This window comes from Haliotis rubra, unplaced genomic scaffold, assembly GCF_003918875.1.
Source record: "Haliotis rubra isolate DU_JTF1 unplaced genomic scaffold, ASM391887v1 Scf147, whole genome shotgun sequence".
In the NCBI taxonomy this organism is placed as follows: domain Eukaryota; kingdom Metazoa; phylum Mollusca; class Gastropoda; order Lepetellida; family Haliotidae; genus Haliotis; species Haliotis rubra.
This window is the reverse complement of record NW_025765414.1, coordinates 1,635,403-1,749,375: the sequence shown is the minus strand read 5'-3', so window position 1 is coordinate 1,749,375 and position 113,973 is coordinate 1,635,403. Positions and strand designations below refer to the sequence as shown.

Genomic DNA, 113,973 nt, shown 5'->3' with positions numbered 1-113,973 from the left:
ACTAATTACCCGGATCTTCACGGGTAGAATTAGATTTAAACCCATGAAGAACCGGCTTAGAATGAAAATAATATTGATCTTCGGCAACTCTTGTGTGTCACTGCATGAGACTAACAGGGTCAGGGTCGGTGGCTTGGTAGATCAACGTCAACGTTTCCAATTAACGTTGATCGGTGCTCACGATATCAATCACCGGTGTGTCTGGTCCACATTCGATTATTTACCGACCGTCGTGATACAGGTGCTGTACTGCTAAGTGTAACCTTTTACAACAAATGGATTAGATTCGGTCGTGTTTGGAGCAGTATTCACTCAACCTTAAAGGGACGATCCAAAGTGACCAGGTGTTATGGACTGAACAACGCGGAACATGATTAAGGCAAATCTGGGAATTATGGTCTTAGCAGGGCCAGGGATAATAACTCCACACATTACACATATTGTATTCATAGTGGAGGTTCTAACATCATGTGGTTAATATAATATAGTGAAATCCAAGACATTATTCACCAAGACTTTATTCACCTGGGGCATGAACAGATTTCAGCGTTCTCACAAACAAGGTAACTGTTGAAGCATTAATTCTGTACAGTTCAACACCTAGGGTGCGTTGCAAGCCGGCAATCGCTCACAGCAAGCAAATGAATCACTTAACCCGGCCTTGCAACAGCTTGAAGTGTTTCTCACTCTTCCAAAATGGCGGAGCGATTATCGTTTGCTCGCCTGTCCCAATGAAGAACGTGTTAGAAGATCCTCGATGACGAGTGATGAATTTATGATTGTTGATAACTATGTTGAAGATGTAGAACAAACTGAGGATGCTAGGATGTAAGCTGTCTTTGCCAATTCCCCGCTAAACCAGTCAAACAATTCTTGTTCAGGAGTCGAATTCAAATTTCAAGCCGCCATTTTGGTTTGAGATCGAAGCGACCTCATCCAGCGATTGGTGCGATTGTAAGCGGCTGAAAGTTGTCAGACGAATCGCAAATCCAAGACCATTAGAGTGACGTCATCAATATGGCTCAATAAACGTCAAATACATTAATAATTACACTTTAAAGCCAACTGTGGGCGAATCATCTACACGTGCACACCTCTTAATTAAGTGACCCGTGAAGATCTGGATTAGAATTGATCTTCAGTAACCCATGCTTGTCACAAGAGGCGTCTAGCGGGATCGGGTAGTCAGGCTAGCTGGCTTGGGTGACACGTCATCGTATCCCTATTGCGTAGATCGATGCTCACGCTGTTGATCACTGAATTGTCTAGTCCAGACTCGATTAATTTATTTACAGACCGACGCCATATAGCTGGAATATTCCTGAGTGCGGCGTAAAATAACAAACAAACAAATCTTAAGTACAGTAAGAACCTTGGAGCTAAAAGCTCAGCGACCATTATGTTTTTGGGTTGTTTTATATTTTTGTAATCTTGTGGATAGCAAGATTTCAGAATAACTATTTTGCCTTTTGAACTCACCACTGAATGCCTCGCCTCCAGGTTTCCACGCCATGGCTATGTTTTCACCAATGTTTCACCGCTGAAGTCACAATTGCTATGTTCAAATTTGCCGGTAGTAGCTAGGTTGTCTGCCCATTTCTGCGCATGAGCAGTTAAGTCTGCGTTGTGTTTCAGTTCCTTCACGCCATGTTTAATTCGCACCAGGTTATGACACTGCAAGACTTCGTCGACGAAGGTACCCATTGCATGAATATATAGAATCTGAAAAACATGTTGTTGTTATGTAGATTATGTGTTAAAACACTGAACATGTCGTGTGTCGACGATTAAAAACAGGTACTCGAATACACTCCGGGCTTCAGTTAAACGCCGGATAGTGGGGATTGTTTGCACGAAAGTGTCATTATAATCTCCTTGATTAGAATAGCCGTGGTTTAATGGAGTGCCAAACAACTATACGTCCGGGCTTTTGATCGAGAATACAGTCATATATTATTAGTTACTCTATTTTATATTTGATCTCGATATTACCATTTCTCTTCAGAGTTTTTAATTCTCCTCAAGACTTCCTGATTATCTTTAAACAGTGTACATTCTCTGTTCAGATCATTGATTTGATTCAAATGACAAGGTGTGCTTACTTTGTAAATAATTAATTTCTAAATCTGAATCTGTTATATCTTCACATACATTGGAATGGTATTGAATTCTCATAATCCCTACCCCTATAAACCTTAAATTTCATGAAAAGCCCTGACACAACCGGAATCATTGGCGAAAGTTTAATCATATATAGGTTATTTTCGTTGTTTGTGGAACAAAGGGTAACTCAAAAATAACAAAACAAGTTATCATCATAAATTGGATTTTAATTAAATATTCAGGGCGTTTATCAAAACGTTACTACGTTGAAAACACTCTATACTGAAGACCACGACTATGATGCTCCTATCAAATGCTTCACCATAAAATAACCATTTCTTGTTCCATGTCTAGTTCCAATCAAACGCGGAAGTATATTTTCTTTTGCCTAGCAATTATCTCTTATGGTCTTTATTCTAGTATTAGAGTTGAAAAAAGTTCCTCCGTATATACCAGATATTATTAAATAAACCTACTTTTTGGAAAATGGTTTGACAGAAACCATAAAAAAACACTCACCTGTGTCTCCTCCGCTGTCACACCAACTCTCAGAATGACCTTGACAGTATTAACCTTATATACATGTCCGACTATGCTGGTGGAACGTATTGTGGCTTTAGAACTGACCAATATGCGCTAATCAATAACATTAGGCATTACCATAAATACATTCATTGGACAATATATACAGTGAGGTGGTATTACACTAATCCTTAAATACTAATCGTCTTTTATTAGTCTAAAACATGTCCATGTTATTGAGTGCAATATTATTGTCAACAGAATGTTACAGCATTATCGTAATTCACTGTTTGTTTGCGGAGAAGTATTTTCCCTATCTGTGTGTTTAATCCTTAGTGCATTTGGGCTGACTGGAAACGTGTGTGTGAGAACATGCGATCATGTTCAATTTATTGAGATGTTAGTTGTTTGTTTGTCTGTGTGCATGTTGTTTCACGCCGCACTCAAGCAATATTTCGGCCATACCGCGGCGGTCTGTATATAATCAAGTCTGGACCAGACAATCCAGTGATTAACAACATGAGCGTCGATCTACGCTATTGGGGATACGATGACATGTGTCAAACAAGTCAGCGAGCCTGACCACCCGATCCCGTTAGTCGCTACTGACGACAAGCATGGGTTGCTGAAGACCGATGCTGACCCGGATCTTCACGGGGCAGTTTTGATTGACTTACGACACTAGTTTCACATGGCGCCTTGTACAGATCTAGTTCTATGCGATTATTGACATCCAGGTGTTGATGAAATTTAAAAACTCGAGATAAGTTTCGCTCATGAGACTCGCTCGGTATCAAGTAGATATTTATATGTACACAACTGTTTTAATAAGTAGGGCCAAGGCTGAAACTGTTTCACGTCTTGCATTGCTCACATGGCTAATGCCGGGCTAATCCGTCAGCAGTGGTAGACTGAGTGTTGACATGGAGCGGTTGGGTGGTTGTTATGGTCCCGTCCCTTGGATGGCTAATGTCGCGTCCATGTGCCCCGGGTCGTGGCGTGTGCCGGTTACCTATAATGTATAAAACGTCAACTTCAGAGAGCAATAGTCAGTCTCAATCATCTGTCGAAACAGTTTCTTAATCACGATATGGCTGAAATACTGCCGATGTGACTTTAAATTTTAACTAACTCACTCACTGTCGAAACAGATTCCACTGATGTAAAAGTCGAAATAGCTTTGAACATTATATGAACGGATCAACTTAAGCCAGAGAGGACACCGGGTGTTCACAAAAGGACTGCTCCTGCTCCGCCACTTAAACAATTTGTCAAGTTGCCACCAGACAGTCCAGAGATAGTTACCATTAACCAGACAATCTCGAGAATGAAAATGTGAAAATGTGAACGCTCCTGTAAGTTGTAACAGTCATAATATAGAATATCACCGTGTAAGGGCCGACGGGGTAGCCTAGTGGTTAAAGCGTTCGGTCGTCACGCCGAAGACCCGGGTTCGATTCCCCACATTGGTACAATGGGTGAAGCCCATTTCTGGTGTCGTCCGTCGTGATATTGCTGGAATATTGCTAAAAGCCATTTAGAACCATACTCACTCGCTCAAGCACTCACTCGTGCATCTTAATGACTGTTTTTGTGACTGTTCTTACGTATTTGTTAGTATATTAGTTGTATCATAGAGTTCCAGAAAATGAGAGAATTAAGCCCCAAGTGATTCAAGTGAAAGTTTAGAATATATCCACACTCGTGAATAAAGAGCTTTATTACCCACGTGGTCAACGTATGGGTAGTTGCATATTAATCTCGTACGTCACACGAGTGTCGTATCGCGTTGACCTGTGTCGTAACGACTTGACCTGAAATTCTAACGATTTGATTGGATAACCGATGACCTCTCAATTAGGTCACATTCTGACGTAACTATTTTTTCATTCATAACAAACACGTGAATTCATTCATTCTACAACTTAAATGCATTGTGGGAATGTAAACATTGCGAACGTTGCCGTGTCGCTGTTTAATTGTGAGTCGAACTGAGACATTATATCTGTCGAAAAATATAAACGCAATGTTTCCACCAGTGATGTTAGCCGAATGAAGCAACTGGAAACCAAGAGACGAGGTGCAACGGAGTAGTTTACTGTAGGAGGCTGTACGAGGCGATGACAACTGACATGCATCGTGACGTCGGTTACCATGGCAGTGACGTCATTAGTGTGACGTCATGCAAATATTGTACTACAGTACAAAACTCTGCCGCAACCTCTTTATGAAACCGGTTTCGGTTTGAAACCAAAAACACGTTATTTTGTCAATTTAAATGCATGTAAGACGTGGGTAATAAATAAAATACCACACTCGGTCTCATTACATACGAATTATACGAAACTCGTGACCTTCCTATGTCAGAAACCATAGGAAGGACACTTGTTTCGTATAATTCGTATGTAATGAGACCTCGTGTAGTATTCTCTATTTACTGCACATGAATCATAAGCCCAATACTGTCTTTGAACCAGTAATGCTGTGGATCCATACTCTCTTAAGGGAGGTAACTTGTAAGATTTAGTTCAGAAGCCCATCCTTACTAAGGTCCCATTATGCAGACTGTATTACTGTTTCGGTGACTGCAAGATTTTGTTTTGTACGATCAGAAATGATAGTAACAAACCATTATAAGAGCAGATAACCTTCGACCAACCCATGTGTTATTCCAAGGAAATAAAATGACATGTTATTCCATCTTCTATCCATGTTATGGTTTGATTGGAATCATTCTAAAATAGACGCTCAAATGTACGTGCCCAATATATAGGGCTGTAACGATGCATCCAACTATCGATGGATTGCAATCAAGTCTCCGATAACAATTAATCGATGGTAGAAACGAAAAAATCTCGTTGATAAATGCGCAGCAAAATATTTCTATTAAATATTTATGTTGCTTTGTATTTTGTTATTGTTTGGGTGCCAACTTCCAGCTTCATTGAGTTTATGTTTTACCTGTTTACTTGATCTGGGTTTCAAGTTTCTTGTCAGTTATTAGCAGAGACTGAAACTATTTGAGCTTGTTTCTATTTCATATAAACTACACATTCAGTTGGGAAATGACTTCAAATGAGACAGTTCAAGGAGAGAAAAATAGTATGTCGCAATAGACTATCGCTATCGCTATACTTGTTTCACCCTCAAAAGTCACCCCTACCAATATATATATGACCGGTTCGGGTTATAATCGGTCGTCAGCATACATGTACGCATTCCGTGTGTGTCTATGTGAAAATGCTAAAAAGTAGATGATGCTGCAGTAAAATATCAAGAGATTCCGCACGTCTGTTTGCTTCAGTGAGGTTCTTCTTCGCGACACATGCAACACTCCGTCCACACTACGACAATATGAAGTTAATAATGTCTTGAGTGAGTGAGTTTAGTTTTACACCGCTTATAGCAATAATCCAGCAATATCATGGCGGGGGTCACCAGAAATGGGCTTCACACTTTGTGCCCATGTGGAGAATCGAACCCGGTCTTCGGCGTGACGAGCGGACGCTTTAACCACTAGGCTACCCCACCGCCCCGATAACGTCTCTCGAAACACATGATTGATGGTATAGGCAAGCCACATACAGCCGGGTACGATGACTAACACAACAAGCAGTAGTGCCCTCTACCCGCAGAGCGAGTTATGGCGATATCGAGCTATCGCCAAAGCAGGTCCTCTGTTATGGAACCAACTACCTGAAAACTTGAAAAAAAAACTTGTCAGAAGTCATTCCATTCCAAAAAGAACTAAAAACAGTTCTTTTCAACGGAGCATTCGACCAAGCGCCTTAGAGCAAACCTTGGATTCAGGCGCTATACAAATTTTAACATTATTTATTTACTACTTATGACTAACAATCAACTAGACCAACGAGAATGAGCACCTGAAACCTGAAGACGCCGTACGACGAAGAGATTGAGTGAGTGAGTTAGGTTCACGCCGTTTTTAGCAATATCCAAGAGGGGGCACAAAAAGTGGGCTTCTCACATTGCAACCATGTGGGGAACCGAACCCGGATTTTTAGCGAGATGAGCGAACGCTTTAACCACTAGATCATTTCTAACCAGGAAAGCCCACCGATAGCAGACCCGTGAAGATCTGGGTTAGAATTGATCTTCAGTAACCCATGCTTGTCGTAAAAGGCGACTAACGGGATCGGGTGGTCAGGCTCGCTGACTTGGTTGACTCATGACATCGTATCGCAGTTGCTTAGATGGATGCTCATGCTGCTGATCACTGGATTGTCTGGTCCAGACTCGATTATTTACAGACCGCCGCCATATAGCTGGAATATTGCTGAGTGCGGCGTAAAACAAGAAAAAAAGCAAACCAAACACATCGATAGCGACATAAAGCTCGTTAAAGTGTAATCTTAGATTTGGCTGTCGCTGAAGATCTGAGGAAATTCTTTCAGTGTCATGTCGTTTCCAATAAGAATGATGTATTATGCGAGCTTTTTTTCCATTATTATTTAGATGAAAAAATATTTTTCTAAAATCCTATGCTTTCGTTTCATTTTGGAGAGCACTGCGTCTTACTTCACGTTTGGTTTACATAGATGTGAGTTTGTGAGGAGATCCGGGTTAGAACTGGTCTTCAGCAACCCTTGCTTTTCACACGGTTACTGGCGGAATCGGGTGGTCAGGTTCGCATACATGTTCATACATGTCATTGTTTCCAGTTGCCCAGGTCGATGTTCATGACGTCAACCACTTGTTTGTCTGAACATTGTCGACTGCAGTATTAAAACCTTCTTCTGTTGAGGAAAAGAAGAATAACCTTTATGGTTCCACTACACTAAATCAGTATCGCTTGCTCGCTGAGCCGGTCCGTATGTCAACAAGTAAAGAGAGACAGAGACATGTGACAGCTGTGATTGGATGAAATAGTGTAAGATGTTTGTTTTTTAAAAGCACATCAACCAGTAATTAAAACTGACCACAATTTTAAGTATTTAGTGCTGTCATTTTTATCACCATCACTTATGCTTATTGTGTGTACAGATATTTTCCAGTAGGTGACATTTGGTGCGGAACTGGGGTTGATGTGTTCCGCTTCCTGTGCTCGCAAAACGAGCCGGACAAGTTGGCCAGATATTTTGTTTTATGGTAGTTTAAAGGCCAGAGTGTACCCATGTGTACATGGAATGGCTGTTGATAGCCTGGATATTGTTTTAAGAAATATAAGGTTACTATAGAAGTCTATGGGAAAACATTTGGTGGTGTGTAATCTGTAGGGTTCGAGCACTTTTCAGTAATTCATACTTTACATGATTTCCTGTGTTTATTTCACCATGGAAACATGTTAGCATTAATGTAAAGGCAAATTTAAAGGTACTGGGAGTAAAGATAGGGCTGTTTTGAGTGGAATAGATTGTTTTAGTGTCCATAATATGAACGTTGCTTCGTTTTGTGGTCGAACAGTGGGAAAAGACCCTCACGGTGAGTCTTACCATCAAGTAGTGGTTCCCTGGCTTCTGAATTTGTTGGAACTGATGAATTTGACAACAAATTAGGTTAAAATCACCACTGCCACAACAATGTGAGTGTCTAAGGTAATCTCCTGAGGGTCAATTTGAAATCAAATGATAAGAATATAATGAAATATGTTCACTGCTGACAGCAGAACATGTCACAAACCCTTGTTTTAAATGCAAACAGTGTAGCATATGATCAATTCTTTCTGTCTGTCCCCTTTTGCATATGCAACGACCTAATTTTATTTTCCTTTTTTGAGAATATACCCCTTTTTTCACCCATAGGACTTTCAAAATGAATTTCTGTTTTATTAACAACTGTCTCATTGCTGTTATGGATTTTATGATTTGACATTTAATGTAATGTCAACACTATTTTCAGCTTGTAGAATGCCTGTTGGTGAATGGGGAGGTGTATCTTCACAAATACAGCAGAAAAAGAAGCCTTCACATCCAATGTGGTATTTCGACAAGCCGGCCCGAAGTCTGTTGTTGGCAGTGTCTAATCAAGCATATTCCCTTTGCTTCGATATGCTTCACCGCCTTGTAGAAGTTGCAGTACTTGGACATGTAGGTACATATAGTACATTTAAGTGTCCCAGTCCAGTTAAGGCACCACAATGTCTCACTACAAAATTCCATCACTCGGTCATCCTCATCCATTAGAAATTTCTGACAGTGTCCCCTTAATGCCTCACTGTGTAGTATTTCAGTTTCCCAGACATGAAATAAGGGCTGTACATCAATCCCAGAAACTGCTTAGATGTAAGTAATAACAACTGACCCTTGCGGAATGTAATATTATGGGTCTGAATTCACATTTTATTGACATGAGAGTGCTCTATATCGTAAAATTATCTCCCCTGTTTACGCAAATACATTGTGTCTTTCTCTAACCCAGTAACCCATAAATTACTGCAGAGAAGCTCTGTTTTAGCTGATATTGCCAAACACTGTTAATTGTAATTAAAAATATTCAGTTTAGGGCAGGGTAACCAATAAATTTCCAAAGTTACGTGGATTTTTTCAGTTTGTTCCCTCTAAACTGGCTTATACATGAAATTGGCAAGTCTAACAGCCTCAAAACAATACACAGTAAATAATTTTGAATTTCTGGAAGTATTTTAAAGTCTTAGCTTGATGAATCAATAGATTCAAGTGTAAGTTCTTATCATGTTGTTGTCGAAAAAGTTATTTCATCTGTTGAAGGGGTCATTTGCCTTGATCGACTAACAGGCGGCAGGGTACTGTGGTCAGTGTTTCAGACTGCTAGGCATAATCCAACCCCTCACTTATTAAATTCTGGCAAAGTTCATCATCCAGCCTGACATATGTCAGGATGTTAAAGCTGCTTAATGTTAAACCTGTCCAATTTTCCTATAGCGGCATCATGTGACTTTCCTCGTTACAAGGGAGATAATCGCTCACAAATGTTCATAAAGCAATAGTTTCGCTGTAAAAACAAATAGTTGTGACATGCCGTTGGTGCAGTCTCTCGGAGTTGACATGTTTAGATGTGGAAGCTTGTCACTATATGGCAGAAATATCGTATTTTTATATTTGTTGTTATTAAACGCAGGACTCGTCATTAATTCAGATGTACGACGATAAATCATCGATACCAGGCCAGGCAATAACCATATTATTATAGGATATTTATATAGCGCACATATCCACGCAACTATAGTGCATGCTCAAGGCGCTGGTATTTTTTTTCCCTCGATCATTGGATGTCAATCTCAACGGCACATCGTATTATATCAATCTCAACTCCCTGGGGAGCCACTAGGCGCACCGAGTTAATGTGGCTTTCTCATCCTAACGAGGTACCCATTCACAGCTGGGGGGGGACTGGGACACATAGTCACAGTACTTTGTCCATGTTCACTGCACGTTGCTGTACCCGCAACTAGGTGTTTGCACGTATTCATGTGGCCACAATCTGGTCATATACCAACGGATTCGTGGGTTCTTTTAAGTGCACAGGGTTGTGTACTGAACACTAGGGGTTGTGACAACACTGAAAGAGTCTGCATACAAAGTTGACTCCTAGGTTTTTACACCCGGTCACAGGTGGGCTCGATCCCGACACCTCAACCTCGCTGGATCACTAGCCTGGCGCCTTAGCCAGCTCGCCCATATTCGCCTCTTTCGACAGGCATGGGACCAAAGACATGAGCAAGTTTCTCTGACATTAATGACATTTCATTCAATGCTAATTTCGACCCGTGAAGCCCGCGTTAGAATTTGCCTACCCATGCTTGAAGTAAGAGGAAACTAGCGGGATCGGGTGGTCAGGGTAGCTGACTTAGTTGGCACATGTCATCGTATCCAAACTGCATAGATCGATGCTCATGCTGTTGATCACTGGATTGTCTGGTCCAGGCTGAAATATTTACAGGCAGTCGTCATATAGTAATATATGAATAATAGTAATAACAGTAATATTGCTGAGTGCGGCGTTAGACAACTAACCGAGGCAATGGTTGGTAATTATGTAACATCAAGACAAATCTATTATGTTCGACACGTGAAGGTTCGGGTGAGAATTTGACTCCAGCATACCAGGCTAATGTAGAAGTTAAATTGGAGCGATCAATCATGTTATCCAAATATGCTGATGGAAACAAATAATGGAACACATGAAAATGCAAGAATTCCTTTTGCTGTTTTTCCAGGGTTGCTAAGATGTAGCGTTTCCTTATTTGCTTCTATCAGTATATTTCTGTGACTAGAAGAAACCTATTATTCGCACGTTTCTCTTACGAACATACAGAAATGTATACTTTAAGTTTTAGGAGGGACTCAAACCATGTAATCTATAAATCAGCAAAATGTTAAATACTGACACTCATGATCATTGCCCTTATTCTCGGACTTAATGTCTTTTGTGAGTGAGTTTTGTTTTACGCCGCTTTTAGCAATATTCCAGCAATATCACGGCGGGGAACACCAGAAATGGGCTTCACACATTGTACCCACGTGGAGAATCGAACCCGGTCTTCGGCGTGACGAGCGAACGCTTTGACCACTAGGCTACCCCACCGCCCCATGTCTTCTGTGAAACTTGTACTGAAGGAGATGAACAATCACATGCACATGTTCTATACAGTCATTATATCATTATTTAAACAATCACTAGCAAACAAGGATAAGTTGGACCGGCGCAGAGAACACGTTTACCTGAAGTAGGCGGTGCACGGCAATGGGCAAACCCATTTGGTTTGGGAAAGGTAGAGCAGATGTAGGCTAGTGCACGTGCATTACCTGGCGATGAAATTGATTCCGCGTAGCTGCACACGCCTTGCTCGTAAGACTCTCATGTCGGTGTAGCAAGTAGCACTACACTTGATCGCGGACAACCTGGGGCCCCTTCGCTAACAATGGCAAGCGCCAGTGGGCGGCACGCTAATACGGGTCAGTTGTCATGTCAGTGCTCAACTTATCCTTGTTTGCCAGTATATCTTTCCTTGAGTACAAAAGGTTGTTATTTGTCTACTTCTACAGAGTTCATGATCCTTGGTTCTCCTAGGAAGCCCAACACTTTCGGTGGGAACGTCACCTATTACACCAACGAGCACTATCAGGAATCTTGGGATTGAGATGGACAGACAACTGCCTGATCGAATGCAGGCCAGCAAAACAGCTAGATCAGCAAATTTCAAACTCTACACCATTGGAAAGATAAGAAAGTATCTCGACGCTGATACATGCAAAACACTCGTGCATGCTTATGTCACCTCTCATCTCGACTATTGCAACTCTCTCATATCCGGATCTGGTTCTGTTTCTCCTCTTCAGCGTGTACAAAACAAAGCAGCCTGTACCATCACTCGTACCAGACAGCGCCACCACATCACCCCAGTCCCGAGACAGCTCCATTGGCTTCCTATCAAACAGCGCATCACCTTCAAGATCCTCAGTCTGACCTACTCTGCACTCCACTCCGACTCAGCTCCTGCTTATCTCAAAGAACTTCTGACTCCCTATCTCCCGACAAGCAATCGTCACTCATCACAACAACAACAACAACAACTTTCACTTCCTTTTACAAGAACTAAACTGGCTAGCAAAGCCTTTTCTGTAGCTTCACCAGCTCTGTGGAACAGGTTACCACAGGAGATCAGATCCTCTGAAACCTTTGACATCTTCCGACAGAAATTAAAAACTTTTCTATTCAATCAGTAGCGATCCTCCTCTCTCCTGTATGTAAAGCACCATTGAGCAGCTTATGCTGTATAATAGGTGCTATACAAATGTATTATTATTATTATTATTATTATTACTTTTCCAAATACTAAGCAGATTATCCAGAAAAGGGCAAATGCACAGTGTCCCAAATATAATATTGCCGAGTGAAGAAAAATCAAAATCAAATAGATAGTTTTGTAACTGTTTTTGTTGGGATTTTTGTTTTGTTTTTTTTAAATCAAAATCCAAGTACCCGTAACATTGATATCATATTTACATTTTCCTGTTTCCATTTACCTGTTATGAGATGAGTGGGACATTTTTAAATGGTAAAACCATTCAGGTCTGAAAATAATAAAGTACACTCCGGTTTGAAAAACTCACTACGTTGGACAACAAGAAAAGGCAACGTTGCAGGCACCTCAGTAAATTAAGAAATTTAGTGAGAAGGGCGTGGGATGATTTTGTTTTGTTTATTTCGTTTTGTGTGTGTGTGTGTGTGTGTGTGTGTGTGTGTGTTCGAAGCTTGCTTCTACTAGAGATCGGTACTCGCATCGCCAGTATATTGACATTTCATATCAAAGGTCTTTGTCATGTGTAACCATATGTGGCAATGCAATACTAGTGTCGGGCGGAGGAACATGGTCCTATATATTGCTCCTGTTTTATGGCGGATGGTAACGAATCATCAAAATGTGTATGGCACACACACACACACACACACACACACACACACACACACACACACACACACACACACACACACACACACGCACAAACACACACACGCACAAACACACACACACACACAAAACACACACACACACAAAACACAAAACAAAAACAAAAAACCCCTACACATTGAAAATCACACAATTCACAAAAACACACACACATCCATGAGTCCACACAATCGCCCTAGCTTATTTTCCATGTGAATCCTAAGCGAAATTCACTCATTTGTTTTTCACAAATCTGAAAATATCAAAAGGCACCACTTCAGTACTTGGGTAATACACATGCCAAGTTCGCAAAAAGATATAAAGAACGATTTATGTGCGGAGTACTTCCGACAAATCTGAAAATATCAAAGGCTGCGACGGTATAACATGTACGCTCAGCGCTCAGCACTCACGGTATTATTACTGAACATGCCTCTCGAACCGATTCCAAGATACCAGTCGGCCGATCGCTAAAATCCAGGAAAAGCTAATGGGTGCTACTAAAATGGAATGGATTTTCCGATTCTGCAGTTCGAAATTATGGACTGACCTACAACAAGTGTGCTATTACATGTAAAATTGTTTTTGATCGAAAGTGGATCAGTTTATTAACGTTTTTGATCAGTAAAAGCACAGAATATGTTTAAATTAGAGATTTATAGAAAACTCGATTTCCGCATTAACTGTGAACTTAAAGCGGGACAAGTATTTCGGATTACCTACATGGTCACGTTGCTCCTAATTTGCTACAGCTATGTCCATTGGTCATTTGGAATTGCCAAAATACAAAGAGACAAAGTATCATTGGCTGAAAGTTCATTTTGAATATTCCAAGGGTATATTATAGAGAGAAAATTCACCTGATTAAAAGGTTGGACCAATAAGCTGACAAGTGAAGAAACACCTGTTCATGTCTTTGAAACATTGCACCTGTATTGGGTTCCGTGATAATCATATCTACAGAAGGTGAAATCGTATTGTTCTCGATCGCGAGCGATGCATTACATGCATATATAGATAAAATCACTGGCCCTCGTCTCTTTGCGAGGATCAGAGATTAATTTATTTTCTTAGATGACCCCCGACTCGAAATGCTTCACAGTCAGGGGTCATCTTAATTTGTTTATAGTTTTTAAAAATCTTTAATGCTTGCAAATACACGAAGGCCTGATGGTAAAATACCAAATCAAAATGATTTTCAGGTGTATCGTAATGATTGATGTAAGCCCTATCAACGGTCAGTCATTTACTTTTGTTCCCTGTGCAACTAAGTCTTGTGTAAAGAAAGATAAACGTTTAGAAGTGCTATCGATGGTGCTCCTGCCAAATCTTACAGATACTGACAGTTGACACTGAAATCGTGAATGACTGTGTAATGTATTTCTAGTAATTCTAGAGTTAATGTTAAGATCTTGCATGAACCAAACTCGAAAAAAACGTTCACTCAGCTTGGCCGGATAATATAGTTCATGAAACTTTTCTATTTCAGTATTTAAAATTGATATTTGTTTATATTTAATTTGTTAATTGAATACACCTCAGAGGTTAACCCTTTTTGAAAAAGATATATGGCAAGAACCTTAAAAGACGAATGAAAAATGTTCTTTGAGAGAGACAGATATTTCGTAATTCAAAGGGAATATTTTCTTACTGGTGAGGTGTTAGGAGAGAATTAGAGTTGTGTTCTTTGTTCTATAAATTATTGTTGGTTTTTGTGTGTTTTGTGTGTGTGTGTGGGGGTTTAAGCACACCAGTAACGGGTGGGGTTGCCTAGTGGTCAAAGTGTTCTCTCGTCACGCCGAAAGCCCGGGTTCGATTCTCCACATGGGTACAATGTATGAAGCCCATTTCTGGTGTCCCCGCTGAGATATTGCTGGAATATTGCTAAAAGCGGCGTAAAACCATACTCACTCACTATACCACTCACACTAGTAACAGAACGTCCAGCGCCATAAGCGAAGAAATGAAAATAATCTCTAAAATCATCTAAAATCACACCTGATCATGATCGGAAATCACTGACATGCTAAACAGCAAAATGGTAAAACAAAAGTTGATCAATATATTCAGTAATCATTAACTAGTAATCTGAACATGTCTTCTTCTCACTTGCCAGAAAATTTGTTTTCTTTGTTGTTCAGCGCGGTCGGGAACAGACAATCCAGTGATCAACAGCATGAGCATCGATCTACGCAGTTGGGAACCGATGACATCACAACTGTGTCGACCAAGTCAGCGAGCCTGACCACCCGATCCCGTCAGTCGCCTCTTACGACACGCATGGGTTACTGAAGATCAATTCTAACCTTGATCTTCACGGGTCTTAAGCCAGAAGAAGCCCGGAGATGTCACGTACATTAGTGTTTTACATCTTCCATTACAATGCAGAACACCCTTTCCTGAGTTACCCATGAACCAGTGAAACTGAAATTTTGCTGTTTGTTCTCTTTCAATTCATTTTCAGGCATTACCAAATCTACGTCCAGGGATATTGATTCCGAGGTTTACGGGAACATGGAGGTTATAATAATAACCCTACGACAGACAACACCCCATGGCTTCAGATCGTTTACACACAACTGTACAACACTGTAATTATGAGCATGTCAGCGTGATTTTGAGTCGTGTCTATGATTTCATTTGATAACAGATACCCTAGCAGTAATTCTGTGGCGTGGTTAGCCAGCCGTTGCACATGACTCTATGAAAGTGACACGGATTACAAGTCTCAATACACAAGTCAGTTGCTGAAAAGATGGCTCAGACAGTCCTCGCACTCATGGTCCTTTTAACGTTTGCCCGAAGCAACAGTACGTTGACGATGCAGCTTGGAGGCCAACTTAAACCTCCTGACACGGACACTGCTCCTGTTGGAACCAATATAGAGATCGCACCTTTCAAGCCAGCACCAGATGCAACTATCACGGACCTTTTTGCTGCGCTAGAACTGTCGCACATTCCAGGTAAGGATTTGGGGATGAAAGGTGGTATGTTGTTTGTTCTTTATTGTGTTTTGCGTAGTAATAATAATATTAATCTTTAATCCGTAAAACAAAATAATAAAGTTCTTGGTGGGTTCGACTAGGCAGTGTTTCCTGGGAGAAGTCCCATTCACTGTCTGGGCTGCGTGTAGAGGGGGCAAGGGCCCTGAGCTGATGATGAGCCTTACCAGCCTGACTGTGCCAGGATCACCCGAACCCTCTCTGCTGCATACTATCTTTAATCTGTAAAAAATAATACTAATAAGGGCCTGATTATGTACGCCTCTCCGTGGTGGGCCTAAATAGGGGAATTATATTCCCTGAACCAAACGTGCATCACCCAGTTAGGGCTGACCCCCCGAAGCTGGTTTTTCACTGGGTTACAGATAGCCAAGAGGAAAGTTTTAATTCACTTCCGCAGCCCAGTCAGCCTTCCTGCAGTCATACTGGAGATGGGACTTGTCCCAAGGGAAGGCACAGCACCCGATCAAGAATATCTTGGTCAAACCATCTCAAAACCACACTACTTGAGTGTGCGAAAGCGACAGGATGGCCTGATAATAAACGCATCAATGGCAAGTCGCTTAAGCTGCATTGGGACAATGCCATGCCCATGTATGCTTTCCTGACGGAGCAAAATCTCCGAGATCAATTCCGGCGGCTTAATAATCTCATGCCCCGTGAGCCAGTTCAACCCACAACTGTTGCCCGTCAGGAACCTTTGCATGAGCAGAATGCTCAAGTGGCAGCAGATCCAAAACTTCTAATGGATGTCCGCGTGAACCTCTCTCTTCTTCCCGAAACAAACCCTTCTGGCATAGAGCCAATTGGCCCCGAAATTTCTGCTTCTCATTCTTCTTCTTCTACAGTTGCAGATCTTTCTGAGAACCCTGTTTATATCATGTTTAACACTATTTATGAGGAAATTTGTGGTTTACCTTTGGAAAAGTGGAGGCCAATTAAACAACTAAACGTTTCTTTTCCCAAAAATGAAATTGATTTATTAAATGAAGCTATTTCCTTGAAACTTTCTGCGGACTGAAGTGAATTGCTGAGTCTATGCTGCCAATCGAACTTTGGAGGAACTTCACTCAGTTTCTAAGGAAAAAACACCCAATTCTAAGAACAAGACATCAAAGAAAAACCGGTTTCAAGTAAAACTTAATGAAACTAGAAGAAACATTTCCTGGATAGAGCTGTGCCTTAAAATAAGATCATCAGGGAATCCCATGTCTAAAAGACAAAAGTCAATTTGAAGAAAATTAAAATTACAGTATAAGACAGAAAAGGTATTTCTCCAAATTGTCGATTCCCTTAAGGCCAAAATAAAGGTTTGGACCGAAAGAAAGAAAAAATGAGAAAATAAAATAAATGGTTTGGTACCTCCTGATCTCTTGGCGAGGATCAGAATAAACAGCCCTTCTGACACTCTGGGTAATGCAGAAGGCCGCAGTGTTGGGGTTGGGGAGCCTTCATATTCTCCGGTATGTTCTTCGACTAGGTGAACACAGGCAATTTTGAACAGAATAAACAAACACTTCTGCAGGCAACTGAAATCAAACGGTGATGGTGAGCATAATAAACGGCCTCCCATGGATGCCAATGAAAGGTTCTGGAAACAGTTGTGGTCTGTACCCGGCGACTGTAACCTGGAGGCACCATGGGTCCGTGATTATGACAATGCAATGCATGAGAAAATAACTAGGTCGTTTGTCTGTTACATCTCACCAGATTGCCTGAAAAGTGTTATCAAAAAGTCTAAATCTAATACAGCTCCAGGGCCTGATGGCATTCGAAACCGGTACTGGAAACTGTTCCCCTGTGTCCAAACACCATTACTTCACTGCTTCAATACTCTCGTGGACACAGGTGATGTTCCTCCATGGTTCTGCAAAGGTCGCACCATACTCCTTCCCAAAAAGGGGGACTTGACTGATCCCAAAACTTCCGCCCTATGACATGTTTGAATACACAATACAAAATCTTCACAGGGTGTTTGACAAACCTCGTGTCATCTTACTGTTCTTCCAATGATATAAGTTACAGAGAGCAGAAGGGAGCAAGAAAGGGATGTTGGGGGTGCAAGGATCAACTTCTTGTACAGAAAATGATTTTGGAAGAGGCTAAAACATATCACCGCAACCTCTACATGTGCTTGATTGACTAGCAAAAGGCATACGACTCTTTCCCTCACAAATGGATTCTGAAGTCTCTGAGTTGTATTGACCTCCCTGAGCGACTACTTGATTTAGTCAAGTTTTTAATGAGTTGCTGGTCTACTCAAATCTATTCCAATCAGAAGGGGAATATCTCAAGGGGACTCCTTCAGTCCTTTGCTTTTTTTGTTTGTCTCTAAATCCTTTGAGCTTTCTGCTCAATAAAGAGGAGGGTTACCATCCCAGACCTCCTCAGCACAGACCCCCAACACCACTTACTCACCTTCTTTACATGGATGACATCGAGCTCCTTGCCAAAGGAGACGCCAATTTGAAAGAACAGGTTCTCCTTGTCGAATCCTTTTTATAATAATATTGGCATGACATTTGGACTCGACAACTGTAATACTCTTCATTTGAAACGTGGCAAGGTAGTTAATGATGGATCGGTCAAGTCACAGGGGGGAGGAGTTATTAAGCATCTTGTGGGAAATCAGGCCTACACCTATCTGGGAATACAAATTCGAGACAAGCTCCAGAAAGCCCTGATTCAAGAAAAACTTCGGGCCGAGTATAAATCTCGCTTAAAGAGCTAAATGCTCGAAACAAGGTCAAAGCCACCAATACTTTTGCTGTGCCAGTCCTTTCCTATTCCTTTGGAGTAGTTGATTGGACAAAACAAGACATCCACAGTCTTGAGCGCCTGACCAGAAGGATCATGTCTGATAACAGAGCTCACCACCCTCGTTCCTCTCTCAATCGTTTATATATGCCAATCAATTCTGGAGATCGGGGTTTGATTAACGTGGAGGCTCTTCATGATAGAATTTTATTGTGCACTTTGCACATATTTATTTGTCGGATGATCTTCTGGTGATGCATGTGAAGACTCATGATGAAAAGCAAGGAATTCCACAGCTATTTTAAGCGTGCCAAGGCTGTTGGACAAAATCTGAATTTTGAGGTTGATTTTGTTGATGGCGATGTACTGCTGTACGCGATGTACAGCGATGGGAGTAAACCAGGTGAAGTCCTTCACCAAGTCTGCCCAGAGTCGGTCATTTGTGGAGAAGCTTTCTGAGAAACCACTGCATCGTGTGTACATGCAGTGTTTGGAACAGAATAGCAATCCAACCGACTCCTTTGCCTGGATGAAGTCGGCTGGTCTTAAATGTGAAACTGAGGGCTTCCTTTTTGCTGCTCAGGACCAGTCACTCCCCACTCGTAATCGCCAAAATGTGATTCTTAAAGAAAATATCAATATGAAATGTCGACTGTGTAATGAATTTACAGAGACTGTCCAACACCTTGTCAGTGGATGCCCTTCTTTGGCACAAACAGCATATCTTAAACGACATGATGGCATGGCTCGTTCCTTTTACTATCTTCTTCGCCATGTCTGTGACTTTGACTCCAAGATCCATCCATGGTACGACCCTGAACATGTCCAGGGAATCATGGAAAATGATGCTTTCAAACGTCTGTGGAATAAGCCCATATACAGCCTCAGAAGAATTCCTGCCAACAAACCTGATCTTGTCCTTTTTGATAAAGCCAATGAATTTATTTATATCATTGAATTTTCTGTTCCTTTTGACAGCAGTGTGATTGGCAGGATTCAGGAAAAGCATGATAAATATGTGGACCTCACCTTTGAAATGTCTCGCTTGCATCCCAAGTACACTGTCGTCAGGCTCCCCATTGTTCTCGGTGCCCTTGGTTTGGTACCTCCTGATCTGTTGGCGAGGATCAGGAGAGTGCCCGGGTTCTCCACCGGGAGCACAGCCCTTCTGACACTCTGGGTAATGCAGAAGGCTGCAGTGTTGGGTTGGGGAGCCTTCATATTCTCCGGTACGTTCTTGGTGGGTTCGACTAGGTGAACACAGGCAATATTTTGAACAAACTCACTTGCCTAAGGCGAGACTACATGTATCACATGTGCTTCGTTGTGGGGCAGGCTTCAAGTCCTAGAAACTCTCAGGAGCACAAGTCAAGCTGCCAAACACGGTCACCCATCCAATCATCCTACCAGCAGTAAACCACCTATATGAGGTGTGCTCAGACAGTTCAATGATATTTATATCTATAAAAAATACTTGTAGAGCGCTTGGATCTGGTTGAACCACTCAAAAGTGCTGTACTGAGCTAGGAACTGGCAGTTGAAAACTTGTTAAGGTCTTATTAAGGGAACAGTGTATGCCTCATGGAAGAAGTAGGTCTTTAGATTTGCTTTGAAAGCTGACGGTTCATAATCTGACCTCAGACTTAATGGCAGATTGTTCCAGGTCCGGATGTGTCGAAATATCTGTCTCCAAATGTTCTGGTTCTAGTGGAGGGGACACAGAGAAGCAGTTGATCTTGTGACCTCAGATGTCGTGTTGGCAGGTAGAGTTGATTGAGATCAATTCTCTCTCTCTTCCCCTTCCCCTAGACCACATCAATCACACACGTGGGACCCGGAGTATAATGTGTACCTAGCACCCCACCTATCTAATCGTGGCATACGTCTGACTTGACTACCCAGGAAACTACAGTTTAGAAATGATCCTGAGCAACCTTTCATGAGCAATGCCTTTCAGAGAAGGTGGCAAATGGGATCGTGTGGTGAGCCTCGCTGGCTTGTTTGATGCATGACGTAATGACGTAGCCCAATTGCCCATGATGTCAATATCTGGATTGCATTGTCCAGACTCGATTATTACAAAACTCTCTCCTAAAGTTGGAATATTGCTGAGTGCGTAAAACCATAAACAGATTGTTCGGGGGTAGATAACGATGAATATCCGTACCGAAGGGATTGATTCAGTTTCTATGCATCATGGCCATGTAATATCAGGCTTATCTTGCCAGATTCTGCTGCTGGTGATATCCGAATGTGTAAAACCTTTGGACATAGTTATCATTTCTCTGAGCCTTCGACACAAAGCACTGAAGTAGTGTGATATTGGTGTCTCCAGACAAACAGGAGTTTTCATGGACATTTCCCCACTTTTCTGATCCTTTGGTATCTTCCCAAAATGATTTCTGCCCATCTTGTACAAACGAAAAACACATCTTAAAATGTCATTAATACCAGGGCAATGGTTTGGACAGAGCGATTATGATTTTACATTGTTAGCAATATTCCACCACTATCAATGTGGAGGATACACATGGACGAAAGCTTTACCTGGATTTTTCGTATTTAAGCCCCGGGTTTAAATATGGAAAATCACTGTTCTAGGGATGAAATATTTTAACCATATTTAAGCCCAGGGCATAAATTCGAAAATGAGCAATATGTTGACAAAATATAAAGAATCGGGTTTTTTTATCTCTTTTATCAGGAAACTGGTCTATAAATTTAAAATTGAATGACCACATGGTTCAATTTAACTGCAACTGCATGCACATCATAGGGGTTAAGATGATCAATTTCTGTCACTAGTAACTGCCCTGTAACCGGTGTCCAAAATATTCTGTAAACGTGACAACCTCGCAGAGGCACTACTAATGTTAAAAACGTCGAGGTTCGCCATGGCGTTTGGAAGGGGGACGTCACTCTAAACACCCAAGAATTAAATCAAAATTGGGCTAGATTTCGTGTGGGCCTAAATACGTGAATTCCCAGTAACCTCTTGGCTACCTCAGTCTTCCATGATCGTATGGACGAATCAGCATTTACAATGAGACACATATTGGCCAAAATGTGTGTGGCCACATGCAGACCACCAATATATGCTTGCCTGAATAGCAACAAGACGTAAAGACCAATTAACTTCTCTTGATACACGCAGAAGATAAAGTGACAGAAGCCTATAGTCCTCCGTAAGAAATATCTGCTAAACGCATAGCCGATTCTACAATTCCGACCATATGAGGAGCATGTTTATCAATCACTATCACAATAAGTATTCTCGTGACGCTTAAGTAAGTGAGTGAGTTCAGTTATATTCCGCACTCAGCAATATTCCGATCACGTTGGTCGCCTCTTAGGATAAGCATGGGTTACTGAAGATCAATTTTAATGGGCACAATGTGTGAAGCCCATTTCTGGTGTGCCCCGCTGTGATATTGCTGGAATATTACTAAAAGCTTCGTAAAAATTGACTCACTTACTCACAATACTGATGATGCCATTTGCCCCACAATTGGCACCCATCATAAGCTTATGCAAAAGCTAATCAATTGTTTAAAGTCATACTCAGAGTCATGTATTCAAAGTAGGGTGCACATTATGTTCAGTACTCCAGGTGAGGTGAGGTAAGGTGAGGTGAAATTGGGTTTATCGTCACGCTGGAGAATATTTCGCTCATATGACGACGTGCATGCGTGTGTATGTGTATGTGTGGCTGCTTGTACTAGCCCAGACTGAAGCTGGTTTTATAGTGCTAGCCCACTGAGATACCATACCGCAGTGAAGCATGAATACACACCTCAGACACAGTATACGGACTCCGAGCCGACCAGTCCTTGTTGTACCCATTAATGCCGAGCGCCAGGCAGGGACCAACAAGTACCATATTTTAACGTCTTTTGGTATGACGCGGTCGGGGTTCGAACCCGCGACCTTCCGCACTCCGGGCGGACGCTCTAACCACTACACCACGGAGGCGGTATTCAGTACTCCAGGTCGCAGGATACGTCATCCTTTACTTCATGTTTCCATGCCAAGTTGATTATTGACCATTGACAGATGTGGGTGAGTCAGTGAGTGATAGAGTTTGGTTTTACGCCGCTTTAGCAATATTCCAGCAACATCAGGGCGGGTACTCCAGAAATGGGCTTCACACATTGTACCCAGTTGGGGAATCGAACTTGGGTCTTCGGTGTGACGAGCGAACGCTTTAGCTATTGGGCTACCCATGCCCCGTATCACCAGTATTAGTTTGGAGGATGAATGGTGGTTAAATGAAGAGCATAATGCAGATTTTGCTGAAAATATCCTTTAAATATTATTTGATCTTCTCAGCTCCCTTTCATACCAGTGCACACAACGCCTTAGTAAACCACAGTGATCAAATGACGTCAACAATCTTTAGCTGTGACGTCGTTTTAGTTTGACGTTATTCCTAAATTACGTCACAGTACGAATTTAATTACTTCGATGGAGTCCGGATGACATATATCATACATTAGTGCACGTGAAATCGTAGATTTGCATTCGATGTCAATTAACTTGGTAATTTCTAACCACAAGCGGTAGTAAATCAACACGACCGTAGGGCTTAGACTGCCACTTTGGGACATGTTCAGAATTCACACTTCAGATATTTTAACTGAATGAAATAACGTGCTTTTCACCTCTTGCTAATAGTCTGTTTGCTTCATTTAATGTTTGATAGAACAATGAACATTAAAATGAGTGACAATTTCGTTTTGCGCCAGTAATGTCCTCAACACGATCATGGAGCGAAGACGCCAAACAAAGAGTTTTCGTGAGCTGAACACTCATTTCTGCTGTTCACTTTAAAACAAAACAACACGTGTCATTCTCAAAATCACCTGCAAACATTGAAACTTCCGCTGTGCATGAACATTCTGTTGCAAATTTTGAATCTCGACCTACTGGCAAACAAGGATAAGTTGAGCACCGACCTGACAATTGACCCGTATTAGCATGTATGAGTGCCGCCCACTGGCGCTTGCTAATGTGGAGCTAAGGCCCGAGGTTTTCTCATGATGGTGTAGTGCGACTTCCTACACCAACGTGAGTTAATGAGCACGAGCGTGAGCACGTACCAAAAAGGCAGTAAGGCCAGAAATTATTGGAAAATGCTTTTGGCAATTATTTGTTTATGGTTGGTATTTCATATGGTTCCAAACTCATATATAATCAATCATATACCACCTCGACCTAATATGGAATATGAGTAATCACGATGTACCATTCCCTAATCATAATGATTACTCAAAATATCGAAAAACGCAGAAAATCCATGGTAGAAACACTTCAAAGAAACATCTTTGAAGGCACCTGCCCACCTGGCAGGCACAGGGTGTACAGCGTTATGTAACGCATGGGCAGTGCATGTCAGGGACCGTCTCAAAATATCAAGTGTCAGTATCACTGCTTGTCGAGGACTCAACAGTGCAATTCGGCTGGCGTTAACGCCGTCCCGCAGACGGTTTCGTCCTCGATTTTGAGAACACGACCTTCAGCCTTTAGCCATACGTCTGGGGTAATTCTCGCAAAAGAAGCATACACAAGCTCTTTAACGTTTGAAAGCGTGAATGTGGTATTATTGCGAGCAATAAAATTCTCACAGTTACCCCAGATCAGCTGATGGGATTGAGCTCACAGTGCCGTACTGGTGTACGCAGAACTATGTGGCCTTGTTTTGCAGTTAGTTCGTAAATGATGTACTGGATTGTACTTGATTGTACTGGATTGGCTTTTTGTGCTGCCGGATTTTATCCATAAGCTGGGGCTTTGTTTCTGATTGCCTATAAGGCACGTTACAGGAAGTGAGTAAATCCTGCAACTGAGCCTTGAGATTGCTCATGGTGGGTGTGATGGTACCAGGGACATGCAGGTTATGGTAACTGGCGTTATCCAAAATGATAACGCTTGGTTCGTCCAGCTGCGGTAAAAGCTGATGTTCGAACCAATCCAAAAACCCTGCCCATTCATTTCGCTATGGTAATCACCATCAGATTTCTTGGCCTCAAAAACAAAGTCACAACCCCGAATCAGTCCCTTGCTACGGGTACCAGCATGCAAGATGATCAGGCGTCTACCTTTGCCTGATGGTAACACTGGTGCCTTAGAACAATCTGAAGGAAGCCACATCCCATCGGTTGAGTGATTTTTATTACACCAGGTTTCATCAAGGTATATAATTTGAAACCCCAAATTGCGGTATTCTTCAACTGTTCTGAGCTAAGCTGATCGCATTGGCAGGATTGAGTACATTTCTCTAAACACAGCTCTGGCATCTCCTCTTCTGGTGTACCTGAACCCCATTTCTACCAGAACTACAATAAGTGTTGTTTTCGAGACATTTATTGTATATTTGAACTCATGTATTTTAGTACACGTCGGTGGGATTTTGCGTTCATACAGTTTATATACTGCACGGCGTATGACACCCTTATCAAAGCTATCCAGTTTGTGTTTCCTATCTGGTTTTGATTTTGACACGACACCTGAGGTAACTGATATGTTTACAACTTTGTAAAACTGACTATATGTCAAATTAGGGGCTTTACACATTCTATAGTAAACCCTGTCAAATCTGACGAGAGGTTTCTCCCTTTGTTTCTCCAGTATGAAATACTGGAATAAATTCGAAATTAATTGTTCTGCAGAGATATCAAGTCGCAGGTTGCCAGTTCAGTGCTCATACATGTGAAAACTTCTATGGGTGAACAAGATTATCTATGCGATTTGAATTAAGACTTTATTTACGTAATTATTTTGAATATAACTACATGTACTACAAGAGTTCCATCTTTTTCACATATAGATGTTCAACAAACAAAACCTTTTACAATCATTTATGCAATTTAATTAGTTGATACTATATGAATAATTATAGTCTGTATTTCAAAACTACAGTCTGTACTTAGAATATTTACGAATGTTGTTAAAACATTAAAATGTCTTCCTGTGAAGTCACCCCTCAAGTGCATTGTTTCATCTGAGCTGTAACATCCAACTAGGGAGAGTCGTACATATATCATATATGTGCTTTTATCTTGTGTCAAATTCATCATATTCATATTGAAGAAAAAAAACATTTTCCAAGTATTTCTGGCCTTACTTTTTTTATAGCCTACATCTGCTCTACCTTTCACAAACCAAATGTTTGCTCATTGCCGTGCATCATACTACTTCTCGTAAACACGTTCTCTGCGCCGGTCCAACTTATCCTTGTTTGCCAGTAGATGTGGTGAAGATGTGTTCATGAATGTTCATGAAAGATGCATTACATGATTGCAGAATTGGATTTTGTATAACGCACAGTTACTTGTTTTCGTCAGTATATATAAAGTTTAGTGATTGAGTGACCCTAAACCAGACTCACTAAAATGACACGTGTTTATACGTTCTGGATGATTTTCCTCATTTTCGGGCACAAGACTACCTGGTACGTTCAGTCATTACAGGAAAACGCAAATCAATATGACATCAGAATATATCTCATTGGTAGATGTGAAATATTAAATGGCAATGCTGATCCCTTTGTCCAACAAACTATGAACTTTTGAAAACAAAAATGTTAGAAACTGTTATTTGGTTAAATGTCTCAGGAACGATTGAGGCTCCAGCTCCAGCTCCAGCTCCAGCTCCAGCTCCAGCTCCAGCTCCAGCTTCGGCTCCAGCGCTTCCAACAGCAGAGATAGTGCCTCCAAGTGGTTTCGAGAGCCCAACTATATCCACCAGGACACCATACAACAACGTTGGTGTCAGTGACGTCTCCAACATGAACCTTGGAATCAACATGGTGCTTGAGTTCACCAAAAGAGTTGAAAACAAGGGTCAAAGGTTTTGTCAAAAAAAGTGTATAACCGATGATGATAACTGTACAGTTGCTGTCCACTGCGACTGGATGTCTCCTGCAACTACCACAGCTCCGTGTACTGGCAGCATAACTGAGTGTGGAATTTTCAATACCAATGTCAGGCCTAGGAGGGAAGGAGGAGTGTGTTTGTTCTTCAAACAAAAAACAGGTTTAGAAGACATCAGCCCGGAGTTAACATCGGAGTCAAATTGCAAAGAAATCGTCTATCGTAAGTGTTTAAATTTATCACTCATTTTGTAAAATCTGAAATCCAATCTAAACTGGGTTTACTTCTTCATAGTGTTGAACCCGTGAAGATCCGGGTTAGAACTGATTTTCGGTTACCCATGCTTGTCGTAAAGTGCGACTTACTGGATCGGGTGGTTCGCTGACTTGGTTGACACATGTCATCGGCTCCCAGTTGCGTAGATCGATGTTCATGCTGTTGATCCCTGGATTGTCTGGTCGAGATCCGATTATTTACAGACCGCCACCATATAGCTGGAATATTGCTGAGTGCGGCGTAAAACTAAACTCACTCACTCTAAATGCCCTTCATCACAAATATGTATTGCAGATCCGTCTTGCAGGGACTGGACTGTTGGTGTCCCCGATCACTGGGTTCCTACCGGGGAAGCTAGCTTTCGGTCAGGGGGAGCGGTGTCCCACATCTTCCAGTGTGAAACAGGCTACAACAAAAAAGGGATATTGTATGTGACCTGTAATAACATTGGGGTGAAAACACCGAACCCGGATGCTCGTTGTGAAGCCGCAGGTACGTCCTGGTATAGTGAGTAAGTTTAGTTTTACTTCGCTTTTCGCATTATTCCAGAAATATCACGACTGGGGACACCAGAAATGGGCTTCCAATTGTACCCATGTGGGGAATCGAACCCGGATCTTCGGAGTGAAGCGCTAGGCTACCCCACCGCTCCACGTACTAGAATTACGAGTTATTATGAAGACGCAATGAAATTAACTTGTCTGAATATATCTATTGGATTACCTTGTGGTAGAGCCATCTACACCATCTGGTACACATATTATGTTTCGTTGGTCAAACAAACATCATATGTTGTCTGTTGCGGGCGCTGGAATAGCCTAGTGATAAAAGCCGAAAACATGGGTTCGAGTCCCCACATGGGTACAATATGTGAAGTCCATTTCTGGAGTCCCCCGCCGTGATATTGCTTGAATATTGCTAAAGCGGCGGAAAACTAAACTTGATTTTCAATGGGGTTTCATCAGATTCTGCCACAATGTCATCCATCGGTCCATATTAGATACTATCTCGCACTGCACTTACTAAACCGAAACATGAGTCTCATTAACCTATTCAGATAATGACCTACTTTTCAGCCGATCCGAATTTTCTCGTGTGAAAGAGAAAATAGACAATTATTGTTACACTGAATTCCAATTTTTTGTTTCATAAGAAAATGGTATTTACAAATGAATTTTAAGTTTAAACTATCCAGTTAAATGAACTGGTCTCAAAATTCTTGACTGGTTATTGTACTAAGTTGCGCAATAGGACGGAACCCAGTCAACAGGAAACAAGACTGTTGTGTAATCAACGTTTTGACTTGACTTATTTCAACAGGTCCAGTCGCAGTGTGATTCATCGGTCCATGGTATATAAAGCATTATCTAGCCAAGCACTCAACATATTATCAACAGATCCAGCCGCATTGTGATTCATCGCTATATGGTACATGATACATGATCTCGCCCACAACCCTAATATACTATCCCAAAAAAGCAACGCCTAGGTGTTTTGTATTTTTTAAAATCTATTAATTACCTATTGTGTTCAAACAGGGATACTCTACAACAGGCCTTATATAGTCTCCCTGGTTCAAACAATCGTCAAAATATGCAACAAAAGTGTTGATAACATGATTTTAGTACAAAATCGACTTTACCTGAAAATGTTGATTTTGATGAAATTTCTTACAATGATTAAAAAGGTATCGCCACAACGCAACAACAATCACCTTCCAGTTGAAATTGGGCAGCAAAGAGCATGCACTGCCTGGCTTTAAAAATCCAGATTACTTTCGGAAATCGGCATTCGTTTTGAAGGAGTTTCAAGGTCAAATCACTACGCCACGTCTTGACGCTGCGACACGGAACATCGCCATTGAAAGAATGCAAGCTGGAGATTATCAATCTTCTGTTGCCAGGCGTCTGAATGTTAGTCTGAGCATGATATCACGGCTTGCAGCTCGTTACAACCAAACAGGTATAACAAATGATCGTCCTCTTACAGGCAGACCTCGAGTCACCACTGCAGCCCAAGATCGGTACATCCGGGTACTACATTTGCGTGATCGTACTGCCACGGGTGAGAGCACATCGGAGGATGTCCGGTCAAACTGTACGGAACAAGTTGAAAGAGATTGGTCTGAGAGCCAGGAGATCCGACGTCGAGACCATGCTACGTCGTCACCATCGCGCTCAGCGTCTCCACTTGGTTGGATAGACATTTCCTTCTTCTAAACTGATGTCAAACTTCATGCACAATAGTCTCTTTGTGGACGACTTATACATGTCGGAAAATACATTTTCGCCACAGATTTCTGGCCTATGCGTTTCTTTTCCTTTGATAGTATCTATAATGGGGTTGTGGACAAGAGCATATACCATGGACCGATGAATCACAGTTTGACTGGATCTGACTATATAATGAAGGGTGGTGGGCTAGATCATGTATCATGTACCATGTACCATGGACCGATGAATCACAGTTTGACTGGATCTGACTATATAATGGAGGGTGGTGGGCTAGATCATGTATCATGTACCATGGACCGATGAATCACAGTTTGACTGGATCTGACTATATAATGAACGGTGGTGGACTAGATCATGCATCATGTATCATGTACCATGGACCGATGAATCACAGTTTGACTGGAACTGACTGTTTAGTAGGAGGGTGGTGAGCTAGATCATGTATCATGTACCATGTACCATGGACCGATGAATAACAGTTTGACTGAATCTGACTGTATAGTGGAGGGTGGTGAGCTAGATCATGTATCATGTACCATGTACCATGGACCGATGAATCACTGTTTGTCTTGATCTGACTATATAATGAAGGGTGGTAGACTAGATCTGATGATCATCATGTACCATGTACCATGGACCGATGAATCACAGTTTGACTGGATCTGACTATATAATGAAGGGTGGTGGACTAGATCATGTATCATGTACCATGTACCATGGACCGATGAATCACAGTTTGTCTGGATCTGACTATATAATGAAGGGTGGTGGGCTAGATCATGTATCATGTACCATGTACCATGGACCGATGAATCACAGTTTGACTGGATCTGACTATATAATGAACGGTGGTGAGCTAGATCATGTATCATGTACCATGTACCATGGACCGATGAATCACAGTTTGTCTGGATCTGACTATATAATGAACGGTGGTGAGCTAGATCATGTATCATGTACCATGTACCATGGACCGATGAATCACAGTTTGACTGGATCTGACTATATAATGAAGGGTGGTGGGCTAGATCATGTATCATGTACCATGTACCATGGACCGATGAATCACAGTTTGACTGGATCTGACTATATAATAGAGGGTGGTGAGCTAGATCATGTATCATGTACCATGTACCATGGACCGATGAATCACAGTTTGACTGGATCTGACTGTATAATTGAGGGTGGTGAGCTAGATCATGTATCATGTACCATGTACCATGGACCGATGAATCACAGTTTGACTGGATCTGACTATATAATGAACGGTGGTGGACTAGATCATGTATCATGTACCATGTACCATGGACCGATGAATCACAGTTTGTCTGGATCTGACTGTATAATGGAGAGGGTGGTGGGCTAGATCATGTATCATGTACCATGTACCATGGACCGATGAATCACAGTTTGACTGGATCTGACTATATAATGAACGGTGGTGGACTAGATCATGTATCATGTACCATGTACCATGGACCGATGAATCACAGTTTGACTGGATCTGACAGTGTAATAGAGGACGGTGGTGCTAGATCATGTATCATGTATCATGTACCATGGACCGATGAATCACAGTTTGACTGGATCTGACTATATAATGAAGGGTGGTGAGCTAGATCATGTATCATGTACCATGTACCATGGACCGATGAATCACAGTTTGACTGGATCTGACTATATAATGGAGGGTGGTGAGCTAGATCATGTATCATGTACCATGTACCATGGACCGATGAATCACAGTTTGTCTGGATCTGACAGTATAATGGAGGGTGGTGGACTATATCATGTATCATGTACCATGGACCTATGAATCACAGTTTGACTGGATCTGACTTAATAATGGAGGGTGGTGAGCTAGATCATGTATCATGTACCATGTACCATGGACCGATGAATCACAGTTTGTCTGGATCTGACGATATAATGGAGGGTGGTGGGTTAGATCGTGTATCATGTACCATGTACCATGGACCGATGAATCACAGTTTGTCTGGATCTGACTATATAATGAACGGTGGTGCACTAGATCATGCATCATGTATCATGTACCATGGACCGATGAATCACAGTTTGACTGGATCTGACTATATAATGGAGGGTGGTGAGCTAGATCATGTATCATGTACCATGTACCATGGACCGATGAATCACAGTTTGACTGGATCTGACTATATAATGGAGGGTGGTGAGCTAGATCATGTATCATGTACCATGTACCATGGACCGATGAATCACAGTTTGACTGGATCTGACTGTATAATGAAGGGTGGTGAGGCTAGATCATGTATCATGTACCATGTACCATGGACCGATGAATCACAGTTTGTCTGGATCTGACTATATAATGAAGGGTGGTGGACTAGATCATGTCATGTACCATGTACCATGGACCGATGAATCACAGTTTGACTGGATCTGACTATATAATGAAGGGTGGTGGACTAGATCATGTATCATGTACCATGTACCATGGACCGATGAATCACAGTTTGACTGGATCTGACTGTATAATGAAGGGTGGTGGACTAGATCATGTATCATGTACCATGTACCATGGACCGATGAATCACAGTTTGACTGGATCTGACTATATAATGAACGGTGGTGGACTAGATCATGGACCGATGATGGATCTGACTATATAATGGAGGGTGGTGGAGCTATGTATCATGTACAGTTTGACTGGATCATGGACCGATGAATCACAGTTTGACTGGATCTGACTATATAATGTAGGGTGGTGGACTAGATCATGTATCATGTACCATGTACCATGGACCGATGAATCACAGTTTGACTGGATCTGACTATATAATGAACGGTGGTGGACTAGATCATGTATCATGTACCATGTACCATGGACCGATGAATCACAGTTTGACTGGATCTGACTATATAATGAAGGGTGGTGGACTAGATCATGTATCATGTACCATGTACCATGGACCGATGAATCACAGTTTGTCTGGATCTGACTATATAATGAAGGGTGATGGGCTAGATCATGTATCATGTACCATGTACCATGGACCGATGAATCACAGTTTGACTGGATCTGACTATATAATAGAGGGTGGTGGGCTAGATCATGTATCATGTACCATGTACCATGGACCGATGAATCACAGTTTGACTGGATCTGACTATATAATGAAGGGTGGTGGGCTAGATCATGTATCATGTACCATGTACCATGGACCGATGAATCACAGTTTGACTGGATCTGACTATATAATGGAGGGTGGTGAGCTAGATCATGTATCATGTACCATGGACCGATGAATCACAGTTTGACTGGATCTGACTATATAATAGAAGAGGTGGTGGGCTAGATCATGTATCATGTACCATGTACCATGGACCGATGAATCACAGTTTGACTGGATCTGACTATATAATGAAGGGTGGTGGACTAGATCATGTATCATGTACCATGGACCGATGAATCACAGTTTGACTGGATCTGACTATATAATGAAGGGTGGTGGGCTAGATCATGTATCATGTACCATGTACCATGGACCGATGAATCACAGTTTGACTGGATCTGACTATATATATGGAGGGTGGTGGGCTAGATCATGTATCATGTACCATGGGCCGATGAATCACAGTTTGTCTGGATCTGACTGTATAATGGAGGGTGGTGAGCTAGATCATGTATCATGTACCATGTACCATGGACCGATGAATCACAGTTTGTACTGGATCTGACTATATAATGAACGGTGGTGGACTAGATCATGTATCATGTACCATGTACCATGGGCCGATGAATCCGATGAATCATGAGTTTGACTGGATCTGACTATATAATGGAGGGTGGTGGGCTAGATCATGTATCATGTACCATGTACCATGGACCGATGAATCAGTTTGTCTGGATCTGACTATATAATGGAGGGTGGTGTGACTAGATCATGTATCATGTACCATGTACCATGGACCGATGAATCACAGTTTGACTGGATCTGACTATATAATGGAGGGTGATGGGCTAGATCATGTATCATGTGGGCCGATGAATCACAGTTTGTCTGGATCTGACTATATAATGAAGGGTGATGGGCTAGATCATGTATCATGTACCATGGGCCGATGAATCACAGTTTGTCTGGATCTGACTATATAATGGAGGGTGGTGGACTAGATCATGTATCATGTACCATGTACCATGGACCGATGAATCACAGTTTGACTGGATCTGACTATATAATGAACGGTGGTGGGCTAGATCATGTATCATGTACCATGAGGAGTATTTGGTATCCATTGTGGGTGATCAGGTTCATCCAAGTTGGACCCGTGAAGATCCGGGGTAGAATAGGTCTTCAGCAACTCATGCTTGCCACAAAAGGCGAATATGCTTTGTGGTAAGAGGCGACTAACGGGATCGGGTGGTCAGACTCGCTGACTTGATTGGCACATGTCCTCGGTTCCCAATTACGCAGATCGATGCTCATGCTGTTGATCACTGGATTGTCTGGTCCAGGCTCGATTATTTACAGACCGCCGCCATATAGCTGGAATATTGCTGAGTGCGTCGTAAAACTAAACTCACTCACTCATTCAAGTTGTGGTTATTATGGATCATATGTGCCTATTATTTCACACCATGCTGTCCGCCATATGTTCTACCTGTCCAATTCGCCTTCTCGATTCTTCCAAATTGCGTATCATAAGTATCTTGAACATTATCAGTTACATATCCATGGTATGGTACTCTTCATCAGATACATAGTTTGTTGTACGTAGAGTATTCCCCTGTAAAACTTGGGTCCGAAAAAAACCAGTATGAACGGTGATCTGAGGACCCATCTCTCATAACGGGTTCTCCTTTGATATTTAAAAGTCCAATACAACATTTCATCATTTCAACCCGTGAAGGTCCGGGTTAGAATATTGATCTTCAGTAACCCATGCTTGTCGTAAGAGGCGACTAACGGGATCAGTTGGTCAGGCTCGCTGACTTGGTTGACACATGTCATCGGTTCCCAATTGCGCAGATCGATGCTCATGCTGTTGATCACTGGATTGTCTGGTCCAGATTCGATTATTTACAGACCGCCGTCATATAATTGGAATATTGCTGAGTGCGGCGTTAAACTACACTCACTCACTCATCATTTGAACATCTCATCCACGTGTCTTTGCGACATCATCACCGTGGTATCCATGGATACATGAAATATGATCAGAGTACCTTTTTTCGAGGGGGCAGTGGGGTAGCCTTGTGGTTAAAGCGTTTGCTCGTCACGCCGAAGACCCTGGTTCGATTCCCCACATGGGTACAATGTGTGAAGCTTGTCATTTTGTCATGTTTGTTTATATGTATTTATATGTATTTATATGTATTTATATGAATTATGTTTGACTTTCTCTTGTACCACCAAATGTGGAGGTTTTTTTAGAATAAACTGAACTTAAATTTGAACTTGATCATTCCAGATGCGGTAAGTCACACGGTTACAAACACAGGGACGGGGCTGCCAGAATTGAGCATTCCATTGCTGAACCTGCTGGGCGGAAGTCCTCAAATACAAGACTCTTTCGCAACAAGGGAGCCGGTCAGTACGACAACGCGAGCACCCGCCACTACATCAGCCACAGCTACAACATCGCCTACTACGAGCTCCACTACTACAACCACAACATCGCCTACGACACAACATCGCCTACGCCTACTTCGAGCTCCACTACATCAAGCACAACCACAACATCCCCTACTACGAGCTCCACTACATCCAGCACAACCACAACATCGCCTACTACGAGCTCCACTACATCCAGCACAACCACAACATCGCCTACTACGAGCTCCACTACATCCAGCACAACCACAACATCAACACCTCAGGGTCAATCAACGGGTGTGTCAGGTGGTACAAAGCCTGGGTCAATGGGTTCACAAGGGCTCCAAGTAGTTGTTGGGATGCAATCAGCTGGTGAGTCACAGGCAGCCGTTGGGTTGGAATCAAGTGTGGGAACGGAATCAGATGATGGGTCACAATCAGGTGGTGTGTCACAGGCAGCTGTTGAGTCGCAATCAGGTGGTGAGTCGCAATCAGGTAGTGTGTTACAGGAAACTGTTGAGTCAAAATCAGCTGGTGAGTCGCAATCAGGTAGTGTGTTACAGGCAGCTGTTGAGTCACAATCAGAAAACGGAAATGGAAACGCTGTGTTACAGGCAACTGTTGAGTCACAATCAGAAAACGGAAATGGAAACGCTGTGTTACAGGCAGCTGTTGAGTCAAAATCAGGTGGTGAGTCGCAATCAGGTAGTGTGTTACAGGCAGCTGTTGTGTCACAATCAGAAAACGGAAATGGAAACGCTGTGTTACAGGCAACTGTTGAGTCGCAATCAGGTGGTGAGTCGCAATCAGGTAGTGTGTTACAGGCAGCTGTTGTGTCACAATCAGAAAACGGAAATGGAAACGCTGTGTTACAGGCAACTGTTGAGTCAAAATCAGGTGGTGAGTCGCAATCAGGTATTGTGTCACAGGCAGCTGTTGAGTCACAATCAGAAAACGGAAATGGAAACGCTGTGTTACAGGCAACTGTTGAGTCACAATCAGAAAACGGAAATGGAAACGCTGTGTTACAGGCAACTGTTGAGTCAAAATCAGGTGGTGAGTCGCAATCAGGTATTGTGTTACAGGCAGCTGTTGAGTCACAATCAGAAAACGGAAATGAAAACGCTGTGTTACAGGCAACTGTTGAGTCACAATCAGAAAACGGAAATGGAAACGCTGTGTCACAGGCAGCTGTTGAGTCACAATCAGAAAACGGAAATGGAAACGCTGTGTTACAGGCAACTGTTGAGTCGCAATCAGGAGGTGAGTCGCAATCAGGTATTGTGTTACAGGCAGCTGTTGAGTCACAATCAGAAAACGGAAATGGAAATGATAAAGGCAAAAAGGGTTAGAGCTCCAGATGGGGTTGTAATTCGATCGATAATAAGAAATATCGTCGATAGGAAACGTTATCAATTATTATCGATATGAAAATTGTGATATCGGTTGTGTTATCGATAATATCGTACATAAACCATTGACAAAACCTGAATGTGTTCACGTCTTCAAGAATAATGTTGACTTTAAAGATACGGGTTAGAATTGATCTTCAGTAACCCATACTTGTCGTAAGAGGCAACTAAGGCGATCTGGAGGTCAGGCTCGCTGGCATGGTTTGGATGCTTATGCTGTTGATCACTGGTTTGTCTGGTCCAGACTCGATTATTTACAGACCGCCGTCATATAGCTGGAATACTGCTGAGTGCGGCGTAAAACAACAAGGAATTAATTAAAACCCTTTCAAACAGCGTTAAAACTCACCCAAATCAGAGACACAAATCCCCAAAGTTTATGATGTGATTCAGAAAAGGTTTTTCTTCAAACATATTCGGATCACTGGATTCTCTGGTCTGATTGACCCGATAATATGCAGACCGCCACCATATAGCTGTCATTGTGATATTACTGAGTACGGTGTAAAACTAAACTCAATCAATCAATCGAACACAGTTAAATCAAATCAAATATTAGAATTGATGACTTAAGAAAACTCAATATATATATATATATATATCCAAATATAACCACATGGACTACATAGTGACTTGAAACTAACACCTTCTAAGCACTGTTTATTCCCTCAAAATACATATAACCCTCAAAGAATTGAGGTGACATAACTATGCAATTATTTTTCACTAACTCCTTTCAGTAAATAAAACATGACACTGTAGGAAAAATAAAGTCCTTATGTTGATAAGGAACATATGGATTGTGTCCACAACATCACACATGTCATGACCAACAAGCTTGCAACAACGTACCTAAGTTTTATGTGTATTGGTGTAAAAGAGAACAGGAACGTCAAATTTTCACTTTCCTTGAATTGCACTTCATGCCTTAATCACATATTTCACCAAATCTGGGTATAAATAAGACACAACCTAATCTACTTTTTCATCTTAAACATCAGTAAGCACCAGTGTACGGTTTCACAAAGCGTCCGTAAAGTTACGTCCAGTCGTAACTCTATACCTTATCATATACTTACGAATGGCATAGTCTTACGAGGGGCGGTGGGGTAGCCTGGTGGGTAAAGCGTTCGCACGTCACGCTGAAGACCCGGGTTCGATTCCACACATGGGTACAATGTGTGAAGCCCATTTCTGGTGTGTCCCGACGTGATATTGCTGGGAGACTGCTAAAAGCAGCGAAAACTAAACTTACTTATTTTACTTATTTTTACTTATTATGCGTCATAAAGTGCGAACACGAAAGCTTGACATGTGACATGTATATCTACGCTGAAAGGTACCCAAATAAGACATGCAGATCTTAGGCAACCCCCATGGCCATCAGGAGCATGATGTGTATCTCATCTATCAAGTCTCACGTTCAATATTTCATGAAGTCGGCAAATACATGAGAACATTACGTGAAAAAACTTCTTAACATTTTCAATAACAACCATTAAGACAAATCATTAACTGACAATATATGACACAGTAGAGCCACGTGAAACCCTCATTAGACTATCACAGTTTGAAACTACAAAATATACATACATGTGCAGGTCATTTCTCTGCGCCACTGATTCGTTAACCCAGACAACTATATACATAACCAGTGCTGTAGTCCGGGTTAACGGGGTTTCAGTATAAATAGGTTTGGCATACTATGAATCCTCCAAACCAGAACAGCTTCACATATTTCACTTGGCCTGCCACAGTTGCTGTCGTTTGGTGTTTCGTTTTGAGATTCCACATGTTTGGAATGATGCATTAATGTGATTTTAATAGTGATGGGTTTTTTTTAAGTTTTTTCAATTTCATTCCACAACAGTCTTCGATAATGACACCAATCGACGGCCGCTCCTTTTGGGGAATTTACGATATCGTAGTTTAAAACAATACAACCACCAGTTCATGAATGTACGGTCAGCTATATTACCGTACATACTATAAAAGGGATCTATTTACAGAAACAGTCCTTTGAAATGTTGACATATGAGGAATCTTGCAATGTTCTCCTTCTTCAAGCAGCTGACGCCTAGGATGACGCTTTCGGCAAAGCATCACATAGTCAATGTCTTCTTAGAGCTGTATTTCCGGATCCCAAATGATAGCCGCTCCTTTTAGGGAATTTGCGGTATGCCAGTTTAAAACAATACAACCACCAGTTCATGAATGCACGGTTTACTATACTACCGTAAATACCAAATAGGCTGTATTTGCTAAGACATCACAGAAAACACACCCAGTTTCGACTGTCGCAGAGCGATCCATCACAGCATTTGCTCCAGATACAGTGGTGGGACCTCTAGCTGTAGTCCCCAGCAGGATACCCTAAATACAGGCAGTTGAAGACAGCACAAGCCCCGGCGAAGATGAGGAAGAACAGGAGGTTCAGTCTCCCAGCGTTAGTTTGCCACGGGTACCTGTGGCGGTCTTTCAGGAACGCCTCGCAGAGCATCACACCTGCATATGAATCAAAAGATGGTTTTAGTCACCTCGCACCTTCACATGACATGGACAATGGGAAATGTGTTCACATTGCACTTTTACACGAAGTCGTAAAAGGGAAATACCCAAAAGCGCTTCACACCACACCTTAACTTGATATGGAAAATGGGAAATGTGTTCACATTGCACTTTTACACGAAGTCGTAAAAAGGGAAATGCCCCAAAGCCCTTCACACCACACCTTAACTTGATATGGAAAATGGGAAATGTGTTCACATTGCACTTTTACACGAAGTCGTAAAAGGGAAATACCCAAAAGCGCTTCACACCACACCTTAACTTGATATGGGCAATGGGAAATCGTTAAGTGGTATTCACATCCCGTCTTCACATGACTTGTGAAGTAATGAAATGGAATTCACATTGCAGCATTACATGACTTGTGAAGTAATGGTGTTGACGGTGCATTTTCACAAAAGGTGTAAATGGGAAATACCCCAAAACGCTTCACATGACACCTTCACATGACATGGGCAATGGGAAATCGTTAAGTGGTATTCACATCCCGTCTTCACATGACTTGTGAAGTAATGAAATGGAATTCACATTGCAGCTTTACATGACTTGTGAAGTAATGGTGTTGACGGTGCATTTTCACAAAAGGTGTAAATGGGAAATACCCCAAAACGTTTCACATCACACCTTCGTACGTAGTCTAATGATATTCACATCGCACCTTCGCTTTTCATGGGAAGTAATCAAAACGGTGTTCACGTTTTACTTTCACAAGAAGTCGCAAATGGATAAAAATACAAATTCACATCACACCTTCACATAACAGGGAAACTAATCTGATGATATCCACATCGAATATTCGACTGACAATAGAAGTATTCAAATACTATTCACACTGCACGTTCACACCGTAAAAGGAAAATAATTTACAGATATTCACATCGCACCATGGTAGATGGCACGCTAAAACACATCAAGCACCAGTGATAAGTTACATTGTACATGGTTATGGGAGACGAACATAAGTCTCAAATAGAACTGTGCTCAAACGGAACATCTATATCACAGGTTTACGTTAAAGGGTAGTCTGGAAAACATTTACAGCCAAACACCTTTGTGTCGAACTGTGATATGTCGAACTGTGAAATGTCGAACTATGATGTGTCGAACTCTGATGTGTCGAACTCTGATATGTCGAACTTATGGTTGCCTCCAAATAAAAACCTTGTCCCTGTGATTTCCTTATTCAGTCGACCCATGAAGATCCGCGTAGAATAGGTCTTCAGCAACCCATGCTTGCCACAAAAGGCGACTATGCTTGTCGTGGTGGTCAGATTCGCTGACTTGGTTGACACATGTCATCGGTTCCCAATTGCGCAGTTCGATGCTCATGATGTTGATCACTGGATTGTCTGGTCCAGACTCGATTATTTTCAGACCGCCGCCATATAGCTGGAATATTGCTTAATGCGGCGTAAAACTAAACTCACTCACTCACTCACTCACTCACTCCTTATTCAGTCATCATTTAGAGGTTGTGTCGAACCTCGAATAACTTGCAATGTCAAAATTTCGACACAACGGCGTTTGACTTTATTTCCATTTCAATTTGAAATTTGAAAAAATGTAACATGTGTAAAGCGGAATTGGGGAAACCCTACAAACTGAATATCTTTTTCAATTTTAAATTTGAAAAAAATGTAACATATGTAAACTGGAATTGGGTTCTACTCTACAAATGAATTTCTTTTTCAATTTTAAATTTGAAAAAAATGAAACATATGTAAACTGGAATTGGGGTTAGCTACAAACTGAATTTCATTTTCAATTTGAAATATGAAAAAAAAAAAAAACATTTGTAAACTGAAATTTGGGCCTACCCTACAAACTAAATGACATAATCGGGCAAAATCGTTAACTCAAGCTCACGGATGCAATTTACTAGGGGTACACTTTGCAAAAGTTGATATTCTGTTGAAACTGACCAGCTAAAATTCCTCCTGCGAAGTGACCAATCCCAATGTTGAGAACGTCATCAGCGAAGAATCTCCTGTACACAGCAAGGCTTATCTGTATGATCCCTGAAACACATACAAAACTAGAGTCAGTGAATATTGTGTTACGCCGCACTCATACTACAGTTTCATCACAAGGTAAACTAATACATTGTTGGCAAACATGGAAATATAAGTGACGAAGCTCTGCACTAAAAAATGTGGCGCTTTGGACAACAAGGCCACCTGTTCTCATGGGTAAATATCGGTTTAGGAAAGAAAAACATTATTGCCACGCCTTGTGACACTCATGCCCACGAAGATCCGGGTTAGAATTGATCTTCAGCAAGCCATGTTTGTCGTAAGAGGCGACTAACGGGATCGGGTGGTCAGGCTCGCTGACTTGGTTGACACATGTCATCGTATCCCAGTTGCGTAGATCGATGCTCATGCTGTCGATCACTGAATTGTCTGGTCCAAATCCGATTAATGACAGATTGTCGTTATTTAAATGGAATACTGCTGAGTGCGGCGCTAGCACAATTATATGAATGTGTGATTTGTTTAAAGCCACTTTTGAACAGTACCGTGACGACGTGACAGCCTATATACAATGAACTACATTTATAACGAACACGCTTATAACGAACTGCCGGATATAACGAACTGCCGGATGTAACGAACTGCCGGATATAACGAACTGCCGGAGATAACGAATTGCCGGATATAACGAACTGACGGATATAACGAACTGACGGATATAACGAACTGACCGATATAACGAACTGACGGATATAACGAACTGTCGGATATAACGAACTGACGGATATAACGAACTGACCGATATAACAAACATATTTTTGGCTCCGGCCACTTGCTGTATATTTTAGTCGAAATGCGAGTTACGAACTGGGTTATGAGGAACTAAAATCAGTTGTGCCTTCGAGTTTGTCATAACCGTAGTATACTATAGCATTAATGCCGTTTCACATAAGAGTGAGTGAGTGAGTTTTATGCCCCTTTTAGCAATTTTCCAGCAACATCACGGCGGGGGACACCAGAAATGGACTTCGCACATTGTGCCCATCTGGGGAATCGAACCCGGGTCTTCGGCGTGACGAGAGAACGCTTTAACCACTAGGCTACCCCTCCGCCTCGTTTCACATAACAGAGGTGCAATTCTTAACGGTGCCAAAGAACTTAAGTTTACATACCAAGCACGGCAATCACCACCAACCGAAACAGGGGGTGAAAAAATATCCTCTTCGTGGGGCCGTCGTCAGCCTTCTTGAGCTCACTCCAGTTCTGTAGAAAAAGAACAATTTAACAATTTAAAACAGGTCACCGTTGCGTGAAGCAGCAAACCATGCTTGTCGTAACAGGCGACTAACGGGATCGGGTGGTCAGGCTCGCTGACTTGGTTGACACATGTCATTGCATCCCAACAGCGTAGGATGATGCTCATGCTGTTGATCACTGGATTGTCTGGTTCTGGGTCCTTATCCACTACACGTTCGCAGCGCTGCGACATTCGTAAGCCTATGATAAACTATAGAGTTACGACAGGTCGATTATTTACAGACTGCGGCAATATTGCTGGAATATTGCTGGAATATTGCTGAGTGTGGCATTAAACAACAAACAAACAAAACTAAAAGGCATAAAGCAGCCTTCACTGCTTAATAGGGGTGGGTATTGCAGGGAATTTTCATATTGCGATATATTGCGATGCGAAAGCTTATATTGCGGTATGTATTGCAATATATTGCATGAAGTATTTTTAAACAAAAAAATACTTATAATCGAGTTAATGCTTGATTTATAAAGCAAAAACACAACCAAATTACCATGCTTGATTAAGCTTTAATAACAACTTTTAATCATGATAAAATAAAAATGTGAATAATATTTGGCACAAATGAAAAAAGGAAATACCCGAAGATTTCCGAGTGTTACGAAGTTTTCCGATTGCAAGTCAAAATACCGGTTTTCGATCAGCGTATCGCAATACGTATCGTTTTCATGTCTGAATCGGTAAATACAGGTAAACCGGTTATATTGCGCAGCCTTCATTGCTTAATGTGATTAACTTGAGAGTTATGATGATCGCAACTTTTAGCAATACTCCAGTAATATGACATAAAAAGGTCTGAGAATCGACTTTAAGACTGACTGACTGAGTATGGTTTTACGCCGTGTTTAGCAATGTTCCAGCAATATCACGGCGGGGGACACCAAAAATGAGCTTCACACACTGTACCCATCTGGGGAAGTGAACCCGATCTTCGACGTGACGAGCGAACGGTTTAACCACTAGGCTACCCCACCGGTCCTCCTTCATTATCGCAACATGACGGGTATCAGTAAAGCCCGTAAAGAAAGGGTTTCGCTCGTTGTATAGAGGGAATCAAACTCGGGACTCTTAGTGTGATAAGCAAACCGTTTAACAACAAATCGGCTCCGTCTCATCTATCTATAGGGGCGGTGGGGTAGCCTAGTGGTTAAAGCGTTGGCTCGTCACGCCGAAGGCCCGGGTTCGATTCCCCACATGGGCACAATGTGTTAAGCCCATTTCTGGTGTCCCCCGCCGTGATATTGCTGGAATATTGCTAAAAGCGGCGTAAAACTAAACTCAGTCAGTCAGTCAGTCATCTATCTATAACACGGCCAAAGAAAATAATGATATGAGATGCTACAAGTGTCTGTGAATTTCAATTCTTTTTCTCTCTAAAATCGCATTGTAGCACAAATTACAGAGAACCCAATCTATTGAAAATATTTTCAATAATACTCAATAATTTCAATAATTTTTATTAAGATATCTAGAAATCCTTACATTTCAAACCACAAAGTTACAGAGTGAATGTATTGCTTGGATGTCAGGAAACAGATCCTTTAGATAAAGCTAATGTTATAAGTTTTAATTATGTGTTCACAGTAGCAAAATGTTATGTTGACAAGTGTAATGTGACAAATACTGTTCCAACACTCAAAGTTTTAAAAAGAATTTATCAAACAGCTAGAAGTAATAAACAGTAGTTCCTATAAACACAATGTTGTCCACTTTTGACTTTTTCTTAACAACAAATAATCGATCAACCTTGTGTTCAATGCATTTCTATTATACACAAAGAACTTAGTTTATTCCCCTTGACATATCTCACGATTAAATGAGCCCCGATCTTAACCCTTTGGAGCATATATGGGACAGGATTGGTCGTCGTGTGCAACAAAGGGATCCTCCTGTACAGAACCTGGTTCAATTGGAAGCTGCTTTACACGAGGAATGGCGAAGACTGCCCCTTCAGAGGATCAGGAGGCTGACAGGGGGTATGAGGAGGAGGGTGGCTGCCATACAGTCACATGGAGGTTGCACTCGGTATTGACCTTGGCTGACTGACTGACTGAGTTTGGTTTTACGCCGCTTTTAGCAATATTCCAGCAACATCACGGCGGGGGACACCAGAAATGGGCTTCACACATTGTGCCCATGTCGGGATTCGAACGCGGGTCTTCGGCGTTACGAGCCAACGCTTTAACCATTAGGCTACCCCACCGCCCCTATTGACCTTGAAGCGTGTAAGACACGTAAACTGGCATTTTGAATGTTCACATTCACCAATAAATTCAACATTAAACATTCCAGGGCCATACTTGAACAGACATGGTTTTGTATGAAAATCAGTTGGGTTTTTTTTAAAATGAGCAATTATTATCGTAACATCAACATTGATTCCAACACTTTGTCGTGTTTTACGAGTCAAAGGATCATACGGGTCAGAAAAACTCATGTTTTTCCATCGTGGTCACCACGAAAAGTTTTCTGTACGTGTTGAAAACCTATCACTGCGAAAATACAGGGTTGCTTAATTAAGTTCTTTGTGTACAGTTATAGGGGCGGTGTGGTAGCCTAGTGGTTAAAGCGTTGGCTCGTCACTCCGAAGACCCGCGTTCGATTCCCCACATGGGCACAATGTGTGAAGCCCATTTCTGGTGTCCCCCGCCGTGATGTTGCTGGAATATTGCTAAAAGCGGCGTAAAACTAAACTCAGGCAGTCAGTCAGTCAGTCAGTCAGTGTATAGTTATGTTGAATGAAGCTATGTGTGAAAACCACCGTGGTGCCCTGACCACGTGGCATATTTAGGTCGATGTGTAACAATCGTGGTCTTCAAAAAGTGTATAATAAAGAGTGGAAAAAAGACAACAAAACAACAAGTGTGTGCGACTAATCCGTCAAGATATATTCGTGAGGTAATGAAATCTACTTACGTATATCATTGCACCGAAGTGAGCTGCTAGGATGCAGTATGTGCCGCCACTGCCGCCGACCAAATACGTCCTGTGGTCGCTGATTGAGTGCAACAGTGAGCCTGGAACACACGAACATGATTAGATCCAAATATTATATATGATCAGAACCAAATATTATATATGATTAGAACCAAATATACTATAGGATTAGAACCAAATATTATATTTGATTAGAACCAAATATACTATAGGATTAGAACCAAATATTATACAATATTAGAACCAAATATAATATATGATTAGAACCAAATATACTATAGGATTAGAACCAAATATTATACAATATTAGAACCAAATATAATATCATATGATTAGAACCAAATATATAATATCGAGCTTGAACCAAATATAATATCATGTGATTAGAATCAAATATAATATCATGTTTGAACCAAATATAATATCATGATTAGAACCAAATATGATATCATATGATCAGAAATATAACATCATGTTTCAAACAATTATAACATCATATGATTAGAACCAAACATAATCCTCATTTTGACATTTTGAACCAATCAAATCCGTATGTTAGATCAACAAATCCCAATTTTGTACCCACCCGATCCCCATTTTGAATCCTTCTAATTTGCATGTAGTATCTATTAAATCTTTATTTTGTATTGACACAATCACAATCCACCCAGTGGACTTATTGTATCTACCGGGGCGGCGGGGTAGCCTAGTGGTTAAAGCGGTCGCTCGTTACACCGAAGACCCGTGTTCGATTCCCAAAATGAGTACAATGTGAGGAGCCCATTTCTGGAGTCCCCCGCTGTGATATTGCTGGAATATTGCTACAAGCGGTGTAAAACCGAACCCACTCACTATTTTCGGCCGTCCCAGACTGGTGTACAAAAGAAGGTGTCTGGTGCAGTGGGATTTTTTTTTTTTAAACAGCGTCATTATTTTGAATCACAACCGCGCCAGCCTGTTTGAAAGTGAACCAATCAGAACCTACCTGACATAACGCCGACGATGTACAGTATGGCTATCCTCCAGAACGAGAAGACGATCTCCACCGGGAAACAGATGAGGACTTGAAGTATAATGGTTAACAGAAGATCCACGTATCTGCCAAGCAGAACATGTTTGTCAGACTCGGTAATCATGAGCATGGTTGCAATCAAACACCATTGTGTAGAAGTCACAATTATCTCGAAGTAAACGCATGGTAACTGTGTGTTACTTCGTAATTTAGTACTATTTAACCTGGGAGTTGTCTCGAAGTAATTTTCCAATTTCAAACAATTACTTCCAGCTCAAATGTATTCGGATAAGTCGAAGGAAAGGAATGCCAATCGGTCAATGAATGCCAAGTTCATTTTTTTCATATTACGAACGTTGGATAACTCGAACACTTCGACACAAAGTGGTTTGGCTGTACTTTGCAGCTATTGGTCAGTATAGAGCCGTGTGTGTTCGACATAGCCCACTTTAGTCATTTTGATTCTAAGGATCGGTTTTGAAAACATCAGACAGTGTGACATTTTGGTTTAGAATTATTGTTGTTTTTGCTCTCAAGGGAATAGTGGCACCCGGAGGAATAATAAAATCAAAATCGACAACTTTGTGTAATCACCAGGCTGTCTCATTGCCTCCCGTCATCTGTAAAGTTTAATACTATGCAGAACAATTCAAATTTATTTAGTATTTAGTTAAATAATCGACCAGACAATCCAGTGATCAGCAGTTTGAGCATCGATCTACGCAATTGGGAACCGATGACATGTGTCACCAAAGTCAGCGAGCCTGACCACCCGATCCCGTTAGTCGCCTCTTACGACAAACATGGGTTACTGAAGACCAATTCTAACCCGGATCTTCACGGGTAAACACAGCCATTGGAACCCTCAACTTACCCCTGGTGGAGGAAGGTGTAGCTGATGAACCTCCACACTTCATATCTGCGGGCGGGGTTGTAGATGATGGAGCTGGTGATGGGGACGCCGTCCATGGCAGTCACTGGCGTGGCCTGTTGACTTGCGTACACAGCATAGACGATAATCTGTGGAGAGTGACCGTTTCCCACTACAGTTAATAAATACTGGGTGGCGGAACTCTAAGTGATGTTCCTGTTTCCATCAAAGGAAAAAATTCCCATTTGCTCCTACGAAATCCCCATTTTGAATCCACCCAATCTGCATGTTACATCCACTAAATCCATATTTTGCATTCGGCAGGTCTCCATTTTACACCCACGTGTGTATGGTTTTATGCCGCTTTTAGAACTATTCAAGCAATATCACGGCGAAATGGGCACCGCACATCTTACCCATGTGGGAAATCGAACCCGGGTCTTCGGCGTGACGAGCGAACACTCTAACCACTAGGCTACCCCATCGTCCATGTTGCACCCAATCCCCTCGTTATAAATTAATACTATTAATGCTACTCCATTATCCAACGGAACAGATTCCATTGGCGTTACTGGAAAAATATCGATGAAAATTGAACTGATCACTGAAAATAAGGTTCGCCAAAAGAATGTCCTGCATCACCCACCTGAGTTACAGAGATCAGCAGGATGAAGAAGGGAGGGGGAAGCCAGGAGCATCCGGAGGAAAACTCCAACAGGTCTTGTGGATTCGTTGTGTTGCGACAGACGTCGTACAGTATGCTCACGTCGTTGAAGTCGTCGCTGGAGCCGTCTTCGGAGTTATTGAATCTGTCTTCATCTGCTTCCTCTCCTGTAACCTAGAAGCAGTTTGTGAAGAAGTTTGTAAATCAGATGTCAGGTTGTAAAACCGGGACAAGACTATGTTATCATGTCAGGAGCAAGACCAAATGTTATCATGTCAGGAGCAAGACTCAATGTTATCATGTCAGGAGCAAGACTAAATGTTATCATGTCAGTAACAAGACTAAATGTTATCATGTCAGTAACAAGACAAGATGTTATCATGTCAGTAACAAGACTAAATGTTATCATGTCAGTAACAAGACTCAATGTTATCATGTCAGGAGTAAGACTCAATGTTATCATGTCAGGACAAGACTAAATGTTATCATGTCAGGAGCAAGACTAAATGTTATCATGTCAGGAACAAGACTAAATGTTATCATGTCAGGACAAGATTAAATGTTATCATGCCAGGACAAGATTAAATGTTATCATGTCAGGACAAGATTAAATGTTATCATGTCAGGACAAGACTAACTGTTATCATGTCAGTAACAAGACTAAATGTTATCATGTCAGGACAAGACTAAATGTTATCATGTCAGGACAAGACTAAATGTTATCATGTCAGTAACAAGACTAATTGTTATCATGTCAGTAACAAGACTAAATGTTATCATGCCAGGACAAGACTAAATGTTATCATGTCAGGACAAGATTAAATGTTATCATGACAGGACAAGATTAAATGTTATCATGACAGGACAAGATTAAATGTTATCATGTCACGACAAGACAAAATGTTATCATGACAGGACAAGACTAAATGTTATCATGCCAGGTCAAGATTAAATGTTATCATGTCAGGACAAGACTAAATGTTATCATGTCAGGACAAGATTAAATGTTATCATGACAGGACAAGATTAAATGTTATCATGACAGGACAAGATTAAATGTTATCATGTCAGGACAAGACTAACTGTTATCATGTCAGGACAAGACTAATTGTTATCATGTCAGGACAAGACTAAATGTTATCATGTCAGGACAAGATTAAATGTTATCATGCCAGGACAAGACTAAATGTTATCATGCCAGGACAAGACTAAATGTTATCATGTCAGGACAAGACTAAATATTATCATGCCAGGACAAGACTAACTGTTATCATGTCAGGACAAGACTAAATGTTATCATGTCAGGACAAGACTAAATGTTATCATGTTAGGACAAGACTAAATGATATCATGTCAGGACAAGACTAACTGTTATCATGTCAGGACAAGACTAACTCTTATCATGTCAGGACAAGACTAAATGTTATCATGTCAGGACAAGACTAGTTGTTATCATGCCAGGTCAAGACTAAATGTTATCATGTCAGGACAAGACTAAATGTTATCATGCCAGGACAAGACTAAATGTTATCATGTCAGGACAAGACTAAATGTTATCATGTCAGGACAAGACTAAATGTTATCATGTCAGTACAAAGACTAAATGTTATCATGTCAGTAACAAGACTCAATGTTATCATGTCAGGACAAGACTAAATGTTATCATGTCAGGACAAGACTAAATGTTATCATGTCAGGACAAGACTAAATGTTATCATGTCAGTAACAAGACTAACTGTTACCATGTCAGTAACAAGACTAAATGTTATCATGTCAGCAACAAGACTAAATGTTATCATGTCAGGACAAGACTAAATGTTATCATGTCAGTAACAAGACTAAATGTTATCATGTCAGTAACAAGACTAAATGTTATCATGTCAGGACAAGACTAAATGATTTCATGCCAGATACAATATTAAACAAGTGGACGCCAGGTGCATGAAAAACTTCAGATTGCAAGGAACAAGAATAAAGGATATGTATTCAGTAAAAGAACGTAATTTTATCATTTTAAAAATCGATATCACACTATTGTTAAATGTAGGTGTTTTTATATATCATATGAGCCTGACCGGCCCCTGTCACTGTGGATGAAGTCTGTATTCTCGAAAAGTTACCCGAACCCGAACCTTGGCGTGACGAACGAACGCTTTAACCATTATGCTACCCCTCAGCCTGGAGAGTAACTTACAAGTCTGACGAAGGCCATGTAGCTGATGGACTTGCTGGGGTTGTAGTCGACGAGGTCCATGACGGCATACAACTTGTCACGTGGTAGAAGACGTCTGTAGTTGTCGTCAAGAAGATGCTGTCGCAACTCATTGTTGGTAATCTGCTCCCCGCCGTACACGAACTACAATAACGAGTACATCATCAGTAACTCATTGTTGGTAATCTGCTCCCCGCCGTACACGAACTACAATAACGAGTACATCATCAGTAACTCATTGTTGGTAATCTGCTCCCCGCCGTACACGAACTACAATAACGAGTACATCATCAGCAACTCATTGTTGGTAATCTGCTCCCCGCCGTACACGAACTACAATAACGAGTACATCATCAGTAACTCATTGTTGGTAATCTGCTCCCCGCCGTACACGAACTACAATAACGAGTACATCATCAGCAACTCATTGTTGGTAATCTGCTCCCCGCCGTACACGAACTACAATAACGAGCAGTACATCATCAGTAACTCATTGTTGGTAATCTGCTCCCCGCCGTACACGAACTACAATAACGAGTACACCATCAGCAACTCATTGTTCCTGCCGCCGCCGTACACGAACTACAATAACGAGTACATCATCAATAACTCATTGTTGGTAATCTGCATACACGAACTACAATAACGAGTACATCATCATTCATTGTAGGTAATCTGCTCCCCGCCGTACACGAACTACAATAACGAGTACATCATCAGTAACTCATTGTTGGTAATCTGCTCCCCGCCGTACACGAACTACAATAACGAGTACATCATCAGTAACTCATTGTGGGTAATCTGCTCCCCGCCGTACACGAACTACAATAACGAGTACATCATCAGTAACTCATTGTGGGTAATCTGCCCCCGCCGTACACGAACTACAATAACGAGTACATCATCAGTAACTCATTGTGGGTAATCTGCTCCCCGCCGTACACGAACTACAATAACGAGTACATCATCAGTAACTCATTGTGGGTAATCTGCTCCCCGCCGTACACGAACTACAATAACGAGTACATCATCAGTAACTCATTGTTGGTAATCTGCTCCCCGCCGTACACGAACTACAATAACGAGTACATCATCAGCAACTCATTGTTGGTAATCTGCTCCCCGCCGTACACGAACTACAATAACGAGTACATCATCAGCAACTCATTGTTGGTAATCTGCTCCCCGCCGTACACGAACTACAATAACGAGTACATCATCAGAGTTGGTAATCATCCCCGCCGTACACGAACTACAATAACGAGTAATCATCAGCAACTCATTGTTGGTAATCTGCTCCCCGCCGTACACGAACTACAATAACGAGTACATCATCAGCAACTCATTGTTGGTAATCTGCTCCCCGCCGTAACACGTACACATCAGTAACTCATTGTTGGTAATCTGCTCCCCGCCGTACACGAACATCATCAATCATTGTTGGTAATCTGCTCCCGCCGTACACGAACTACAATAACATACATCAGCAACTCATTGTTGGTAATCTGCTCCCCAATAACCGTACACGAACTACAATAACGAGTACATCATCAGTAACTCATTGTTGGTAATCTGCTCCCCGCCGTACACGAACTACAATAACGAGTACATCATCAGTAACTCATTGTTGGTAATCTGCTCCCCGCCGTACACGAACTACAATAACGAGTACATCATCAGTAACTCATTGTTGGTAATCTGCTCCCCGCCGTACACGAACTACAATAACGAGTACACCATCAGTAACATATTCACTATGTTATCTCATGAAAACAGAATACATGTTTTGTTATCACAGTTTCGTTTAACGCTCCACTCAGCAATATTTCAGCTATTTTACGACATTTGTAAATAATCGAGTCTGAACCAGACAATCCAGTGATTCACATCATGAGCATCGATCTATGCAATTGGGATAGGGCGACATGTGTCAACCAAGTCAGCGAGCCTGACCACCCGATTCCGATATTACGACAAGCATTACTAAAGACCATTTCTAACCCGGATCTTCACGGGTTACAGTTCATGTAACCTGGTGGTTGATCGATACAGCGCCATAGTATGACCATGAGATAATTATAGTCCATATCGTAACTGAATATTTCTTAACGCCACAATCAGCAGCGTTGCAGTAATATCATTGCAACCTGTAAACAATCGAGTCGGGACCAGGTGAACCAGAGACTATATATTAACATGGACTCACGACCAGCAACTCACAAAACCTGTCGGGATCCGGAATCAGGATGTGCACTGCGCTCATCGATGAAAATTAATACATTCTCATTTTCTTTTATATACTTTTGTAAATTTCAAATTACTTTTTTAGAGATTTTAGAGTTAATACTCACCCCTTGAAAGAGTGGTCTGAAATGCTGAAATTAAAATCGGAAACTTTTTAGACATATATCATAGTAATTTACCACAAAGTGTTCTCAACGGTTACGTTTTACTAAATTTCCCTTCAAATTCTAAGTCCAAACATGTATTTCCATCTGAATTCACTTTTTATTATTATAGGATATTTACATTGCGCACATATCCACGCAACTAGTGCATGCTCAAGGCGCTGGTATCTTTACCCTCGATTACTGGATGTCAATCTCAATGACACATCGTATTATCAATCTCAACTCCTTGGGGAGTATACAACTCTTGCAGCCAGTAGGCGCACCGAGTTATTGTGGCTTTCCCATCCTTACGAGGTACCCATTCACAGCTGGGTGGACTGGGACACATAGTCACAGTACTTTGTCCAAGTTTAATGCACGTTGTTGTACCCACAACTAGGTGTTTGCACGTATTCATGTGGCCACCATCTGGTCATATACCAACGGATTCGTGGGTACTTTTAAGTGCACAGGCTTGTGTACTGTACACTAGGGCTTGTGACAACACTGAAAGAGTCAGTGTTTAAGGTTTTTACACCCAGTCACAGGTGGGCTCGATCCCCCTTATGAGGTGAGGTGAAATTGGGTTTAACGTCGTGCTTGAGAATATTTCGCTCATATGACGACGTGCATGCGCGTGTATGTGTATGTGCGGCTGCTTGTACTAGCCCAGACTGAAGCTGGTTTTATAGTGCTAGCCCACTGAGATACCATGCCGCAGTGAAGCATGAATACCTCACCCAGACACATTATACTGACTCCGAGCCGACCAGTCCTTGTTGTACCCATTAATGCCGAGCGCCAGGCAGGGACCAACAAGTACCATATTTTAACGTCTTTTGGTATGACGCGGTCGGGGATCGAACCCGCGACCTTCCGCGATCCCCCTTATGACTAAACTGAAGTCATCAATTCCCCGATTTGGGTGAGTTTTAACGCTGTTTGAAAGGCTTTTCGTTCTTTCCTTGTTGTTTTACGCCGCACTCAGCAGTATTCAAGCTCTATGGCGGCGGTATGTAAATAGTGAAGTCTGGACAAGACAAACCAGTGATCAACAGCATGAGCATCGATCTACACAATTGGGATACGGTGACATGTGTCAACCAAGTCAGTGAGCCTGACTACCTGATCCCGTTAGTCGCCTCTTACGGAAAGCATGGGTTGCTGAAGACCAAATCTAACCCGGATCTCTTTACTGGTATTTTAAAAGGTATAATAGTTGGGTCATGTCATGGATGAAAAAGGCAAAGATAGATGTTTACTTAATAAAATAATATTTAAAACTTGGTATTTTGCAATCTCCAAAACACAGGCAATGGTATCATGCTGACCGACTACGGCTTACAATCGGGTACGACGAAGCCTCAGATCCTGTGGATAACCAAGGGTGGCAACTCTGATCACTATCCCCCATGCCCAGGCTTTTCATACTTTATAAAGGGTCATGTGCTATAGTACAGGAATAAACTGGTGAAAGGTGAGATTTACTGTTAATGACTGAATGTAATGAAGCAGTGGACCATCATGTACGGAAGTGACATTCTCCTAAGTTCCAATACTGACGTTAACAATCTCACCTCTTCCAGTGTTCTCCTGAGTTGAATTGGGTCCACTGGATCCTCCGTGTATGTACTGGCTCTGCTGGCTCTACTGGACCGGGTGGAATACCCCGCCCTGTGGACCCGGTCACTGTGCCACCCGAGATTCAACCGACTGCCGCTATACATGGTTGTTGAGTACAAGCTAGTTCACGGATACTCCGCAAGGAGCTGAGAGTGACACAATTTTTTTATGACGATGTAATCAAACTAAATTCTCAATCCAGTAACTCTTCTGTTCAAGTCTTGTGTTGGTTCTTTCTCAGCGCATTACAGAATGTCAGTCTGTAAAATGGAACAAAAACGTCTTGCAAGGTTACAGATCTTTTGAAAATACACATAAGACAAACTTCTATATCGATACCGACACCCATCGATTGCTGTAATATTATTCAATGTTCAGCGAAATTGAAATCTTCCTTACACAAAAGCCTGCATTGCGGGGGAAAATTCTCACTAAGTGAATGAATGACTGAATATAGTTTAAAGCCGCTTACAGTAATAGTCCAGCATTGAACCAATCTCGGTAGATACCAGGGACGGTAGGGTAGCCTGGTGGTTAAAGCGTCCGCTCGTCACGCTGAAACCCCGGGTTCGATTCCCCACATGGGTACAACGTGTGAAGTCCAATTTTGGTATTAATGGAATATTGTTAAAAGCCGCGTAAAGCCTGGTTGAATCTGTAAACAAGGAGCCATGCTATTCAACAAAGTCCTCGTGGTACAATATACCCTTGATGTAGGATTGGTCCTAACAAAGTCTTTACACAACATATTGCGTCGTGAATTAAAGGTACCTGTGGGGACTTGCTGTGGTCACTAGCGAACCTTTGCTTCTCGTCAGTGTCCCTTTGTTTTAATTTACTCAGAATATCAATCACTAGTTTGTCTGGTCCCAGCTCTATCATTTACAGGCTGCCGCAATAAAGATGTGACAGACCTGGGTGAGTGAGGAGGGTTTACGTTGGGTTTTACGCAATATTCCATCAATATCCAGGCGAGGGACACCAGAAATGTGGGGAATCGAACCCAGGTCTTCGGTGTGACGAGCGAATGCTTTAACCGCTTTAGTTAAGCTACCCCACAGCCAAATAAATAAATAAATAAATAAATAAATAAATAAAATAAATAAATAAATAAATAAATAAATAAATAAATAAATAAATAAATAAATAAATAAATAAATAAATAAATAAATAAATAAATAAATAAATAAATAAATAATGCGCATTTATCTACGCATGCTCGAAGTGCCCAATACATAAAGTCACACATCACAGGATTAAGATAAGTTCATTTGATACACTTCAGCATGTAGACCGCCATAAAGCTGGAGTAGTGCTGAGTGCGGCGTAAAACTAAACTCACTCACTCAGCATGTAGGTTACATAGATGAATGCAGCATAAAACAACAATACACGTAAAGTTAGGCAAACCAATAATTCTCGCAACAACCAATCTCGCAAAGATCACGAACCTTCAATCTTTTGAATATTTTCCCCATTCTGTAATATATCATGTCATGTGTGCATCATACCCTTGTATCCCAGACCTAACAAGGCGTATCTTACCCTGCCTTTAATACACGTTTTATCAAACATCATGACATGTATGAGATTCCCAGCGATATAAACTGGGTGTGTCACGACTCTCTATTCATAACACCGATACCGGCCGCGACCCAACCTTAACCAACAAAGCAACATTGCCCATTATAAATAGCATGTTTCGTTTCGTTATGCCTCGGTAAACATAAGCAAATTGTACTGGTAGGTGTGGAGATTCAATGCGAGGCGTGTTTCACATGGGCGACTTGGACAGCCATGGCTGTGTTGACGTAAATCCGGGTGTTTTAAAGTCCCTTTGTTTGAAGACAGGTCCTATGTAGATATTTATATTGCGTCGTATGTATTCGTTTATTTATGTATTATGTATTTCTTAAACTAGTAAACGAAGTTTTTTCCCGAAATATACTAAACAACCATACAATTACAAAGTTTAAAGGTGATCTTGGGTACTAACAGTAAATTTATCAAAACAATTTAGACACATGTCATATTTTTAACAACATTATAAGATTACTAAAAGAATCACCAGAGCACAAAACGCTCCTACCACACAGCTCAAATTAGAAGACAAGGCTGTATCTAGAGAGATAGTCTGTCTCACAGGCCCTGAATGGCGTTACATTCCCTACAGTCTAGCCCTCCCTGAAAACCTAAAGCCCTACATGAAGCAAGTTAGATTTCCTCAAGTTCTAAATCTCCCATCTCGCTGGGGCTCCTTTTCAATTTAAATGGGTTTATTTGTTACTATCACAATTATATATATTCAGAGACTAAGCGTTAGTCTACGAGAGTGTGTACCACCTAGGACTTAAATATATGTAATGGGTGATACTCTCGCCTTCCGTTAGAGGGAAGAGAGTTTAATGCTCAGTTGTAGATGAATGTCACGTTGTTAAACAGGCCCTGTATGACACTTTGAGCCAAATGCCTGGAAATATGTGCATAATATTTAATAAATATGGTGTTCAGAAAGTACGGTTAGTTTTGTCTCGCCCGCTATTGTATTGCATTACTGCCAAAACCGGGAATCTTCAACCTGGAAAAAGAAACATGTTTCATGTGATGAGTGAGTGAGTGAGTGAGTTTAGTTTTACGCCGCTTTTAGCAATATTCCAACAATATCACGGTGGTTTAATGTGATGATATCTGGGTTACTTGTATTATTGTTGAATATCAATACTATTGGTATAGGCCACTTATTCCATATTCCACGTATTTATAATATACCTTATAGTGTCTCACAGCCGTAAACGGTGGATCATTAACGTTTTAATTAAACGTATCTTTTCATCACTGCGTTTTGATAATACCCAGAACGATTCAACACGAAGGACTATTCGTTCTGTTGTTGTTTCTGTTGTTGCTGTTGTTGTTGTTGTTGTTGTTGTTGTTGTTGTTACCTAATACACCGGCAACGAAGCACGATGTGCATAATGGCATCCACTTATGGCATAACTTTCTACGTCAGTGGTAAGTGAATATCATTCCATCCTCGATAATCTCCAGGGTATACGTTACGATCACTCTTTACTATATAATGGAGAGTGATCGTAACGTATACCCTGGAGATTATCGAGGATGATATCATTCATGAAATCAAATCTTCCTGTCATAGCTTTCAACACAAATATAATTCAAGCATGTTTCCAGAAATGCTGAAGGCGAATTGTAAACGTATAGTCACTGTGCATATCATTCATGAAATCAAATCTTGCTGTCATAACTTCAACCCCAAAATAACACAGGTAAGCCGGACAAGAGATGATATAACTGGTTAACCTGCAGTGTATATCATTCGAGTAATCAAAACCTGTTTTCGGAAATATAACCTGATGACAGATGTTGGCATGAGATGAAAGGTAACTGAATCGTGACCAATTCAAGTAAGTGAGTGAGTTTAGTTTTACGCCGCTTTAGCACTATTCCAGCAATATCACAGCAGGAGACACCAGAAATGGGCTTCATATATTGTACCCATGTGAGGAATCAAACCCGGGTCTTCGGCGTGACGAGCGAACGCTTTAACCACTAGGCTAACCCACCGCCCCGAACCGATTTAAGACGAAATGACAGTTTTTTAATCACCGTGTACATGTAAATACATGTGGTATATATGTATATGGTATATGTGTATATGGTATATATGTATATAGTATATATGTATATAATATATAAGTATATAGGAATGTATTGACATATCATGAAATCAATGAAATCGGCCCAAGGTTCGACTGCTTGTGTAGTTCGTATCATTCACGAAATCAGAGTTTCCTTTCACAGATACTTAGACCTGCGATCTGAGGTAATTAAACCTGGACTAGAGTTCAACATGGCGTGATGAACTGACATTCCTTTGAATCCACAAACACCCTTTCAAAACAATTGATGCTAATATGATCGTTATATAACGGAAGATAAGAGTTCTCCATACCTGAATTCCAGATAAATGATGGTATCGTGTCTTCCCGTGAACAGAGGTCCTAGTCACGTGATAGCTACAGCGGCTTTGTATACCAGTAAAGTAAGGTGGTCACAATAACAGACCCGACTGAAAAGCCTTCGTATACACAAACGGGGGAGGCGCCCCAGTCACACAATAACCCGGGCAGCTTGACTCCATACTGGCGTCTATTCACCCGGTATATTTAGTGCATGATGCGTTATAACGGGGTGGAGGAGCAGCGTTACCGTGGTAGCGGTAGTAGGGCTTGCCAAACGGCATTCAATACATGCGTCATACAAAAGACACACCTATTTACATTTTCATTTTCAAATTAGGTTATGATGGTCTCAAAGGAAATGTTAGATCGGTTTCCTGAAACGAGATTGTCTCATAACGTTTCCAATATTGTCTAGGGCGTTGGGGTAGCCTAGTGGTTAAAGCGTTCGCTCGTCACGCCGAAGACCTGGGTTCGATTCCCCACATGGGTAGAATGTGTGAAACCCATTTGTGGTGTCCCCCGCCGTGAAATTACTGGAATGGTGCTAAAGACGGTGTAAAACCAAACTCTCACTCACTCAATCCAATATTGCCTAGGACGGTGGGGTAGCCTAGTGGTTAAAGCGTTCGCTCGTCACGCCGAAGACCTGGGTTCGATTCCCCACATTGGTACAATGCGTGAATGTAGCTAAAGACGACCTAAAAGCAAACTCACTCACTCACTCAATCCAATATTGCCTTACTTTATTTGTTGTTATTTGGTATTAACTGCGAGTGAGTGTACTTTAACGCCTCTCTTAACATGAGATGAACACGGAATATGTACTTAATTGCTTTTTACCCATGGACGCACGGGTCTTACCCACTAAGCTACCGCACCGTCGCAAAGCCTTTCGATACAAACTAGTATTTTGCTTATCTAATATACAGGGCTGACTAGTCGTTTCGTTAATGACTCTCTGTATATCAGTGAGTGAGTGAGTGAGTGAGTTTAGTTTTACGCCGCACTCAGCAATATTCCAGCTATATGGCGGCGGTCTGTAAATAATCGAGTCTGAACCATACAATCCGACCGCCTCCGTGGTGTAGTGGTTAGAGCGTCCGCCCGGAGAGCGGAAGGTCGCGGGTTCGATCCCCGACTGCGTCATACCAAAAGACGTTAAAATATGGTACTTGTTGGTCCCTGTCTGGCGCTCGGCATTATTGGGTACAACAAGGACTGGTCGGCTCGGAGTCAGTATAATGTGTCTGAGTGGGGTATTTCTGCTTCAGTGCGGCATGGGACCGCCTCCGTGGTGTAGTGGTTAGAGCGTCCGCCCGGAGAGCGGAAGGTCGCGGGTTCGATCCTCGACCGCGTCATACCAAAAGACGTTAAAATATGGTACTTGTTGGTCCCTGCCTGGCGCTCGGCATTAATGGGTACAACAAGGACTGGTCGGCTCGGAGTCAGTATAATGTTATCTGAGTTGGGTATTTCTGCTTCACTGCGGGCGGACGCTCTAACCACTACATCACGGAGGCGGTCTTGTTAAATTGAACGTGGATGATATCCACAAACGCTTTTAAAATATTTTTACACAGGTTATTTTTTTTAAACTCCTGTAAACAAGCATTTAATGCGGTGTGTAGTTTTAAAGATGACATGCAAATGGTGTCACGTTAACCAGCGTTCAAGAGCATGCATGAGAGAGTGGGTGGATGAAGGGGCACATGCATGTGAGAGTGGGTGGATGTAGGGGCATGCATGAAGAGTAGAGGCACGCAGAGAGAGTGGGTGGGTGGATGTGGGGCATGAAGGGGCATGGGCGAGAGAGTGGATGTGGGGCAGGAGAGTGCATGCATGCATGAGGAGAGTGGGGGCATGCATGTGGAGAGCATGCATGGAGAGTGGGTGGATGTGGGGGGCATGGGTGGATGTAGGGGCATGCATGAGAGAGTGGGTGGATCTTGAAGTGGACATGCATGTAGGGGCATGCACGAGAGAGTGGGTGGATGTAGGAGGCATGCATGAGAGAGTGGATGTGGGGGCATGAGGCATGTAGGGATGCATGCATGAGAGAGTGGGTGGATGCAGGAGAGCATGGAGGAGGGAGTGGGTGGATGTGGGGCATGAGAGAGGGGTGGGGTGGATGGGGCATGAGTGGGTAGGATGTAGGGGCATGCATGAGAGAGTGGAGTGGATGTAGGGGCATGCATGAGAGGTAGGTGGAGGGTGGATGATGAGGGGCATGAGAGAGGAGTGGGTGGATGTAGGGGAGGCATGTGAGTGGGGGCATGCATGAGAGAGGGTGGATGCATGAGAGTGGATGTGGATGTAGAGGGCATGCATGAGAGAGTGGATGTAGGGGCATGCATGAGAGAGTGGGTGGATGCACATGAGAGAATGAGTGGATGGCATGCATGAGAGAGTGGATGTGGATGTAGGAGGTAGGGCATGCATGAGAGAGTGGGTGGATGCATGAGGGAGCATGCATGAGAGAGTGGTGGATGTAGGGAGGGCATGCATGAGAGTGGAGTGGAGAGAGTGGGTGGAGGAAGGAGTGGGTGGATGTAGGGAGCATGCATGAGGGAGAGTGGGTGGATGTAGGGGCATGCATGAGAGAGGGCATGCATGAGAGTGGAATGGGATGTAGGGGCATGCATGAGAGAGAGTGGGGGGCATGCATGATGTATCTTAGGGGCATGCATGAGGGTGGGAATGGATGTGGGGCATGCATGAAGTAGGTGGATGTGGGGGCATGCATGAGAGAGTGGGTGGGTGGATGTAGGGGCATGCATGAGAGGAGTGGGTGGATGTAGGGGAGTGGGTGGATGTAAAGGTGAGAGAGTGGGTGGATGTAGGGGCATGCATGCAGTGGAGTGGAGAGGGGAGATGGATGTAGGGGCATGCATGAGTAGTGGGTGGATGTAGGGGCATGCATGAGAGAGTGGGTGGATGTAGGGGCATGCATGAGAGTGGGTGGAGTAGGGGCATGGATGTAGGGGCATGCATGTATGAGAGTGGGTGGATGTAGGGCATGCATGAGAAGAGTGGGTGGATGGGGCATGCATGAGAGTGGGTGGAGGAGAGTGGAGTGGATGTAGGGGCATGCATGAGGAGGTGGGTGGAGAGTGGGTGGATGTAGGGGCATGCATGAGAGAGTGGGTGGATGTAGTGGATGTAGGGGCATGGAGAGTGGGTGGATGTAGGGGTGGATGCATGAGAGGAGTGGAGTGGATGTAGGGGAGGCATGCATGAGAGAGTGGGTGGATGTAGGGGCATGCATGAGAGAGTGGGTGGATGTAGGGGCATGCATGAGAGAGTGGGTGGATGTAGGGGCATGCATGAGAGAGTGGGTGGATGTAGGGGCATGCATGAGAGAGTGGGTGGATGTAGGTGGATGAGAGTGGGGGATGCAGGAGAGAGTGGAGTGGGTGGATGTAGGGGCATGCATGAGAGAGTGGGTGGATGTGGATGTAGGGGCATGCATGGGGGCAGCATGAGAGTGGGTGGATGTAGGGGGCATGCATGAGAGAGTGGGTGGATGTAGGGGCATGCATGAGAGAGTGGGTGGATGTAGGGGCATGCATGAGAGAGTGGGTGGATGTAGGGGCATGCATGAGAGAGTGGGTGGATGTAGGGGCATGAATGAGAGAGTGGGTGGATGTAGGGGCATGCATGAGAGAGTGGGTGGATGTAGTTACTAAAAAAGAACAAGTCCTGTGTGCTAGCAGTACTGATCGAGACACACTAGCCCTCGGAGATACCATGGCTACCTGACACGGATACAATGACACGGAGTCAACTCGTACGTGTTGCATCCCCTCAAAAACCAGCAGCAGCCAGGGTAACAACAAGTCCCATAATTTAACGTCTATGAATATAGCGTGGTCTGGGATCGAACCGCCGATTTTCCAGCTCTCAGGTACCAAATCCTGGGTAGTGCAGCGTCTTAGACAAACCCATGAAGATCCGGGTTAGAATTGATCTTCAGTAACCCATGCTTGTCGTCAGAAGCGACTGACGGGATCGGGTACTCAGGCTCGCTGACTTGGCTGACACATGTAATCGTATCCAAATTGCGTAGACCGATGCTCATGTTGTTGACCACTGTCTGGTCCAGACTCGATTATTTACAGACCGTCGCCATATAGCTGGGGTATTGCGGAGCGCGGTGCAAAACTAGACTCACTCACTCACTCTTAGACAAATGAACCCCCCAACACAGTAAAACGGTGAACGCGTGTGCCATAGTTTGTCCATTTGAAGGATTAACAAAGTGACATCATTTTAGGAAACTAACTGAATAGTCAGTCTTAGTCGAGTCTCTCTGGTCATACCTATAGTCTGTTTATTATTATTTATTAAAGGATATTTATATAGCGCACATATCCAGGCAACTAGTGCATGCTCAAGGCGCTGGTATTTTTCCCCAAGATCATTGGATGTCAATCTCAACTGCACATCGTATTAGCAATCTCAACTCCCTGGGGAGTATACAACTCTTGCTGCCACTAGGCGCACCGAGTTATTGTGGCGTTCTCATCCTAACGAGGTGTTTGCAGTGAAAACGTACCGATGAATTTCACTTTAAACAAAAAAGTAAATCAAATAAAGTGAAATTAAGATTGCGAATACTCATGATTTTACCTTGCCAGTTGAACATTTAAATCTCAAAATTTTATTCAAATTGGGATAAAAGTTGTTTAACAAACGATCATAGATTCAAATCGCTATTACTGGTTTTGTATTACAAGGGGGTAAGCGCAGTCGTTGGAACAGTGAAAGAAATGAAACGTGCGGTACCATTCGTGACCAACTCGTATTATTCCGGGACAAGCCGAATAGTGACTCGTGCCCCTCTGGAAGGATTTCATATTGGGGCATGAACATCAGAACTACTTTTTAAAAGAATGATAACTCTTTCCCTGTTTGATTCCAAAGTTTCTTAATATCACCGAAGCACATGTACATTGTATTGCTAGGTTGTTGTTTTGGTGGGTTTTTTTTACTTATTTATTTTAAATAACTAAACCTCTTTGATACAACTAAAAGGAGAAAAACATATTTGTTAGACATATTCTGATGTAATTATTACCAGCTGTTCACCTTATATTTTCAATTACATGTATATTAATTTTCTTAACAGGGTTAAATTATCACAAATGGGAATTGTTTTATTGAATATGCAAACAAACAAAAAATAAGCTACATTAAATCCCAAAGCAGATACTCAAAAAAATGACTTTAAAATGTTTCTCAAACTGAATATTCGTGTAACCTTGCTGTCACACCCCTGGTGGAATTTCAAATGAATTCGCTAATAAAAATATGAATGACCAAAAAACACTCAGACTAAAATATCCCCAGAGCTATGAAATATAAGCCCAATGTTAGAGATTAAGGTTGATTAGTTACATACAAATACGATATTATTGTTTTGAAACTCATAGCGATTATAATTACATTTCCTAAAATTGGTCGAAGCGCACGTACAATCTCCATAACAAGCCCGTCAGAAATACACTCAGTTGGACCCATGAGAGCAGTGATGTCAACAAACGCACGTGTGTGTATTTGAATCTCTCACTGTCAATCGCATGATTCTTATTAAAACTTCATAATAGGCAGCAAAATCCTTTTAGCTATGTTCTTTGTACTTTCAATATGACGATATATATTTTTTTCATGATTTTTTAAACAATGACATAATGCCATAAACGATTTAAGTACTCGGGATTATTTTTATCAAAGCACCGCGCTCATTTACGCGCGTTCTGATTGGTTTGTCATATATTCGCACATAAAAAGTATCGAGTGGGGGACGAGTCTTCTTGGAGGTTACGGAAAGGGGCGAGTGGTGACGAATGGTGCGGTACGTGGAGAGCGTTAACTTATAACAACCCTTGTCGTCTTCGGTGTTTCATTTGATGTGCATACCCCCTTGTAATACAAACCAATAATAGCCATGTGAAACTATGATCGTTTGTTAAACAACTTTTATGCTAAGTCGAATAAAATTCTGCGATTTAAATGTTCAATTGGAAAGGTAAAACCATGAGGATTTGCAGTCTTAATTTCACTTTATTTGTTTTACTTTTGGGTTTAAAGTGACATTCATCGGTACGTTTTCACTGCAAACAGATTATACATGTTAACGTCCCCGATGAAGCGGCCCTCAAATCAACTGTCTCAGTTGGAAGTTGTTCTTGAAATACGAACCTCTAATGTAAATAATGATTGGATTAATTTCTATGATGTTTACGTCATGTGGGTAAACGCCTCAGTGCAGCAGTACTGTCCTTGGCATACACAGATTTTGGTTTTGTCTCACGTGTACAAAAAGATCGGGAAAAGGTTGCTTCCTGATGTGTCCATGTCACAACAATGAGTGTTGAATTAAGATACAAACACAAACATTATAGCAGCAATATCAGGACAATGACGTAAGATATGAGTACATGTATATTTCAAGAATACATGATGTATAAACAAATGAATAATGTTTAAACAATCGAGAAGGTTTAACAAAATACAGTCCTGATATTCAATGTTAAACATCAATTTGGATAGACTTGTTAATTAACATCCAGGGCCCCGTTTCACTAAGCTCTCGTAAGCCTAAGATCTCGAAACTTTTCTCGTAGCATTCGTACCTCCTTGTTACAGTATAGGAGGTACGAATGCTACGTGAAAAGTTACGAGATCGTAGGCTTACGAGAGCTTTGTGAAACGGGGCCCTGATATTCACTGCCAAGTGAACATTTGGGATTCTATAAACTATTTATGTTCTGTTTGAAATCAGCTGTTCCAATCAGCGGTTGTTGAGAGTGTTACCTCTAACCGCGTACTTTAAACATTCGCGATACAATGGTACATTGTAATTGCATATCTGGTACATCTAAACGTAAACACTTCAGCAGTGCCATATGATACCTTTCTTTTGTTCATCAGTATAGCTCTAAATGAGCCTCAATACAGAATCTTAGGCTGTCTCTGATGCAGCCTCTTTCAAGGCTATGGAAAATGGCCTCTCAAACAAGTGAATGGATTCAACGTATGCGTCGTCACGCGTTACGCCATATTTGTTCATGGCGTCATCAAAGCACCTGACATCCGCCCGCTCATGAGTATAAACCACAAGGTCAACAGATGGTGTTGCTAGTGACTTGATGCGGGACATGTGACGACTCAGGTGCTCTGGAAATGATTCCATATCGTCCCCATACAGCTCGATGTTGTAATGTAGGCCTGTTTTCTGGTAATAGAAGTTCCCAATGGAGAAAAGCACTATTCTTTCAAGAAACCGATTAGAATGGCCGCCATTTTGGGTACTTTCAGCATCATCTGCGCATGCGTTGTTACCACAAGGGAGATCACTCCCATTAACAGTAGCTAAAACTAAAGTTTCATGCATGAAATGTCTGATGTTTGACGCTTCCAACTTGTACGGTTTACAGTGGAGGAATATTCGCCCGTCTGGGAAGAGGCTCCTGCGGATGCCTTCGGACGAGACGATGGCCTCCATGTCGCTAGCGGTCACTCGATAAGGCACTTTCGATTTCGGCCAAGGATTGACCATCTGGATACCTGCTAACTCTAACTTGTATAAGTACCTTTTCTGTAAATGAAAAGAGTTGCTTACTATCATTGATATGTTCGGGAGATATATGTAAGAGCTGCATTTCTTAACTGTACCATGGTCTGATTGGGTTTCATATGTATAAATCATATGAAACACCAGGGGGAGATCTTTTGTATAAATCCCCAGGGATATCATATATATGAATCCCCAAGGTGAGATAATTGGAGGGAGATCATTGGTTTGAATCCCCAGGGATGGAGATCATTGGTTTGAATTCCCAGGGAGGGAGATCATTGGTTTGAATCCCCGGGGAGATCATATATATGAATCCCTATTCGGTGGGGATGGGGCTAGGTCATATGTATGAATCCCCAGGTGGAAATCATATGTATGATCCGATGAGATCATATTACGAATCCCCAGGTGGAGATTATATGTATGATCCGGTGAGATCATATTACGAATCCCCAGGTGGAGATCATAGGTATGATCCGATGAGATCATATTACGAATCCCCAGGTTGAGATTATATGGATACCTTCCGCAGGACGTGGTAGTACCCATGCTGCTCCACATACTGCCGCTTCAGCCGCTCCGCGTGAGTGTCGGGGACGACGATATTTTCATATTTCAGTTGTTTGTTGTTTCCATGTGCTTTATACATATGCCTGAGGAGGGCTTGAAAAATGCCCTGACCTTGGTGAGTAACCTTGACCCGACCTCCGATCCTCACTATAGTCTCTCCGTTGTCAACAATAAGGGCGGCATGAAAGCCGACCTAGGAACAGATGGAAATACTGAGGAGTGAGAGAGTGAGTGAGTGAGTGAGTGCGTGCGTGCGTGCGTGCGTCAGTGAGTGAGTCAGTAAGTGAGTGAGTGAGTCAGTCAGTCAGTAAGTCATTCAGTCAGAGAATCAGTGTGTGAGTGAGTGGGTGAGTGAGTGAACGGGTGAGTAAGTGAGTCAGTCAGTCAGTCAGTCAGTGAGTAAATCAGTGAATCAGTCAGTCAGGGAGTCAGGGAATCCGTCAGTCAGTCAGTCAGTCAGGGAGTCAGTGACTGAGTGAGTGCGTGCCTGATTGAGAGTGTGCGTGAGTGAGTGAGTGAGCCCGTCAGTCAGTAAGTCAGTCAGTGAGTCAGTCAGTGAGTCAGTCAGTGAATCAGTCAGTAAGCCACTCAGGGAGTCAGTGAATGAGTCGGTCAGGGAGTCAGTCAGTCAGTGAGTGAGTCAGTGAATGAGTCAGTCAGGAAGTCAGTGAACCAGTCAGTCAGTCAGTCAGTCAGTCAGTGAGGAGGTTGCTGAGTACCTTGTTTGATGAGTGAATGAGTGAGTGTTTGAACGGATGGATGAGTAAGTATTGAGTTAATGAGCTCTTCCCAGAGACATTTAGAGCCTCTCTTTGACAGCTTCTTTTCTTCACTAAAGCCTACCATGTCTCCCTCCACGTAGCAGGCATAGCAGGTGCAGTCTGGGTCGGCAACATACTCGGGATATTTGTGAGGTAAAAAATCCCTGCCCTCCCATGCGTCAGGCAGCACGCTCATCACGGCGTCATAGTCAGCGTCACCGACCTCCCGGAACGTTAACGGGAACGACATCTGCAATCAGTGATGTATGATACGTAGGGGAAGGGTTTATAATGAGTGAGTGAGTTTAGTTTAAAGCCGCACTGAGCAATAATCCAGCTATAAGGCGGCGATCTATCAATAATCGAGTCTGGAGCAGACAGTCTAGTGATCAATAGCAAGAGCATCGATGTACGGATTTGGGAACCGATGGCATGTGTCAACCAAGTCAGCGAGCCTGACCACCCGATCCCGTTAGTCGCCTCTTACGACAAGCATGGGTTACTGAAGATCAATTCTAACCCGGATCTTCACGGGTTGGTTTATTATGATCATATCTATCTGGACGGCAGTGCGGGCGGTGGGGTAGCCTAGTGGTTAAAGTGTTGGCTCGTCACGCCGAAGACCCGGGTTCGAATCCCCACATGGGTACAATGTGTGAAGCCCATTTCTGGTGTCCCCCGCCGTGATGTTGCTGGAATATTGCTAAAAGCGGCGTAAAACCAAACTCAGTCAGTCAGTGGAAGGCAGTGCTTTTGGTTCACTTAGCCATGTCTCTAAGGTTCAAACATACAGGTTCTAGACAGGTTATAGACAAAACGATGTAGACACACGCTGTATGGTGCCTGACATATCAAGCACCATCTGGGATTCGAACCAGAGATCAGCGGATCCTAGGACGATTCAGGAACGCAAATTTGCACGACAAAGATTAACACTACTGAATAAACAGTGGTGACCTCACGGGGGAATAAATTACATTTTCAAGCGTTTAAAAGTCACGGAAAATAGATCAGTTTAACTGTATATCGATGCATGATAATTCTTTTACCCGAACTAGTCCGGATCGATCCGTTAATCCGTTCCCAACCCAACAGAAGTACTCACTTGAAACTATCTCCAGGAGCAGCTGCCGTTCACCAGCAATGTTCCCGTCGATGTAAACATTTAACCAACGCAAGTGTAAGCTAAAGTATGTTAGAGTCAAAAGCATGTGTGTACCTTGTACCGTTTCACCATCTGGTTGCCTACGTTCCAGTATGTACCGGTGTTGACTGGCAAGCCCGGGCGATGTGACGCGCCTGCCGCTTCTGTGACCTATGGGGCTGAGGCGGAGATATACGACGTGTCCTCACAAGTCTCGGCCGGTTGCTGTGACCTACTAGACTGAATCTGTGAAAACAAAACAAAACAAACGCCTGATATCTGTGTTAGGTGTTGTGTACAGTCGTCATCGTAATGTTCAAGGTTTATATTATGTAAACAACCTTGACCTGTATATACCGGATACTTTTGTAACTAAAAGATCGCTGTTAGCCTCTTGGCCTCTTTTTCATTATATACTCTGCAAAAAAAGAAACGCACAGGTGATAATGAAATTTAAAATTAATTTTATTTTATTTCTATGCAAACAAAACCCGGTTACTTTAACCAAACATAATGTATACTTGTTCATATCCATTAAGTATCGCTCAAAAGCACACCATTTCATGAAATATTGTTGACACTTCGAACGATATGCACGTGAAAGTTGCTTCACCTATGCACCAGTGTGTAGGGTATATGAGGAAGGCAGTTTAACGTGTTCAATTCACTTTCAACGCCAGTTTACTGACGAATTCAGCATGCCACGACTTAGCGAAGCTGACCGGAACATCGCCATCGAACGTCTTGAGGCTGGCGAATCTCAGTCATCAGTTGCAAGACACTTCAACGTGCATCACACAACAATTTCCCGTTTATGGAGGCGCTACAATCAACTGGGCTCGACCCGCGACCGACCTCGGAGTGGTAGACCACGGGTAACCAATGCTGCACAGGACCGCTACATCCGGGTGTTCCATTTACGTAACCGGGCCGTCCCAGCAACACAAACAGCAGAGAACGTCCCAGGTCTTCGCCGCGTCTCCGCCCAGACCATCAGAAATCGCCTCAGACAGCACGGGATACGCCCTCGACGACCTCACGTAGGATGCACACTACGACCTCATCATCGCCTGGCACGTGTTCGATGGTGCAGGAACGTCCAGAGACGGAATTGGAGACATTGGCAGCGAATTTGGTTCAGCGACGAATCTCGTTTCCAACTTCAAAGACAATGATGGTAGGACGAGGGTCTATAGACGGAGAAACGAACGTTACGCCCGTAATTGTGTAGTTGAAGCGGACAGATTTGGAGGGGAAGTGTGATGGTATGGGGCCATTTCTTACAACGGGAGAAGTGACTTGGTGCACGTCCGTGGTAACCTGACTGCAATTCGTTACAGGGATGAAATTCTGCAACGTCATCTTTTACCTGTCATCAACCCTCAACGTCACGTTTTCCAACAGGACAACGCCAGACCGCACGTGGCTCGCATCACGATGGACTACCTGACGAATCAGAACATCACAGTTCTTCCCTGGCCTTCAAAATCCCCGATTTGAACCCAATAGAGCATTTGTGGGACCAGCTTGGGAAACGCGTTCGACGTCGTCAGCCTCAACCCCAAACGTTGCAACAACTGTCTCAAGCCTTGCAGGAGGAATGGAGGAGGATCCCCCAAGCACGGATTCAAAGACTGATCATGTCCATGGACAGGAGGTGCCAAGCTGTGTTGCAAGCTCGAGGTGGTCACAACAGGTACCTGACCTCCACGCCATCTGTACGCCCGGTGCAATGGTTTCAGAGACAAATGATAGCTGCATGTTGTAAAGCTGACTCTTGACAACATCCATGTGAAATTTTACGTTCGTGCGATCATTAGTTAAAGTTTTATTTGGAAACAAAATAAAGTGTTTACATTCCTGAGTTTTCATCTGTGCGTTTCTTTTTTTGCAGAGTAATATTTTTATTTGTTATGGGTTATGTTTTCTTTTCTTTTATTTTGGTTTTGGTTTTGTTTTTCGTGTTGTTTTTGTTTTGGGGGGTTTTGTTTGTTTTTGTTTTTTTTTTTGTTTTTGTTAGTTTGGGGTTTTTTGGTGTGTTTGGTTTTGGTTTTGTTGTTGATGGGGTTTTGGGGGTTGAGGGGGGTATTCTTTGGCTGTTGTTGTTATTTGTTTTGGTTGTTGTTTTGGTTGTTGTTTTGTTTTGGGATTGTTTTAGTTGTTTTTAGGAAGGTGGTTGGGGTACAAATGGGAGTTTCTTTGTCCCCCGCCGTGAAAACATCTTGATATACATGAAGGTGCACACTCGGATGATTTTAATTGATGAACACAATGTCCTATATTTGACGTATTTCTTTCTCAAAAATGAAATACTAGAACCTCACGTGTATTTCTATCTAACCAGTTTTAGTCCCGAAAGGTTTCACCGTATGTTAATAAAAAATAACAACGCCATGGCTGATATCCCTTTCCGGAATACTAGTATCTGCAAAGTTACCTCCCTTTGACCACAAATGGACGCTCTTGAATGCTAGTATCTGCAAAGTTACCTCCCTTTGACCACACATGGTCACACAAACTGAGTGATGCCAAATTGGGATCTGCAGAGTGACGGCAATAATTCTATACACTACCAACAGGTGTCTTTATTAAATGACCCTATTTAAAAAATACCTATTTCAACTTCCAGAGCTGTCAAATCATGTCATTTTCCAGTAGCAGCTAGATTTAGTAGCCTCTTGGTTGAAACATTTGCTTGTCTCACTGAAGACCCAGGTTTGATTCCTCGAGTGGTACAATGTTAAAAGCCCCATTTCTGGTGTATCACACTATAGTATTCCAAGAATATTGCTGAAGTTGCATGAAACCATATTCACCCTTACCAAAGACCAAAAGATGGCATCCAACATTCAAGACAAGAAACGGGCAAATCAGTTATGTCCAAAGGGTCAGGTCATGCCCAGTTCTAAATAGTTTCCAAATTTTGCTAGCCAGTCGGGTTAGCTATGCCTGAAAGTTACTAGCCAACAAAATAATTCACTACATTTGAATGTAGAAGCTAAGCAAAGGATTACAATAATAGACGAGAATAAGATATTTTGGCATGACATGGGTTTCATCATTAAGCTGCTAATATGATGAACATTATTATCAGGCCATAATCTTGCATGATTTGAAAGTGTATTATAACTTAACAAGTCGGAGAGAGTGATTTACTTACAAAATGACCCCACGAAAATTCACTAGCCAGTCAGGCCTGTAACTGTGGAGATTTACTGGCCCGACTAGCGGGCCAGTGGCATCCCTCATTAATATAATTTTCCTTTATCATATTGATACAGTGGAAAATAAGAATGTGTTACATTTCATGCAGAGCTTCACCTGTGTGTTATTTTAGTGTTAAAGCTCTTAATGTTCACATGCTATCTGTTTTACTCACGCATTCTTACATTTGTGTCAGAATAAGCCTGGTGAAATAGTATTTCAAATTGTAATAACATCTATGAATCAAAAGAATCACCGGTATATTTTGTGGATCAATCCTTTAAGGATTACAATTTGACACAATTTTGAAATATTTGTTTATTTACTATCATTTTTATGTATTTACTGCATAGGAATATTTGGTCATTCAAAAGAGTTTTAGAACCAATCATGTTTTCATATATTTTGTTTCTTATGTTATGGATCAGTACTTGACATGTCCAGTTCTTGTTAAAACTCTCTAAATCTCCTTGTAAGATTCACCCATGGACGCGTGTTCAGTAACCCAGGCTTGTCCTAAGAGTTGACTAATGGGACCGGGTGGTCAGGCTCGCATCTCAGTTGCGTAGATCAATGCTCATGCTGTTGATTACAGGATTGTCTGGTTCTGACTCGATTATTTATAGGACGCCGCCATATAACTGGAATAGTGCTGAGCATTAAACAACGAGCCAACCAACCTTGTAAGATTCACATAAATGATGAGGTGAGGTGAAATTGGGTTTAACGTCGTGCTTGAGAATATTTCGCTCATATGACGACGTGCATGCGTGTGTATGTGTATGTGCAGCTGCTTGTACTAGCCCAGACTGAAGCTGGTTTTATAGTGCTAGCCCACTGAGATACCATGCCGCAGTGAAGCATGAATACCCCACTCAGACACATTATACTGACTCCGAGCCGACCAGTCCTTGTTGTAACCATTAATGCCGAGCGCCAGGCAGGGACCAACAAGTACCATATTTTAACGTCTTTTGGTATGACGCGGTCGGGGATCGAACCCGCGACCTTCCGCTCTAACCACTACACCACGGAGGCGGTCACATAAATGATAACAGTGAAAATTGGAGTGTATGTTGAACAGGATTTACAATGGTCACATCTTTGCACTGTTTTACACACATTTATACAACATCACCTTGCACCTGAGGCCAAGTAAAGTCATCTCACATTGAATAAAAACAAAGAAATTTGGTCAGGATATATTCAAAATCAAACAAACATATAAGAAGTCTTCATGTTTGGCCTTGAAAAGAGGTGAGGCTAAAAAATAGGATGCTGTTGCATGTATCACCACAAAATGTATTTGTAAAATATTTTTGCATCATAAAATTCATTTATGGAACAAATATAGGACATTCAATTCTAAATTGTCATAAAATGTCATTTGGTGTTTTTATAACAAAATACAAGCGAAGCATACTGACATGATTCAATAATACACTCAAAACAGCAATTGTTTTGGAAAATATATGATTTACGTTACACATATTTACTAATTTAGAGCCCATTGTCGTATGAAAGAAAACTTACTGTAATGTGAGAAATCAATGAGGAAATATAGATTTATGTTTATTAGATCAACTGAAGATGTTGATAAAAAATAAAAGCAAGGACAGAAATAATGTTTTCTCATGACTGGAATAAAGCTAAGTTATTACATTGTGTAGGCATTGAAATTGAACGTTTCGTTTCTCAGTTCTACTTTCAGAGTGCACCACAAAATTCAAAATGGCAGCGCCCATGCAGGAACATGTTGCAAGCGAGAAGTGGATCACGGAACGTGGTGTTTCTTTCCGAAATGACTATGGGGACACTCCACTCGAGAAATCTAAGCTCCACAATCCAAAACTGCTTATTTTCAGGTAGTTGTCACTTGACTCTTTCAAAGGCTTAGCTATGAAACATGGCAGTTCCTGTCATAACTTGCACTTGAGCCTCAAGTTGAGTCTAGAATTTAGACACAATTTCTCAATCGAAGATTGGAACCCGAGGACGCACTTGTGGAGCTGTTGTAGCATTTCGAATAATATCCACACCTTGCTATAGGGACGACGATTGCTTTCATTAATTTGTATCCGCAAAATCTACGTATCCACGAATAATGGTTTTGGAGCAGTGTGACGGAAATGGTTTATACTAAAAGTAAGAATCTTACTCGAATCGTGTTTTCCCGATAGATGTTCGTGAAATATATGACTACAAGTTTATTTAACATGTTCCCTGGATAAATAACTTGAGATATCATTTGCATAAATGCTCCATCAGACCGCATAAAAGATCAAGTGTTTACAGGCACACAAATCTTAACTTTCAGGATTGTGGAATAACACCCCTAGATGATTACTCATTGTAATAATAATAATGTGTCCATTTATATAGCGCGCCAAACTCCACACCAGGTATGCTCATAGCGCTAACAATCAATAAGGCATTATTGAAGTCCATAGAACTTTTTGTAAAGAAAGGTTTTGAGATGGCACTTAAAGTTTTCAAGGGTTGGAGACAGCTTAAGTTCATCAGGGAGGGAATTCCATTTGACTGATGCCATGTTCTGGTAAGACTTGCAGCAAAATGATTTTAGGTTCCACTTTGGTACATAGAGCAGATTAGCCGAGGATGAACGCAGTGTTCTTGTTGGCATGTAAGGAGAGAGGAGTTCTTGAAGATACACTGGTGCAATACCATGAATGGACTGATAAGCAAGTGTAAAGATCTTATAGTCAATGCGAAGCTTCAATAGGCAACCAGTGAAGAGACAACAGGATGGGAGTGATGTGGCAGCGCTTTTGGTTGGAGAGTAACTATGCAGGCAGCTGTGTTCTGGATTCGTTGGAGCTTTTGGATGGACTCTTGTGAAGCTGCAACCAACAAGCTGTTGCAATAGTCAAGTCGCGGAGAGAATCAGTGTTCTCACCAGGGCAGCCGCGAGCATCCTGTGACAGGAGATGTCTGATCTGTCCAATGTTACGGAGATGGAAGTAACATTTTCTGCACAGATCCAGAATCTGTTTCTTCATGGAGAGGTCAGGTTGGAGTAGGATGCCAAGATTTCTGACATGTAGAGAAGGCTGAATGACCATGTTTCCAACTTTCAACTCAACATGTTGTGATTTTACTAACATGTTTCTTGTGCCAACAATCATACCCTCTGTCTTGTGTTCATTTAATTTTAGTTTGTTATTGAACATCCACGAACCAATATGGTCAATGGCATCTTCAATTCTGGTCAAGTCAGAACTGTTGTCATAGCCCATGGTAATACCATCAAACAACTGAGTATCGTCAGCATAAAGATGATGATTAGTAGCTTTCTTACAAAGCAGATCACCAAGTTCTTTGGTATACATAGAGAACAATACAGGACCGAGAACTCGATCCCTGTGGTACACCACAAAGAATAATAGCTTCCGCCCGACTGAGCATTACTTAACAGCAACAGATTGAGTCCTGTTTGATAAGTAGGACCTAAACCACAGAAGAGCCATATGATTTAATCCATACTTGAACTGAAGTCTTGATAGAAGTATCTGGTGATCCACCATATCAAACGCGGCCGATAAATCCAAGAGAACAAGAACGGCTGAGTTCCCCATGTCAACGCCTCCACTGCAAATCATTAACAACACAGAGCAGGGCTGTTTCCGCAAGCTGTGGAATGACCTATAGGCGGACTGGAATTTGTGATAGAGGTCATGTTTACTCAAGTGCTGACTAACTTGCATCTTCACAGCTCTTTCAAGTACCTTGGAGAGGAATGGTAGATTAGACACCGGCCTATAGTTGCTGAAACAGGTGGAGTCTAAACCAGTTTTTTTCAGCAAAGGTTTCACAATTGCCTGCTTGAAGCAACCTGGAACAGTGCCACATTTCAAGCTTAAGTTGATAATCTGAGTGAACACAGGAAGTAAAATGTCAAAATATTCCAAGACAATTTTAGTAGGGGCTGGATCAAGTGTACACGTTGTGCCCTTTGATTGTTTGATGATGCAGATAATCTGTTCCTCTGTGAGCGGGTCGAAGGAATCAAAACTCTCACCTTGAAAGCGTGCACCAGTTACAACAATTGACTCAGGAGAAAATTCTTGCCTAATCTTCTCAATCTTAGAAGAAAAGAACTTGTAAACCAAAAGTCACTGTGTTCTTTAATCTGATTGGTTGAAAAACGTGATCAAATGGTATTCGATTCCCGGAAATTCGCTGCGTATTAACACATACAAACATCGCTCACACCATTGTATTGTTACGTCCTCAGCTGTGATGATGTCATTAAAATCATATTGTGACGTAAAGTCCAAATGACGTCACAAATAAGCAGTTCCAGATGCTACCATGGGAGACAGCCGAAACGGCCGGCTGATGACATATCACTGCTGTACCCGTACACGATGTCAATGAGTGCAGACACAAAAACGTGTGTGGACCTTTTGGTTTACTTTTGTGTTTACAATGTCGATAAACATCATGTGTTGGCCAATTTCCGGGTGTTATTGAGTATTTGAAGCACGGGAATATTTCATTTGAAACCTCCGGCTGACGCCGGCGGTGCCAAATGAATTCCTGTGACGCCGTCGGTTCCAAATGAATTCCCGTGCTTCAAATACTCAATAACACCCGGAAATTGGCCAACACATGATGTTAATCTCCTAATTGTACAACAAACTCAAGTGTTTGAATGATACCGGGAATTCCCGTATTTTGGCCCATGGGAATTCCTGGTAAGTATGATAAATACCAATAAGAAGCAGGATTTTTATGACTGGTTTATTGCAACTGTGATTATTCTACCTGATTTAGCTTAATGAGACACATAATTTTGTCTGATCCAAGACACTCAGTGAATGTAACAAATAGGCCTTTCATAAAACAAATGTAGTTTAACATCAGTCCGCAATATTCCAGCTATAACATTATGGTCTGTAAAATATCAAATCTGGATCTGATAAACCAGTTGCTGAAAGTGTCGACAACTACGATATTCACCGGGGTAGAATAGGTCTTCAGCAACCCATGCTTGCCACAAAAGGTGACTCTGCTTGTCGTAAGGGTGGTCAGGCTTGCTGACTTGGTTGACACCAAGTCATCGGTTCCCAATTGTGCAGATCAATGCTCATGCTATTGATCACTGGATTGTCTGGTCCAGACTCGATTATTTACAGACCGCGGCCATATAGCTGGAATATTGCTGAGTGCGGTGTAAAACTACACTCCCTCACTCACTCACTGAAAGCGTCCACAACTACGATATTCACCATCAGGATATAATGACACAGTCAGCCAAGTCAAACAGCCAGTCCCCCAATCTATCATGTTAAGAAATTTATTCTAATGACAAGTAATCCCTGATGATTATGGCCTAATCCGTCGTATTTTGAACAGTCAGCAGTGCCGATCCGTCGAAACATGTGTGAGTGGTTCTGTGCTAATCGGTCGAATTTCAGACCGTGTTAACACACTGGGAGAGTCTAAGTTCATTAATTAAGGGGTCGGCTTGTATGGTGTGTAAGAAACAGATTACTGTACTTGTGTCTGTCTTTTTACCAAATACGTTTTGAAACAACTTGTAAGATAAATGGTATCTGACAGACACTCCTTTAGTAATCTCTATATCTAACACAAATATATTGTGCTTGAATGAGTTTATAGAGTTTATAAATTTTAAAAGGTTATGAAATTAAGATGACACTACTCCCACTTTAAAAGGGATATGAAGGTGATACTTCAATTGCAAAATAGACCAGATGTTTGGTTTTTTTCGTTTTCGTTTGCTATGCAAGTAGCAGACATCATGGTCGGTCTGTTGTCAAGGTCATAACCCTTTTTTTGTGTGGTAATATTTTATATGATGAGTCGGTACATTCTAGGTTTGAGTCGGCAGTGTTGAAATGAAAAAAAAAGTTTTTTTTATTTTTGGTTGGCAATACAATTAGGGTCAGTCGGGCGATGAGAAACACAAAATATACAAAGTCTGCTCATATCAGTAGTGTTACCTGAGGGGTGTCTGGGTGTTACCTGAGGGGTGTCTGGGTGTTACCTGAGGGTGTCTGGGTGTTATACCCTTCTCCCTAGGCAATCTGTCTATCCACTCTTGTTCCAGGGATAATGTAGCTAGGATGGATAGTCAAAGATAAGTCCGGTATGTTGTTCAAGTCCATTTATTTTGGAATGAATTCTCACACAAAGGTCCTCAGATCTTTCCTTAAATATTTACCAAATGTATTTTAAGTTTTCAATTCTAAATATCCTGGTTATACAAGGAAAAGATAGGTACAAAAGTACCAAAATAAAGAGAGTCAAACTATCCAACACCCCTTGCGTCTTTTTTTGGTATGATCCAATGTTTTGATAACTAATTAATAGCTTAGATCACAGTGCTCATCCCTCAAATGCATTTTACTACTTTAAAATCAGAAATTCGACGGATCGGTATGCGACTTCCCTGAGACAGTTCTGTCAAAGGAAATCCAAGTGGAAAAAATATATTAATCAGCTGGAACACATTATTGGAATAAAATGACCCATTAACAAATTTAGTCATAACAATTTTGTTAAATAGCCACTTTGACCTTGAAACCAGAAAGATTTATAGTTATATTTTGTAAATGTCTTTCCAGAGAGCTGATTCTAGCGACAGTGTCAGAACTGAGTAGGACAAAAGAGACACCCCTGTATGCTGTGGACACGAGCAGTGGATCAGGTACAAGCCAGGCACATGTACTATACTACATTTGATAAGACTATACATGTAGTTCATGTAGGAACTAAATGAAGGATATCTCTTGTTGTGTGTTTGTTGTTAACCCTGTACTCAGCGACGTTTAAGCATTAAGATATTGATCTGTTACATTCAGTGGCCATGTGACTTGATACCCTGATACATCAATAGTTGGGTTGGAGTGAGTGAGTGAGTTTAGGGACCGTTCATAATTTATGGCTAGGGGGGTTGATGATGATTTTTTTAATTAATTTATTTATTATTATTTTTTATTTATTTATTTATTTATTTATTTATTTATTTATCTATTTATTTATTTATTTATTTATTTATTTATTTATTTATTTATTTTATTTTTTATTTTTTTTTTGGGGCATTGATATTTTTTTGATTTTCTATTTATTTATTTTTATTTTTGTTTTATTTTATTTTTTTTTTATTTTTATTTTTATTTTTTTTTTTTGGGGTGTTTCACCCATTTTGTTCGGGGCAGCAGTTTTGTACACATGTACTAGGGGTGGTCAGCAATTTTGTACAAACAAATATTAAAAAATTATGCTTAAAAAATATGGGAAGGGGAGGGGGTACATGACATGCAGGGGGGTCACTTACTTTGTACATATATTTTAGGGGGGGGTCAGTCACATTGTACATGCCTCACCACAAAAATCATCATCACATCTCCTAGCCTTAAGTTATGAACGGTCATTTATATGATTTGCTGCACTAAGCAATACTGATTATATACTGATCATATTGCTGAAATATTGCATACTGTTTAACAAGCAGGGTCACATATGCATACTTTCAAGACATACACGGCAGGGACTTACATGGACTCCTGTATTTGAAGGTCTTCTCGGACACATACTCTTAATTATCAGTGGTCCTGGGCAACAAAATGGGGGTCCCAGACACACTTAAATATTATTATTACTACTGTTATTGTATTGTGTATCATAATCATCACATTGTTACAGTAATTAAATTGCAAATGATACCATAACCCGGCTAGTAGCAAACTCAGTGATAACTTATTGTCACTTGATTGGAATTTTTACAAAAAGTATTTGGACTTTTTCTGCACCCCTTTTATACGCACTAATAAATTTTGTTGCGTCGAATGTCCATTTTTATGTGTATAGGACGCAGGAATTCGCGTCTTGTAAACCCCTGACACGGGTAAGTAACTTAGGGCTCACAGCATTGCTTCTCACTCAAGACCTCCACAAGGCTAAAGTGTGTCCGAATTGCTTGCTTTTGTATTTGGTGCTATGACATTTTCTGTTTTTAAATAAAAATGTAATGAATATATATGTTTTTAAAAATAAAATGTAACCCTTTTGGACCTTGGACTTAAAATGGTAATGAATGGAAACTTGATCTCGACACTATATGGCTGGAATAATGCCGATGTGACTTTAAAGCCCAACTCAACTCAACTACTGAAGATCAGTTCTTACCCGGCTCCAGGTTAGAACTGATCCTAGTCTTCAATAACTGGACCCTAACTGTGATACTTGGAAAAATGTGTCCCCCACCTCACTCTCTCATTAATCTCTTTATAAAACAATGCCTAATCTCTGTATAAAACAATGCCTAGCAGACAATAAAAATGATAAAGCCCATTCATGGGTCCCCACCGATAAATCTGGTCAGAATAGAGTCAGAAAGTTTCAAAGTGCTGAAGTGACATTAAAACCAACTCACTCACCATAGTGGACTCCATTATTAAACAGTCTGATGTTTGTTCTGCAGGTGTAGCTGGCATGCAGTGGAAAAAGCATCTAAAAGGTCAAGGTCATGTCACAATAACAGACTCCAGCCCTAACAACTGTGTCAAACACAACTGCAGCAAGAATGACCTTCAGGTATCAACCTTGACCCCTGACCTTTGCCGACCTCCAGGACTGCCCTTGGAAGGTCAAGATGACAATACACTACACGTGTGCCAGGCTCTTCCCCATGTTGTGCTGCAGATGGAGGCCTTTGACTTTGTGTGAGTCATTTCTTCAGTTTCCCATCATTCTCTGTCCGAGATGGACTATCCAGGTATGAGTGAGTGAGTATGATTTTATGCTGCTTTTAGCGATATTCCAGGAACATCACGGCAGGGGACACAATAAATGGGCTTCACATTGTACCCATGTGGGAATCGAACCCAGGTCTTCGGTGTGATGAGCGAACACTTTAACCACTAGGCTACCTCATCATCCCCCAGGTTAGAACAGGCCTCAGCAGCATGCATCAATGGATCAGATAGTCAGGCGTGGTTGATTGTGTGTCATAACATCTCTCACTGGTTCATGATCGGGGCGGTGGGGTAGTCTAGTGGTTAAAGCATTGGCTCGCTATCCGAAGACCCGGGTTCGAATCCCCACATGGGTACAATGAGTGAAGCTCATTTCTGGTGTCCCCATTTACTTCTTGCAATATGTGATATTGCTGGAATATTGCTAAAAGCGGCGTAAAACCAAAACTCAGTCAGTCAGTCAGTCAGTGGTTCATGATCATATATCTCTAATAATCCTGAGAGAGGCATTTAAGAGAAAACAAAATCTCAATTCTGCAAATGAAGATTAGGGTAATAATTGATGTTCCGCAACCCATGCTTATCGTATGAGATGACTAACAGGATGGGAGGTCAGGCTTGCTCACTTAGTTGACACATGTCAACCTATCCCAATTTTTTATTGATTGATGATTTTCTTCTTTTAATATTTATTAATATTTTATAATATTTAATATTTTAAGTACAATGATTATGGGTGAAGTTGGGACCTGTTTTATCTATTTATTGTACCGTTACAGATAAACTTGACTGTATATCAAATGAACTGTTTATTTACATAGCTATTTGGACCCACACAAGAATTCCACCAGCTACTTCGGGCCTGTTTTTGCCAACATAAAAAACAATGGAGTTGTCTCTCTTGTGGTGCCAAACGTCTCTGGTTTTGCACGGACTCCACACATTGTGTTGCGGAACTACAGTGCTAACGTCATCAAAACTGACTACACAAAGGAAATGGCAGCCAGGATCGTCACAGCATGTATGGCAAGGTTAGCACTGCAGGAATATTGGGGAGCAGCATCGGAAGACTCAGGATATTTTGACTATTTACCGTTCATAATTTATAATGGTGGGGGTGCGGGGGTGAGCAATGATGATGATTTTAAGGGGGGGCACCCATTTTTTGTTCTGGAGAGGTAGGGGGTCAGCAATTTTGTACACAAAAATAAGAAAAATATTATGCTTATAAATTATGGGAAGGGGTGGGGGTCATTGATTTTGTACATGATGTGCAGGGGGGGTCTCCTACTCTGTACATAAAGTTTTTTGGGGGTCACTCATGTTGAACATGCCTTACTCTCTGCCCCCCTCTCCTCCTCCTTCCTCTTCTCTTTTTCTTCTCTCTCGTCTTTCTTTCTCTATCAAAGAAGCCGCGGTGGCTGAGCGGTCTAGGCGTCTGACTTTGTGTGCTGGCGATTAGGTGCCTGACTCTGAGGGTGTGGGTTCGAATCCCGGATGGGACTCAACCCAAAAAGTACTAGAATTTGTACTTTACTGAGAAAGTGTAATCCCAAATATAACATATGTACATATATTGAAGACATCGTAAACTGTCACATGCGGTGTTGCCAGTGTTTACCAAACTGGGTTCAATCACAAGTCGTGCATAGGATATTCGTAAAGAGAGTCCCAAAGGACATAACTCTATGGGGTTCGCTTTAAATAATGTTCAGCAGGTAGAGGGCATGAAAGTCGATTTAATCCAATGTTGCATTAATTCGTTCAAACTTTTAAATTTAATATTGTATTCTAAATATGTAATTTTGTTTGGAATAAATTATACGGTAGCTTCCCTGAGAGCTGCTAGTTAGTATTATTGAGAGAAATGTATTATTTATTTTTAGAGAAATGTGGCGTGATATAGTGCAGTGTATGAAATAACTTGAAAATGTTTCCAGCCCAAAATGGGTTTAACCAGACCTGACACCAAGCAAGATATGGTGAATTTACTCAGATGTATGGAACATCTAAAAAATTTACCAGACCATCAGGGCTGTCTAGCTGTAAATCTAGACCGTCCGTCAGAAATCTAGCCCATCTCTGGCAGTCGGACAGGCCTTATTTCATACACTGTATAGTGCCTTTAGGCCAGACCAATTTTATTTCTTGTTTTACGGATTTTTGTCATCAGAAACCCTAAATGCAGGAGGGGAAAAAAATAAAATAAAAATCACCAGTCAAAGTAATATTCCTTTTGGCAATTTATGAGGTGTATATGGGGCAAAAAAACAATCTAAAAGCATTTTCTTGCACATTTACATTTTTGGCCAATAGATATATTAAAATTTTATTTTTTGAGCGGGAAAAATTAATTAATTTTTTTTTTTAATTCTTGAAAAAATACAACAGGCGGATCCGTAAACAAAATAGAATTGGTAACGCCTTAAGATAATACTCAAGAAAGATTCTTGAGAGTTAATGGATGAGTGTTAACATTGTCTTTAGGAGTGCTGCCAGCTGCAACAAGGGTATTGAGGTGCTGTTCTGTGCCAGCCTCGAGGACTTCCTCCTGGTGACAGTGAGGGTGTTGAGAGGACCAGGACATGCTGATGTGTCTGTGAGGCTAGTCCGTCATCTCCTCCACTGTCAGATCTGTGAAGAGAGACAGTTCTACCCAGACCAGAAGGCTCCTGTAGGTAAGGTGAGTGAGTGAGTTCAGTTTTACGCCGCTTTTAGCAATATTCAAGCAATATCATGGCGGTGGACATCAGAAATGGGCTTCACACATTGTATCCATGTGGGGAATCAAACCCAGGTCTATTTGTGACGTGTGAATGCTTTAACCACTAGGTCTATTTGTGATGTACCCGAAGGTCTTTAACCAATGCTTGTCGTAAGAAGCTACTAACGGGATCTGGTGGTCAGGCTCACTGACTTGGTTGACACATGTCATCGGTTCCCATCACTGGATTGTCTGGTCCAGACTCGAGTATTCCAGCCGTATGGCAGTGGTTGGTAAATAATCAAATCCAGTGATGAACAACATGAGCATTGATCTAGCAATTGGGATATGATGACATGTGCCAACCAAGTCAGCGAGTCTGACACCCAGTCCTGTTCGTCTCCTCTTTCAAGCATGGATTGCTGAAGACCAATTCTAACCCAGATCTTGACAGGTATCACCACCAGATAACACCTGTAGACACATTGATCCTTGGTCTGCCAGTATTATTTTTATGATTGTAACTTTTGTAAATAATAAATATATATGGCTTGCCCGGCGTCTCCAGTGTTTTTCTGTCGGGCAAGCAAATTTGTATTTCACACTTCCAGTTGACTTTCCACATTAATTATCTTGTTTATTTTAAAAAATCAACAAGAAAACGGCCGGTATAGTGGAAAAATTATCAGGGCAAGTGATTTTACATGTGCCACTGTTCCGGAGTACACTAGCAATTTTAAAGTTATTTCCACCCCTGATATGTACTGCTTCATTTTTGATATTTCATCCCAACTTCAGCTCATATGTTGTAATATTGGGGACCAGTCATTCCTTATAACAGGGGTTCAGAGGAAATTGGGGCAGTGGGGTATTTGGTTATGAGTCTCTCCACATGGGTACAATGACAGTTTGAAAAATATTGCATACTCATATTCAGTCAGGTGGATCATGAAACAAAAAAATCATACTCATATTTCGGGTGGATCATGAAACAAAATTATATATTATAATAGAAATGCTTTTTCATTTTGTCTCTTCAAGGAGTTTTGTGCAAAACAGGTGTGGTAGGGCGAAGTCAGTCAAAGATATGACAAGTAGGGAGGGTCGTTATTTTCAGTGGATCATATTTAATAATAATTGAGCATTCCCTTACTGACATATTCCCTCTCTTTATGAACACTCTCTCTTTTTATTGCAACTATGATATGAACAGAATTTGAACTGAAATATAAATGAATTATTTCAAAGTGTTATCAACTATTTATTGCAGAGGATCCATATTCCTTACTGCCATGTGACTGTCATGTGACCTCACCAGGCAAAACAGCCGTTGTCCTTGGCCCTATGTGGTAAGGTTATACATATGCAATAGTTGACCTATTTCTTCATGCAAACTGTTTAAAATTTTAAGAAATATCAGTGATTAAGGGAGACAGAAATTTGGGACAGTTGGCAGTCTTGATCAGGCCGTAGTTTTATAACTACAGACTACAGGCATTTACATATTTGGAGTTAATAACCGGAATTTCAGCATGTGTGTAAGTGGATTACAATGATGCACAATGATTAAAGTGAGACAGAGTTATCCTTTCTTTGTCCGCTAAGTCAAAGTTTACAATGTACATCTGGCAGTTTATGATTGCCCTACTTACTGAGAGTCAGTCTCTCAGTTTCAGTTGTCCACAAATATGATGAGGCACAAGCAACGCATCATGGTCCTTCTTTTAGACCTGTAAGATCCTGGGCCTAGATTTTCGAAGCTCTCTTAGCGCTAAGATAGTCGTAAGTTAATGTTAATGCATGGCACTTACAACTATCTTAGCACTAAGAGAGCTTCAAAACTCTAGGCCCTGGTTAGAATTGGTATTTCTTAACCCATGCTTGTCGTAAGAGGCTACTAACGAGATCGTGGTCAGGCTTGCTGACTTGGTTGACACTTGTCATCGTATCCCAATTGGGTAGATAGATGCTCATGCTGTTGATCACTGGATTGTCTGGTCCAGACTCGATTATTTACAGATTGCCGCCATATAGCTGGACTATTGCTGAATGCGGCGTTAAACAACAAACCAACCTGCCTACAGCTCTCTTTAATCATTTCTTGTTTTCAGGTGTGGTGACATCTTCAACACAGATTTTCTCACAAGGATGGCTCCACGGGCAGATTCCCTAAAAATCTCTGTGAAAACAAAATCTTTGCTCTCAGCTTTGATAGAAGAGTCATTTTGTTACAGACTGAAGGGAGAACAGTGTGTTATGTCATCATCAGTTATGGCTGTTGAAGATTCAATGTTACAACAGGACAACGGTACTGAGAATGACAATATTGACGAAGAGGTGAATAAGTCCAAAGTCAATTCTCAGTCCAGAAAACGTGAATGTGTTGCAGAATGTGACACAAAAACGAAAAAGATGAAAGCAGAAAAGGTTGATGAAGAGAAAGACACTACTAAAGGGGGACCACTCTCAAATTTTGCCAGTAAGGGGAGACAACCTGACATTTGTCCACCGTTCTACTGCTCAACACTGCAGAGGAAAAAATATAGAGACATCACAGTGCCAAAGTATGTACTAGAAGGATTCAACATCATAATTTAGCAATATTAATCACCCTTTTGATGTCAAGCCAAATGAGGTGAGGTGAGGTGAAATTGGGTTTAACGTCGTGCTTGAGAATATTTCGCTCATATGACGACGTGCATGCGTGTGTATGTGTATGTGCGGCTGCTTGTACTAGCCCAGACTTAAGCTGGTTTTATAGTGCTAGCCCACTGAGATACCATGCCGCAGTGGAGCATGAATACCCCACTCAGACACATTATACTGACTCCGAGCCGACCAGTCCTTGTTGTACCCATTAATGCCGAGCGCCAGGCAGGGACCAACAAGTACCATATTCTAACGTCTTTTGGTATGACGCGTAACCACTACCCCACGGAGGCGGTTTCACGCCAAATGACATATCATGATGGTGCTTGTAGTAACTACCCATGAACAGGTTAGATTTCGCCTTCAGCAACCCATGCTTGTCGAAGAGGCGAGTAACGGGATCGGGTGGTCAGGTTTGGTGGCTTGGTTATTACATATCAACATATCCCAGTTGCGTAGATCGATGCTCATGCTCTTAATCACTGGATTGTCTGGTCCAGACCCGATTATTTACAGACTGCCACCACATAGCTGGAATACAAACAAAACTTGTTGTGACTATGACTGATGCTGAGCAAGAAAGGCATCAAACTAGTTGGAGCTGAGTCAGTGGCTGTGCTAAACATAAAGTATTTCGTGGCTGCTCTATCAAACCAACATTAGTCAGATTATGACTAGCAATTGTAAGTGATTCCATTTTCACCTAACATGCTTGTTGTGCATTGATAGTGCAAAACTGCTATCCTCCCAAATCCTCATTATTTTGCTATCAGATTACTGACCAAAGAATCCTAAATGGCCAAGAACCAGTTTTCGATGTGTAGTGTCCAAGTATCACAGTTAGGGTCCAGTTATAGAAGGCAAGGGTCCAAGAATCACAGTTAGGGTCCAGTTATAGAAGGCAAGGATCCAAGTATCACACTTAGGATCTAGTTATAGAAGGCAAGGATCCAAGTATCACAGTTAGGATCTAGTTATAGAAGGCAAGGGTCCAGTTATAGAAGGCAAGGGTCCAAGAATCACAGTTAGGATCCAGTTATAGAAGGCAAGGGTCCAAGTATTACAGTTAGGGTCTAGTTATAGAAGGCAAGGATCCAAGTATCACAGTTAGGATCTAGTTATAGAAGGCAAGGATCCAAGTATCACACTTAGGATCTAGTTATAGAAGGCAAGGATCCAAGTATCACAGTTAGGATCTAGTTATAGAAGGCAAGTGTCCAAGTATTACAGTTAGGGTCTAGTTATAGAAGGCAAGGGTCCAAGTATCACAGTTAGGATCTAGTTATAGAAGGCAAGTGTCCAAGTATTACAGTTAGGGTCTAGTTATAGAAGGCAAGGATCCAAGTATTACAGTTAGGGTCTAGTTATAGAAGGCAAGGGTCCAAGTATCACAGTTAGGATCTAGTTATAGAAGGCAAGTGTCCAAGTTTTACAGTTAGTGTCTAGTTATAGAAGGCAAGGGTCCAGTTATAGAAGGCAAGGGTCCAAGTTTCACAGTTAGGATCTAGTTATAGAAGGCTAGGGTCCAAGTATCACAGTTAGGATCCAGTTATAGAGGGCAAGGATCCAAGTATCACACTTAGGATCTAGTTATAGAAGGCAAGGGTCCAAGTATCACAGTTAGGATCCAGTTATAGAAGGCAAGGATCCAAGTATCACAGTTAGGATCTAGTTATAGAAGGCAAGGGTCCAAGTATCACAGTTAGGATCCAGTTATAGAGGGCAAGGATCCAAGTATCACACTTAGGATCTAGTTATAGAAGGCAAGGGTCCAAGTATCACAGTTAGGATCCAGTTATAGAGGGCAAGGATCCAAGTATCACAGTTAGGGTCCAGTTATGGAAGACTAGGATCAGTTCTAACCCAGATCCGGTTAAGAACTGATCTTCAGTAACACATTCTTGTCGTAAGAGGCGACTTACAAGATCAGGTGGTCAGGCTCGCTGGCTTGGTTGACATGTATCATCATATGCCTAGATTGTTGCCTAGATTGTTCATGCTGTTGATCACTCGATTTTTTACAGACCATCGCCATATAGTTAGAATATTGCTCAGTATGGCCTTAAGCAAACCAACCAACCAAATCTATAGACTACCACCCCTCCCCTTGAAGATAGTTACCTTTCATGTGTACACGTATTTCTTGCTTTCAGAATCGATCGGATGGTCACACTGCTCCGTTCCTCGGGCTACAGAGCCAGCAGGACACACTTTGATGCAGTTGCCACACGCACAGATGCCAACCTGAAACAGATCTATGCTGTTCTCAAACAACACTGTTCAAACTAGGAATAAATGTACATAGAAAATTTGCCTGGGCATTATGTTGTTGTTGTTTTGGGGGTGTTTCTCATGAATTTTACTGCTTGGGAAAGAGTATGTACCCTAGATTGGTTTATTCTTGAGCTAAAAATAGTGAAGATCTTGGTTAGAGTTGATCTTCAGCAACGCATGCTTGTCTTAAGAGACGAATAACAGGATCGAGTTGTCAGGCAAAAAGACACAGTTCGATTCCCCACATGGGTACAATGTTTAAAGCCCATTTCTGGTGTCCCCACCATGATATTGCTGGAATCTTGCTAAAAGCGAAGAACGACCATACTTACTCATTCCATGATCAGGTCGAAATCCTGGTTTGGTCGGGTTATGATTCTAGGTTTGTCCACACACACACACACACACACACACACACACACACGTTATCAACCCCTCCATGCATCAACTAAGGCTTTCCTCCCAAGTTAAGCTGCATTGGCCCCAACTCACTTACAATGGGTACAATGTGTGAACTCCATTTTTTGTTTCTGGTGTCCCCTGCCATGATATTGCTGAAATATTGCTAAGCAGCGTAAATGTAAACTAACTCACTCACTCAACCATTGTGACATTTAGGAGGGGACTGTCTAACAGGAATAACTTTCAATTGTGAAATTTGAGGCTCTCATTTCCTTTAGTTAAATTCAGTCTAAATCTCAGTCTAATTCACTTTGCAATGATTTGTATCTATTGCAGGCATCTGACAACTTGCACATTGTAAACAAATTTAATACCTGAAAAAAATATAGGTTCCAAAGTTTGCAGTTAACTATTCCAATCACTCTGAAAGATTAAAAACACCCGAAGATGTGGGTTACAATTGAGTTTCAACAATCCATGCTTATAAGAGGCGCCCGTTGACCTGGTTGATTCATGTAATAGTATCCCAACAGATCGGAGCTCATTATATCAATCACTGTATTATCTGGTCCAGACAGCAGTTATATAGCTGGAGTGCAGCGTTAAACATCACACAAACTAAAGACTAATACGCTCTGGTTATATCAGTATACCTGTTTTCAATATAATTGGCACATAAACGATAAATAAAGAATGATTCCATGTTATTTGATGCTAATTTATGTCGTTTGAATTACCTCAACACACCAACGAAGAAATGCGTAACTCAAACGCAACAGCTCAGAATATATCTCATGAGAATCATTGCAAGGTTTATCTCATGAAACAGCATGAAAAGGCATATTAAAGTTTCTGAGAGACCTGGGGCGACTAACGGGATCTGGTGGTCAGGCTCGCTGACGTGGTTCACACATGTCATCGTATCCCAATTGCGTAGAACCATGCTCATGCTGTTGATGACTGGATTGTCTGGTCCAAACTCGATTATTTACAGACCGCCGTCATATAGCTCGAATATTGCTGAGTGCGGCGTAAAATAACACATGTATGAGGCATGGCGTAATATTCACCACCGCCATAGAATACACAATATAGACTAATAGATACACCACACACGTTACAGACAACTCGACCATTGACGTTCTTGGTGGGGGCGGTGGGGTTGCCTTGTGGTTAAAGCGTTTGTTGGTCACGCCGAAGACCCGGGTTTGATTCCCCACTTGGGTACAATTTGTGAAGCCCATTTCTAGTGTCCCCCGTCATAATATTGCTTAGGGCTCTCACGAGTACTCGGGTCCGAGTCGGGTAAAGCAGGACTCGAGAAGGGACTCGAGGACTCGCAGGGGAGATAACTCTAAACGTCTCACGCAATCAAGATGGATGATCGTGAGAAAAAGATCCAATGTCGCATTTTGATCTTGATTTAGTGGCCAAAATACGGAATGCCGTCTGTGTGGTGTTTCCCTTAGTTACGCAGGTAGTGCAACAAGTTCAATGCGCAAGCATTTGTCCTGCAAGCACCCGCAAATAAGCACTGCAGACAGAAAACCAGCTCAGCACGCAACGCTTGGGCAGTTTGGTAATTTTTATAGCAAAAGTCGGAAGCCTGTTGACAGGAAATGGTATGAAGGGATTACGCAAAAAGCAATGCTTATGTGCGTTAAGGATATACGACCATTTAGCCTTGTTAAGGGGTGGGGGTGGGGGTGGTTCAGAGCTTTCTGTGAACCACTGGACCCAAATTACCAGGTCCCATGTGCCGCGACAATTCACAACTACCTCATAAAGTCGTATGAAGTTTACAAGGAGAATAAAATATCAGTACTCAAAACAGTACCTGCCGTTGCCCTAACTACGGACACGTGGACAAGCGTAGCCACCCACGGCTGTATCACTGTCACTGCCCACTACCTATGTTCAACTTGTTTTATACATAGATATACAGTCGTTCTTATCCAGCGTATTTCAGTGTTACATATTCAACAATCAACACATACATACGTATTCAAATAACATTCACACTTGGAGACCTATATCCTAAATAGTGAAAGTTTTAATCACAATGAATACCATTGACGTGATCTCCGTTCAGCAGAGTTTCGGAAGAAGAAATACAGTGTAGTGTTACTCAATAAATGGTTAGTCTTTAGTTTGAAACCCAAACGTTTTCACTATAAGAAGTCTGAAATAAACATCAATCCTGTTTTACATATTCTTTAAGTTCCATAGTCGATCAATGAATGCTATGTCTATGTATCTCCAGCTTGCGCACGTGTTTTGCCGCATTTTAACCGTGATTAAGGTTAATTGATTATGTGACTTTTATATGTGAATGTTTAAAAGTTGCTAATATGTCATAACTGCAACGACATATTAATATTAGATAATCTTGAAAGCGCTGTCAAACTTAAAACCAAATGAAAAGATAAGTATATTGATTGGTTTCTTTTCCCGGACATATTACAGCATTTACAGGCGTAATAAGGTATCACCGGCCCAGCTCGTGAATATTAATCACATTATTGATCGCGTAGAACTGGGTCACAGTGACACTTACACCGCCTTCACATGCTGTTTGCAATAATAAAAAGGTAATAGATACTTTTATTGACATTGAATATCAATTGCTTTATTCAAGAACGTTTGGATTCACATATACATGTTGCATTATTCGTAGATTGGAAGTTGGAACAACTACGTGTATGCTTGAATGTTGGTTTCAGATAAGCATCCAAATTGTCGGGTACTCGGGTCCGAGTCGGGTCTGACCCCTCAAGTACTCGAGTCCCAAATTTTGGACTCGTGAGAGCAATATTATTGCTGGAATATTGCTAAAAGCGACGTAAAACTAAATCTCTCACTCTTTATGGGTGTCTCTTCCCATCCACTGTTCTGTGCAACAGTTTGATCGCATGATTATACTACTGACACGTTTGTTTATTCAGAACCAGAGTTATGTGTCGATCAAACACACTAGACCTTGGCAAAGTAATAAACAGGCGAGAACATCGATAATATCCTATAACAATTATTATTAAATTGTGCTTGATGTGCGTGTTTATAAGGTGACTGGTTTTGTATCCAGCATGTAAAATGAGAATTTTCTTTACCAGCTGCCGTCGACAGGTGAGGTGATGTGAAATTGGGTTTAACGTCGTGCTTGAGAATATTTCGCTCATATGACGCCGTGCATGCGTGTGCATGTGCGGCTGCTTGTACTAGCCCATACTTAAGCTGGTTTTATAGTGCTAGCCCACTGAGATACCATGCTGCAGTGAAGCATGAATACCCCACTCAGACACATTGTTCTGACTCTGAGCCGACCAGTCCTTGTTGTACCCATTAATGCCGAGCGCCAGGCAGGGACCAACAAGTACCATATTTTAACGTCTTTTGGTATGACGCGGTCGGGGATGGAACCCGCGACCTTCCGCTCTCTGCCGTCGACAGTATTGAACCAGTTCGGGAGTATTCAAGCGGTCCATTCAAGCCATCTCTCCGAGTACCTTGTGCCAAAGACCAGTCAACACCAACGCTACCTGGAAGCTGTAGTGTATTATTTAAAGAGAGACCCGAAGCTGTATTTGAAGAACCGAGCATATATGATAATCAAAAAGTGTTGCCAGGTTTTGCCGAAAACGGTAATTTGATAGACATGCTAGATGTCCTAAATAAATGTTTTCTAAAATATAGAGAAATTGTTTGCCTCGTCAAAGAACAAAATATAGCGTGTTTTGAACCAGTGTTTGAAGAACCGGCTATATAAAAAAATCAAAACGTTTTGTCAGGTTTTACCGAAAACAGTAATTTGATGAACATGCTAGATGTCCTGAAAATATAAAGAATTTGTTGGCTTCGCCACAGAAAAGAATTGCGTGTGTTGAACTCGTCTCTTAAAAGTCTTCGAAGTTTTACAAAAAGTCCTGGCTTATGTATCTATTGTCCAATAAAAAGGTGTTTAAGTGTAGACAAACAGTATATATTTCATGGTTCTTTGGGGGCGGCGGGGTAGCCTAGTAGTTAAAGCGTTCGCTCGTCACGCCGAAGACGCGGGTTCGATTCCCCACATGGGCACAATGTGTGAAGCCCGTCGTGATATTGCTGGAATATTGCTAAAGGCGGCGTAATACCCAACTCACTGATGCCTGGCTCAGCGAAGTCTTACTTAAACTGTGTGTAAAACCGTGAAACCTTGTAACACCCATCAGGTCAAAAATGGCTAAAAAATCAACCATGGCACATGAAACCCATCACAATCCTTTTTACATCCAACAAAAAAATGTATATACACAAGCCACGCAAGATCATTTTGAATGATACAAAATACAAATAGAGTTTGGAAGATACATTCATGCTTTACAGAGCATGTACACTTTGCCACATTACTTCGCCAGATAAATTAAAACTTCACAAAATAATTGAAACCTCGCAAGATAATTTGACTTTGCAAAATATCTTTTAACTGTACAAGATACATTTAATCTTCACAAGATCCGTTTATACTTAGCAGTACATTTGCAAGGTACGGTAAGTTACTTGGAGCAGGGAGACTATAAGGTGTTGTAGAGTATCCCTGCCTGGAACCTTCAATATTTGGAGCTTATTCGAATATTTAGTTCAACTTGACATCTAAAGGTTTATCACCTGGTCCATTTAAGTTTCATGTGTGTAGTAGAGAAGCACTATCGCAAACCGATTATGTAAACGCTATGCACCAGCCCCACGCGTCTCGTCGTCACTCGAAATATTTCATGGTCCACACTGAAAGCGTCACGAGAGAGTAGTCTCCCTTAGAAATCGCATGGTTCGAACACAAAACAAATAAAGGTTTAACACGTGTACTACTTCTGCAGGGCTGGTTGCTCGGGTTGTGATGCGACGGTGGATGCACACGTGAGTTACATCGACCAGGGACCCCGGAGAAGCGTGATATATTATTCTGAGGTACGCTGAACAACAGGTGCCCTTCTTCAGATACCGGTAGTGCGATACTGAAATCGACAGTCTCTGATCACATCCTTCTAGTTCTCGGACCGCATTCTTGGGCTCCGTGCTGAATCGTTGACAGGCGTTGGTGCATTTGACAGGGGTGTGGGATTACTTCGTTGCATTGTGAATGTTTGTTGTGTTCAGTGTGAATATATCTATAGTATAGAATCTGTTCGCTCCACCCAGGGTTATTATGTTGGGACTCAGTAAGGACGCTTGTCAACGGGTAGGCGGGCTTGTTTTGGTCGAAAGTGATGAACTTGAAGTCTCTGTGATGAAGATACACGACCACAGCTTTAGTAATTCAGAAGCTGTGTACTGTGCGCTTAAACTGCCCTCTTGTCATAGAATTAATCAATGCTATGTTTAGTTGAGATGTATTAATCAATCAATCAATCTTTATTATTAGTGGATAGAGTGTTCACTTGTCACGCCTAAAGCCTGGGTTCAAATCCCTATGTGGGTACAGTATAGGGAGCACATTTCTGGTGTCCCCCAACATGATATTGCTGGAATTTTTCTTAAAGTGGCATAAAGACCATACTCACTCACACTCTCGCCCAGATATATTCTGTGTATGTGTTGTTATGGTTACTTAGTCTGGTTTTCCAGGTTTCCAAACAAGATGTGCTGTCTTCAAGCGATGATCACTGTGATGGTCATCCTCATCCTCAACTTCATCGGTCAGCTCAATTCTGCGGAAGTGGACACCAATGGCTACATTGCTTATTGTCCTTGTATGGGTAAGTCTCTGTACGAATGAGGCGTGTGGCGGTTGCCATTGTTGGTTCTTGGACCCTTGACCCAGTTGTGTCACATCTTCATGAACTAATGGCTACATAAACCCTAATGATAATTAGTCTAATCGACATTTAATGACACGTTAGTGCATCATTCAAGGTTGATACAACTGTTTCCTGCGTTTGAACAGCCAGTTGGTAACAAATGTGCAGCATCAGCGATTCTTAGACAAACTCTTAGTCTCTAAATAAATATAATATACATGTATATATATGATTGTGATAGAAATAAATAATTCTTCTAAACCAACTGTTCAAGACATTTTTGTAGGAATTCTGTTTGACAGATATTTTATTTATATATTTTTCATCATTATTCATATCCTTACAATTACAATCAATAATTACTGTTTAAACAAGATTTTATTATTATTATTCATTTATACAATATCATTAATATCCTTTCAATTTCAACCAGTAATTCATGTTTTAACAAGATTTAATTATCATAATTCATTTATATGATATCATTAATATCCTTACAATTTCAACCTATAATTCATGTTTTTAAAAGAATTTCATTAGGCCAGACCAAATTTATTTCTTGTTCTTACGGATTTTTTTACTCAGAAAATCTAAAGGCTGAAGGGAAACAAAATGATGATAAAATCACCAGTCAAAGTAATATTCCTTCTAAATCATGTAAATACAGTAAAATACCTTAATAACGAACTCCAAGGGACCACTGAAATTAGGTCGTTATGTCCGTAGTTCGCTATTCACCTTTTTATATGATAATATAAGGTTTATTCGGGACTTTTAAAACAGTTCGCTATAGCCGTCAGTTCGTTATATCCGTGTTGGTTATAAAAGTATTCTACTGTACTAGAAGCATTTTACTTTTGGCAATTTATGATGTGTATATGGGGCAAAATACAATTTAAAAAACAGTTTCTTGTAAGTTTACATTTTACGATTATATATTGATATTTAGTCGTTTTCTTACAGTTTATTCACGGGACGCCGTGTTTGTTTCTTCATGGATTACATTGATGAAAATTCTGTACTATTGCAGATTACGTTTTTATGCTGCTGCTGATCCGCCTTTAATATGATGTACGGCCATGTTTATTATATTCACATTGCAGTTAAGGGTACTAATTTATCCAATTCTACCTTTTTATTAATATTTACTTTGCGCGTTTGTACGCGCTTTAGCAGATAGGTCGTGATGCAGACTCTAGTATGACTGATACACGGAACCCCTCGCCAGTCTACTGCTGTTGGCCGACTCCCCTCCCGTGTGGTGTTCCGCTAGAGTGGTGGAGAGGTGTGGGGCGTAGTCCGCCATCTCCAAGAAGCATCCTGCTTCCCCAGACATCCCATCGCCGCAGCAGAAGACTAGAGGGTTTTTCTACCACATCTCAACAGCGAGACCGCTCCCCATCGCAGTTTGGGCCTGTTTGATGATCAGCCGGTCATCATACCAGATGTACATCAAAGATTGACCCGATGTCGGCTCAGATCAGCATGCAGCCTGATGTACCAACGCAGATATGCGATGATCGGTCCTGAGGGTCCCATCATTACCAACACTCACAACGCGCAGCCGCGCACCCAGGGCAGCCGCCGACCTCTGAGGGAAAATCAACGAAGTCTACTAGGACTTTCTCAACCGAAAGATTGTTCCAGCCGATGACCTGGACCTCTACGATGATCAGCTGATCATCATCCCCGGCGATGCATACACAAGAAACCATCGGTGACAGCTAACGACATCAGCAGAGATCACCATGCAGCCTGATGCCTCTACACTGATGTCGGACGATTTTCCTCGGTGGACCCCTCCATTAACACCGCAGAGATAAAGCACCAATGACCTGGCGCCGCAGACCATCCCAGAAGACATGATGCGACAAATTATGAACATCATGGAGGACCACTATATCTCTGCGGTAGCAGGGTCGAACGCCGCGAAGGCTCCAACGTGAGACAATCTCACACCCCCGTCAGCGTGTAGCAGCCAGGGGCGATGTCACCTTCGAAAGGAAGTCCACGGACCACCTTGGCCCGAAGGACCTAGATGTACAGCTCGCCGCGAAGGCCTTCGCGAAGGCGAAAGGACCTAGATGTACAGCCTCAGCGAAGCGGAAAGAACCCTAGATGTACAGCCTTCGCGAAGGACTTCGCGAAGGCAGGATAGATCATCACCTTATGCGGTTTCATCCCTAGATGTGGACTCGGACCATCAGACATCACGAAGCCTTCGCGAAGGTCATATCGTCGTTCCCCGGACGGGACGCCAGGAAGCTTCGCTGAGGCATCGCGATGGAGACACCTGAATCCAGATCATCATCATCTAGAAGGACATCGAGGGACTATACAAGAGCTTGAGGCGAAACTATCAACGTTCCCCTCACAAGTCTCCGAGAAGATCAACCCATAGACAAGTTGATCATCGATATCAAGTATAAGAACTACAATCGATATTGGTTCTGTTGAATCCATGGCGGAGGCGATGTTCAGCTGGCCTAAATAGATCTAGAACGATCAATTAGACACTTATCACCAGACTTCGTAACCACGACTTCTGAATATGATAAGATGATCCATGCGGCCCTACTTTAGGCGTGTTTTTCTCACGATCCCACATCCTGTTAAACACAGAGGCTGTTCACGAAGGCAAGCTCATATATATATTTATATATATATATATATATACTAATCGGGCTTTGATTCGACACCTTGCCGATGGTCGCTTGAAGGCTAAGTGGCTCCAAGTCTACTTCACCCAGAAGATCTAGAAGGGATGCTGAGAACTTCGCGAAGTCTCCGGCGTTCACCGGTGGGAAGTCTCCAAGGTTTCCATATACTTCAGCCACTTTCGCCATATATAGCTACTGTCCAGTCCGTTCAAGGCGTCGCGATAAGTTGATTATCAACTGTATGCCAGATGCCGTCTATAAGCCTCTGGCGAAGATAATTGCTCAGGCTATTTACAACACAGAGCGCCGCTGTATTATTAGTCAGCGACATTTCATAGATCTTCACAGAAATCAACTATTCATTATAAATTGCTAATATACAATCCCGGACGACGATACGATTATCACATGCGTGACCATTACGCATATCTGCAGACAATTCAATATCGAAATTGAACAGCAGCCTTGTTACAGCCAGTATAACTCTTAATCGTCAAAGTTTCACAAGGAAGAAATATGTACAACAAGTTCAACGTTAATTCTACAATTATGGACGATACATTCATGTATACAGTCTACAAGCTCACAACTTGCAAGTTGTTTATACCCTTATATATAAGGAAGTCGGAATTATATTCAAAACTGAAATTACTTTCCGACAACCAGGAAATAACCTACCCAGCATAAAATTACAGAGCTGAGATATTTGGCCGAGGTTTCATGGCTGATTACCATTAACCCTCAAAACACGCGGGTCACCTCGGATAACTTCGGAAGCTACGGTGAAGACCGGCGCTTATGCTAATATCAACGCGGCGACAAGAATTTATTCAAGGTGGGTTTTTCCCCGCTACACCGCATTGTGACATCACAGCGGGTATTATACAGAATCAAAATGCCTTGTTCTGATTGGACCATGAGGGACAACGACCTACACAGAGGTCGATCTCAATTCACAGTTCAAGACTTACGTCACAAGTGACAACTATATATCAGTGAGCGAGCAAGCCTCATTACAGTCCAGTTAACCTGAACATTCATGATTAGACTGCCTTTCTTCAAGGTTAGAGACCTCCCCCTGTCAAGTTTTAGACGAGGGATCGGCAGTCAGGCGATTTTACATAAAGTTCAGCGAGGGACAGACACACCTGGTTGTGCACCTACATCGTCAAGGACTTCGCAGCCGAATTACCTAGACGAAGATACAAGTGGATCTAAATCCACAGCGTTTCAGAGACTACAGCTGAATTTCATCAAGCTTAATTAACACAACTAGATGGTTAGTAAACCTACTAAACTTCTGTTTGGAGAATAAACGGAAATTTCCGCCCAACCTGGGATATGAATATAGTGCTCCAACACCTCACAAGTGAGGTTTATGAACACTTGATGACATACTTGGACCCCATGATAACGATGATTCTATCAAGTTGGCCAGCAAGAGCACTGTAAATTTATCTCCACCAAACCAAACAGGAGGAAAAAATGCAACAGATTATTTCCTCTATCATCAACTTCTACGCAGAGTGAAGTCTCATGTACTATATCTCCATTTGGATCAGAACTGTCATACTACGTGCATATGCGGATGGACCTATTCCGACCCTCCATGAGCTTAATACTCATGATATTATAAGCTAACTTCTACAATTGTTTCTACACAAAATGTGATTGGAAATAATGGAGGGTTTATTTCTGGAAATCCGATATGGTGGTTGCAAACCATTATCTGAGAGATATCACCACCGAGGACGTCTCAGGTATACACCAATTCGATCCCATGGTCCTCGACAACAGCTGACAGTTCCTCGGAGAAGATAAGTCAATCTAACAGATTTTTACTTATCTTATAACAATACTAAATAGCTTCATGCTATGTATAATTTACTTAAGTTCCTTTTATCATCACAGTACTATGATTATTACATCATACAATATATAAGTTAACAACTCTACAGAGTTTGTTATTATATATATTTACCTTAAGTTATTCATATCTTAAGAGTAATACTATGGTTACATGATAAATGCATTAGCTAACAAACTCTACAGAGTTTTTGGCTATTTTATACATAGCTTAAGTTAATTAAGCTAACAAACTCTACGGAGTTTTACTATTATATAGGTAACTTGCTAACTAACAAACTCTAAAGAGTTTTTTGCTATTTGGCTTAAGTATCATCATATTTCTAAGCAATATGGTTATATTATAACATGTATTAGCTAACAAACTCTACAGAGTTTTAGCTATTATATATGTAACTTAAGCTTATTCATATCTTAAGCGCAGTACTATGTTTATATCATATAGGTATATTAGCTATCAAAACTCTAAAAGAGGGTTTTGCTATTATATATTTAAGCTTAAGTTTCATCATATTTTAAGCTTTATGGTTACATTATAACATGTATTAGCTAACAAACTCTACGGAGTTCTTTGCTATTATATATGTAGCTTAAGTTTTCCTTCATAAGCTCAATACTAGGTTTATATCATAGCTAACAAACTCTAAAGGGTTGTTTTCATTATTATACAATTAGCTTAAGTTTCATCATATCTTAAGCAGTATGTTTACATTATAAAGGTATTAGCTAACAAAACCTCGACGGAGTTTTGTTATTATATATATATATAGCTTAAGTTCTCATCATAACTTAAGCTCAGTACTATGTTTTTTAACATAAAAGTATATTAGTTAATAAACTCTAAGGAGTTTATTTTGCTATATACTTTTAGCTTAAGTCTAATCTTATCTTAAGCTTAGTACTATGGTTACACTATAAACATATTAGCTAATAAACTCTACAGAGTTTTTTTATTATTATATATGTAGCTTAAGTTAATAATATCTTAAGCACAATACTATACTCATATTGTAAAATATATTAGCTAACAAACTCTACGGAGTTTTGCTATTATATATGTAGCTTAAGTTCATTATATCTTAAGCACACTACTATACTCATATTGTAAAATATATTAGCTAACAAACTCTACGGAGTTTTGCTATTATATATGTAGCTTAAGTTAATTATATCTTAAGCACACTACTATACTCATATTGTAAAAATATATTAGCTAACAAAACCCTACAGAGTTTTTGCTATATATATGTAGCTTAAGTTAATTATATCTTAAGCTCAGTACTATACTAATATTATAAATATATATTAGCTAACAAACTCTACAGAGTTTGGCTATTATATATGTAGCTTAAGTTAATTATAGCTTAAGCACAGTACTATACTCATATTATAAAAATATATATAGCTAACAAACTCTACAGAGTTTGGCTATTATATATGTAGCTTAAGTTAATTATAGCTTAAGCACAGTACTATACTCATATTATAAAAATATATTAGCTAACAAACTCTACAGAGTTTTTGCTATTATATATGTAGCTAAAGCTTATTCATATCTTAAGCTCAGCATTATATCTATATCATATAAGTATATTAACTAACAAACTCTAAAGAGTTTGCTATTATATAATTAGCTTAAGTTTAATCATATCTTAAGCTTAGTACTATGTTATATCTTAAAGTATTTTAGCTAACAAACTCTAAGGAGTTTATACTAGCATATTAACAAGCTTAAGTCTATTAGTCTTAAGCATTGTATTAATGTTATATATACTTTATCATAATAAGTACATGGTAATAACCTTTATATGGCAGCTGATAAGTTAGCAGCAGGAATTCATCAGTTCAGTGCCTTTATGAAGTTCCCATAGGGTTATTACAATCATCACAGTTCAAATCACTAATTATTAAAAATCCAAAGTATTAGATATTCCCACCTCCGTTCCGTAGGATGCTACAAGCAAAAAGAGCATGAGTCAGGATAAGGAAAAATATGTAATTTTTGGAGTAAAATTGATATTTTATACTTATCCTGACTCATGAGGTCAGCCCTCCCATCCTCCCCAAATAACACTTTGGATTTCCCTGTAAATTCAAATGTTGGGCTCAGTATATGAGGAGAGAGTGAGGCACATGGGTAGAGGTGGCTCCCTCGCTCAGCGGCTTGTGGAAAGGAGGTAACTCGTGGTGAATACTAATTAGTGATTTTAAATTGAAGGGAGCTTCAATTAGGGAGATACAAGTGTTCCACTATGTTCGAAAGAAGAAGAAGACAAGCAAAAAGAGCATGAGTCAGGATAAGTATAAAATATCAATAACATTTTCTTGTAAGTTTACATTTTTGGCCATTAAAACATTAGGATTTTATTTTTTGAGCAGGGAAAAATTATAAAAAAATTGTATTGTTCTTGAAAAATAACGACCAGTGGATCCATAAAACAAGAAATAAAATTGTTCTGGCCTTATCATTATTCATTGATATGATATCATTAATATCAATGTCATTGCTTTGCACATGTAGCAGTTATGTGTATTTAAATTCCCTTCATTCTGGAAACCAGAAATAAGCAGTGTCTGTTGAGAGTTCCTCCATGGTAATTGGTTCTGAGTGGACTTACATGTTGATTTAAGAATTCTGATTTTTTATTTCATATATTTTTCAGGGAGGTTCGGAAACCAAGCAGACCAGTTCTTGGGAGCCCTGAGATTTGCATCCTCAGTTAACCGCACCCTTATACTTCCACCATGGGTAGAATATCGACGAGGCCAAAGTAGATCTGTAAGTGTGACCTTGAAAAATTGAAAACCCTACTGTCTCTTATGCTAAAAAAACATGTTCTTCACTGTAATAGTGAGTGCTTGATTACTTCTTTTATGATTTGTGGCCTTAGGGTAGCCTTGAGGTTCAGTTCAGTTCCCCACATGGGTACAATGTTGAAGCCCATTTTTGGTGTCCCCTACCGTGATATTGCTGAATTTTTGCTAAAAGCGGCATAAACCCCCACTTAATCACATCTTTTGATGATTCACTGACCTGGAAATTTCCAAAGTGATCCTCAAAGGCTGACATTTCAGTAAACCAACACTCAACCCTGGATCTATTCCTGCTGCTCTCAAATTACCTGCCCTTGATTTTCATTCGCGAATTGGTTTGCCATGTCACTCAGTGTAATGTATCTGCTCCAATCTAGTCTCAATGTTCAGTTGGCAAGTTCAACAATACAAGCTGGTTGTTTTGTCCCCAATCTCAGTGTCTGATTGATCAGTAAAATGTTAATGGTCCTTTAATAACCGTGAACCTGTGAAGATCTGGGTTAGAATTGATCTTCAGCATCCCATGCTTGTCGTAAAAGGCGACCAACGGGATCGGGTGGTCAGGCTCACTGACTCAGTTGACACATGTCATCGGTTCCCAAATGTGTAGATCGATGCTCCTATTGATCACTGGATTTTCTTGTCCAAACTCAATTGTTTACAGACCGCCGTTATATAGCTGAAATATTGCTGAGTGCGGCATAAAACTAAACTCACTCACTCACTCACTTAATAACCGTGACGTTCTGGGTTAGAATTGGTCTTCAGCAATCTATGTTGATAGAGGCGACAAATGAGATTTGGTGGTCAAGCGACTTGGTTCACTGACTTCAACACCCCATTTTTGCTCACCTATGCTCTCTGGACGCGGCGACTAACAGGGTTGGCTGGTTGAGGTCACTGACTCGGTTGATGCATATCACTGTATCCAAACTTAACTGCATAGATCAACACTCATGTCAGTCACTGGATTGTCTGGTCCAGGGTCAATTATTTACAGACTGCCATCATATAGTTTGAATATTGCTGAGTGGGGTGGTAAACAACAACCAGAAAAGCATTATGGTCATTTGGTGGAACTGATATTACCAATAGTGAGTGAGTGAGTTGAACGCCGCTGTTAGCAATATTGCAGCAATGTCACGGTGGGGGGACACCAGCAATGGACTTCCCACATTGTACCCATATGGGGAATCGAACCCGGGCCTTCAGCGTGACGAGCAAAAGCTTTAACCACTAGGCTACCGCACCGCTCACCCCTGCCCAATATTTAGACTGGCTATCAGACATAGCTTCTGCAGTCTCCGGTTTATGAGGTTGACACCTTTATGTTGCAGTGGTCTAAGTTTGTTCCTAATTTCTAAATATCTTTTCTTTCTCACACAGGTCCAAGTGGCTTTCGATACATACTTCAAAGTTAGCGAGGTAGCCAAGTTCCATCGCGTCATCACTATGGAGTGGTTTATGAAGAAGCTGGCGCCGACACTGTGGCCGCCGGGACAGCGCATATGTACGTTCAGTGATACAGTGGGTCTTTGTCAAAAGTAAAATTGGGTTTTGTGTTTCCAACACTAAAGCAGCTAACTTAAGATTCAAACCTACTTTAAGAAGGCACCTAGTCATAGCACTGATTGACTCCAATTTGAATATTCAAATAAAAGTTACTATGTAATCATTAATTATATTGACCTTATAAGAAGAAAGGGATATTGTTGGGGTTTTCATTGTCCATAGTAGTTATAAATCATTCTTAAGGCCAAACCAATTTTATTTCTTGTTTTACAGATCCGCCTGTCATATTTTTTCAAGAATATGAAAAATAATAAATTAATTTTCCCCGCTGAAAACTTAATATCCTAATGTTTTTATTGATAAAAAATGTAAACTTACAAAAAAAAGGGGTTTTAGATTGTTTTTTTGCCCCATATACACTTCATAAATTGCCAAAGGTAAAATACTTAAAGTATTTAGAAGGAATATCACGTTGACTGGTGATTTTATTTTAACATGTATTTTTTTTTTTTTCCTCCTGCCTTTAGGTTTTCTGGGACAAAAATCTGTAAAACAAGAAATAAAATTGGTCTGACTTTATGTGGATTTAGCCATTTTAACTGAAAAGTTAACATTTGTAGAGTCGCACTGATATTATGTTTTATCTGAATGTCATAATTTTGACTGTGGCAGACATTATGTTGTGACTGAGTGTCATTGTTCTGTGTCAGTATGAAATTATGCTGTATATGATTGACACTATATTGGTTGACAGTGTTGTGTCTGACTGACATTGTTGTGTATCCGACATGATGTTGTGTCTGACATTGTGCTGTGTCTGACAAGGTGTTGTGGTTATTTGCAGCATTCTGTCACAGTGAGCGGACATATGGAGAAAAAGAATGACTGTAATGCAAAAGAAGGCAACCCATTTGCATCCTTCTGGGATACGTACAACATCGACTTTGACATGTCGGAGTTCTTTTCCCCTCTCTATTATGATACTGGCAGTGCCCATGAAATGAAACGCTGGCAGAAAAGGTAAGCAGTTTTATGTAATACCTTTGTTTAATATTGACAGATACATCTAGCATTTATGAATGAACATTGTCTAATCTAACTTCAGGTAAAGTAATGCTTACAGGTTAGCGATTTCTGTAATTTGAGTTGAGAATTATTCTAGGTCACAGTGACATGTACGATTATCTTGCGTACCTGCAACTTGCAACATGCACTGGCGCAGCTGTAAAGAGCGGTGTCCTCCCATTTGTGAGAACTCCCAGTTGTGAGACACATTAATTAATGGTTCAGTGCACACAGGTGGTGCTTCCCCATCCCTACTATGAAAGTGGGAACAGCCCTGTTGCTGAAGAGTACCTGCAGGAGGCATAGTTCATTAATGAGTTAATTAACGCAGAAGACATTGTTCGTTGAAGAGCCTTTATTGTTTTCAATAGATACTTAAATACTGAAAAAGATTATCGTGAACTGGTGATATATTCTACTTGTTGAAGGCCTGCCATAATGGTGAAAGAGCAGTCAAAGGTTAATAAATACATTTGGATTAATTATAGTTACAACAGTTATTGCTAGATATTTCAAACATGTAAATCTGAGTAGGTAAATTAATTTCTCTTTCAAATGATCACGAAGTTACCTACACAAAATGTTTATTTTTTAAAGCCATTTATCTGAGTAGGTTAATTACTTTATCTTTTAGAGTTTCATTAAGTTACCTCCACAAGATTCAGTTAAATAGCTAATCCATAATTAGCTGGGGTTAATCCATTCTATCAGATAGGGGAGTAAGGTGTGTTTTCTTTTCTAAGTACCTACTCCACTGTCTCACAACTCGGAGTCTCACAACTGGGAGTTCTCACAAATGGGAGTAGACTGTAAAGAGCAAGCTCATGTGACAGTTAACATTCCATGATTGGCTGAAAAAGTCAGAGTTATATATGTCCATCCTTTGGGATGGAGTTGCCTCCCTTGATTAAACACCCATCATTCTATTTGTTATTTCAGTGGTAAATCTGTTTTGGGTTCTTGTGAATGAAACTATGTAAACAAACAAAATGCATTAGGACATAGTAAGTCGCTTGATTCATTATGTTTAGAATAAAGCAGAAATTCAAGTTAAAAGAGTATCAGTATCAACATGGTGTCGTCTCAGGACGCCGACCTTTCGATTTTCCACTAGTCTCAGGACGCCGACCTGCGGTTTCCTTTGAAGGTTAGGTTCTGATTAGGCTTAGTTAGCGTTGCGGATAATCTGCTCTAGATGTTTTGATAAGGTGAACTCGTCGCACATGTCACTTCCAATTGATTGAAAAGTTTACAATAACACTTACCCAGCAGGCACATCAATGTTGTTTCAACGTTGAGAATAGGTTGATCCTCAACGTTGAAAATAGATTGAAAATAGGTTGTATATGAAAGTTTTTTTTGACGTAGATATCCGACGTGGAATCAACGTTGAAGTTTGAACGATTATCAACGTTGAAAAAAGGTTGATCCTCAACGTTGAAAATAGATTGAAAATAGGTTGTATATGAAAGTTTTTTGACGTAGATATCCGACGTGGAATCAACGTTGAAGTTTGACCGATTATCAACGTTGAGAATAGGTTGATCCTCAACGTTGAAAATAGATGGAAAATAGGTTGTATATGAAAGTTTTTTGACGTAGATATCCGACGTGGAATCAATGTTGAAGTCTGACATATTATTAACGTTGAAAATGGGTTGTTCCGTGGTTGTCTCTGGGAGGTATAACGCTTTCCTGTAAATAGACTCGCACTTCATCTTTAAACTACAATAAAGTAGCACCAAACTCCTGCATCCAGCTAAAATACCCAAAAAGCTACCTGCAATAAACAGTGTTCAAACAGAAAATTGCAGTAAAAATATTTACCTGATAAAATACTTGGTTAAAATTCCACATTCAATATAATGTTCATTTAAGTTTTATGTCAGTTGGACGTATAATTCCAGTAAGAAGAAAAGAGTATTCCAAATTAAGAAAAACTATTTACTGTTGTATTGTTACCTTGAAAAGGTGAAAATTGTCCCGAGAAGACATTTTGTCTGAATTTCAGCTCTTTTACAGACCCCTGAATAAACACAATGCAATTACTTTCACCATGAAAGGGATCCAAGATGACCAGGAACTATACCTGAAGACAGCACATAAAACAAGTCACTTTTCATGAAATCTTTATGAACACACACGCACACAGAAAACGTGGATTAATGCATAATGTAAAACATCACACATGACATAGTCTGTAGGTGATCTCTGTTGTGCTAATAACACAATATCATCTGCATATAGCATCAAAGTGACATTTACGCCACCAATTTCTATACCACAGTTCAGATTTTTCAACACAATTCCAACTCCAAAAACACAATTATCAGCTCCTCTTCTTTCTGCCACTCCCTGCCTGGCGGTCAGGTGAATACTTCAGAAATGTTCCGAACTCTTTCTTGAAATTTGCTTCGGATGCATTCCCATCTCATTCCCTTGAGATAGGACACATTCTGAAATTTTATATTTAAATACATGAATAAGTTATATGGAAGATATATTGTCTTAATTGATTCAAGTATTTGTTTAATCAATCACTTGAAAGGTTCATTTCACTGCTGTAACTTGGCATGTGAACATATGAACAGCATCAATACAAAATATGACGAAAAGTGTAAACAATTTATATTTTCAACCCGAAGGAATGGAAGTTTTCTTAAACATTTTCAAAGAAAATCCTCAATTGCAAGTTGATTATTTAATTAGACTATGAATTACCGGTAGGATGAATTAGACGATGCTTTACTGTCATATATTATTTGCTATGGTCATGATGAAAATGCTGCACTTGGTAATTAACTTACCAGAGATGATTGAATACAACCTTGTATTCTTAAAAGAAAACTTGCCGTTTTGCCCATCAACATTCATTCTTGACATCAAATTGTTTGACATTGTCCTGCAAAACAATGGAAGATTGTTGTTATTCTGTCAGATTTAGTTTTCTTTAGAGATTCTCGGAAATGATTATTTCAAATTAATAGGAGTTGAACTGATGTAGCAATTTTGCTACCAGGAGTCATAAATTGTAACAAAAGCCATTTTACATTAAATGATAAGAAAACAAAATGGGTGGTGGTTCACAGGTCAAAGAACAAGTCTAAAGTGGGAGGTCTCCCAACACCATTTGTTCCCAAACACAAGGAAGCATGGATCATGGAGTTCTGAAAACAATAATGAGCTCTCATAAGTATACAATATATTCTCTATTATCTACTCTCTCTCTCTCTTTGTCATTTGTACACTCATAAAACTCAGATAAATAACTTTTTATAATTCATAAATGTTTACACTTAATCTCTTATAGGAACGCTTTAGAAAAATCTCTCATATAATGAATTATGTGTGCGTGATATCGGCGACGCCATAACTATGCTTCTCTGAATCATGAACAATAAAATAATGAGATTAAACTCTACATTGCCAGAAATAATCTATCATACCATTAATAATAAGACATTGAATAACATCTCTTACAACTCCAATCTACACTCAAAAGACTTAAATGTACTCAGAACAAACATCGCTGGCAATAATAAATTCTTGGAAACAGTGCATCGCTGACTCTCAATTCCAAGAAATGGAAGTTCTACTCTATTTGACCAAAGGTGACAGGTGGCCAAAACATATTGAAATGTAGGTCATACACTGAAAATAACTCTGATTTAAAACACTACAAATATACACCTTCTCTCTAATATACTTTCGATAGATGATCTTAACAAGGGAACATGTACATAAAATGCTGATATCTAACAACACCTGTACTTTAAATAATGGACTCTTCCAAATCTCAGTATGTTTCACTGCACACATATTAGATTGCAAATAATGAAAACCTACCCTTTGACAATAATAAAAACATCATATTCAAATTCTACAGCTGACCAAATACCCAAGAGTGTTTCCCAGCAATAAACATCTCTATATATCTATAAATGTATGACTTCTGTCCTCTCAAGATGCTATCTTGCATCCAGCTGTTTACGGCGAAAAACAATATGGCCAAGCAAGGGAGTGCTCATTAAACTAAACATCTCCGGGAGAAATGATTGTCAATTTTTTCTCTTAAATGATCAACCTTAATATATAAATGAAAATAAAGATCTAACTATTATCACCAAAAAGACCAAACATTATCACAAATATTCAAAACAGTTGGTAATGAAAGAGCATTATCATCTTTCTCTTTAAACTTTGTGGTGGATATACTGGAAACAAGTGAAATGTTAAAACGCGTGTTTTAACCTTGCTCCTTTTATGTGATCCACAAAATTGCTGCCACCCAGTCTTCGAAGATGAGATTTCTGCAAATTCCATTAAAATAATCTTATTTCATAATTAAATGTTCCTTACATTAAAATTACTTCTTTTGTATGTAAGATTTTAACCTTTAAGAGACATGAATTATCATATCCCTTCCAAACAAGTGTAAGAATGAAAGTCTGTGGGTGCAGTTTTGTTAATTGTCCCATCAAAGAATCATTAGTGAAGTTACACTTTTAATAAATAAATAAAAGTTCAAATAAATTATATACAATTTCATCCTTAACAAAGACTTTCACAAGACATTTTAAAGTGAAAATTTTCGTTGCATTTCCTAACGCCATTCTCCACCACCCCCTCCCCCCAATAATATAGATATGTTGACAGGGTTCAGGGCGTGCTCAATGCATCATTTAGTGATAGATCTATTCAAACGAACAAATGTTCATAATAATGGGATGCAATATAAAATGTTGATTAATCTTATCCGATTTTGTATAGCTGCCCTTAGGGACCGTTCATAATGTATGGCTTTGGGGTGATGTTGATTTTTATGTACAATACGAATTACACCCACCCCACCCCACCCACCCTAAAGTGTATGAGTATGTACAGAATAAGAGACGGCCCACCCTGCATGTCATGTACATTATCTATGACGCCCCTCCCCTTCCCATAATTTCTAAACATAGTGCGTGTGTACAAAAATGCTGACCCCTTAGCTCCCCTGAACAAAATGGGTGACACCCCACCCCACCCTCCAACCCTTACAATCAACACCCCCACCCGCAGCCATAAGTTTAATTATGAACGGTTCCTTATATTGATGTACTTTATTGATTATTTGAAAATGTATATTTGCAAAATTCAAATCAGGTGATGGGTAATGAAAGGAAATCTTATTCGATTATAAAATAAAATGCCAAATATATGCATGCAAATATATTGAAAAATAACAAAACAAGTTCATGGAAAACACGGGCTTCCACTAAATTTTGAGAAACATGTATTGTGACATACCGTAACCTTGTGAGATAAAACATGAGCCCTAATTCGAGTTTCTTGCTACTGCTAGATTTAAACGGCATTCCTACGTTTTCATTATACATGAAGGACATACTTACCAAATAAACACCAGCATGCCGTGAAGATGGTGAAAATAGAACGATATTATGCGCTGAACTTCGCCAAAAGTGAACTGACAACGATCAGCTGCCTTTGCGCTGCGAGCGATAATTGTGCGCATGTCCGGATATGGCCAAACGAGGCGATCGAAAGGTCAACATCTGGCTTTGTGTTTGAAAGCAAATTGTCGGAATTATACAATTTTCACAGTTTTGTGGGAAAATATTAAATGTAATGCAATTTGGATAACTGATGACTTTAAACCTAAAACTGCGATTTACGTAAAATTTCCGTCTGTTGATCGATGCACAATCAAATAATATATAAGATTATATCTGTCACTAGCTCGATCTTGATCTTTTATGAAAATAATGTTCAGAAATGATAGTTGCTAAGTTGGATACCTATTACCAATATGAATTATGTATCAAATTTGCCAAGGAAACAATTAGTTGACATTTTGTTGGTTCCTTACGTTGAAACAACGTTGACAACTAAACGAATCTCGACTAACTTTCTTTGGTCGCATGATAAACGTTGAATCAACGTTGATGAAAGGTTGATCAACCAAACAACCAAAATTCAACGTTGATTCAACGTTGATTCAACGTTGTGTGCCCGCTGGGTTAGTAGAGTGCCAATATTGAACATTGTTCATATCTTTGGTATAAATATCTATGGAATGGCCAAAGGATTCACATTCGATTTCGAAATGGCAAATGCACAGCTAGATCAGGGATTCATCCCTACAGCTCGCGGCAGTCGTTACTTGGTTGATGGCGCATTCATGTACAGAGTCAGCAAGAGAAAACGAGAAAACTCTGAGACTACATGACCAACTTCTGGGTGGAGGGAGATCTGCACATGACGCAATGGAACCACCACAACACAGATGGGCCAAGAACAAACAACCACCTAGAAGGGTGGCATGAAGAAATACGTCGGCAAGGCTCATCCAAACATTTTCGAGATTGTGTCGTTGCTGTCACGAGAACAGACCAACACCGAAAACAAGCTGGTTCAGTATGCTGCTGGCCAGAAGCGTCCGTCCAAGAAGAGGAAATACAGGGATTTGGAGCGACGACTGGATGACATTTGTCACCGGCTTGAATAAGGAACACTGTCCGTGAGGCAGTTTGCTGATTCAGCATCCCACCTATTGCATTTAGGTTAAAATCTGTGAAAAAATGTATGCTATATGAATTTACGATGTATTTATTAAAAATGCTAAAATCTGTCAACTGATAAAAATCTGTCATCTGTTGTCATCTTCTCATTAGGTGCGCTCTCGTCCGCATAATCCGGATTATCCTCCTCTAACAACTCTTTGATCCTGCATTGTCCTCGTAATCCATAATTAATTGGCAAAATGAAACTAGTCTCAGGACGTCGACCTTTATATTTCAATCAACCGTAAAGTTTGGTCGAAAGGTCGGCGTTATGAGCCTGAACCATCAACATGGCTGTGATAAAGTAATTGTAGCCTCCACATTCTGATCTGGACTCGCAATTCTTTTTTATGGTTCTGGGTCCTTAGGGCCTGCAGCTTTTCAGGGTTAAGGGCAAACACTGCTTGAGACATAGCTGACCCAAGTGTTAAACAACATCTTTGTTTGGAAGTTTGGCCTATTTAGAAAGGCCATTCAAAATAATTCAGTATGTATCATTGGTACATGTAAGTGTATGGTGGGCGAGCTGTCTAAGGCGCCTGGCTAGGGATCCAGTGAGCTTGGAGGTGCTGGGATCAAGCCCACCTGTGACCAGATGTAAAAACTGACTGACTGACTGACTGAGTTTGGTTTTACGCCGCTTTTAGCAATATTCCAGCAACATCACGGCGGGGGACACCAGAAATGGGCTTCACACATTGTACCCATGTGGGGATTCGAACCCGGGTCTTCGGCGTGACGAGCCAACGCTTTAACCATTAGGCTACCCCACCGCCCCTGCGCTATATAAAATATCCTATAATAATAATAAATATTAATACATGTATTGTTAATTTCAGATACCCTGGGGACAAATACCCGGTGCTTGCCTTCACAGGACCCCCCGGAGCCTTCCCCGTCCAGAGGGCAGACGTGCCACTACAGAAGTATGTCCGCTGGTCGGACAAGTATGAGAAAATGGCGGACGATTTCATTGCAAAAAAATATAAAAGACAAGCCTTTTATTGGGATTCATCTCAGAAATGGCATTGATTTTGTAAGTTCTATGTCTGACCAATATTCCATGATTCTGGTACATTCATCTTTCTTTTCAGATACTGTTACTTTACTCTCGTAAAACTTCCCTGGAAAATCAAATAAAATGATGATAGTTTGTTAAGTAACTTTCTTTTTTGGTTGAAATGCGTTGAAATTAATGTTTGATCATGAACCAATTTGGAGTTAGATTGTGATTCATCAGTATTATTTTGACCCAAACAGACTATACCTTGATACAACATTTCTTGTTGGCAAATGCTATGCTATCTTTGTCCCTTCTCTGTTGCAGAAAAGAGCGTGTGAACACATGGACAGCTCGGAAAATATGTTCGCTTCTCCTCAGTGCATCGGCTACCGAGGTGAAAAGGGAAAGGCAACCAAGGAAACATGTTACCCATCGGATAAAAGTGTTGTTAAGAAGGTCAAGGCTGAGGTGAAACGGTTAAATGCTGGAACAGTTTTTGTTGCCACAGACGACAGGGATTTAATAGATGTCATGCAAAAAGCCATGAAAAAGGTACTTTTGAAATTTTATGTGTCTTTGAGTTATCAGAGCTACAGATAACTTTTGGGTTCATTGAGTTATGTACTCGCTTGTCTTCATCTCAATTGGGTATCCTAATTTTCCTTTGAGTAACCAAATAAATTGTACTCACCACACTCAAACTCAATTGGGTATTTTGCCATTTTCCATTAATTTTAAAAATATAAAAAAAGTTTAAATGTTGGTGTTTGTGATTTACATTTGATCTGTAATATGAGAAACGATAAGAAAGACTACAAGGTGTCAAGTTCATGTCCTAAAATAGAACCTTTAAATATACGTCAGTTATTTTATCTATCCACCGGTACGCAAGCTAAGATTTGACATTTTTGTGTGTACGCATCTAAGATCACATTTATTGGGTATTTACAAAACTTCAAGCGTACTTGTATGCAATAGACTTAACAGGAATTGAGTTTTCAAATAAATATTTGCATAATTTACGCAGATACCAAGCTTATCTGTACCTCTGGTTATTCCTTACTAGTCTCACAGTGTTGATTCTTGGGTAAATGGGGACTTTCCATATGTGACCTGGCAGATTTTGTACCATTGTGTCCCAATTTTGGAAGGGATGCTCATACAGTCAACTGCTTGTTAAATCAAATGACCAATTACATTTAATTTGACTGGCCAGCTATTTTTTAGAACTGGGTTACATTTAACATCTGTTAGCCTCTCGATGAAGGTATGTTAATGAATTGATCCAGTGTGAATTTCGTGAACCATTTTGGAAAAAGCACGTTTGAAGAACTTTTCACAAACACATATAATATCATAACTATTTGATGGTGATTCATAAACACATGCTCAGTCATCATTTCTCATAGTGTCAATCACTGAATTGTCTGGTCCAGAGGTGAGTTTTTACTGACCATGTCGTACAGCTGTAAAATTGCTGAAGAGGCATCAAACAAAGACATATTCATGATATAGTCAGAACTGTACAATTGAGTCTGCTTTTAGCAGAGATTTCATACAGATGTAAAAAGATTTTTGTTGTTTCTATTTTCATGTAATTTTCTATTTTCAGGTGAAGTTTGTGAAGCAGGGAAGTCCAGCCAGCCCTCACCTTGACCTTGCTATTCTTGGCAAGGCGGACCACTTCATAGGAAACTGTATCTCAACATTTACAGCATTCGCCAAGAGGGAACGAGACACCAAAGGACTGTCCTCGTCTTTCTGGGCTTTTGAACCAAAACAGAAAAAGGATGAATTATGATGGCCTTTTGTTCAATTCATTCAAATTCAAATATCTGTTTGTTGATAGGATGCTGTTTTTATGCAGAGAAAATCTGTGATTACTCTGAAACCGATCACTTGACTTGATAACATTAAGCCTGGTCAGTTTTAGTTTCTTTAAAAATAATGTTTTTTGATAAGGCAAAATATTTGTTCAAAGTTTAATCAGGATTGAGTAGTTTTCTTTAGATATGAAAAAAGTTCAAATTATTCATATTTTCTATCAAACCTTTATTTTCAAAGTATTTTTTTCCTATTTTTCCAACAGAGGCTTATCAATAAAACACAAAAACTGTGTTACCATAGTTACTGGGGCTGTCAGAATAATGCATTTACAGATATAATAATGCATTCGGCTCTTTTCACCTGAAGTAATCTTGGTTTGAAATTGTTAGAAATATAATTTCTTCACTCGGGTCACTTGTTTGAGATGATCTTGCAGGACAGTGTGTGCTTCAAGTTTGTTAAACAAATCTTAACGCAATCGAGGCAGATTATAGCCAGTGAGTTACTACAGTGAAGTCATTTGTACTGACTAGTAATTATTTTTAAAGTACAGTGAGATGTTGGAAATTCCTCAAACCCATAAAACTATGTGAAAGTGTTTATAGTTGACACTTAAGGATCAAGTGCTATTATACATGTAAATGAAGTTTTAGCCTGGAGAAGTTACATTGCTACTGAATTTTCACTGTGGTCAACACTTCAAGGGTCGGTTTACATTGTATTTTCTGTCATATATTAGTACATGCGACCACATGCTAAGTGTGATGTTTTAATGAAATCAGTATGTTTAAACCTACTAAAGTCAAATAAACCCTACCATGGGCTTTAAGTAATACGGAAGTAATTGAAGCAATACAGAGAGCAGACGCTCACAAGTGTATGGTGCATGTTGTACACGATGACAAGCAAGAAATTAAACCGTTTGTGCAGTTAGCTTAATGCTCATTGGCCTGATCTCTCTTGGCACCGTTTCGATTAAAGAAGGGTTCTTCTTGATTTGTTGGTTGAAAACAGCAACTATATCTTTTCGTGGGTGAAGGCAGCGTATTCCAACAGCGTTAAAATTCCCGCCTGCCCGACCGTCCAGAACGGTTTACTTTCATCTCGGACTGTCAAATTTCAAAAGTAGCCTGTCCGGTGGTCTGGTAGATATTTATACCCCTA

At 40.9% G+C, this 113,973-nt stretch overlaps 5 protein-coding genes across 7 annotated transcripts; 3 read left to right on the top strand and 2 right to left on the bottom strand.

Annotated features, from left to right (window-relative positions):
- The first annotated feature begins 15,770 nt into the window (after positions 1–15,770).
- Positions 15,771–36,086, top strand: LOC124269723 (uncharacterized protein DDB_G0271670-like). The gene is made up of 3 exons (XM_046704751.1): positions 15,771–15,978; positions 26,460–26,622; positions 34,610–36,086. The coding sequence occupies exons 1-3, from the start codon at positions 15,771–15,773 to the stop codon at positions 36,084–36,086; spliced, it is 1,848 nt and encodes a 615-aa protein (XP_046560707.1).
- A 689-nt stretch (positions 36,087–36,775) lies between these two features.
- Positions 36,776–57,781, bottom strand: LOC124269765 (rhomboid-related protein 2-like). Of its 2 annotated transcripts, none has more exons than XM_046704806.1 (11): positions 57,682–57,781; positions 53,663–53,968; positions 52,047–52,070; positions 49,678–49,839; positions 47,466–47,657; positions 46,823–46,968; positions 45,922–46,034; positions 44,916–45,016; positions 41,860–41,950; positions 40,637–40,732; positions 36,776–38,651 (listed from the first exon to the last, which is right to left on the bottom strand). In XM_046704806.1, exons 2-11 carry the CDS (start codon positions 53,810–53,812, stop codon positions 38,494–38,496), a joined length of 1,233 nt encoding a protein of 410 aa, XP_046560762.1. In that variant the 5' UTR covers positions 53,813–53,968; positions 57,682–57,781; the 3' UTR covers positions 36,776–38,493. The 2 variants fall into 2 exon arrangements, with proteins under 2 accessions (XP_046560762.1, XP_046560763.1); XM_046704807.1 differs by lacking the exon at positions 57,682–57,781 and adding an exon at positions 55,220–55,242.
- Positions 57,782–63,738: 5,957 nt separating this feature from the next.
- Positions 63,739–68,070, bottom strand: LOC124269764 (histidine N-acetyltransferase-like). 2 transcript variants are annotated; one of them, XM_046704804.1, is made up of 4 exons: positions 67,821–68,070; positions 66,684–66,851; positions 65,794–66,033; positions 63,739–65,291 (listed from the first exon to the last, which is right to left on the bottom strand). In XM_046704804.1, exons 1-4 carry the CDS (start codon positions 67,836–67,838, stop codon positions 64,656–64,658), a joined length of 1,062 nt encoding a protein of 353 aa, XP_046560760.1. In that variant the 5' UTR covers positions 67,839–68,070; the 3' UTR covers positions 63,739–64,655. The 2 variants fall into 2 exon arrangements, with proteins under 2 accessions (XP_046560760.1, XP_046560761.1); XM_046704805.1 differs by having other exon boundaries at positions 67,707–67,833.
- A 3,947-nt stretch (positions 68,071–72,017) lies between these two features.
- LOC124269763 (TRMT1-like protein) lies at positions 72,018–87,362 on the top strand. Its single transcript, XM_046704802.1, has 8 exons — positions 72,018–72,814; positions 77,564–77,646; positions 79,423–79,663; positions 80,518–80,727; positions 82,184–82,374; positions 83,671–83,749; positions 84,512–84,964; positions 87,203–87,362. The coding sequence occupies exons 1-8, from the start codon at positions 72,681–72,683 to the stop codon at positions 87,336–87,338; spliced, it is 1,527 nt and encodes a 508-aa protein (XP_046560758.1). The 5' UTR covers positions 72,018–72,680; the 3' UTR covers positions 87,339–87,362.
- A 5,160-nt stretch (positions 87,363–92,522) lies between these two features.
- On the top strand, positions 92,523–113,371 carry LOC124269761 (GDP-fucose protein O-fucosyltransferase 1-like). The gene is given in 10 exon segments (XM_046704800.1): positions 92,523–92,618; positions 93,327–93,457; positions 100,689–100,804; positions 102,226–102,349; positions 103,196–103,233; positions 103,235–103,371; positions 110,819–110,966; positions 110,968–111,015; positions 111,307–111,534; positions 112,595–113,371. Coding segments are annotated over 10 exon segments (1,179 nt in total). The 5' UTR covers positions 92,523–92,598; the 3' UTR covers positions 112,784–113,371.
- Positions 113,372–113,973: the final 602 nt, after the last annotated feature.

Excerpts from the sequence above, each read along its gene's own strand:
- LOC124269763 (XM_046704802.1), top strand. The coding sequence starts at position 72,681 with ATGGCAGCGCCCATGCAGGAACATGTTGCAAGCGAGAAGTGGATCACG. Across the intron at positions 72,815-77,563 it reads CCAAAACTGCTTATTTTCAG|AGAGCTGATTCTAGCGACAG; the intron begins GTAGTTGTCACT and ends ATGTCTTTCCAG. Across the intron at positions 80,728-82,183 it reads GTCACAGCATGTATGGCAAG|GAGTGCTGCCAGCTGCAACA; the intron begins GTTAGCACTGCA and ends CATTGTCTTTAG.
- LOC124269723 (XM_046704751.1), top strand. The coding sequence starts at position 15,771 with ATGGCTCAGACAGTCCTCGCACTCATGGTCCTTTTAACGTTTGCCCGA. Across the intron at positions 15,979-26,459 it reads AGAACTGTCGCACATTCCAG|CGCTTCCAACAGCAGAGATA; the intron begins GTAAGGATTTGG and ends CTTCGGCTCCAG. Across the intron at positions 26,623-34,609 it reads GTTGAAAACAAGGGTCAAAG|ATGCGGTAAGTCACACGGTT; the intron begins GTTTTGTCAAAA and ends TGATCATTCCAG.
- LOC124269765 (XM_046704806.1), bottom strand. The coding sequence starts at position 53,812 with ATGTATAGCGGCAGTCGGTTGAATCTCGGGTGGCACAGTGACCGGGTC. Across the intron at positions 49,840-52,046 it reads TCAGACCACTCTTTCAAGGG|TTCGTGTACGGCGGGGAGCA; the intron begins GTGAGTATTAAC and ends TCGTTATTGTAG. Across the intron at positions 41,951-44,915 it reads ACTTCGGTGCAATGATATAC|AACTGGAGTGAGCTCAAGAA; the intron begins GTAAGTAGATTT and ends CTTTTTCTACAG.
- LOC124269764 (XM_046704804.1), bottom strand. Across the intron at positions 66,034-66,683 it reads GCTACGTGGAGGGAGACATG|GTCGGCTTTCATGCCGCCCT; the intron begins GTAGGCTTTAGT and ends ATCTGTTCCTAG. Across the intron at positions 65,292-65,793 it reads ACTACCACGTCCTGCGGAAG|AAAAGGTACTTATACAAGTT; the intron begins GTATCCATATAA and ends TTTCATTTACAG.